Source organism: Bos grunniens, chromosome 20 (assembly GCF_055505025.1).
Source record: "Bos grunniens cultivar Pamir isolate PY7600 chromosome 20, Bosgru_T2T1.0, whole genome shotgun sequence".
Classification (NCBI taxonomy): Eukaryota; Metazoa; Chordata; class Mammalia; order Artiodactyla; family Bovidae; genus Bos; species Bos grunniens.
This window is the reverse complement of record NC_141184.1, coordinates 27328627-27472805: the sequence shown is the minus strand read 5'-3', so window position 1 is coordinate 27472805 and position 144179 is coordinate 27328627. Positions and strand designations below refer to the sequence as shown.

At 36.8% G+C, this 144179-nt stretch overlaps 1 long non-coding RNA gene across 1 annotated transcript; it reads right to left on the bottom strand.

The window, feature by feature from the left end:
- Positions 1-42878: 42878 nt before the first annotated feature.
- LOC147350173 (uncharacterized) lies at positions 42879-115931 on the bottom strand. Its single transcript, XR_015149197.1, has 3 exons — positions 115666-115931; positions 87266-87316; positions 42879-43380 (listed from the first exon to the last, which is right to left on the bottom strand). It is a non-coding gene; the product is annotated as an uncharacterized LOC147350173 (long non-coding RNA).
- Positions 115932-144179: the final 28248 nt, after the last annotated feature.

Here is a 144179-nt window from a genome sequence, read left to right as displayed (position 1 = left end):
CTTTTCTGTGGTTTGTAAATATACCTGTCTCTCCTTTCCATCCTCCTTCCTAGTCATAAGCAAATTACCTACAGTGGACCTGGGAATAGATCGAACATTCTTTTCAGCATACTGTGATCATTCCTAAATTTGCATTTAATAGCAAAACAAAAATGTTAATTGGGAAAGAGGTTATATTCAGTGCTGACATCCCTTAATAGACAATTTTAAAAAATAAAGTTATTATTTCTCTAGAGAATTCCAACAATCTCACAATCCCAGGAAAATTTTATACTTTGTTGGGAGGAGAATGCCTTTTAAGAATCTATACAAATAATGTTTCCAAAAACATTTATATCCAGAGGAAATAATAAGAATATGGAACAATATAGCTTTGCTGGAGCAGCTGAGAAGAGTTAACCCATGTCCAAGGTAAGAGAAACCCAAGTAAGATGGCAGGCGCTGAGAGAGGGCATAAGAGGGCAGACACAATGAAACCACAGTCACAGACAACTAGCCAATCTGAACATGGACCATAGCCTTGTCTAACTCAATGAAACTAAGACATGCTGTGTGGGGCCACCCAAAATGGACAGGTCATGGTGGAGAGGTCTGAGAGAATGTGGTCCACTGGAGAAGGGAATGGCAAACCACTTCAGTATTCTTGCCTTGAGAACCCCAATAACATTATGAAAAGGCAAAAAGATAGGACACTGAAAAACGAACTCCCCAGGTTGGTAGGTGCCCAATATGCTAACTCCAGAAAGAATGAAAGGGATGGAACCAAAGCAAAAATAACAACGAATTGTGGATGGAACTGGTGATAGAAGCAGGTCCGATGCTGTAAAGAGCAATATTGCAAGGGAACCTGGCATGTTAGGTCCATGAATCAAGGCAAATTGGAAGTGGTCAAACAGGAAACGACAAGAGTGAACATCGACATTCTAGGAATCAGGGACTAAGATGCACTGGAATGGGTGAATTTAACTCAGATGACCATTATCTACTACTGTGGGCAGGAATCCCTTAGAAGAAACGGAATATCCATCATAGTAAACAAGAGTCTGAAATGCAGTACTTGGATGCAATTTCAAAAACCACAGAATGACCTCTGTTCGTTTCCAAGGCAAACCATTCAATATCACAGTAATCCAAGCCTAAGCCCTGATGAGTAATGCTGAAGAAGCTGAAGTTGAACAGTTCTATGAAAACCTACAAGACCTTCCAGAACTAACACCCAAAAAAGATGTCCTTTTCATTATAGGGGACTGGAATGCAAAAGTAGCAAGCCAAGAAACACCTGGATTAACAGGCAACTTTGGCCTTGGAGTACAGAATGAAGCAGGGCAAAGGCTAATAGAGTTTAATCAAGAGAATCCACTGGTCATAGCAAATACCTTCTTCCAACAACACAAGAGAAGACTCTACACATGGACATCACCAGATGGTCAACACTGAAATCAGACTGACTATATCCTTTGCAACCAAAGATGGAAAAGCTCTATACAATCAGCAAAAACAAGACCAGGAGCTGACTGTGGCTCAGATCATGTACTCCTTATTGCCAAATTCAGACTTAAGTTGAAGAAAGTGGGGAAAAAAACCAGACCATTCAGGTATGACCTAAATCAAATCCCTTATGAGTATATAATGGAAGTGAGCAATAGATTTAAGGGACTAGGTCTGATAGACAGAGTGCCTCATGAACTATGGACAGAGGTTCATGACATTGTACAGGAGACAGGGATCAAGACCATCCTCAAGAAAAACAAATGCAAAAAAGGAAAATGGCTGTCTGAGGAGGCCTTACAAATAGCTGTGAAAAGAAGACAAGCAAAAAGAAAAGGAGAAAAGGAAAGATATACCCATATGAATTCAGAGTTCCAAAGAATAGCAAGGAGAGATAAGAAAGCCTTCCTCAGTGATAAATGCAAAAAAACAGGAAAACTATAGAATGGGAAAGACTAGAGATCTCTTAAAAAAAATTGGAAATACCAAGCGAACATTTCACGCAAAGATGGGCTCAATAAAGGACAGAAATGGTAGGGACCTAACAGAAGGAGAAGATATTAAGAAGAGGTGGCAAAAATACACAGAAGAACTGTACAAAAAACATCTCCATGACCCAATTAATCATGATGGTGTGATCACTCACCTAGAGCCAGACATCCTGGAATGTGAAGTCAGGTGGGCCTTACGAACAAGCTAGTGGAGGTGATGGAATTCCAGTTGAGCTATTTCAAATCCTGAAAGATGATGCTGTGAAAGTGCTGCACTCAATAGGCCAGAAAATTTGGAAAACTCAGCAGTGGCCACAGGACTGGAAAAGGTCAGTTTTCATTCCAATCCCAAAGAAAGGCACAGCAAAAGAATGCTCAAACTACTGCACAATTGCACTCATCTCACATGCTAGTAAAGTAATGCTCAAAATTTTGAAGCCAGGCTTCAGCAATACGTGAATCATGAATTTCCAGATGTTCAATCTATATTTAGAAAAGGCAGAGGAACCAGAGCTCAAATTGCCAACATCTGATGGATCATTGGAAAAGCAAGAGAGTTCCAGAAAAACATCTATTTTTGCTTTATTGACTTTGCCAAAGCCTTTGACTGTGTGGATCACAATGAACAGTGGAAAATTCTGAAAGAGATGGGAATACCAGACCACCTGACCTGCCTCTTGAGAAACCTATATGCAGGTCAGGAAGCAACAGTTAGAACTGGACATGGAATAACAGTGAATCCACCACAGGTATACATGTGTTCCCCATCCTGAACCCTCCTCCCTCCTCCCTCCCCATACTATCCCTCTGGGTCATCCCAGTGCACTAGCCCCAAGCATCCAGTATCGTGAATCGAACCTGGACTGTCATCTCGTTTCATACATGATATTTATTGTAATTGTCAAGAAAGCACAAGCTGGCTTCAAGTTTGCTGGGAGAAATATCAATAACCTCAGATATGTACATGACACCATCCTTATGGCAGAAATGAAGAAGGACTAAAGAGTCTCTTGATGAAAGTGAAAGAGGAGAGTGAAAAAGTTGGCTTAAAGCTCAACATTCAGAAAACTAAGATCACGACATCCAGTCCCATCACTTCATGGCAAATAGATGGGGAAATAGTGGAAACAGTGGCTGACTTTATTTTGGGGGGCTCCAAAATCACTGCAGATGGTGACTGCAGCCATGAAATTTAAAGACGCTTACTCCTTGGAAGGAAAGCTACGACCAACCTAGACAGCATATTGAAAAGCAGAGACATTACTTTGTCAACAAAGGTCCGTCTAGTCAAGGCTATGGTTTTTCCAGTGGTCATGTATAGATGTGAGATTTGGACTATAAAGAAAGCTGAGCACCAAAGAATTGATGCTTTTGAACTGTGGTGTTGGAGTAGACTCTTGAGAGTCCCTTGGACTGCAAGGAGATCCAACCAGTCCATCCTAAAGGAGATCAGTTCTGGGTGTTCATTGGAAGGACTGATGCTGAAGTTGAAACTCCAATACTTTGGCCACCTGATGCAAGGAGCTGACTCATTTGAAAAGACGTTGATGCTGGGAAAGATTGAAGGCAGAAGGAGAAGTGGATGATGCAGGTTGAGATGGTTGGATGGCATCGCCGACTCAATGGACATGGGTTTGGTTGGACTCGGAATTGGTGATGAACAGGAGACCTGGCGTGCTGCAGTTCATGGGGTCACAGAGAGTCGGACACGACTGGGCAACTAAACTGAATGTTATGAAATGTCTTCTGCTGGAATAATGAATGCTGTATAACAAAATCTCTCTGAATTTTTATAACAAAAGTTTCTATCATATTGCTAGAACACTCTAAGTAGATGATACCATTGAGTGAAATACTAATAAACAAAAAATATTAAGATGTCTTTTGGACTTCTGAGGTGGTCCAATGGTTAGGATTACACCTGCCCATACAGGGGACACACGTTTGATCCCCGATCAGGGAAGATTTCACAGTACATGTGGCAGCTAAGCCCATGTTCCACATGTACTGAGCCCACACTCGAGAGCCCCTGAGCCACAACTACTGAAACCTTTGTACCCTAGAGCCTGTGTTCTGCAACCAGAGAAACCACTGCAATGAGAAACTCTCACTCTGCAATTAGAGAGTAGCCCCTGCTCACTGCAACTAGAGAAATGCTCATCTACAGAAACGAAGACCTAGTGTAATGAAAAATAGAACAAAAGAAAACAACAACAATGACAACAAAAAAACTTGGTTTTCATATATTTGCAACAACAAAGATCAGGATCACCGAAGGGGAAATGAGGTAAGTAAAATATCAAATGTCTATCAATATGCAGAAATATGGCTTCCCTGGTGGCTCAGATGGTAAAAGAATCTGCCTGCAATTCGAGAGACCTGGTTTCGATCTCTGGGTCAGGAAGAGCCCCTGGAGGAAGGCATGGCAATCCACTCCAGTATTCTTGCCTGGAGAATCCCATTGACAGAGGAGCCTGGTGAGCTATAGTCTATGGGATCAAAATATATTTCACTAGCATAGATACTTTCACACAATTAAGTGAATAGAAATATTATTAAATGCCAAACCATCCTAGTTCTCACATCCAGAAAGGTACAATGATGGCCATTAAGATAAGCATTTGTAAGATATTAATTATGTATTAATAGTTACCCTCGAGTGCATTCAATTTCTATTGCTTGATAACAAATTAGCATGAATTTAGCAGCTTAAAACAACCTCAGATCACTAAGTTACAGTGATTCACAGCATTGTTACTTGGGAGTCTCCTGCTGTTCTCCTAGGTATCATCAGCAGAGTAAGTCAATATCTGTAACAGGTACCAAATGTACTCATACCCAACCTCAGGAGAAGCATATTCTTGAGTATAAAACAAAAGCCCCCAAAAACTAATCTTAAATATTTGGTTGAAACCCTTTCCCTTTGGAGATGTTACTTATACTGGTGAAAATTATATTTCCATTCTCACAATTTTGAGCTACAGCAGGGTCATAGAGATCAAAATTCTCATACTCAAGATATATATTCCTCATTCTTTGACTGCAGTCATGTTTGTCAAATGTACATGTTGAGTCCTTCAGTAAGGAGATGCTGAAATGAAGTATAGAGGGTATATGATCAGTGTGTTAGAGCAATACGTTAGAGGATAAAGCCTTTGAAAGTAAGGAGTTAAGGGAAACAGAATTAGGCAGTCAATGCCTGTGTGTCTTGAAACCACATTAATCAGCTCTAGTAAATGTGCCATCTCCTGCAAAGCAGCTGCTCTCCAGAATACTACTTGGCTGATCTAGTGTTAGCCTTTGAGTCATTTTTAGGATATTTTTCTTCAGTGGTCAGAAATGGTGAGTAAAACTTGAGATAGAATAAGCATTTCTATTTCTGAATTCTTAAGACCCCTAAGCCTAGTACTTCTTCACTACTCAACCCAGGTTATGATACTCTTTGTGATTTGTATTGGTTGTTGATCAAGATAGGGAAGTGAGTTTCAGAGGCTTCCACTCTATCTTTTCTACTATAATACCTTTTATACCACATTCTAAGGACATATGTGAGAAGTCCTACAATGTCAAGTGTCACTCTGAATTATACACTTGGAAACTCAGAAGATCCACTTCAAAGATGACTTTAGCCAAGACTGTCATTACCTTGTCTCTGTTTGATTTCCTTTTAACAAGGGAGGAACACTAGAGGGGGAGATCATGATATTTTTGGTCTCCAAGAGTATCAGCTTATATATTCCTGGTATACAAATTCCAGGTTTTCCAACAATGGCACTGAATTTGGCATTGCAAACCTGCCAGGCTGAAGATTAAATTGTCTTTAAGGCTAAAGGTCATCAACTAATGAATCCTGGATTTAGTCTTCAGATTGTTTTTTTTTTTTTCCTTTCAAAAGATGAGGGCCCTGGGAAAGTTAACACACAGAGTCTTTGTACTTCACGTTTAGTTTATATTTGTGGTTAACTATCCAAACACTTTCACTATCTCTCTATAGCACATCAATGAAATTTAACAACAATCAGTAAATTCTGTGGTTCTTATGTATTTTATTCTCTATCCTTTACTTTTCAAATGACCGAATCATTTTAACAGTTTGGAGATTCCTTTCCATTGGAATATAACTAAATCAACCCAGGTCAAAGTTTAAATAACTGGATCACAATTTGGTATCAAGGAATATGCATGCAACACATACCTTACACCGTCAGTCTTCACTACCAGTCAGGTATTGAGAGATCCATTCTTACTCCTCATCTTACCAGCTTGAACCATTCCTTATAACAGCTTTATTAGTTTGGATCTCTGGGAAGCAGGAAATGAGAGAGAATTAGAAATACCATCATTTTATTATGAATGATAAAAAAGAAAGAAGAAATAGTTATGCAGAAAAGGCTTTCAGATTAAACTCCAGACTAAATCTGAAACCTTAAAAGAAAGTGGAGAGGCAGTGAAATAGGTCAAGGAGAATCACCAAGTATGGCACAAATCTGACAGTCTTCATAAAACCAATGGAGAAGTCGAGAGTAAGCATAGCTCTTCTGAGAAGTTTCATATTCAACTGAGACAGACAAACACTGAAAACCTTATCCTAGTCAACCATCAGCTGGGGCTGTCCTGACAGCAGCCAGAGATAATCTACTATTTTTATTCCTTGCCGTGGAAGAAATTCTTTCCTAAAATAAGATGCGAGTAGCAAAACTTTATGATTGCCATAGCAATACACAATCCATATGCAGTTATCATAAACTTTGCTGCTCAAATAGCTTTTGTTTGTTTTGATATTTTCAAAGAGAAAACTTTTTCAAATCCAAAGATTAGATTGTTTTCTAAATATTAATGACTACACATGGTACAAAAGCAACAAGGTAAGAAAGGTGTATTAACAAAAACCATAACACAAAATCTCCTACATGTCAGCAGCCAGTTCACAATTTTTTTTCAGCAGAAGCTACTACAACTGCTACTTTTTTATGGGCCCTTCCATAGAAATTTCATGTAGCTTCACAAAATTTCACATAATTTCCAGAGAAGTTAGCACGCAAATGTACTAGTAGGTATGTATAGATGTATGAATATATTATAAAGAAACTAAAGCAATAGACTTCTGATCCATTACTTACTCAATTACCTGAGTTTTTTGGAAAAGCTCTTTGGAAAAGAAAGCAGGCAAGGAGCCTGATCAATATATATGTAAGCATGTTAATTGTTCATCTACCAGTAAAAAAGATAATGGTAATTGCTAGGAGAGTCCATATCTAGGAAACGCTTATAGTATCATGTGTGCTAACTTGTGTGCTAAGTTGTGTCTAACTCTTTGAGACACTATGGACTGTAGCCCACCAGGCCTTGCCCATTGGAATTTTCCAGGCAAGAAAAATGGAGTGGGTTGCCATTTCCTACTCTAGTGGATCTTCCCAACCCACGGATCGAAACTGAGTCTCTTATGTCTCCTTCATTGGCAGGTGAATTCTTTATTACTGTGCCACTAGAGAAGCCCTTTATAGTATCATGCCCTGCTTTATAATCATCGATGGTAAGTAAATCTTCAAACTAGAGATTTATGAAGAACATATCCTCATTGAATGTGAAGCAAGATACACACTGTCCAGGAGTATTAAATAGAGATATCTTATAACCTAGATGCTTCTCAATATGTGAGATGATTGTGTACTTCACTGGGGATGTCATCTACTCTAGGCAAAAGAGTCCATGTTTGAATGATGAAAGAAAGGACATAAGGAGACAAGACTGATATGCAATTATTTACTGACATCTTTTAATCTTAAAATTATTAGTAATATGGTTAATTCACAACAGTCTCATTTCACAGTTCAGTTGTTTATGTTAGCTCAATATGCATTTCATGAATATTTGCATTATTCAATTTTTTTAATAAAATTTTTTTGGGAAATACTCAAATAGTATGCCGTAGTAGTAAATGATTCATTTTTGTTATGCTACAGTATATGACACTATGATTGGAGAAAACTTCAAAGTGTTGGCAGATTTTTAGTTTTTAATTTCTTCTATTAATATATCTTATTCAACCAATATTTCTTGGGCATGCAGTGCCTAGTTGCTCGATAGTGTCTGACAATTTGCCAGCCCACCAGGCCATCTGTCCATTAGGATTCTCCAGGCAACAAAACTGGAGTGGATTACCATGCCCTCCTCCACGGCATCATCCCAACCCAGGGATCGAACTCAGGTCTCCTGCATTCCAGGTGGATTCTTTACCAGCTGATCTACCAGGGAACCCCTTTCTTGGTCAAATTAATGATTCATTCAAGTAGGCCTTGATTTCTGATTGTGTAAGTACTCTGTTATTCAAAATTGTCATAACTATTATCAATATTTTGTATTTCAATATGTTTTAGAATAAGCTTGTCATTTTCCACAAAAAAATCTGCTATTTTTAGGGAATTTGAGATTCCCTTGAATTTATAATTTAATTTGGCACAAATTGACGTCTTTATACTGAGTGCTATAATCAATTAATATCATATATTTCAATTGATTAAATTTTTTCAAGAATGCTTTTAATATTTTACTGAAAAGTTTTGTACATATTTCATTGGATATAGTGTTGATATTTTGTTTTCTTCTTCTAGATTACATGAAAATTCACTTCCACATCATTGCTAGTGATTAAAAAGACAGGGTTTTGCGGGGAGGGGGGGGTATTTGTATATTAACTTTGTTTATTATATTGCTCATTATTTCCAATAGTTTGGAATTAGAATAAATATATTACCTGCAAACAATGAGCTTTAATTTTCCTTCTAATTTTTATATATTTTATTTTTGACACCTTATTTCAATTGATATGGCCTACTATAAACTGTTGAAAGCAAAATATTGAATAATCCTCTAGAATTTTTTTTATGATTTTAAGATTAATCCTAATCATACTGCTTGGGTGAAAGTGGTGCACTTGTCACTTTACAGGCACGAAATTGAGGCTCAATGAAGTACTTTCACTTCTTCAAAGTCCACTGTTCCTGTGTGAGCAAACTAGCACTAGAAACTCAGTTCTATTGTACCATTTAATTTCAAATTTAATTAGAAATATATTTTCTTCTAATGTTTTTAATATATGTTTCTTTTTAAAATTCTCATTGAGCATCCCCTACATTAATAAGGTTAATGGAAAATCAGTTTTCTCCTACTAAAGGCTACTGCTAAAGTAGACCCTTTTCAAAATTTGCTTCTCAAAATTCACATGTGCTCAGGACTTGCCTCAATGATAGCTTCATATGTGACATATACTGATTACCTTACTGAAATTTATGCAATATCATTAACACTTCTATCCAGAGGGTCTTTAATTGTCATATTAACAGCTATTCTTTGCAAGGTTAGGTATTGCCAGTCCTAAGTCTAATATGTATACATTGCCTAAATATTCCTACCTTCCCTCTCTTTCAATGTTTCTATGTCCAAACCTAAAAAAGTTAAATACTAAATGTCAAATAGCCCATCTAGATTTTACTATATACAAAAAGAATAGTAAAATGTGATATAAAAGATTGCTATACTTGCATATAATCTGTCTGAGCATATTTTTAACTACCTGCATGAGCCCAGTTAAGCCATTTTTGATGCTTTATATGGAAATGATTATAGAGACCATTTGATGTTATTAAATTACATGGAAAAACTCTTACATTTCTCTAGTTGATGAATCTCACCCTTGAGTTTCATTTTATTAAACTATAATTATTAGATCCTCTAATATTCATACAGGAAGAGCCTGCATCAAATTTTGAGCTCAAAACTAAGCAGAAAGAAGATGAAGTGTAATGGGACACAGAACTAAAATAGCTATAGGAGTTCCTTTTCAAAAGTATCAATCCATTTTATATCCATACCTACCAGCATAAAAATGAAGTTTGAATATAGATGGCTTTATCATACACATTGAGGTTGACTTTATAAAAAGCAAAATCCTCAGTTTTAAACTTTCAAAATATTTTTCCTATCTTATGCATTAAAATTTACCTTAAAATGCCATACATTCTTTTTAGTGATTAATGTTGTTGGTGTCTGATGCTATTTCATGTTATTCCACATTTAGAACTGAACAGTTACACATCATTTACGTAGCTTCAATAGGCACAGAAACATATGGCATGTGTTTATTGTTGGGCACAGATATGTTATAGTCAATTGGATATTCAGATTCCAAGATAAATAGCACGCAGATCTATAGCTGTCAACAATTCACAGACAGTAAAAGCCTAAAAAGAATATAAGCAAATTAAAAGATTGAAGATTAGAAAACTCTCACCTGTTTATCAGTTAACACATGTTAACATATATCAAATGAATATTATTTATCAAACTTTATTCTGTATACAGAAAATATGGGGGTAGAAAAGAAAATTGGAGTTTTAACCTCCAAAAATTTTGCATATTTTAAAAAGAAACAGATATTAAACATTCATACACAAACAGTTTCTTGTTCTTAAGAATGCTATTAATGAGAATGTAAGGTGATACGATAAAAGACTAGAAGATTTTTCCTTTAGCTAGTATTGTCAGGATAGTAAAGCCATAATGAAGAGAAGGAGGCAGCAGTGAAAATACTGTGAAGAAGACTATTACAAGTGGAAGGAACACAAGAGTAGAGGACCAGTTATGTGTAGACTTGAAATCCTAAAGGATTATAAAGACTACAAGGTTATCGGTGTGATGAACTCTGGGTTCATTTTTTTTTTTAATTAATTTTATTTTATTTTTAAACTTTACATAATTGTATTAGTTTTGCCAAATATCAAAATGAATCCACCACAGGTATACATGTGTTCCCCATCCTGAACCCTCCTCCCTCCTCCCTCCCCATACCATCCCTCTGGGTCGTCCCAGTGCACCAGCCCCAAGCATCCAGTATCATGCATTGAACCTGGACTGGCATCTCGTTTCATACATGATATTTTACATGTTTCAATGCCATTCTCCCAAATCTTCCCACCCTCTCCCTCTCCCACAGAGTCCATAAGACTGTTCTATACGTCAGTGTCTCTTTTGCTGTCTCGTATACAGGGTTATCGTTACCATCTTTCTAAATTCCATATATATGCGTTAGTATACTGTATTGGTGTTTTTCCTTCTGGCTTACTTCACTCTGTATAATAGGTGGGTTCATTTTAAGGCTGTGATTTTTTCCAGGTTACATTCAATCATTCAGAAATAAATATTAAAATATTCAAACTAAAAATATTCAATTAATACTTTTTCTTGGGCTCTCAAATCACTGTGGATGGTGACTGCAGCCATGAAATTAAAAGATGATTGCCCTTTGGAAGAAAAGTATGACAAACCTAGATAGCATATTAACAAACTGAGACATAATTTTGTCAACAAAGGTCCATATAGCCAAAGCTATGTCATGTACGGATGTGAGAGTTGGACTATAACGAAGGACTAGCGCCAAAGAATCGATGCCTTTGCATTGTGGTTCTGGAGAAGACTCTTGAGAGTTTCTTGGACAGCAAGGAGATCAAATTAGTCAATCTTAAAAGAAATCAACCCTGGATATTCATTGGGAGAACTACTGGTGAAGCTGAAGCTCCAATACTTTGGCCACCTGATGCAAAGAGCTGACTAATTGGAAAAGACCCTGATGCTGGGAAAAATAGAGGGCAGGAGGTGAAGGGGGCGACAGAGGTTGAGATGGCTGGATGGCATCGCTGACTCAATGGACATGAGTTTGAACAAACTCTGGGAGATCGTGAAGGACAAAGAAGCCTGGTTTGCTGCAATCCATGAGGTCACAAAACTTCAGACACAACCGAGTGACTGAACAATAACAACTATCTAAACTTGCTTCTAGCTGAAAATATTTAAATGATAGCCCAAGAAAGCTCCCTTATAATCATGTACTTTGTGTTATGCTCATTTTGAAAGCAACTGATGCAATTTCCTTTTTTAAATGAAGCTCTCATATTTTACAGAGCTATAGGACATTTTGGAGAAGGCAATGGCACTCCACTCCAGTACTCTTGCCTGGAAAATCCCATGGACGGAGGAGCCTGGTAGGCTGCAGTCCATGGGGTCGCTAAGAGTCGGACACGACTGAGCGACTTTGCTTTCACTTTTCACTTTCATGCATTAGAGAAGGAAATGGCAACCCACTCCAGTGTTCTTGCCTGGAGAATCCCAAGGATGGGGGAGCCTGGTGGGCTGCCGTCGATGGGGTCACACAGAGTCGGACACGACTGAAGTGACTTAGCATAGCATAGCATAGCATAGGACATTTTGCCATTCTTGATGGAAAGCATATACAAAATGTAAAGAAAGATACTATATGTAATGAACATCAACTGTGTATATCCATATCACTGTATGGGTCTAATTCTGTCTGTTTCTCAGAATAAGTGTATAATTGATATTGTTTTTTTTTTTTCCTCTAAATATACCTTTATTTATTTTAATTGGAGGTTAATTACTTTACAATATTGTATTGGTTTTGCCATACATCGACATGAATCCACCACGAGTGTACACATGTTCCCCATCCTGAACCCCCCTCCCACCTCCCTCCCCGTACCATCCCTCTGGGTCGTCTCAGTGCACCAGCCCCAAGCATCCAGTATCATTCATTGAACCTGGACTGGTGATTCGTTTCATATATGATATTATACAAGTTTCAATGCCATTCTCCCTATTGATTTACCAATTTTATATCAAGGAATTTGGATTGCATAGGGAATATGTAGTTAACAACTATTAGAGGAGATAGACATTCAACACTAATCCAAAGTATAAAGTCTCTAATTTACATTATAAAAGATGAAGGATTTGGTGGGATAAATGTCACCGTTATTACATCAACTTAATAATCTTCTCTTGTCATTCATAATGATGAACTGATTGCTTTTATACTTTTATGACTGGTCCTTTCTTGTTCAAGCTGTTCCTTTGCAGAAATTTAGAAGCAACACAAAGATTATAACAGTTACCAAAAAGAGAAGTGGTCAAGCCAGGTGAGAATAACTTTGCAATGTGTATATGGATTCCAAATTCAAATGTTTCAACTCTTTTAGCAGAATTCTCTGGCTTTTGAAATATACCAATTTTTTAAGAGTAAGACTTTTTTTTTATTTATGTGGGAGTGTAGATCTTTTAAATTTATGACAAACTGAATACTTTTTTGAATTATTTAAAATAATAAAACAAAACAAAAATATATATTTTACCTTAATTTTGCTCAGAGAGGTTTTGAATCTCAACTATATCATTCTTTTAAAAAGACAGGCTAATCTCAATATACTAAAACATTGACTGCTTACATATAACATAAAGCATGTCAAATAAGTATTTAATATACACAACAGATAAACAAAACCAAATAAACATCTATAGGGATATAATAAAGTATATCTGCTCATATTTAATGCCAAACACTGGAATTTGAAACTGCTAATTAAAATCATTAGTGAATGTCAATACAGCAATATTTTAATGACTCCAAGATAATCCCACAGCAATCAATTTAGATCAGAATGAGTTTATTGTAAAGTGCCAAAGGTGGAAAAAATGCTTCCTTTGCACTATAAAGACACAGCTTCTCAAATGAATAATGCCTAGTCAAAATATAACTAGATAATTACTTAATTTGCATTTATTAAGGAAATATAATAATGGGGAAGAAAGCTCTTTGGGAAATGACCTAAGAGTTACTAGTTGACTTAGATAAACACAGTTTTACCTTAACTTCGGAATACAGAAATGCAATGATACTAAAAAATCAGAACAATAGCAGAAAACCCAAGAACAACAACAAAATAACAAGAAATTTATTTGACAGAAAGCAGGTGCCAATTTTATACCTAGTATATTTTGAAAAATGACCAACTTCTGGTAGAGTTATTTTGTCTAGTGAGTTCAGTAAGAATATGAAGTTCGGTTCCCATGTTTTAATGTCTAGAAGCAGGAGAAGGGTTTCTATTTAATTTTTGCAACTACGTAAGTGGAGATAAAAATAAATAAATCCATGAAATGTGTTTGTTCTCATATTATTTAGAAAGATTTGAACATTGCACACCTTCTTCATGATACTGCAAGTAAAAAGGTCTGAAAAATCACACTTAAATTCAATGATCCCTCTTCCATGTCTGATCTAATCAAACTTATGAAGCTCTTTTAGACCATGGTGATGGCAACAGGAGATTCTTACTAGCAACAGAGGAGGGGACTATAACAATGTCTGAGTTAGGCTTAGTGATGATAATGTTCAAATAGGTCAGAGGTGTCTAATGTTTTGTGACAATAAAGGGGACAATAGAAAATATTAAAGTTGATGAAGAGAATTAGAAATTAGAAAAATATAGAGATAAAATGTAATAGCTTGCAAAACAGATGGCAGTTTTTACAGCTTTCCCATCGAGAAGCAATATTTTCCCACCCTTTGAATCAAGACTGGCTTTGGTACTTGTTTTGATCAATAGATAGAGCATAAATGACAATGTTCTATTTCAGAGCATACAATTCCAAAGAACTTGCAGATTTTTGCTTTCACACCTTATACTTCTACTGATAGGTGAACTGGTCCCTAGTGGGACCAATTGCCTCCATCACTTCAGTAGAATACTTGCCATTGTCCAGCATGTGAAAGTTACCATATGGACAGGCCAGACACCAATTAAGCTTTCAACTTTCTACAGATAAATGAGTGAAAAGGCCAATATCTACACAGTCTAGCACAGATCAAAAAAAGAAAATATCAGAATTATCTAACTAATATTTTAAGACATTAAAAATCATGAATAAAGAGAAAATATGAACAGTCCTTTAACAAGTAAGCAAACTGAATCAGCAATTAAAAATCTCTAAACAAAGAAATACCCAGGACAAAATGGTTTCTATGGTGAACTCTACTAAACACTTAAAGAATTAATGCCGATCCTCCTTAGACTCTTCCAAAAACTTGAAGCAGGAGGAATACTCCTATACTCATTTTATTAGGCCAGCATTACCCTGATACCAAAGCCAGATAAAAACACAAGAAAATATCCCTGATGGATATAAGTGCAAATATTTAAAAAAGACTCAGCAGACTGAATTGTACAGTACATGAATAGAATCAAGGGCTTCTCTGGTGACTGAGATGGTACAGATTATGCCTGCAATGCCGGTGACCCAGGTTCAGTTTCTGGGTCAGGAAGATCCACTGGAAAGGGGAATGGCTACTCACTCCAGTATTCTTGCCTGGAGAAGTTCAGAGACAGAGGAGCCTGATGGACTACAGTCCATGGAGTCACAAAGAGTTGGATGTGACTGAGTGACTACCATTCAGTTCAGTTCAGTTCAGTCTCTCAGTCGTGTCTGACTCTTTGCAACCCCATGAACTGCAGCACACCAGGCCTCCCTGTCTATCATCGACTCCCGGAGTCCATTAATTCGGTGATGGCATCCAACCATTTCATCCCCCGTCATCCCCTTCTCCTCCCACCCTCAATCATTCCCAGCATCAGGGTCTTTTCCAGTGAGTCAGTTCTTCACATCAGGTGGCCAAAGTATTGGAGTTTCAGCTTCAACATCAGTCCTTCCAATGAAAATTCAGGACTGATTTCCTTTAGGATGGACTGGTTGGATCTCCTTGCAGTCCAAGGGACTCTCAAGAGTCTTCTCCAACATCACAGTTCAAAAGCATCAGTTCTTCAGCACTCAGCTTTCTTCACAGTCCAACTCTCACATCCATACATGACTACTGGAAAAATCATAGCTTTGACTAGACGGACCTTTGTTGGCAAAGTAATGTCTCTGCTTTTTAATATGCTATCTAGGTTGGTCCCTTTCACTTAATAGAATAATACACTATGACCAAATAGGACTTATCCCTGGGATTTAAGTATGATTCAACACCCACCAATAAATAAATATTATATATCACATTAAGAGAATGGCAGAAAAAAAAGTCATATGATGATCTCAATAGATGCAGAAAAAGCAGTTAACAACATTCAAATCCTTTTGTGGTAACATACTCAACAAATTGGGTGTAATAGGATACCACAACATGATTAAGGACATATATGTCAAGCACACAGCTAACATCATACTCAGTGGTGAATGTTTGACAGTTTCTCCTCTAAGATCAGGAACAAGACAAAGGTGCCCACTCTCATCACTCGAATATAATATGATATATAATATATATTCTATCTCTTTGTGGTTTTCATTTTTGTGGTATTACCTAATGAATAATGGGGCTCCCCAGGTGGCAGAGTGATAAAGAATCTGCCTGCCAATGCAGGAGATGCAAGAGACATGGGTTCAATCGCTGGGTTGGGAAGATCACCTGGAGTGGAAAATGGCAACCCACTCCAGGATTCCTGCCTGTAAAATATCATGGACAGAGGAGCCTGGCAGGCTACAGAGTCAGACATGACTGAGTGACTGAACACACACACACACATTACTATAATAATATTACATATAGCAATATGGGCTTCCCTGGTAGGTCAGACAGTAAAGAATCTGCCTTTGATATAAGGGTTGCAAAGAGTCAGACACGACTGAGCAAATTTGCTTTGCTTTGCTTTGCTTTTGATATAGGAGACCTGGGTTTAATACCTGGGTTGGGGAGATTCCCTGTAGAATGGAAAGGCTCCCCACTCCAGTATTTTTTCCTGGAGAATTCCTTGGACACAGGAGCCTGGCAGGCTAGTCCCTGGGGTCACAAAGAGTTGGACACGACTGAGCAACTAACACTTTCATTTTTGTAGTACTATACCATATATTATATATTCATTTTAAATCATACAATATTTTCTTAATGTATAATGTAGACAGTATAAAATAAGTAATATATGCAACTTGATATTAATATAATAGCATAAATATATTTTGTGCATATACGTTAATATAAGTGCAGATATGCACATACACATGCACACAAATACATATGCATACATGTTTACATTTTCCAATTCAGATTGGAAAGAGGAGAAAAGCAAATAGAACTTTAACTATTAGTCTTTTGTGAGTATTCATAATAAGAGTTTCTTAATCCCTGATAGCTCAGTTGGTAAAGAATTTGCCTGCAATGCAGGAGAGCCGGGTTTCATTCTTGGGTTTGGAAGATCCACTGGAGAAGGGATAGGCTACCCACTCCAGTATTCTTGGACTTCCCCTGTGGCTCAGCTGGTAAAGAATCCACCTGCAATGTAGGAGAACTGGGCTTGATTCCTGGATTGGGCAGATCCCCTGAGAGAAGGAAAAGGCTACTCACTGTAAGGTTCTGGCTTGGAGAATTCCATGGATTGTATAGTCCATGGGATCGTGAAGAGTCAGATACGACTGAATGACTTTCACTTTCAATCTTAGCTGTACAATAAACTAATGCATATAAATAAACATGTGAGTATAAATTCATATCTAAAGCAATTTAGAATATCTCCTCTCAAAAGCTCGGTCAGGAAAGAATTGCTTAGCAAAATATTAGTGTTTCTTTTACAGTTAATATGCAGTAATGCATAACAATTGCTTCAGGCAAAATGAAATGATGTGAACAACAGTGGTATGTTCTTTATGAAAAAATAGGGTAACTGAGAGGATTTTATTCGTTCACAGATTTTTTTTCATCAAAATGTTTTCCGTGCCTCATGTGATTTAAGTATCATATGAGAAGTCTTGCTCTGAAAGAGTTTTGATATAATGGGTCAGGGACATGTGTCTCTGTAATATGTGATAATAATAAAAGCACAAAGAAATAGTATTTTTTTTTAATTTTGGCTTGATGTCAAAACATATTTCATAGAGGAAATGATACTCAGTTTACATGTAAAACTGCATTACTTTTTATATCAATAGGTTAAGAGAGGACTTGCACAACAGAGGAAGCAGTATTGTAAGGTCTTGCTCCCACAGAAAACTTTTCAATATAATTTTTTTAAAGAGTGTCTCAAATCATCTGTGCAAATTTTCCCATCTTCTATTTAAAATGTTATTTAAAATGCTGATTGGTAAATATACAAAGTAAAAAATTTTGACTTGAAATGGTTGCATGAGGATAAGCTAGAAAAGCTCTGTTTCTGAGAGAAACAGTAAGAGCAGAGAAAAGGGAATGAATCCCTGGACATCTGCAAGTACAGAAGAGAGTTGTGAAGTGAAAGTGAAGTTCCTCCGTCATGTTCGACTCTTTGCGACCCCATGGACTGTAGCCCACCAGGCTCCTCTGTCAATGGGATTCTCCAGGCAAGAGTACTGGAGTGGGTTTCTATTTCCTTCTCCAGACAGAGGAGAGTTAGGGCAGAGTAGATCTGAGATATAATCACAATCCCATTACACCTCACTAAAATACATAAACAATTTTTAAAAAATGGAACAACACAGATATGCAAACACAAAAATACCCCAATGATCCAACTGAACAAAGTAAACTTAAGTATCTTCTTGCTTTAGCACTGATTTTCTTATTAAATATTTCTGTATAAAACTGAAAAATAGGACTCAAAGCAGTGTTATATAGGGAAAAATCTGAAAATTTTAATGGTTTAAAACATAATCTTTTTCTCTGTCTGGCGATTAGATGTTAAATCTCCTAAAATTTAAGTTAAATGCAAACTTGCTGTTTGCCAAACAATAGAGACATAAGGAGAAGAAAATATTTGTGGCTCACGGGGAAAATAATTACAGTTATAATCCACATGCCTGCAGTTGTGATAACAAAACCTGGCTTTAAAAATGTTTAGCCCTAAAATCCTAATGGGTACCAAAGGAAGGTTCAAACATCTTTCTATTATTTTCTTATTTGCATACATTGATGAGGCATTGTGCATCTGTCAGATTCGTTATATTTCTTTTATGAGGCTGTATATACTTATGCTTGCGTATATGCATGTATTTGTATTTGCATTTGCGAATCTAGCTCTTACTTTTCATTCATTTTTTACTATTACAATCATAACTTTTTCTCCTCCCACTTTGCACTATTTTTCTTTCTGCTTTAACCGCTTTCTAAACCATATTATTTCCACATAATTAGTCATAATCTTCAATTTAAATAAGCCTTTAATTTTGCTCTACTTGATAAAGATATTTGTTGATTCTATTATTAAAGAATAAGTGAGCCATATGTTTATATATATCTCTCTGAAATATATTTGTATTTTATAAACATGGATATTTACATTTCAATGTTCCCTGTCCTCCAATAGAAAATAAAAACTACACCATGGTAAAATAAATATTTCTTACAAAGAACTGGCAAAATCATAACATTTAATTATAAAACATCCTAAAATAATCAACATTTATTAATAAAAGCTCAATATTGAATATCAACAGTACACTTTTATTTTACCATATTTGTTGAAAAAGAATTAACATATAAGTCGATATATTTTGTGTTCACTTTGATCATATAGGTATATACTTGCAAAACTATAACTACAATGATGACAATCAGCATAACTACCATGCTCAGATGTTTCCTAGTATCCTCTTTTAATCTTTCCCATTTGTACCCTTAGAATTTTGAAAATTGATATAATTAGGAACACAGCATGTACTGTTTTTTGCCCTGCTTCTTGTATCCAACATAATTATTTTGAAATTGACCCATATTGTACACTATATTAGTAATGTATTTCTAATCCTGAAAGTGGCCAAGATGGTGGAGTAGATAAACCCTAAGCTCCCTTCCTCTCATAAGCATATTAAAATCATAACTATTTGCAGAACACCATTGATAAAAAAGAGTAGAACCTACCAGAAAAGATCCTCTACAAATAAAGACATAAAGAAGGAACCTCAACAACAGGGGTAGGAAGGGCAGATAAATGAAACCAAATTCCATATCCTCTAGGTGGGCAACACAAAAACTGAGAATAATTACATTACAGAGGTTCTCAGACAGGCCTGAGAATTCTAAGCCCCACATCAGGCCCCCTGGCCCAGGGGTCCAGCACTGGGAAAAAGAACACCCAGAGCATTTGGCTTTGAAGGCCAGTGGAGTTTGATTTCAGGAGCCTCATGGGATTGCAGGAGCTCCACAGAATTGCAGGAAGTAGAGACTTCACTACTAAAGGCTCACACAGAATCTCATGTGTACAGGGACCAATAGCAAAAGTGGCAATTTGATGGAATCCTGGGCTACCTGCTTTGGTCTTGGAAAGTCTTCTGAGGAGGTGGGGACTGCCGGGGACCAGCCCCAGCTGATCCAGGGTATTCGAAGCGGGGACGGCGTCGGCGAGGATCAGGAAACAACTGCTTAATTAAACGTTAATTAAGGATATAAAGAGTAATAGAATGAGGATAGCTCAGTGAAGAAATTCAGTGGAGAAAAGAGGCTGAAATAAGGATAGCTCAGTGAGGAAATTCAGTGGAGAAAAGAGGCTGAATAATTCAGCCAGAAGGTAAGAGAAAGAACGACATGGTGAGACCAAGTTTCGGTGAACAAGGCCCGCACTTTATTTTTCAAAGTAGTTTTTATACCTTAAGTTATGCATAGAGGATAATGAGGGAAGGGGTAGAGTCTTGCAGCAAGCCAGGCTTTCTTCCTGCAAACTTATCATATGCAAAAGCTTAGGTGATTTGCATCATCTTCTGGCCCGGAGGCCTGTTAACACTTTAAGACCTTCTCTTCAGAAAACTTATTTTTCTCTAAAGGTGATTGGTCAGGAGCCACCCTCCAAAAGCATTAGATAAAGTTGCATTCCTACAGAGCAAAGGTGTGGTAGGCCATAACAAGAAAAAGAATTAACTCAAGGGTCCCAGGTTACAAACATTAAAGCTACTACTTACACCAATTATATTAATCAATACACTGCCAGGGACACAGCAGGTAAGGGATATGGAAACTTAGCAGCAAACATTGGCCCAACAAGTGAAAATCCCTTCACCAATACAATTTCTAATCAATCTTTTGACTGCTCAAAGGAATCTGTATTTAGACAGTTTAGAACATCTCATGCCTCTCACAGTTTGGAGGCTCTGAGCAATCACATGTGGCCGGAAAAACCTATTCAGGCAGGCTAGAGGACTTCCAAGGGAGTTTGTAGGTTGAAACACTGTCACACCCAGGAATTATTAACTGGAGCTATAAGCTAACTCTTTTTTCAGAGAGGTAGTGGGGGACAGCCCCCCGTAAAGTCAGAAGTGTAGGTGAAAGCACAAAGCAGAAAGTAGGCAGACTCTGGTTTTGGGGGTAGATTGCTCGAGAATTTCCAGGGAGACTCCTGAGGCTTGATCCCGCCTTTGCGTATGCCAAGCCTCCTTCCTCATGACCTTTGTCATGGGTGGAGTTCCTCACGCTGGCTACCGGCAGTGATAGAATTCCAGTTGAGCTATTCCAGATCCTGAAAAGTGCTGCACTCAATATGCAATATGCACTCAATATGCAATATGCCGGCTCCCGGCATCTCCCCCTTTTTTATTTCTTAAAACAGCCAGATGCAGCTCAGTCGCGAGCTTTTGAATGTTCTGCCGAAGAATCCTGACAATACAAGGAAGAATGATTATGAGAAGCAAAACTAGAACTAAAGATATTAGACAGAATGTTTTTTCCAGAAGTAAAGTTAGAGAAGGTGTGAAATAAGTCATTAGCTGCTCCAGCGGTGGTAAAATCCAGTCGACAGTGTTCCAGGGTCTGTATTTGATTATGAAATTTCCCTAAGTCCAGGCCAATGTCAGAGCTGTTGCAAACACCTGAGATATGTTTTTTGATTTTTTCCCATTCATAATCTGTCTCGTTTACCTTTAAAGATGTCACGCATATCCACCGGTAATCAGCGTGGCAAGACAGAGCCATTTTCACTTTTAAAGGCTGTAACTCAGTCCCAATATGCATTATTGCCTCTTTTAAGGCGTCTACTCTCATCTCTAATTTCCTATCTATAGCTTCCTGTGTTGCTAGAGTTAAAGAAACATTTTTAGACATGGTATCAACATATTGGGCAGTATGCACTTGTTGAGTCAATGATATTGCTGCCGCAGTAACAGAAGTAATTGCTGCTATTAAAGCTGATATTCCTAAAATAAGTAAAGCCCACAAATCGTCGCGATCACATTAAATCTTGTAGTTGTTGTAACACAGCAAGACTATAGTTATATCAATAAGTGGTTACATCATAAGATAAGGTGGACGTTGTAACACTACAAAGGAGCAAACATTATACTGAGGGTTTAAACAAGATGAGAGCACGCATTGTTCACAAGTCACTACATTGGGTCCACCAGTGAAAGTCACATGTACATTAAGTTTTCCAGAATCGTTGGTAAAGAGAAAAACATAAGGAGAGGGTAGACAAGCCAAAACAGAATAAGTAGAATTATTTTCTGGTTGAAGTTCGCACTGCAGCAGCCCCGTTGGTCCCGCCGGGATCTCGATGTTTATCTTGCCTCCCCTTCCGGCGGGCTCCTCTTTTGTGATCGAAGCTATGGGGGAACTGGATGTCTGGGGGTCTGCAACATGGCGAATCAACCTGTCCTGGATCTAAATTGGAGAATCTGCATCCTGTGGAAAAATACAAGCACATCCTCGACCGCTAGTTAATAATGGGTCAGGACCCTTCCATTGTCCTGAGAGGAGGTCCTTCCATTTGACTAATGGTTTTCCATTTAATTGCTCCAGGCATCAATGACGAAGCATTGCAGTAGTTCCAGCCAGATCAGTGTTTAGAATATTTATTACAAAAAGAGCAAATATTTATTACGAAAAGAGCATGTTGCAAGATTTGATGGGGACAGCTATACTTAAACTCCCCTTCTTTTAGTTTTTGAATTTGGATTTTTAATGTTTGATGTGCTCTTTCCACAATGGCTTGTCCCTGGGGATTATAAGGGATGCCTGTATTATGTTTAATTTGAAACTTTATACAAAATTCCTGAAAAGACTTAGAAGTATAAGCAGGAGCATTGTCAGTTTTCAAAGCTTTTGGTAGGCTCAAATATGAAAAACAAGTAAAGAGATGTTGTATTACATCTTTAATTGCTTCCCCTGTATGAGCAGTTGCAATAATAACATGAGAAAAGGTGTCTATAGTTAAAGAACAAAGGACAGTTTTCCAAATGAAGAGACATGAGTTACATCCATTTGCCAGAGTACGTTAGGTTTGAGACCGCGAGGATTAACTCCCATAGGTAGACTATTATAAACAGTGGGGCAATATAAGCAAGAACACACAATCTCTCGAGCAGCCTCTCTGGGAATTTGGAATTGATATCTTAAGGCAGTAGCATATTGACGATAAAGTAAGTGAGAGGCTCTGGCCTCCTCAATCACAGTAGCCACTGTATTTCAGGTTAACAAGTCAGCCAAATCATTAAAGGCATTTTAAGGGCCGGGCAATCTGGAATGAGCCCAAATGTGTCCAATGAAAAATATTTTATTTGTTTTCCAAATTTGTTGCTGTAATTTAGTTAACAAATGAAATATGGTAGTTTTATTTTCAGACAAAACCCGCAGTTTCAGTGTGTGGAAACAACCTGAGAATATACTGAGAATCAGAATAAAGATTAAATTCCTCATCTGCAAACATAGCGCCCTGTTCGGGCGCCACTTGCCGGGGACCAGCCCCGGCTGATCCAGGGTATTCGAAGCGGGGACGGCGTCGGCGAGGATCAGGAAACAACTGCTTAATTAAACGTTAATTAAGGATATAAAGAGTAATAGAATGAGGATAGCTCAGTGAAGAAATTCAGTGGAGAAAAGAGGCTGAAATAAGGATAGCTCAGTGAGGAAATTCAGTGGAGAAAAGAGGCTGAATAATTCAGCCAGAAGGTAAGAGAAAGAACGACATGGTGAGACCAAGTTTCGGTGAACAAGGCCCGCACTTTATTTTTCAAAGTAGTTTTTATACCTTAAGTTATGCATAGAGGATAATGAGGGAAGGGGTAGAGTCTTGCAGCAAGCCAGGCTTTCTTCCTGCAAACTTATCATATGCAAAAGCTTAGGTGATTTGCATCATCTTCTGGCCCGGAGGCCTGTTAACACTTTAAGACCTTCTCTTCAGAAAACTTATTTTTCTCTAAAGGTGATTGGTCAGGAGCCACCCTCCAAAAGCATTAGATAAAGTTGCATTCCTACAGAGCAAAGGTGTGGTAGGCCATAACAAGAAAAAGAATTAACTCAAGGGTCCCAGGTTACAAACATTAAAGCTACTACTTACACCAATTATATTAATCAATACACTGCCAGGGACACAGCAGGTAAGGGATATGGAAACTTAGCAGCAAACATTGGCCCAACAAGTGAAAATCCCTTCACCAATACAATTTCTAATCAATCTTTTGACTGCTCAAAGGAATCTGTATTTAGACAGTTTAGAACATCTCATGCCTCTCACAGTTTGGAGGCTCTGAGCAATCACATGTGGCCGGAAAAACCTATTCAGGCAGGCTAGAGGACTTCCAAGGGAGTTTGTAGGTTGAAACACTGTCACACCCAGGAATTATTAACTGGAGCTATAAGCTAACTCTTTTTTCAGAGAGGTAGTGGGGGACAGCCCCCCGTAAAGTCAGAAGTGTAGGTGAAAGCACAAAGCAGAAAGTAGGCAGACTCTGGTTTTGGGGGTAGATTGCTCGAGAATTTCCAGGGAGACTCCTGAGGCTTGATCCCGCCTTTGCGTATGCCAAGCCTCCTTCCTCATGACCTTTGTCATGGGTGGAGTTCCTCACGCTGGCTACCGGCAGTGATAGAATTCCAATTGAGCTATTCCAGATCCTGAAAAGTGCTGCACTCAATATGCAATATGCACTCAATATGCAATATGCCGGCTCCCGGCAGGGGACAACTGTGGCTCACCCTGGGGACAAAGACACTGGTGTTAGACATATGAAGGAGCTAAGACACTGGTGTTAGACGTATGAGGGAGCTCTCCAGGTAGCTGCCATCTTGGTACAAAGACTTGGCCCCATCTAACAGCCAGTAGGCGCCAGTGCTAGGAGTTTGTTGTGTTAGATGCTTAGTCACGTTCAACTTTTTGTGACCCCATGGACTGTAGCCCACCAGGCTTCTCTCCCCATGGGATTCTACAAGCAAGAACACTGGAGTGGGTTGCTGTTCGCTTCACCAGGGGATCTTTCTGACCCAAGGTTTGAAAGTGGGTCTCCAGAATTATGGGCAGATTCTTTACCATCTGAGTCACTAGGGATTTCAGTGCTGGGAGGCCTCAGGCTAAACAACAAACTGGGTAGGGAAGAAGAGTTGGACATGACTTAGTGACTGAAAAACAGCAACAGCCCCACGCATCAGCTGAAAGCCTGCCTAAAGATTTCCCGAGCCCACAGCACCTCTATACATTACCCTAGAAATGGAGCTACTGCCCAGAGAGATAAGACTTAGCTCTAACCAGCAATGGGTAAGCACCGGCCCCTCCCATCAGATAGCAAGTAGAAGCCTCTAGACCAGCTTCACCCATAGGGGTCAGACACTAGAAGGAAGAAAACTGTGGTCCTTTGACCTGAAGACCAAGTTCACAAATGCAGGCCAGACACTACCCTGGGACCAGTTGGCAGGTGGTCCTTAGGTGATGAGAGGGGAATACACTGTAGGATCACTTAGGATATCTTCTATAGAGGATACCACTTCTACAAGGTCAAGAAATGTAACTTACCTACAACATACATAAAAATGTAAATAGAAATTTGGAATAAATGAGGTGACATAGGAATATGTTTCACGTGAAGGAACAAGATAAAACCTGAGAAGAAGAATTCAGTGATGTGGGGATATGCAATCTACCCAAGAAATAGTTTAGAGTAATGATCATAAAGATGAACTGAGAATTCAGGAGGAAAATAGATACAAGGCATGAGAAATTAGAAGTTTTTAAGAAATACTTAGAAAATAAAAAGAACAAACAGAATTCAAGAATATAATAACTTGAATTTGAATTTGAAAAAATATACTAGAAGGAATCAATAGTAGACTAAATGAGACAAAAAGATCAGTGTGCTGGAAGACAGAGTAGTGGAAATCATTGCCACTGAACAGAAAGAAAAAAGGATTTAAAAAAATGTGGACAGTCTGAGAGATCTCTGGGACAACATCAACACACTAAGATTCATATTATAAGAGTCACAGAAGGAGAAAACATAGAGAAAGGGGCTAATAAAATATCTGAAGAGATAATATTTGAAAACCTCCTTAAGCTGGGAAAGGAAACAGTCAACCAAGTCCAAAAAGCACAGAATCCCATTCAGGATTGACCCACAGAGGAATAGACCAAGACACATTGCAATCAAAATAACAAAAATTAAAGAGAATAGTAAAAGTAACAAGGGAAAATCACTAAAAATAGAGCTGCCATATGATCCAACAGTCATACTCTAGGTCATTTATCTGGAGAAAATGCTAATTTAAAAAGATACACGCAACCCAATGTTCATAGAAGCACTATTTACAAAGGCTGAGATACAAAAGCAACTTAAATATTTATCAATAGATGAATGGGAAAGATTGAAGGTGGGAGGAGAAGGGGACGACAGAGGATGAGATGGTTGGATGGCGTTGCCAACTTGATGGACATGAGTTTGAGTATGCTCCGAGCATTGGTGATGGACAGGGAAGCCTGGTGTGCTGCAGTCCATGTGGTTGCAAGGAGTTGGACACGAATGAATGACTGAACTGAACTGAACTGAACTGATTGGAAAAGAAGAGGTGATAAAGAATGATATCATGCCATGATAATGTTTAAATATGGAATCTAAAAAAATGCATAAATGAGTTTATTTACAAAACAAAAATAACCTCATAGACATTGAAAACAAACTTATGGTTACCAAAGGGGAAAGGGTGGGGAGGGATGAATTAGAAGGTTTTAGGGATTAACATATACACAGTACTATATATAAAATAGATACCCAAAAAGATCTACTGTATATAGCATAGGGAACTCTACTCATTACTCTGTAATAACCTATTTGGAGAAAGAATCTTAAAAAAAAAAAAAAAAAAGTGGAACTTCTGAATGCCGGCAGAGGACATCAGGCACCCAGAAAAGCAATCCAACTCTTCGAAAGGAGGTAGGAAAAAATATAAAAGACAAAAAAAGAGACAAAAGAGGGAGGGACGGAGTTCCGTCCCGGGAAGGGAGTCTTAAAAAGAGAGAAGTTTCCAAACACCAGGAAACCTTCTCACTGCCGAATCTGTGCCGAGCTTTGGAAGCACAGAGGGCAACATAACAGGAAGAAAAAATAAATAAACAATTAAAACTCGAAGATTGCGAGTCCTACGGTAACTCCCCCAGCGGAGAAGCAGCGTAGACACCTGCACGCGCCATTAGCAAGCGGGGGCTGGGCAGGGAGGCGCAGCTGCATTGCTTAGAGTAAGAATCTGGCCTGAATATCCTGAGCACTATCTGAGCGAAATAATTTGGGCTAGCAAACCAGACTGTGGGATATCTACCACGCGAAAAGCCAGCCCCAACCTAAGACACCGCCAGGCCCGCGCACGGAACAAAGAATTGAACAGAGATAGCTGGCTGCAGACCTTCCCCCTCCGGTGACAGGCAGCCAGAGCCGGAAGGGGGCAATCGCAGCCCCAGAGAGACATTATCTATAAAACTGTAAGCAGGCTTCTTTGCTAACTAAAACTTTTTGGGGGTCTGGACAGTTAACATCTGCCTGAGAAGGTGCGCCGGTTTTACACCCAGATAACCAAGTGGCGGGGAGGCGATAAGTCGCAGCATTGGCGCTCGCCAAACACCTCATCACTTGAGCTGCTCGGACCTGGGAAGAGCACAAAACTCAGGCCCAACTGAGTCTGCGCCTCTGAGGACTACCCGAGTGCCTGAACCTGAGCGGCTTGGACCTGGGAGGTACATGCAACCCAGGGCCAGCCTCGGATTGTTCCCGGTGGAACAACCTAGAGCCTGAGCAGTGTGGGCAGGGAGGCTACACGCACCGTGAGCGGGGGCAGACCCAGTGTGGCTGAGGCACTGCGAGCGCACGCCAGTGTTATTTGTTTGCAGCATCCCTCCCTCCCTCCCCACAGCGCGACTGAACAAAGAGAAGAAATATAGCTCTACCCATCAGAACACCGACACAAGCTTCCCTAACCAGGAAACCTTGACAAGCCACTTGTACAAACCCACACACAGCGAGGAAAAGCCACAATAAAGAGAACTCCACAAACTGCCAGAATACAGAAAGGACTCCCAAACTCAGCAATTTAAACAAGATGAAGAAACAGAGGAATAGCCAGCAGATAAAGGAAAAGGATAAATGCCCACCAAACCAAACCAAAGAGGAAGAGATAGGGAATCTACCTGATAAAGAATTCCAAATAATGATAGTGAAATTGATCCAAAATCTTGAAATTAAAATGGAATCACAGATAAATAGCTTGGAGACAAGGATTGAGAAGATGCAAGAAAGGTTTAACAAGGACCTAGAAGAAATAAAAAAGAGTCAATATATAATGAATAATGCAATAAATGAAATTAAAAACACTCTGGAGGCAACAAATAGTAGAATAACAGAGGCAGAAGATAGGATTAGTGAATTAGAAGATAGAATGGTAGAAATAAATGAATCAGAGAGAATAAAAGAAAAACGAATTAAAAGAAATGAGGACAATCTCAGAGACCTCCAGGACAATATTAAACGCTACAACATTCGAATCATAGGGGTTCCAGAAGAAGAAGACAAAAAGAAAGACCATGAGAAAATACTTGAGGAGATAATAGTTGAAAACTTCCCTAAACTGGGGAAGGAAATAATCACCCAAGTCCAAGAAACCCAGAGAATCCCAAACAGGATAAACCCAAGGCGAAACACCCCAAGACACATATTAATCAAATTAACAAAGATCAAACACAAAGAACAAATATTAAAAGCAGCAAGGGAAAAACAACAAATAACACACAAGGGAATTCCCATACGGATAACAGCTGATCTTTCAATAGAAACTCTTCAAGCCAGGAGGGAATGGCAAGACATACTTAAAATGATGAAAGAAAATAACCTACAGCCCAGATTATTGTACCCAGCAAGGATTTCATTCAAGTATGAAGGAGAAATCAAAAGCTTCTCAGACAAGCAAAAGCTGAGAGAATTCTGCACCACCAAACCAGCTCTCCAACAAATACTAAAGGATATTCTCTAGACAGGAAACACAAAAATGGTGTATAAATTTGAACCCCAAACAATAAAGTAAATGGCAACGGGATCATACTTATCAGTAATTACCTTAAACGTAAATGGGTTGAATGCCCCAACCAAAAGACAAAGACTGGCTGAATGGATACAAAAACAAGACCCCTACATATGTTGTCTACAGGAGACCCACCTCAAAACAGGGGACACATACAGACTGAAAGTGAAGGGCTGGAAAAAGATTTTCCATGCAAATAGGGACCAAAAGAAAGCAGGAGTAGGAATACTCATATCAGATAAAATAGACTTTAAAACAAAGGCTGTGAAAAGAGACAAAGAAGGTCACTACATAATGATCAAAGGATCAATCCAAGAAGAAGATATAACAATTATAAATATATATGCACCCAACACGGGAGCACCGCAGTATGTAAGACAAATGCTAACACGTATGAAAGGAGAAATTAACAATAACACAATAATTGTGGGAGATTTTAATACCCCACTCACACCTATGGATAGATCAACTAAACAGAAAATTAACAAGGAAACACAAACTTTAAACGATACAATAGACCAGTTAGACCTAATTGATATCTATAGGACATTTCATCCCAAAACAATGAATTTCTCCTTTTTCTCAAGTTCACATGGAACCTTCTCCAGGATAGATCACATCCTGGGCCATAAAGCTAGCCTTGGTAAATTCAAAAAAATAGAAATCATTCCAAGCATCTTTTCTGACCACAATGCAGTAAGATTAGATCTCAATTACAGGAGAAAAACTATTAAAAATTCCAACATATGGAGGATGAACAACACCCTGCTGAATAACCAACAAATCACAGAAGAAATCAAAAAAGAAATCAAAATTTGCATAGAAACGAATGAAAATGAAAACACAACAACCCAAAACCTGTGGGACACAGTAAAAGCAGTCCCAAGGGGAAAGTTCATAGCAATACAGGCACACCTCAAGAAACAAGAAAAAAGTCAAATAAATAACCTAACTCTACACCTAAAGCAACTAGAAAAGGAAGAAATGAAGAACCCCAGGGTTAGTAGAAGGAAAGAAATCTTAAAAATTAGAGCAGAAATAAATGGAAAAGAAACAAAAGAGACCATAGCAAAAATCAATAAAGCCAAAAGCTGGTTCTTTGAAAGGATAAATAAAATTGATAAACCATTAGCCAGACTCATCAAGAAACAAAGGGAGAAAAATCAAATCAATAAAATTAGAAACGAAAATGGAGAGATCACAACAGACAACACAGAAATACAAAGGATTATAAGAGACTATTATCAACAATTATATGCCAATAAAATGGACAACGAGGAAGAAATGGACAAATTCTTAGAAAAGTACAACTTTCCAAAACTCGACCAGGAAGAAATAGAAAACCTTAACAGACCCATTACAAGCACGGAAATTGAAACTGTAATCAAAAATCTTCCAGCAAACAAAAGCCCAGGTCCAGACGGCTTCACAGCTGAATTCTACCATAAATTTAGAGAAGAGCTAACACCTATCCTGCTCAAACTCTTCCAGAAAATTGCAGAGGAAGGTAAACTTCCAAACTCATTCTATGAGGCCACCATCACCCTAATACCAAAACCTGACAAAGATCCCACAAAAAAAGAAAACTACAGGCCAATATCACTGATGAACATAGATGCAAAAATCCTAAACAAAATTCTAGCAATCAGAATCCAACAACACATTAAAAAGATCATACACCATGACCAAGTGGGCTTTATCCCAGGGATGAAAGGATTCTTCAATATCCGCAAATCAATCAATGTAATACACCACATTAACAAATTGAAAAACAAAAACCATATGATTATCTCAATAGATGCAGAGAAAGCCTTTGACAAAATTCAACACCCATTTATGATAAAAACTCTCCAGAAAGCAGGAATAGAAGGAACATACCTCAACATAATAAAAGCTATATATGACAAACCCACAGCAAACATTATCCTCAATGGTGAAAAATTGAAAGCATTTCCTCTAAAGTCAGGAACAAGACAAGGGTGCCCACTTTCACCATTACTATTCAACATAGTTTTGGAAGTTTTGGCCACAGCAATCAGAGAAGAAAAAGAAATAAAAGGAATCCAAATTGGAAAAGAAGAAGTAAAACTCTCACTATTTGCAGATGACATGATTCTCTACATAGAAAACCCTAAAGACTCCACCAGAAAATTACTAGAACTAATCAATGATTATAGTAAAGTTGCAGGATATAAAATCAACACACAGAAATCACTTGCATTCCTATACACTAATAATGAGAAAACAGAAAGAGAAATTAAGGAAACAATTCCATTCACCATTGCAATGGAAAGAATAAAATACTTAGGAATATATCTACCTAAAGAAACTAAAGACCTATATATAGAAAACTATAAAACACTGGTGCAAGAAATCAAAGAGGACACTAATAGATGGAGAAATATACCATGTTCATGGATTGGAAGAATCAATATAGTGAAAATGAGTATACTACCCAAAGCAATTTATAGATTCAATGCAATCCCTATCAAGCTACCAACAGTATTCTTCACAGAGCTAGAACAAATAATTTCACAATTTGTATGGAAATACAAAAAACCTCGAATAGCCAAAGCGATCTTGAGAAAGAAAAATGGAACTGGAGGAATCAACCTACCTGACTTCAGGCTGTACTACAAAGCCACAGTTATCAAGACAGTATGGTACTGGCACAAAGACAGAAATATAGACCAATGGAACAAAATAGAAAGCCCAGAGATAAATCCATGCACATATGGACACCTTATCTTTGACAAAGGAGGCAAGAATATACAATGGATTAAAGACAATCTCTTTAACAAGTGGTGCTGGGAAATCTGGTCAACCACTTGTAAAAGAATGAAACTAGAACACTTTCTAACACCATATACAAAAATAAACTCAAAATGGATTAAAGATCTCAATGTAAGACCAGAAACTATAAAACTCCTAGAGGAGAACATAGGCAAAACACTCTCTGACATACATCACAGCAGGATCCTCTATGACCCACCTCCCAGAATATTGGAAATAAAAGCAAAAATAAACAAATGGGACCTAATTAAACTTAAAAGCTTCTGCACATCAAAGGAAACTATTAGCAAAGTGAAAAGACAGCCTTCAGAATGGGAGAAAATAATAGCAAATGAAGCAACCGACAAACAACTAATCTCAAAAATATACAAGCAACTCCTTCAGCTCAACTCCAGAAAAATAAATGACCCAATCAAAAAATGGGCCAAAGATCTAAATAGACATTTCTCCAAAGAAGACATACAGATGGCTAACAAACACATGAAAAGATGCTCAACATCACTCATTATCAGAGAAATGCAAATCAAAACCATTATGAGATATCATTTCACACCAGTCAGAATGGCTGCGACCCAAAAGTCTACAAATAATAAATGCTGGAGAGGGTGTGGAGAAAAGGGAACCCTCTTACACTGTTGGTGGGAATGCAAACTAGTACAGCCACTATGGAGAACAGTGTGGAGATTCCTTAAAAAACTGGAAATAGAACTGCCTTATGATCCAGCAATCCCACTGCTGGGCATACACACTGAGGAAACCAGAAGGGAAAGAGACACGTGTACCCCAATGTTCATTGCAGCACTGTTTATTATAGTCAGGACATGGAAGCAACCTAGATGCCCATCAACAGATGAATGGATAAGAAAGGTGTGGTACATATACACAATGGAGTATTACTCAGCCATTAAAAAGAATACATTTGAATCAGTTCTAATAAGGTGGATGAAACTGGAGCCTATTATATAGAGTGAAGTAAGCCAGAAGGAAAAACACCAATACAGTATACTAACGCATATATATGGAATTTAGAAAGATGGTAACGATAACCCTGTATACGAGACAGCAAAAGAGACACTGATGTATAGAACAGGCTTATGGACTCTGTGGGAGAGGGAGAGGGTGGGAAGATTTGGGAGAATGGCATTGAAACATGTGAAATGTCATGTATGAAACGAGATGCCAGTCCAGGTTCAATGCACGATGCTGGATGCTTGGGGCTGGTGCACTGGGACGACCCAGAGGGATGGTATGGGGAGGGAGGAGGGAGGAGGGTTCAGGATGGGGAACACATGTTTTAAAATTATTAAATTGAAAATTAAAAAAAAATAAAAAAAAATAAATAAAAGACCATAAATAAATGAAATTTTAAGGCATGAACAACAGTGAAAATCAGCAAAGTAAAACACTGTTTCTTTGACTATATTAATAACATTGACAAGTCACCAGTAATTCAACACATGAAAAAAAGAGAAAACACAAAGTTCAATTTCATGACATGAAATGAACAGTATCACAACAGATCCTGCAAATATTAAAATGATAATAAAGGAAGATACTGCAAACAACTTTATGCCATAAATTCACAAAATCTGATGAAAAGGATACATTGCTTCAAAAACAAAAATATACCAGTTGATGCAACCTGAAGCAGAAAATCAAAGTTATCCTGTATCTATTAAAGAAATTGAACCTGAAATCAAAACCCTTCCCAGAAAGTAAGCCTCAGGCCAGATAAATTCATTGAGGAGTTCTAATATCCAGAAAATAATTATTTTGTACAAACTGTTTCAGAATATAGGAGAAAGAAGAATACTTTTTAAATCATTTTATGAGGTAGCATTATTATGTTACTAAAAATATCTGAAAATACTATAAGTAACTGACCAATATTTTCTCATGCAAAAAAAAAAAAAAAATCCTTTAAGATTCTGCAAAATGCCAAACTCCTTAAAAGTACTAAGAAGTCAAACATTCAATAAAAAAAAAAAAGTGACTATATGTATACATATAACTGATTCATTTGTTGTACATCTGAAACTAACATAACATTGTAAATCAACTTATTCCAATTAAAAAATAAGGGGAAAGAATCAGAAAAGATATACACACACACACACACACACATATATATATATATATATATATATATATATATATATATATATACACATATATGTACACACACACATTCTCCTGTCAATTGTTGTTCAGCAGTGAGTAGTAATTCTGGAGTTATTACAGGAGAAAATGAGCAGATGTCCTTCTACTCTGTCATCTTGTAGACAATTCTTCATCAACAGGAGAATGTTGGATCCCACCAAAAATAGATACTTCACATCTAAGAGCAAAGGAGAAGCCCCAGCAAGATGGTAGGGGCAAAACTGCATTTAGAATAAACTGCATACACTCAAGAGACACTCACAGAGCTCAAACAAACTTTATGCACATCAGGACCCAGAGATCCCACAGAGACTGAGCCAGAACTGTGTTTGAGGGTCTCCTATGGAAGTACAGGTCAGCAGTGGCCTGCCACAGGGAATACACCTGGGGCTTTGGGTGCAGCAGACCTGGATGGGGCATAAGCTCTCTTGGAGGAGGTCACATTAACCCCACCAAGAGCCATCGGAACTTCACAAGACTAGAGAAACAGACTTAGAGGGCACAAAAAAACCTTGTGTGCCCCAGGACCCAGGAGAAAGGAGCAGTGAACACACAAGAGACTGACCCAAATTTGCCTGTGACTGTCCAGGAGTCTCTGGCAGAGGCATGGGTCAGTAGTGGCCTGCTGCAGGGTCGGGGGCACGGAGTGCATCTAACACCAAAAAAAAAAAAAAAAAAAGTCCTTTTCATTACAGGGACTGGAATGCAAAAGTAAGAAGTCAAGAAATACCTGGAGTAACAGGCAAATTTGGCCTTGGAGTTTCAAAACAAAGCAGGTCAAAGGCTAACAGAGTTTAACTAAGAGAACACATTGCTCATAGCAAACACCCTCTTCCAACAACAAAAGAGAAGACTCTACACATGGACATCACCAGATGGTCAATGCTGAAATCAGATTGATTATATTCCTTAAAGCCAAAGACGGAGAACCTCTATACAGTCAGCATACTATACCACACCATACCATACTATACTATACTATACTATATTATACTATAGTATACTGGGAGCTGACTATAGCTCAGATTATGAACTCATTGCCAAATTCATACTTAAATTGAAGAAAATAGGGAAAACCACTAGACCATTCAGGTATGACCTAAATCAAATCCCTTACGACTATACAGTGGAAGTGACAAATAGATTCAAGGAATTGGATCTGGTTGACAGAGTTCCTGAAGAACTATCGACAGAGGTTCATGACATTGTACAGGAGGCGGTGATCAAGACCATCCCAAAGAAAAAGAACTGCAAAATGGAAAAATGGTTGTCTGATGAGGCCTTACAAATAGCTGTTAAAAGAAAAGAAGCTACAGGCAAAGGATAAAAGGAAAGATAGACCCATTTGAATGCAGAGTTCCAAAGAATAGCAAGGAGAGATGAGAAAGCCTTCCTCAGGGAACAATGCAAAGAACTAGTGGAAAACAGTGGAATGGGAAAGACTAGAGATCTCTTCAAGAAAATAAGAGATACCAAGGGAACTTTTCATGCAAAGATGGGCACAAAAAGGACAGAAATAGTATGGACCTAACAGAAGCATAAGATATTAAGATGTGGCAAGAATATACAGAAGAACTGTACAAAAAAGATCGTCATGACACAGATAACCATGAGGTGTAACTGCTCATCTAGAGCCACACAACCTAGAATGCAAACTCGAGTGGGCCATCAGAAGCCTCACTACGAACAAAGCTAGTTGGAAGTGGTGGAATTCCAGTTGAGCTATTTCAAATCCTAAGAGATGATGCTGTGAAAGTTCTGCACTCAATATGCCAGCAAATTTGGAAAACTCAGCAGTGACCACAGGACTGGAAAAGGTCAGTTTTTATTCCAATCCGAAAGAAAGGCAATGAAAAAAGAATGTTCAAATTACCACACAATTGCACTTACCTCACACACTAGCAAAGTAATGCTCAAAATTCTCCAAGCCAGTCTTCAACAATACATGAACCAAGAACTTCCAGATGTTCAAGATGGATTTAGAAAAGGCAAAGGAATCCAGATATCAAATTTCCAACATCTGTTGGATCATCAAAAAAACAAGAGAGTTTCAGAAAAACATCTACTTTTGCTTTATTGACTACGCCTAAGCCTTTGACTGTGTGGAACACAACAAACTGTGGAAAATTCTGAAAGAGATGGGAATACCAGACCTCCTTACCTGCCTCCTGAGAAATCTGTATGAAGGTCAAAAAGCAACAGTTAGAACTGGATATGAAACAACAGACTGTTTCCAATTTGGGAAAGGAGTACATCAAGGCTGTATATTGTCACCCTGCTTATATTACTTCTATGCAGAGTATATAATGAGAAATGCTGGATTGGATGAAGCACAAGCTGGAATCAAGACTGCTGGGAGAAATATGAATAACCTCAGATATGCACATGGCACCACCCTTATGGCAGCGAAGAAGAACTAAAGAGCCTCTTGGTGAAAGTGAAAGAGGAGAGTGAAAAAGTTGGCTTAAAACTGAACATTCAGAAAACTAAGATCATGACATCAAGTCCCATCACTTCATGGCAAATAAACAAGCATACAATAGGAACAGTAAGAAACTTTATTTTGTGGGGTTCCAAAATCACTGCAGATGGTGACTGCAACCATGAAATGAAAAGACACTTACTCCTTGGAAGAAAAGCTATGACCAACCTAGAAAGCATATTAAAAAGCAGAGGCATTATTTTGCCAACAAGTGTCCCTCTAATCAAAACTATAGTTTTTCCAGTAGTCATGTATGGATGTGAGGGTTGGAATACAAAGAAAGCTGAGCACTGAAGTATTGATGTTTTTGAACTGTGGTGTTGGAGAATATTCTTGAGAGTCCCTTTGACTTCAAGGAGATCCAACCAGTCCATCCTAAAGGAAATCGGCCCTGAATATTCATTGGAAGGACTGATGCTGAAACTGAAACTTCAATATTTGACCACATGATGCGAAGAACTGACTCATTTGAAAAGACTGTGATGAGAAAGATTGAAGGTGGGAGGAGAAGAGGACGACAAAGGATGAGCTGGCTGGATGGCATCACTGATGCGATGGACATGAGTTTGAGTAGGCTCCAAGAGGTGGTGATGGACTGGGAAGCCTGGTGCACTGCAATCACTGGGGTTGCAAGGAGTCGGCACGACTGAGCAACTGAACTGAATTGAACTGAAACTATGAAATAGACATTATTAAGTCAAAAAGTTAACATGTTGAATTAAAAGTCTACATGGTCTAGGAAAAGACAAGATTCCATATATGTTAGATGTAGATATTAACAGAAGGGAATTAACATTATTATCTGGTTAGAGGAGGATGCAAAAGGTGCTTAAATATCTCTTAGTATGATTTTTTAAAATTGTTTCTAATTGCCTCAACAAAGCATTAAATTTGTAGAGAATAAATTGCTTCACTTCAAGGAAAGCAAGTAAAGCCGTTAAGCAGATCAATGAATACTAACCCCTTTCCTTTTTGTTTATTATCACATGTTCCTCTCTTATTCCATTGGTTCTACTTTTTATCAGTATTTTCTTCATATAATAGCCACGTTGGTCTCAATGGAGTTAATATTTACAACATATTTGTACAAAAAATGCCTTGTCTTCTTTTCCTGTGCAAGTGACTGGCACACTAACAAGATATATTTTACTTTTTTTTCTCTATTCAAGATTTTCATGATAGAGCATTTGTGAATTTACTTTTCTGCTAACAGGACTATTAGTGTAAAATATTACTTATATCTTTTAATTTTATAATATTTCTTAAATTTACATATTTTAAGAATTTATATCTCTGAAATTCACTTATTTGAAATGTTGCTGGTTATATAGTTAGAAATGGTAATAGAAGGCATAGATGGTAGATATGAAAAGTGGACATATTTAAGACAGAAGAAATCAATTTAGTAGAGCTTGATAACTGGTTGGAAGTGAATGGGAAAATACAGAGGGACAATTTAAAGATGTTAATGTTTGCTGTGATATAACTCAGTATGAAAATGAAAGTGTTAGTCGTTCAGTCATGTCCAACTCTGTGATACCATGGACTGTAGCCTGCCAGACTCCTTTGTCTACGGAATTCACCAGGCAAGAATATTGGAGTGAGTTGCCATTTCCTTCCCCAGGGTATCTTCCCAACCCAGGGATTGAACCCAGGTTTGCTGCATTGCAGGCAGATTCTTTATTGTCTGAGGCACCAGGGAAGCCCTAACAAATCAGGATAAGAAAAACAAAGAGAAAAATAGATTTCTGAGGAAACATGATAATCTGAGGTGTGAACATGTTCAATTTGAGATACCTGGGAAACATTTCTGTGACCATTTGAACTATGATGCCATGGACTGCATTTTGTAAGAGAGCTGACTCTATAGCATTGACTTCATCATCATACAGTTGTATAGCTAAGTAACTGGATGGGATCATCCAAGGAAGGTGAGTTAGAAAAAGACATAAAGAAATGGTGCACAAAATCTCTAGGACACAAATACATCATTGATGAGCAGAGAGTAAGGCTTTTTCTAAAGCAAAGCTGGGAGATCTCCATGGAAGGTCTTGTACTGAGGGACATGTAGCATATTTGAAAAATGGAAAGAATTTCACTATGGCTAAAGATGAAATTCAAAATTCTTATCTAAAATAGAGAACTGAACTCCAATGACTTATGGTTTCTAACCTAAGAGAAACTGATTTAGCCTGAACACCTTGGGTTAATGAGTTATTTTGTAGAAAGGAGACTATTGGACTGATGAATTAGTATCCATAAATCCCAGGTAGAGGAAACAAATGTTATTGCTTTATTCTGTACAATAATGACATTAATGACATAAAGGACTTACTTGGAAAATTGACCATGTAAGATACTAAAATATATTAAAATTGTGACATAAGTACTTGAAAAAAAAGTTTAATTCCAGGGAGAGTTTCATTATTTTCTATCACTGTTTTGAATTTTGTGTTTTTATTTTATTTGTTTGTTTCCTTTGGTTTATATCCAGGGTTTTGAGTTCAAGGTATATAATATAGACATCATAGTATATAGTTACTTTTTATTGTGTCTTATAATTACCTATGTTGTATTGAATTAAAAAATACTGTAGACATGTATATAGATTACATTATTTTTCCTATATATATATATATATTTTTTTTAAATCAGGTCATTCTTTCCTAAATTCTGATATTGAGTACTGCTGAAAAAAATCCACATTTTGGGGCTGTTACATTTTATTTTTTCCTTCTACTTTATCTTACACATGTAATTTATTTTATCTCTCAATAGTTTAAATGTGGTTTAACTTTTTAAATTAATGTTTCAGAAAATGAAAAGCAGGGAATAAATTAAGAGAGGTCAGATTTTTGAATTAAATAAAATTAACTCTTGGGGAAAAATCATAAATCTTTCATGGTGGCTGAATACAGAGTGCTTAACTCTGTATTAATTTGTAGATGTAATTGAAAATAATGAATACTACTTTATCCAGACCTGGATATTCATTTTTGAGAGAAAGTAAGACTTTTCCTTAATTTAAACACAGATCTCAAAATTCCCCAAAGCTTTGTGTATTTGTATGTGTGTATCGGAGTGGGGGAGATTATGGGCTTTGTTACAACTTTTAGGTTACATTTAGAATAAACTATCTAAAACAAAGTCCAGTATGCACTGGACCTGAGGAAGAAAGAGTGACTAGGTACCCAAAAGTCTTCAATGCTTATCATCTCTTTTCCTTTCTTTATTTACCATTATATGCTTTTTCATAGTGCAATTTTTTTTTCCCCTTCTGAATTAATATAAGCAGGAAGAAAGATCTTAGAGATTGACATATTTTTCCACTTCAAATTTCTAGTAATGAGAAAATGTGTGCATCTTAGTTTGGATATGCTAAACAGCTCATGTGTGCTAAGTCACTTCAAACTGCAAGCCTTCTTTGTCCATGGGATTCTCCAGGCAAGAATACTGGGGTGAGTTGCCATGCTCTCCAATGGATTGCCCCAACCCAGGGATTGAATGGAGAAGGCAACGGCACCCCACTCCAGTACTCTTGCCTGGAAAATCCCATGGATGGAGGAGCCTGGTAGGCTGCAGTCCATGGGGTCGTTAAGGGTCGGACACGACTGAGCGACTTCCCTTTCACTTTTCACTTTCATGCATTGGAGAAGGAAATGGCAACTCACTCCAGTGTTCTTGCTTGGAGAATCCCAGGGACGGGGGAGCCTGGTGGGCTGCCGTCGATGGGGTCACACAGAGTCGGACACGACTGAAGTGACTTAGCAGTAGCAGCAGCAGGGATTGAACCCAAGTCTCTTACATCTCCTGCATTGGCAGATGGGCTCTTTAACCATCAGTACCACCTGGGGGCTCTCTGGTTCCCTCAAATAAGTCAGGGACCACTGACACACTGTATAAACCCAGCTATTGGAGAACCTAGATATGTACCCCAGAGAGACAGTCCTCAGAGTTAGGAGAATCCGTTTGAGTTGAGCAGGTGCCACCAAAGTTGACCAATATTCATGCAACAATGGGATCTTCAGGTAACGATTCTCTACCCTGCCTTATCTGAATTGGTTCAGCTCTTTCCTAGAAATTAAAATAATGCTTTCTCATAACTCACTGATCTGTACATACTTCTCTCCTCTTATAACGTTCTACAATTCCTTAAACCTCATTTCATCAGTCACTTCTCTGTCATTCCCTGATCCCTAACAGTCTAAGGCAGGTGTGCCTGTTTCAACATCTCACATTCAGCCTATTCTGGTGTACTGCTTTGTGCTTCTCTTTAGCATGGCATACAGTTTATATCATAAATTATTGATATTTCTTTCTTTATTCATCATCCTCGATACTTCATAAAACAAGGCCTGCTGCTGCTACTGCTACTGTCGCTTCAGTCGTGTCCGACTCTATGCGACCCCATAGACAGCAGCCCACCAGGCTCCCCTGTCCCTGGGATTCTCCAGGCAAGAACACTGGAGTGGGTTGCCATTTCCTTCTCCAATGCATGAAAGTGAAAGTGAAGTCGCTCAGTCGTGTCTGACTCTTAGGGACCCCATGGACTACAGCCCACCAGGCTCCTCCATCCATGGGGTTTTCCAGGCAAGAGTACTGGAGTGGGGTGCCATAGCATTCTCCAAAACAAGGCCTATTTCTTTCATCTTTCTATTTTTGGAAAAAAAGCCCGCAGAGTAAATATTAAACAGATAAATAAATACATTGAGTTATATTTTTACACAAAATTAAATTTGTTGGGTTAAAAATTCACGAACACTTAGCACACACTACTTACTCAAACAAAAGAAAATAAAATGGATTTGTTTAAAAAGAAGCTAAAATAATTACAGTAAATATGCAAATATGTTGTGACTTACCAGATTAAATTATCATTCCTATATTATTCCTAGATTGATTTGAAAACATTTCCTAAGAGATTTTTCCATCTATTCTCACACAGTTTTTTCATTCTTTTTAAAAATGACTAGTAAAACATCTCTGTATATGATTTTAAGGTATAGACCAATGATTTGTTTAAGTGGGCTTTCATCAGATGCCATATATTTTTCTCCTTAAAATTACTTATTAATCAACATGATGGTATTTGTAATATATAAAGAAATATCACAGCAGAAAAAAATATATATATATTCTACCATAGTACATCAAAATATGTCAAACTGAACTTCTGTAATATTACTTCAAATACACATAAGAGGAAGTTTTCTACAGAAACATAATAACTTCTGTTGCCTTTCTTATAATTCAGAAAAGTAATGCTCCTGAAAACAATTATTATTATTTTTCATATCATTTAAAACTTAAAACAAGTATAATATTTTAAAATATTTAAGCAAATTATTTAATAGTGGTTACTTCATAAACTCTATGAACTATTATTGTAAAACTTGATACCAAAATTCAATAAATATGACACAATTGCACTATCCCCCTGTGTACATTTTGATTTATTCTATATGATGTTTCATATCTAACATTTACCCAGCTAACATAAAAGATCCTTTCTTAAACAAGTGATTCCAGCCCTTGAACTTATTTCTTATTACCTTAAAAACAGTAAGATACAATCTTTAAAATATATTTACTGTTGATGCAGTGGTTTGTTTCTTAAATACTCTTATTTAGAAACAACCAATACATTTAATTGATGTAGTGAAATGTGATAAAAATCTCATTTCACAATAAATGTTACTAATCAGAAAAAAAATAATGTAAAAATAATGACATGGCTCTGATTTCATTTTTTTAATATAAATAGGTTAGTCCACTCAATTTTGAAAATATACTTTGTAGGTAGCATAAGCACTGATCAAGTAGTCTGATTCTTGTCCCTTTGGGCACATGAGAGGATGACACTTCCCCAACCACCTGAGGTCAGATATGGCCACATTACTTACTCTGGCAATGACTTTTAAGTGTTAATAGTCTGTGACATGTTCTGCCATAAACTTTAAGATGGATTACAACTCTCTCCAATTCCCTCGTTCAAGGTGACCTCTGATGGTTTGGATAATGACTGCTTCTGACTGCTTGGATAATGATTTTTATGTATTTCTGGTAAGCATCATGATGAACATGTAACAATAAAGTAAACTAAGTTTATTCTTGTTATCTGTGTTATCAAAGGAGAAGAAAATGTGTTGCAATGTTATTCATTCAATTCATTTACATTGAAATATATTTTTATACTGAAATAAAACATTCCCACCAACTGTTGTAGCAAAGTACTTGTGTCAGGACTAATGGTTAAAATGATGTATATGTGCATTTATGAAACAAAGTCCCATTTACATTTATAACACAAAGGAAAATAGATGACTTCAGATACTCAGACCATATAATCAGATAAAGCTTAAAATGCAAAAAATATTTATTCATTGATTCACTGGTTTAAAATACATTCATTAATTTTATATAAGCTAATATACATGAAGTCGTTTTAATGAGATATAAGTTCAGTTCCGTCACTCAATCAGAACGATTGAGGGCAGGAGGAGACAGGGACGACCGAGCATGAGATGGTTGGATGGCATCACTGCATCAGTGGACATGAGTTTTCGTGGGCTCCAGGAGTTGGTGTTGGACAGGGAGGCCTGGTGTGCTGCAGCTCATGGAGTCACAAAGATGTGGACACGACTGAGCGACTGAACTGAAGTGAACTGAACTGTATATATGATTTTTAAATAGGAAGCATAAATGCTTAGTCATGTACAGGTGATATGGTAACTGAGCACATATAAACATCTAATTATTTTTAAAATCTGAGCTACAGCAGCTCTCCACGTTGCCCAGCTTGCTGTACATTCGAGCAAAATTCTTCTGAGTTGCGAAGATAATACTGCTTTCTTTTTTTCCTGCCAAGAAAATCACCAAATTCAGTAATTTGGGCACTCATATGTCTGTATTTCATATTTTAGAAATATGTCATTATTGGATATTACATTGAACAAAAAAATTATCCTACATTCCAAAAGAACTTAGGAAAAATTGGCTTGTTATTTGTGAGGAAATCACATACTTCCTTGATTTTTTAAAAAATTCTTCCCTCTATAATAAATTGCTTCTAAAATAAGACAAAATCAGTATTAAGTACATTTCTTTATCTCCTGAAGTGAATTAGAGAAATCTCCTGAAAACTATTTTTAGTAATCTTTAATTGCTTTCTCTCTTGTTTGCTGCATGCAAGGTATCTGTGATAACGTTTTACTGAATTAGCAGTTGCATTTTTAACACTGTCACTGACACTGCTGATTAAAACCAGAAAGAATAGTCATCACTTGTTTCTGTATCTCAGAGACACTGGCCTATGATTTTAACTTGTATTGGTGGTTTTAAATTGATTTAATTGTTGAAGACATGCTGTTTAAGCAATCCAATATTTGTAAAAAGAATAGAATTTTTTACTGATAATGGTTTCTGAAAATATATTGAATAATCAAGGAGCAAAAGATAACCTAGCAAGATAGCTAATATTATGCTTATAAAGAATAAAAATGCATTTAAGTAAAAAATAAACTTTTAAATTAAATATTGCCAGAATTATTTTCTTGGTATCACATTTACCTAGATTTAAGTGTTGGCTTCTCTACTATCTAGCTGATTGTGGGTGACTTACTTAAACAGTCAAAACTTCATTTTCTAATTTAAAATGTTCAAATAATAGGACAACCAAATCAAGTAAAGTTTCTCTGGAACAAATTCAAAAATTCCTATGCAGAGTGTAATAAAATTCCTTAAAAATTTGCAATGGCGCATATGATCCAGCAATCCCACTACTGGGTGTATATCAAGACAAAACTATAATTTAAAAAGATACATGCACCCCTATGTTCATAACAGCGCATTCACAATAGCAAAGACATGAAAACACCCCAAATGTCCATCAACAGATGAGTGGATAAAGGAGATATGGTGCAATGGAATATTCTTCAGACATAAAAAGAATGAAATAATGTCATTTGCAGCAACATGAATTCAAATAGAGAGTACAATACCAAGTGAAATAAGTCAGAAAGAGAAAGACAAATACTATATCACTTACATTTGAAATCTAAAACATGGCAAAAATTAACCTATCTTCCAAAGAGAAACAGACTCATAAGCATAGAGAATAGACCAGACTTGTGGTTGCCAAGGGGGAAGATGATGGGGAGATATGGACTAGGAGTTTGGGGTTAGTAGATGCAAACAATTAAATTTAGAATGGATAGCAACAAAGTTCGAGGCTATAGAACAGGGAACTATATCCGATCTCCTAGGATAAACCATAATGGAAAAGAATATAAAAAAGGATATGTATGTGTATAACTGAGTCACTTTGCTATCCAACCAAAATTAACACAACATTGTTAAGCAACTACACCTCAATTAAAAAAAAGTTGCAATGGCTCAACACTGTAGCTGACATCATAGCTGATGATGATGATGAAGATCAGTGACCAGTGATGATCATGAAGACTGGAAGGGGAAGAAGAAATATCAAGGGTTTACAGAAGTATAAAAATCATACTCTTCACTAAAAAGTATACACAAAGGCACTAGAAAAAGGTCTTTGATAACAAATTTCCTCTGCTAGAGATACTTTATTCACATATTTTTAAACACATAATTTATTATGTGCAAAAGTATTATGTACTAATTGGTGGAATAGGAAAGAAATAACATAATTTTAAGGAAATTTGAAAATGATGCACATAAAATTAACTTAAAAATATATTTTGTTGAAATATACTTCATATACAATAAAGTTCATCTTTTATACACAGTAATTCAATGTTTTCTAGTCCCAAAAGTGTCAGATATGACTCAGTGACTAAACAACAACAAAAAGTATAATCACTAAACAACAACAAAAAGTATAGTTCAGTTCAGTTCAGTTCAGTCCCTCAGTCATGTCCGACTCTTTGCGACCCCATGAATCGCAGCATGCCAGGCCTCTCTGTCCATCACCAACTCCTGGAGTTCACTCAGACTCACGTCCATCGAGTCGGTGATGCCATCCAGCCATCTCATCCTCTGTGGGCCCCTTCTCCTCCTGCCCCCAATTCCTCCCAGCATCAGAGTCTTTTCCAATGAGTCAACCCTTTGCATGAGGTGGCCCAAGTACTGGAGTTTCAGCTTTAGCATCATTCCTTCCAAAGAACACCCAGGGCTGATCTCCTTCAGAATGGACGGGTTGGATCTCCTTGCAGTCCAAGGGACTCTCAAGAGTCTTCTCCAACACCACAGTTCAAAAGCATCAATTCTTCGGCGCTCAGCCTTTTTCATAGTCCAACACTCACATCCATACATGACCACAGGAAAAACCATAGCCTTGACCACACAGACCTTTGTTGGCAAAGTAATGTGTCTGCTTTTCAATATGCTATCTAGGTTGGACATAACTTTCCTTCCAAGGAGTAAGCGTCTTTTAATTTCATGGCTGCAGTCACCATCTGCAGTGATTTTGGAGCCCCCCAAAATAAAATCTTACACTGTTTCCCCATCTATTTCCCATGAAGTGATGGGACTGGATGCCATGATCTTCGTTTTCTAAATGTTGAGCTTTAAGCCAACTTTTTCACTTTCCACTTTCACTTTCATCAAGAGGCTTTTGAGTTCCTCTTCACTTTCTGCCATCAGGGTGGTGTCATCTGCATATCTGAGGTTATTGATATTTCTCCTGGCAATCTTGATTCCAGCTTGTGCTTCTTCCAGCCCAGCGTTTCTCATTATGTACTCTGCATATAAGTTAAATAAGCAGGGTGACAATATACAGCATTGACGTACTCCTTTTCCTATTTGGAACCAGTCTGTTGTTCTATGTCCAGTTCTAACTGTTGCTTCCTGACCTGCATACAGATGTTTCAAGAGGCAGGTCAAGTGGTCTGGTATTCCCATCTCTTTCAGAATTTCCCACAGTTTATTGTGATCCACACAGTCAAAGGCTTTGGCATAGTCAATAAAGCAGAAATAGATGTTTCTCTGGAACTCTCTTGCTTTTTCCATGATCCAGCGGATGTTGGCAATTTGTTCTCTGGTTCCTCTGCCTTTTCTAAAACCAGCTTGGACATCTGGAAGTTCATGGTTCACGTATTGCTGAAGCCTGGCTTGGAGAATTTTGAGCATTACTTTACTAGCGTGTGAGATGAGTGCAATTGTGCGGTAGTTTGAGCATTCTTTGGCATTGTCTTTCTTTGGGATTGGAATGAAAACGGACCTTTTCTAGTCCTGTGGCCACTGCTGAGTTTTCCAAATTTGCTGGCATATTGAGTGCAGCCCTTTCACAGAATCATCTTTCAGGATTTGAAATAGCTCAACTGCATCACTGTCTAATTCTAAGATATTTGTTTACCACAGAAAAAATAGGTATGAACCATTAAAAAGTCTTACCCATTTTAAGTCACTCCCAATAACTCCCATTTGTCCCCTTAAGCCCCTGAAAAACATTAACCTACTTTCTGTCTCTACAGATTTGTCTAGTGTGGACATATCACATAAATGGTATTATATAATATGTGACATCTTATGTCTGGTTCCTTTCATTTGACACATGTTGTTAAGTTTCATCCTTATTGCACTAATATAAAAATTATGTTTTCTTTTATGACTGAATAATATTCCATTGAATGTAGCTATATCACATATTGTTTATTCATTCATTAGTTGATGAACGCATGCCTTGTGTCTATAACTTGGCTGTTATAAATTATGCTTTTATAAACATTTATGTGCATGCTTTTCTGTGGATATATATTTTCATTTATCTTGGGTGTATACCTAGGATTAGAATTACTTGTTTATGGAGCAACTATTACATTGTAAGACATACTATTAAATATAAATCAAATATCTAACCCCATATCTACTAATATTTTCTGAATTAAATAATTTACCTAATAAATAAAAAAATTGATAGTATAGAATATAAACTACCACAGTAACAAGAATTAAAACTTCTGTAATAAATGGGAAAAGATCTGTGTTCCTGAGGAGCTTGAAGTCCCAGTGTGGAAAGGCACATAGTGAGGAGAAGGTCCTTCAATAAAATCATTGAAGGTCCTTCAATAAAATCATTTCTATTTCTATAAAGCAGAAACATTTCCTGTTCTAAAAATGCCTTCAGATATCTAAAAAAATGCATGTTAATTCAGAAGACTTTTCCTCATATTGCAGAATAAAATGGATATACATTCATGATTCATATAAAACTAAAAGTTACTGTCATCATCATCCTGTTACAAGCTGTCATGTCAGTCATAAAAATCAAATAATGCAAAAGAATTATAGAATTTCATGACACATCTTGGAGAAACAAAGTTAAAGATGCTGTGGAACATCAAACCCCTCATATACGGGTTTCGTATGGCCTCAAACTCATGAATATTCTACATGTAGTCTATTTTTTTTTTCTTTCCCAGGGTGGAGTTCATCTGTTCCCAGATGCTCCTTGGTTTACCAGTTTTCTTCACCCAATTCTGAAGGATACTTAAGGATTCTCTTACTGACTGGTCAGTTAAATCTTTCTTTAACCTTAGATGTGGAGTGTTAATGATCATAATCATAACTGGTATCTCTGGGCATATTATTAACTATGGTCCATACAAGGCCCTTCTCTCATCTATCTCTCTGCATTTTATTTTACCTATCTTCTCTGTTCTCATTTATTACCTCATTAACTCCTTCCCATAGGTACTTATTCTAATGTGTTTAAAGTTCATCTTTTTGCTATATTTTCTCTTGACATTGCTTTTTTGTATATGTGTATTCTTTAATTCAGTTTAGTTTGGTTGCTGAGTCGTTTCCAACTCTGTGACCCCCTGGACTGCAGCATGCCTGGATTCCCTGTCCATCACCAAATCCCCGAGTTTGTTCAAACCTATGTCCATCGAGTCAGTGATGCAATCCAACCACCTCATCCTCTGTCATCCCCTTCTTCTTCTGCCTTCAATCTTTCCCAGCATCAGGGCATTTTCCAATAAGTCAGTTCTTCACATCAGGTGGTCAAAGTATTGGAGCTTCAGTTTCAGCATCAGCCCTTCCAAACGGATATTCAGAACTGATTTCCTTTAGGATTGGCTGGTTGGTTCTCCTTGCAGTCCAAGAGATTCAAGAGTCTTCTCTAACATCCCAGTTCAAAAGCATCAGTTATTCAGTGCTCAGCTTTATGGTCCAACTCTCACATCCATACATGATTACTGGAAAAACCATAGCTTTGACTAGATGGACCTTTGTCGGCAAAGTAGTGTCTTTGCTTTTTAATATGCTGTCTAGTTTTGTCATAGCTTTTCTTCCAAGGAGTAAGTATCTTTTAATTTCATGGCTGCAGTCACCATCTGTGGTGATTTTTGAGGCCAAGAAAATAAAGTCTGACACTGTTTACACTGCACTCCCATCTATTTTCCATGAAGTGATGGGACTGGATGCCATGATCTTAGTTTTCTGAATGTTGAATTTTAAGCCAGGCTTTCACTCTCCTCTTTCAGTTTCTTAAGAGGTTCTTTAGTTCCTCTTCACTTTTCTGTTATGTATTTTACTGTGTTTCTTACTTTCTTTTCAATAGTTATTATAATTTCCAAACAATTCATGTTGCTATTGTATATTTAAACCACTGCCTCTAATTACTGCATGGCATTAAGATAGATAACATCCATCTACACCTTTCACATGGCAGATAGATACACTAACTCTTCACCAACACAAAAGTATACACATACAATAGTAATGGCAATATATTAGTATGAACATCCTTAGATATTTTACCTTCCGGACCAGTGTGCATATTTCTCTGGGATATATAGCTAAGTATGGAATATCTGGATTTTGTTTTGTACAGATATTTAATTTACTTAAGTAGTGCCAGATTATAAGTGAAAACGGATACACATCAGTCTAGCCTCAACCAACAATCCAGCAATCCACTAGATAACCCAAACCCAATTCCCCACCAACTGACATAATTCAGTTTTCTAATTGTCTTCTTCAGTCTGCTGCTGCTAAGTTGCTTCAGTCGTGTCCAACTCTGTGCGACCCCATAGATGGCAGCCCACCAGGCTCCTCTGTCCATGGGACTCTCCAGGCAAGAACACTGGAGTGGGTTGCCATTTCCTCCTCCAACACATAAAAGTGAAAAGTCAAAGTGAAGTCACTCAGTTGTGTCCGACTCTTAGCGACCCCATGGACTGCAGCCTACCAGGCTCCTCCGTCCATGGGATTTTCCAGGCAAGAGTACTGGAGTAGGGTGCCATTGCCTTCTTCAGACTACCTTGGTGTAAAGGGGAATATCATTCTTTTTATTTGATTTTTTTTTTTTTCTGATCATTAGTACATTTGTCTATTTTGGGGGGAGTTCTCCTTCCTAAAAATGCCTATTCATATTCTTATCAACATTAGCTTCTACATTCATAAAAAAAAAAAGATTATACTATGAAGTTAAAATTGTTTATTCTTGTTTATATTGAAATAAGGAATTCCTGTACCACAAAGGGATTGATGCTACTGCAGCCATGAAATTAAAAGATGCTTACTCCTTGGAAGGAAAGTTATGTCCAACCTAGATAACATATTCAAAAGCAGAGACATTACTTTGCCAACAAAGGCCCGTCTAGTCAAGGCTATGGTTTTTCCTGTGGTCATGTATGGATGTGAGAGTTGGACTGTGAAAAAGGCTGAGCGCCAAAGAATTGATGCTTTTGAACTGTGGTGTTGGAGAAGACTCTTGAGAGTCCCTTGGACTGCAAGGAGATCCAACCAGTCCATTCTGAAGGAGACCAGCCCTGGGATTTCTTTGGAAGGAATGATGCTGAAGCTGAAACTCCAGTACTTTGGCCACCTCATGCGAAGAGTTGACTCATTGGAAAAGACTCTGATGCTGGGAGGGATTGGGAGCAGGAGGAGAAGGGGACGACAGAGGATGAGATGGCTGGATGGCATCACTGACTCGATGGACGTGAGTCTGAGTGAACTCCGGGAGTTGGTGATGGACAGGGAGGCCTGGCGTGCTGCGATTCATGGGCTTGCAAAGAGTCGGACATGACTGAGCAACTGAACTGAACTGAACTGAGGCATGTGTCTCTTATGAAAAAATTTCAGTTCTGTCCCTGACTGTTCAAATAAAATTTGTATTAACATAATCAGAAGATAGTACTATAGTCTATTAACATCAACACTAGATACCTCAGCTTGGGTTAAAATGAGCTTGGAGATTTTTATTGAGGGACTAACATTGAGAACACTTTCCCCTCATCTTTTTATATGGAAACCTTGCCGAAAATAGCTATTGCAAACTGATTCTGGAGATTCAAGCCTATTAAACTTATTAGATGTCAGAAAAAATGAAAAACATATTTCATCTGTTCTCCGTTATTCTAATTTTAATTTACTCCATATATAGGGCTGTATTAATTTTAGAATTGTCTGTAATATACTTGTATGTGCTATAGCCACTTCTGTTTAAAATGCAGATAGATGTTAAAGGGAATAATGAGTTTCTGTCATCTAATCCAGTTGCTTTGCTCTCTATTACCTAAGAAAATTTTGTTGTTGTGAAATAACCTTTAAAAAGCACAGAAACAAACAAAAAAAAGTTTATCACATATATGTGTGCAAAGAGTCATAATAAAGGGGAAGACATTTTGAGGTCAGAAGTCTGAAATCAAAATGTTCTCAGGGTTGTAATCCTTCAGAAGTCTAGGAGGGATTATTCCTTGCTTCTTCCAACTTGGTGCCCCCGGGCATTCCTTTACCTGTGGCTGCATAACTCCAGTTTCTGCCTTCATCTTCACATGACTTTTTCCTTGTATTTCTTCTCAGTGTGTCTCTTATATGGATGCTTGTCTTTGAATTTAGGACCATATGGATTATTGAGGATGATCTCATCTTGAGATCCTTAATTATATTACATTTTAAAGATAACTTTTCAAATTGAAGTTGCATTCACAGATGCAAGGATTAGGAAGTGGAGATATATTTTTATATTAAGAAGGACACCATTTCAATCACTGCAATCATCATATTAATCTCTAAGACTATGCAGGACTGAGGAGAAAGCAGAAGTAACCCCACAAGAGACTGACCCAGACTTGCCTGTGAGTGTCCAGGAGTCTCTGGTGAAGGTGTGGGTCGGCAGTGGCCTGCTGCAAGGCCGGGGGCACTGAGTGTAATAGAGCAGGCACCAGATCTTATGAAGGAGGTTGTCATTATTTTCATTACCTCCACCATAGTTTGGTCTCAGGTCAAACAACACCAAGGGAAGAACCCCACCCATCAAAAGAAAATTGGATTAAAGATTTACTGAGCATGGCCCCGTATTCTTGCCTTGAGAACACCATGAAAGTATGAAAAGGCAAAAAAGTAGGACAATTAAAGATGAACTCCCCAGGTAAGTAGGTGCCCAATATGTTACTGGAGATCAGTGGAAAAATAATGCCAGAATGAATGAAAAGATGGAGCCAAAGCAAAAATAACACCTAGTTGTAGATGTGACTGGTGATGGATGTAAAGTCCGATGCTGTAAAGAGCAATATTGCATAGGAACCGAGAATGTTAGGTCCATGAATCAAGGTAAATTGAAAGTGATCAAACAGGTGTTGGCCACAGTGAACATTGATATTTTAGGAATTAGTGAACTAAAATGGACTGGAATGGGTGAATTTAACTCAGTTAATCATTATATCTACTATTGTGTGCAAGAATGCCTTAGAAGAAATGAAGTAGCCATCATAGTCAACAAAAGAGTCCAAAATCCAGTACTTGGATGCAATCTCACAAATGACAGAATGATCTCTGTTCATTTCCAAGGCAAACCATTCAATATCACAGTAATCCAAGTCTATTCCCCTACCAGTAATGCTGAAGAAGCTGAAGTTGAACGGTCCTATGAAGACCTACACGACCTTCCAGAATTAATATCCAAAAACGATGTCCTTTTCATTATAGGGGACTGGAATGCAAAAATAGGAAGTCAAGAAATACCTGGAATAATGAGCCAAAAATTGGCCTTGGAATGCAGAATGAAGCAGGGCAAAGGATAACAGAGTTTAGTCAAGAGAATGCATTGGTCATAGCAAACACCCTCTTCCAACAACACAAGAGAAGACTCTACACACAGACCTCACCAATGGTCAATATCGAAATCAGATTGATTATATTCTTTGCAGCCAAAGATGGAGAAGCTCTATACAGTCAGTAAAAACAAGACCGGGAGCTGACTGTGGCTCAAATCATGAACTACGTATTGCCAAATTCAGACTTAAATTGAAGAAAGTAAGGAAAACCACTAGACCTGATTCAGTTCAGTGCAGTCACTCAGTCATGTCGGACTCTTTGCGACCCCATGAATCACGGCATGCCAGGCCTCCCTGTCCATCACCAACTCCTGGAGTTCACTCAAACTCATGTCCATCGAGTCGGGGTTGCCATACAGCCATCTGATGTCCCCTTCTCCTCCTGCCCCCAATCCCTCCCAGAATCAGGGTCTTTTCCAGTGAGTCAACTCTTTGCATGAGGTGGCCAAAGTATTGGAGTTTCAGCTTCACCATCAGTCCTTCCAATGAACACCCAGGACTGATGGATTAGGTATGACCTAAATCAAAACCCTTATGACTATACATTGGAAGTGACAAATAGATTTAAGGGACTAGATCTGACAGACAGAGTGCCTGAAGATCTATGGATGGAGGTTCGTGACATTATACAGGAGGCAGTGATCAAGACCATTCCGAAGAAAAATAAATCAAAAAGGCAAATGGTTGTCTGAGGAGGCCTTACAAACTGCTGTTAAAAGAAGAGAAGAGAAGGCAAAGGAGAAAGGGAAATATATACCCATTTGAATTTAGAGTTGCAAAGAATATCAAGGAGAAATAACAGTGATCAATGCAAAGAATTAGAGGGAAACAATAGAATGGGAAAGACTAGAGATCTCTTCAAGAAAATTAGAGATACCAAGGGAACATTTCATGCAAAGACGGGCTCGATAAAGGACAGAAATGGTATGGACCTAACAGAAGCAGAAGATATTAATAGAGGTGGCAAGAATACACAGAAGAACTGTACAAAAAAGATCTTCAAAACAGATAATCACGATAGTGTGATCACTCACTTAGAGCCAGACTTCCTGGAATGTGAAGTCAAGTGAGCCTTAGGAAACATCACTACAAACAAAGTTAGTGGAGGTGATGGAATTCCAGTTGAGCTATTTCGAATCCTGAAAGATGATGCTGTGAAAGTGCTGCACTCAAAATGCCAGCAAATTTGGAAAGCTCAGCAGTGGCCATGAGACTGGAAAAGATCAGTTTTCATTCCAATCCCAAAGAAAGGTCATGCCAAGGAATGCTCAAAGTACTGCACAATTGCACTCATCTTACATGCTAGTAAAGTAATGCTCAAAATTCTCCAAGACAGGCTTCAACAGTGCGTGAACTGTGAACTTCCAGATGTTCAAGCTGGTTTTAGAAAAGGCAGAGGGACCAGATATCAAATTGCCAATATCTGTTGGATCATCAAAAAAGCAAGAGAGTTCCAGGAAAACATCTGCTTGTGCTTTATTGGCAATGTCAAAGACTTTGACGTGTGAAACAGAACAACCTGTGGAAAATTCTGAAAGAGATGGGAATACCAGACAACCTGACCTGCCTCCTAAGAAATCTGTATGCAGGTCAGGAAGTAACCGTTAGAACTGGACATGGAACAACAGACTGCTTCCAAATTTGGAAAAGAGTATGTCAATTCTCTATATTGTCATGCTGCTTATTTAACTTATATGCAGAGTACACCATGAGAAACGGTAGACTGGATGAGGCACAAGCTAGAATCAAGATTGCCAGGAGAAATACCAATAACCTCAGATATGCAGATGATACCACCCTTATGGCTGAAAGTGAAGAAGAACTAAGGAGCCTCTTGATGAAAGTGATACAGGAGAGTAAAAATGTTGGCTTAAAACTCAATATTCAGAAAACTAATATCAATGCATCGGTTCCCAACACTTCATGGCAAATAGATGGGAAAACAGCGGAAACGTGACAGACTTTAATTTGGGGGGCTTCAAAGTTACTGTGGATTGTGACTGTAGCCATGAAATTAAAAGATGCTTGCTCATTGAAAGAAAAGTTATGAGCAATGTAGACAGCGTGTTAAAAGGCAAGACCTTATTTGCCGACAAAGGTCCATCTTGTCAAAGCTATGGTTTTTCCATTTGTCATGTATGGATGTGAGAGTTGGACTATAATGAAAGCTGAGTACCGAAGATGATGCTTTTGAACTGTGTTTGTGGGGAAGACTCATTAGAGTTGCTTGGACTGCAATGGAATCCAACCAATCAATTCTAAAAGAAATCAGTCCTGAATGTTCATTGGAAGGACTGAAGCTGAAGCTGAAACTTCAATACTTTGGCCTCCTTTTGTGATGAACTGACTCATCACAAAAGACCCTAATGCTTGGAAAGATTGAAGGCAGGAGGAAAGGGAGACAACAAAGGATGAGATGGTTGGATAGCATCTCTTCCTCAATGGATGTGAGCCTCAGTAAGTTATGGTTGTTGGTGATGGTCAGTGAAGCCTGGTCTGATGTAGTTCATAGAGTAGCAAAGAGTCGGATACGACTGAGCAACTGAACTGAACTGAAGTGAAAACTATGCATATATTTTTTGTTAGAAAAATTTAGAAGTGTAATAACACTTTAGGCACTATTTTGTACATGACTCTTCTCACTAAATTCTATATGCTCACATTTTAATTTTGTTGCTTCATAGAGGATCAGCATATTTGTTTTCATTGCTGTGCAAATGTTCGATTTTATGAAAATATCATATATAACATACATACTTTTTTCTTACCAGACATTTGAGTTGTGTCTGTATTTTGGGATATTATATACATTATATAAATGACCATAGTCATTTTTTTATATATGTAGTCAGTTGTTTTTTTCTTCCAAAGACCATATATGCCAATTTAAAATTTTTGCAATCCTATAAATTTGTTTTTATTATCTACTGTTTCATTTGGCTTTCACTCATTTGTTATTGCTTGATATTATACTTGCTATTTGATTGAGAGACCAATATATTTTATGTAAAATTTTAAACATAACTTGAAGTATGTGATCATTTTCCATAGTTGGTTACATATGTCTTGATGATAGGTAGGATAACTTATTCTGATGAGATACTGAGCTAGTCAAGTCTAAGATTTTTCGTTTGTTTCTTTACTCTGAGTTTTAACTTTTAGGTATACCAGCTTAAAGTTTGAGATATTTATTAGATCAGGTCTCCTTAATGGACCTAAAAGATTAATGTTAAGTCTGCAATATACAAAATAACTCTAGTAATCTTCTCAGCTTCTCAATCTGTATTCTGCTTCTCAACTTGCTGTATTCTTCATGGCTTCTCTGTTTCCCTAGTGCTTCATAGGGAAAGAATTTTATAAAAGCCCAGTTCACTCACATTTCTCACTTCTCTAAAATCTTGCTTTCTTGAATTATTCCTGCCTTAGTAGGTCTTCAATGAATTTATATATGTCTGATTTTCAAGTTTTTGTAAGTGGTTTGGTGTTTGATATTTTCATAACTAGAAGCCAGGAAACTTCCAGCATCTTTGAATCACAAAGCAGTCCTGATTCAGTAAACATAATGTCCAAACCAAGATATTATTCAAAATTCTGGACTTGATTAATCATTAATTATTCTCTTTCTGAACAGCTTGGACCTGCTTCAGGCTGGACACCTACTCTGATTAAATGGACTTGGTCCTTCTCACTCCTCTTTCTTCCTGATCATGACTTCCCCTGCTTTCTTGCTGCTAATCTTCTGTTTAGATTCTGGCCAAAAAAGAGAGGCAGGGCACACCATGCAGACTACATCATGTGAAATGCTGTGCTGGATGAATCACAAGCTGAAGTCAAGATTGCCAAGAGAAATATCAACAGCCTCAGATACGCATGTGATACCACGATAATGGCACAAAGTGAAGAGGAAGTAAAGGGCCTCTTGGTAAGGGTGAAAAAGGAGTGAAAAGCTGGCTTAAAACTCAACTTTCAACAAAGGAAGATCATGGCATCTGATCCCATTACTTCATGGCAAATAGACGGGGAAACAGTGGAAACACTGATAGGTGTGTTTTTTTGTTTTTTTGTTTTTTTTCGGGGGTGGGGGGTGGGTTGCTCCAAAATCAATGCAGGTGGTGACTGCAGCCATGAAATTAAGACATTTGCTCTTTGGAAGAAAAGCTATGATAAACCTAGACAGCATATTAAAAAGCAGAGACATCACTTTTCCAGTAAAAGTCTGTCTAGTCAAAGCTATGATTTTTCCAGTAATCATATATAGATGTGAGAGTGACTATAAGGAAGGCTGAGTGCCAAAGAATTGAGGCTTTCAAATTGTGGTGCTGGAGAAGACTCTTGAGAGTCCCTTGGACAGCAAGGCAATCAAACTAGTCAATCCTAAAGGAAATCAACCCTGTGTCTTCATAGGGAGGACTGATGCTGAAACTGAATCTCTAATACTTTGAACATCTGACTCAAAGAGAGCCAACTCACTGGAGATACTCTGGTGCTGGGAAGATTGAGGGCAGGAGGAGAAGGGGATGACAGAGGATGAGATGGTTGGATGACATCAAAGACTCAGTGGACATGAATATGAGTGAACTCTGGGAGATAATGAAGAACAAGGAAGCCAGGCCTGGTGCAGTTCAAGGGGTCACAAAGACTGGAACACTAGCGACCAAACAACAATCATCTCATATAGATACAATAAAAGAAAAGAAAATTCTCCTTGTGATGAGAACTTTCAGGATCTACTCTCTTAACAACTTCCTTATATATCATAGAGTAGTGTTAACCACAGTCATCACATTGTACATTACAACCCTCATACTTATTTAACTTATAACTAAAACTCCCTTTTGACAAAAGCATGCTAATAATCTATCCACATGCTATGTTTAATTCTAAGTGCATACTGTTTCCTAGGGGACTCTAAAATCTGCAATTGTTACATTCTAAACAGAGGTTTTGTGGGATCCTATAGCAATTTACAAATGTAGTCAAAGGGTCTTTAATTTGAGGGAGAGAGACTGAAATAGAGAGAGCAAAGAGAAACCTTACTGGTCATTTTTATCTCTTTTAAGTAAGCTGGGAAGAAAAATACTACTTTTCTCATTCTTTAAACCACCAACAACTCACACAGCAAGCACAACCATAACAACAAAGAATATTTTTAAATTTTGTAGCTTATTAAACACAATTGGGATGTGAATTAAAATAGAAAATAGAAAAAAATAAGTAGTTGAATGCATAGTATAACTATAACCTGTGGAAGAGACATTTTTTTCCACCAAAAATCTATGCTTCAGTTCAGTTCAGTCACTTAGTCATGTCCGACTCTTTGCCACCCCATGAATTGCAGCATGCCAGGCCTCCCTGTCCATCATCAACACCCGGAGTTCACTCAAACTCACGTCCATGGAGTCGGTGATGCCATCCAGACATCTCATCCTCTGTTGTCCACTTCTCCTCCTGCGCCCAATCCCTCCCAGCATCAGCGTCTTTTCCAATGAGTCAACTCTTTGCATGAGGTGGCCAAAGTACTGGAGTTTCGGCTTTAGCATCATTCCTTCCAAAGAACACCCAGGACTGATCTCCTTTAGAATGGACTGGTTGGATCTCCTTGCACTCCAAAGGACTCTCGAGAGTCTTGTCTAACACCGCAGTTCAAAAGCATCAATTCTTTGGCACTCAGCTTTCTTCAAAGTCCAACTCTCACATCCATACATGACTACTAGAAAAACCATAGCCTTGACTAGACAGACCTTTGTTGGCAAAGTAGTGTCTCTGCTTTTCAATATGCTATCTAGGTTGGTCATAACTTTCCTTCCAAGGAGTAAGCGTCTTTTAATTTCATGGTTGCAATCAGCATCTGCAGTGATTTTGGAGCCCCCCAAAATAAAGTCAGACACTGTTTCCACTGTTTCCCCATCTATTTCCCATGAAGTGATGGGACCGGATGCCATGATCTTTGTTTTCTGAATGTTGAGCTTTAAGCCAACATTTTCACTCTCCTCTTTCACTTTCATCAAGAAGCTTTTTAGTTCGTCTTCACTTTCTGCCATAAGGGTGGTGTCATCTGCATATCTGAGGTTATTGATATTTCTCCCAGCAATCTTGATTCCAGCTTGTTCTTCTTCTAGCCCAGGGTTTCTCGTGATGTACTCTGCATATAAGTTAAGTAAGCAGGGTGACAATATACAGCCTTGACGTACTCCTTTTCCTATTTGGAACCAGTCTGTTGTTCCATGTCCAGTTCTTTTTTTTTTAATTTTTATTATTATTTTCTTATTATTATTATTTTGCTTCACAATATTGTATTGGTTTTGCCAGACATCAACATGCATCCGCCACAGATGTACACGTGTTCCCCATCCTGAACCCCCCTCCCACCTTCCTCCCCATACCATCCCTCTGGGTCATCCCAGTGAACCAGCCCCAAGCTTCTTGTATCCTGCATCGAACCTGGACTGGCAATTCATTTCTTATATGATATTATACATGTTTTAATGCCATTCTCCCAAATCATCCTCCCCTCCCTCTCCCACAGAGTTCAAAAGACTGTTCTATACATGTGTGTCTCTTTTGCTGTCTCGCATACAGGGTTGTCATTACAATCTTTCTAAATTCCATATATATGTCCAGTTCTAACTGTTGCTTCCTGACCTGCATACAGATGTCTCAAGAGGCAGGTCAGGTGGTCTGGTATTCCCATCTCTTTCAGAATTTCCCACAGTTTATTGTGATCCACAAAGTCAAAGGCTTTGGCATAGTCAATAAAGCAGAAATAGATGTTTTTCTGGAACTCTCCTGCTTTTTCGATGATGCAGCAGATGTTGGCAATTTGATCTCTGGTTCCTCTGCCTTTTCTAAAACCAGCTTGAACATCAGGAAGTTCACAGTTCATGTATTGCTGAAGCCTGGCTTGGAGAATTTTGAGCATTACTTTACTAGCGTGTGAGATGAGTGCAATTGTGTGGTAGTTTGAGCATTCTTTGACATTGCCTTTCTTTGGGATTGGGATGAAAACTGACCTTTTCTAGTCCTGTGGCCACTGCTGAGTTTTCCAAATTTGCTGGCATATTGAGTGCAGCACTTTCACAGCATCATCTTTTAGGATTTGAAATAGCTCGACTGGAATTCCATCGCCTCCACTAGCTTTGTTCGTAGTGATGCTTTCTAAGGCCCACTTGACTTCACATTCCAGGATGTCTGGCTCTAGGTCAGTGAGCACACCATCATGATTATCTGGGTCGTGAAGATCTTTTTTGTACAGTTCTTCTGTGTATTCTTGCCACCTCTTCTTAATATCTTCTTCTTCTGTTAGGTCCATAACATTTCTGTCCTTTATCGAGCCCATCTTTGCATGAAATGTTCCCTTGGTATCTCTAATTTTCTTGAAGAGATCTCTAATCCTTCCCATTCTGTTTTTCTCCTTTATTCCTTTGCATTGATCAGTGCGGAAGGCTTTCTTATCTCTTCTTGCTATTCTTTGGAACTCTGCATTCAGATGCTTATATTTTTCCTTTTCTCCTTTGCTTTTGCTTCTCTTCTTTTCACAGCTATTTGTAAGGCCTCCCCAGACAGCCATTTTGCTTTTTTGCATTTCTTTTCCATGGGGATGGTCTTCTTCCCTGTCTGCTATACAATGTTAGGAACCTCTGTCCATAGTTCATCAGGTACTCTGTCTATCTGATCTAGTCCTTTAAATCTATTTCTCACTTCCACTGTATAATCATAAAGGATTTGGTTTATGTCATACCTGAATGGCCCAGTGGTTTTCCCTACTTTCTTCAATTTCAGTCTGAATTTGGCAATAAAGAGTTCATGATCTGAGCCACAGTCAGCTCCCAGTCTTGTTTTTGCTGACTGTATAGAGCTTATCCATCTTTGGCTGCAAAGACTATAATCAATCTGATTTCAGTATTGACCATCTGGTGATGTCCATGTGTAGAGTCTTCTCTTATGTTGTTGGAAGAGGGTGTTTGCTATGACCAGTGCGTTCTCTTGGCAAAACTCTGTTAGCCTTTGCCCTGCTTCATTCCATATTCCAAAGTCAAATTTGCCTGTTAATAGAGACATGTATCTCAAAAGTGGTTGTACAGTCTCAGACTATATTTCCATTCCCTTAGCCTGTAGTGTGGCCCTGTAGTTCTCAGCCTTAGAAGTCAAAGACACCTTGATGAGCAAGATTTCCAGGGAAACGCTTTTAGGAAACCAGTATTCCTACTCCATACACTTTACTCCATTAAACCAGCTGGTAACCTAGATACCTAAGGGTTGACCAATCCATAGGAAGCAATCTGGACTCCAGAAGCATACATAATATGACTAAGAGGCGGATACTTAGTTATAGCAGTCTTGAAATATTATGTTGACAGAGATAATATTCTCATCTCTAAAGTGCTGATGTTATAGAATCATACATTACAGTAACTAGTACAATATATAAAGTCTATTTACTATGTAAATTTAATATTTTATTTTTATATAGGCATAGAATAGCTTCTCTAATCCTTACAGACAGACATGCCCTGAGCTTCAGAACTTTTCAGATTCTGGAATCTTATGTATACTCTATAATGAGCAGCATTTACAAGGAATCTGTGGAAAAACACTAAAATCAAAAGCATTTTTTCTAGTAAAACATACTCATACTAAGGAGAGATTATAGTTTGTCATGTTCATATCAAATTTTCCTGCACAGTTTGGCTTCAAACCTATATAGATGTTGTTCAGTACAGGGGGTTGACTTGGGTTCAATATTTATGGTTCAGTATTAAGGAATGGTAATATCAGTATATTATCTCATTTTCAAAGTTTAAATACTATGTTAAAGGTAACTGTGGTAAAGTTGGAGGATAAATTTGTGACATAACTTGATATTCCAAAGTGCTTATGCATTAGCAAAATGTCAAGATCTATGAATACTCAAACCCACAAACCTCTGAAAAATCACTGAATCTATGAATTATAGGATATAGGACCTTTTGATGACTTCTTAGAAGCCAATCAGAGATGATATAACAAATCACAGTCCAGAAAAAACAAGCTCACCTTCTTACAAATACTGAGATATTTCTTATCATATGTCTTATATTTGGATTTAAAAGGTTGTAAAAACATATTTTTTGATCTTTATAGTCTTCTGTTACCAACATTATTTTTAATGATGTAGTATTATGGATTATAGCAAAATCCAGAGACTGGAAAAAAAATAAGTTCCCCTTTGTTAGGAAGAAGTAGAAATGATTCAAAATGTTAACTTCTAAGTACTTTTACCTAATAGAAAGATCAAGTTAAGTAATGTGTTTTATACCATGAGTTTTAAAATCAAAGGTTGATAATGCTAAAATGTTTACATAACTCAGTTATTGTTGAATAGATATTGTTTAAAATTGGCTAAAATATTAAAAAATCACATAATTACAGACAATGCTTGAAATAGTTCAAAAAGCTTTTTAAGAAATCTTCAATCTGGCATAGATGATTAAATGACTGAATATTGAAAAGCTCATGGAATTCTATAGGTCAGAATACTGGAGTAGGCAGCCTTTTCCTTCTCCAGTGAATCTTCCAAACCCAGGGATCAAAGCCAGGTCTTCCGCATTGTGGGCAGACTCTTACCAGCTGAGCCACAAGGGAAGCCCAAGAATATTGGAGTGGGGAGCCTATCCCTTCTCCAGGGGATCTTCCTGACCCAGGAATACAAACTGAGGTCTCTTGCATTGAAGGCAAATTTTTTACCAACTGAGTTATCAGGGAAGCCTTATTGAAAAGCATTGTAAGGAAAAATCCAATGGTATTACAAAAAGATCTATTTTATACTCACACAATTAATCCTTAAATCATTCTCTGAATTTGGATATAGCAGTGTTAACTTTAAGGATTTTGCTAATAGAAAGACTAAGCATTATCAGTGATACATATTAAAAGCCATGAAGTATGTATGAGGTTATTTCATTATATATCAAACAGGGACTAATATACCACAGGGCAAAAATAAAGGAAGTTCTAGTTTCAGGTCAGTCGCTCAGTCGTGTCCGACTCTTTGCGACCCCATGAATCGCAGCACGCCAGGCCTACCTGTCCATCACCAACTCCCGGAATTCACCCAGACTCACGTCCATCGAGTCAGTGATGCCATCCAGCCATCTCATCCACTGTTGGCCCCTTCTCCTCCTGCCCCCAATCCCTCCCAGCATCACAGTCTTTTCCAATGAGTCAACTCTTCGCATGAGTGGCCAAAGTACTGGAGTTTCAGCTTTAGCATCATTCCTTCCAAAGAAATCCCAGGGCCGATCTCCTTCAGAATGGACTGGTTGGATCTCCTTGCAGTCCAAGGGACTCTCTAGAGTCTTCTCCAACACCACAGTTCAAAAGCATCAATTCTTCGGCTCTCAGCTTTCTTCACAGTCCAACTCTCACATCCATACACGACCACAGGAAAAACCATAGCCTTCACTAGACGAACCTTTGTTGGCAAAGTAATGTCTCTGCTTTTGAATATTCTATCTAGGTTGGTCATAACTTTCCTTCCAAGGAGTAAGCATCTTTTAATTTCATGGCTGCAGTCACCATCTGCAGTGATTTTGGAGCCCAGAAAAATAAAGTCTGACACTGTTTCCGCTGTTTCCCCATCTATTTCCCATGAAGTGGTTGGATCGGATGCCATGATCTTCGTTTTCTATATGTTGAGGTTTAAGCCAACTTTTTCACTCTCCTCTTTCACTTTCATCAAGAGGCTTTTGAGTTCCTCTGCACTTTCTGCCATAAGGGTGGTGTCATCTGCATATCTGAGGTTATTGATATTTCTCCCGGCAATGTTGATTCCAGCTTGTGCTTCTTCCAGTCCAGTGTTTCTCATGATGTACTCTGCATAGAAGTTAAATAAACAGGGTGACAATACACAGCCTTGATGAACTCCTTTTCCTATTTGGAACCAGTCTGTTGTTCCATGTCCAGTTCTAACTGTTGCTTCCTAACCTGCATACAAATTTCTCAAGAGGCAGGTCAGGTGGTCTGGTATTTCCATCTCTTTCAGAATTTTCCACAGTTTATTGTGATCCACACAGTCAAAGGCTTTGGCATAGTCAATAAAGCAGAAATAGATGTTTTTCTGGAACTCTCTTGCTTTTTCTATGATCCAGCAGATGTTGGCAATTTTATGCCTGGTCAAAGAAGAAAATCTAGAAATAAACATTCTAAATTGATTTAAGATCATTTTAAAACAGAAATTACCAATGTATTCCTACATTACATCTCCTATATTTTAAATGTCTTTCTGTTTTAAAAGTTTCAACTTATTCTCCACATAATTTTGCTAAATGTCATTGCTTCTTAGACACTAATTTTGGTTCCTACCAGTGCACATTATTCTATTCCAATCCTGTCACCAAATATAATTCCTTTCAAATTTCCTGATAATAACTAAGTTGTATTATACTTTTATCTCATTTCTGGATGCTTGGCAGTTTGAACATTTGAAATATAATTCAGAAAATGACTGCTTAATACTGGATATATATGAAGTATTAATATCTAGGTCTTTAATTTATATTCTTTTAAATATATATCTCAAAATGGCACTAGATATTTTCTGGCTATTACTCTACACATTCATAGCAAACTTGCCATAATTTTCAATCCAATTTTTTAAATAAAATAAAATTTTATTTAATTTTTAGTTGCTAGGTGTATCACAATTTTGTAGGTCCTGCAAACTACTAGAAATATTTATGACTTACAAATTATTAGAAATATTTATTGTGGTATACTCATTTCAAAATTTATACAGTATCACTGAACATAAGCAGCATCATTTGTCTTATTATCAGATATACATTATCAGGTAAGAGTGTATTTGGATAATTATTTTGCTGTAGATAAATTAAGAAATTACGTAGAGGGGTACTAATTTTTAAGAAATCATTTATATGTGGTGACTCAGATGATAAAGAATCTGACTGCAATGCAGGAAACCCAGGTTGAATCCTTAAGTTGGGATGATCTCCTGGAGAAGGGAATGGCTACCCAGTTCAGTATTCTTGCCTGGAGAATTCCACTGAATGAGGAGCCTGGTGGGCTACAGTCCATGCCATCACAGAAAGTCGGACACAACTGAGCAACTAACATACACATTGATAAGTTATAAAGACATATAGAGGGATGGTATGGGGAGGGAGGAGGGAGGAGGGTTCGGGATGGGGAACACATGTATACCTGTGGTGGATTCATTTTGATATTTGGCAAAACTAATACAATTATGTAAAGTTTAAAAATAAAATAAAATTAGAAAAAAAAAAGTAAAGACATATTTATGTTTAACACTTATCTAGACATTTACCAATCAAAAACTAACCTAATCAGAATTTCACTTTCTTTAATGGTAGGTGTCATCTATATAGGTTCTATATACCAATATACTGCTGAATATATTATGAGCATCATTTTTCCATCTCTATTAAAAAAAATAATTTCTGACTTCTAATTACAGATAACATTTTAATCCTATTAAAATTTCACTTTAAAATATGTAATGGTCTCCAACCATATAAGCAGATTTTCAAAACTTAATTGAGTTTGATGAATAGCTAATGTGAAAAACAAAAGGATGTCCTTAATTTTTACTTAAATGCTATATATATATACACACACACACACACACACACACATATATATATGCATTTCATTACTAACCTTATTTAATGTAATAAAAATATCAGCAACCCTTTTAAAGGCTTTCTTCATCTGTTTGGTCAAGAAAGGTTATTCTTTTTGTTATCTGTTCTCTTCATGCCATCTTGATTGGTAAATATGCAGATCAACATTCCTTTTTTTAAATCTACAACATCTTAAACTTTTTAGCATACCAATTGATCCTTCTAGTTTGCTTCTCAGTGTAACACTGTACTTTTCATTTATTTTTCTTTTCACAGACTTTGTTTTAATTATAAAGAAAGAAAAAAATGTATCTGTTTATATTAGAAGCTAGTCGGTCTACTTTAATGCTTCAAGAGCAAAAGTTTCCTGAACTCATATACAAATCATTATATTGAAGAAAACTAAGCTGAACATTTGAGAACTATTTCTAAAACCTATTGGTTTTGAACTATTAGAGCCCATCTAATTAAAGTTTTAGTTAAATGTATAATGATTAAGAAATATTCATTTTAATTTAATCTGCTTTTCAAGGTTAGTAGGGCGCATTTATTTTTAAATGAAAATGTTGAATGAAATTGCTCATAGCAACATTATTCATAATCACAATAAAAGCTAGGTCTTATATTATGCATCAAAGCTAACTCTTATATTGTACATCCTTTCTAGGAGGTCAAAGATTTTAGAGGCAATATCTTCCTATTCCTTCTAGGTTTTCAATTAAATTAAAATAGGCTACAGATTTAAGTGAAATTAAAACACAGTTTCTGGTCTTAATGATGAGAAATACAAAATCTATAACACTTTGACAAAGTCTCTTTAATCTCTGAAATAGCTTTTTATGTCATTACTTCCTTGTCTATCACTTGGTTTTCAAAAAACAAAGGGAGGAAGAGATAGGTAAAACTAACTTATTTTTCCACCCTGTCTAGGACTTTTTATCCTTTTGGGCTCCATTATTCCCTATCTTCATGTTAATCACTTTTTGTGGACGGTGTGAGGGATGGCCCCATCTTATAAAAGACAGATATTGAGGACTCAGAAGTTGGCTTAAATTATTACAAAACGCAAGTCTGGAGTGTAAAAATGGTTAATTTGCAAAATGTTTCTCATTTTCTTTCTGTTAATCTATCTCCATTTGATAAAAATACTTCCTAGATAATATATATATGGGAAAAATATATATCTATTCTGCAACATGTGGATAATTTAAGAACTTACTGAGTCAAGGAATTTATACACATAATATAATCCAAACAGAGAAATAGTTCCTTTTTATTGGCTCGAGTTACTTAATTTCTTAAAAATAAGTATACACATATCTACTTAAATGGTTTATAATTTCAGTTTTAGGTATTTAGTGTAAATTATTCAGTATATTAATGCATATTGTTTCAATTTCTAAGACTAAATCAGTTATCTCAAATACAATTAAAATCAGAAATTTTAGTAAATTAATAAAAAGCAATCACCGGGAAACTTCATTTCATTCCATGGTTTCCTAGACTAATCTAAATGTTGTCCGGTTTTACTTTTCACCAGTCTATGGCTAAATAACAGTATGGTTTCCTAATAATCTTGGCATATGTTCCAATGCACCTGATATTTCCTTCTTCATTCAGGAGTATGGAAAACAGCAACAGCTTCTAGTACTTTAGAAAAGTGATGACATTATAATCCTTGCAGTGTTAAAAGGGCCAAAACTTACGCACTATGGCATGAGATTTCCTAAATTCCCCCAAATCTCCACTTTTTGGCTATGGAACTGTAATTTTCAAACATTTAAAAGCTGTGATCAATATGTTATACTTTTGTGGAGATGACAAAGTTGCTGATGGAACATTAAAAACTAGGTTTTATTTGCCAGATGAGGAAGAGGTAGGAGAGTAGAAGGAAAACAAGATAGAACTTAGAAAGTGAAACGTGAAGATCCAAAGAAAGGTGTTAAGAAGTGGGAGAACATAAATGAGAAGATAGTACTAATAAAAATGCAGAAGACTCGTGCTATTCATATCACAATTTTTTGTGATATGGTGGTCATAGATAGGCCTTATCATTAATATTCCTTCTAAGTTCTTTGAATTTGTAGAAAAATTAAACTAGTGATGTTCTTCATTATGGTCACCAGCTAAAGCAGTAATTCCATACAGCTGTCCTTTCTAATAATAATAGGCATTAACGAGCAGCAGTTAACTACTAATGAAATTTATGAAACAAAATACAGTGCCTATTTTCCCAATATTATCTTCAAAAATATGTATGGCTGAATATGGACATGTATAAAACTGCTAAATTTAGATTAGGTAACTTTTTTTTTTCAGTACGTTTTCAGTTAAGTTCAGTTAAGTCGCTCAATCGTGGTTGACTCCTTGCGACCCCATGAATTGCAACACACCAGGCCTCCCTGTCCATCACCAATTCCCAGAGATTCCTCAAACTCATGCCCATCGAGTCGGTGATGGCATCCAACCATCTCATGATCTGTCGTCCCCTTCTCCTCCTGCCTTCAATCTTTCCCAGCATCAGGGTCTTTTCCAATGAGTCTGTTCTACACATCAGGTGGCCAAAGTATTGGAGCTTCAGCTTCACCATCAGTCCTTCCAATGACTATTCTGGACTGATTTCCTTTAGGATTGACTGGTTTGATATCCTTGAAGTCCAAGGGACTCTCAAGAGTCTTCTCCAATACCACAGTTCAAAAGCATCAATTCTTTGGCGCTCAGCTTTCTTTATAGTACAATTCTCACATCATTATGTGAGTACTGGAAAAAAACAGTAGTTTTTCCAAAAAAAAAAAAAAAAGGAAAAGATCTATGTTTTAGGTAAATAATAATTGATAATTTTATTTTATTTTTTTTTTGAATTTTTAAAAAGATTTTTATTTTGAGATAATTGTAGATTCACAGGCAGTTGTATGAAACAATACAGAGATACCCCATATACTCTTCACCCATTTTCTCCCAAAAGTAACATCTTGAATAGCTAGAGTATACTATCACAATGAGGAAATTGACTTTAATGGAGTCCACAAGGCTTATGCAGATTTCATTAGCTTTGTATGTCCTCATTTGTAATGAGTGAGTGTGTATATGCATGTGTAATTCTGTACAGTTTTATCACATGTATAGATTGATGTGATTACACCGGACATATTATTTTAAATACCCACTCATACTTCACTAAACTATTGATTACCAACTCTCCTTCAGGCAACAAACAAGCAAATCAACAAATATACAAAATAATTTTAGATTGTGGCAAGCAATATAAAGATGTATCTTTTGTTGTTGTTGTCAGAGTGAATGGGAAAGGGCGTAACATCATAAATGAAGACTAGAAGAAATCTCTCTTAAGAGATGATATCTTCTCCTTTAATGTCTTGGGTTTTAGCTATCACCCTTTTGCCATTCATATTAACCCACTTCCCAGGCATAGGCAATTATGTATCTATTTTCTGCCTCTAGAGATTTGCTTATTTGGGGCATATGAGATCAGCACAATGATACGTCATCTTTTGTTACTAGCTCCTTTTTCTTAGCATAGGTTTTCTAGGGCAATACATGATGTAGTTATATATTGGTATTTCAGTCAATTTTATTGTCAAATGATATTCCATATATGATTATACAACATTTTATTTACTCATTTTTCAGTTGTTGGACATTTCAATTGTTTTCACTATTATGAACTGTGCTGTTATAAATATTTTCATGCAAAATTTTATATCCCTTGACCTAGAACTGTTACTTCATATGGTAAATTTATTTTTAAAATTTAGAGGAACTCCCAGACTCTCTTTCAAGATTACTACACCATTTTACATTCCCACTGTCTGTGTATGAGGACACCACTTTCTCTACATCTTTGCCAGAACTTGTTATTTTTGATGTTTCTGGTTATGGGTGTAAACGATATGTCTTTTTAGCTTTGATACACATTACCCTAACCACTAATGAGAGTTAACCTCTTTTAATGTGTTTATCATTCATTTGCATCTTTTTGAAAAATGTACTTTCATTTTCCAGGTGGTGTCCTTTTTTAGCACATTTTTCATTTTAAGTTCACTTAATTATTTTATGTTTATTTTTTATGCTTTTAGTATCATGTCTAAGAAACCATTATATAATTTCAGATCCTTGCATATATTTTCCCCTAAAGGTCTTTTATTAGCTTTTACATTTATACCTTAAGACATATTTGAGTTATTTCTGGTATATGATGACGGATCAGATCAGATCAGATCAGTTGCTTAGTCATGTCTGACTCTTTGCGACCGCATGAATTGCAGCACACCAGGCCTCCCTGTCCATCACCAACTCCGGGAGTTCACTGAGACTCACGTCCATCAAGTCAGTGATGCCATCCAGCCATCTCATCCTCTGTCATCCCCTTCTCCTCCTGCCCCCAATCCCTCCCAGCATGAGTCTTTTCCAAAGAATCAACTCTTCGCACGAGGTGGCCAAAGTACTGGAGTTTCAGCTTTAGCATCATTCCTTCCAAAGAAATCCCAGGGCTGATCTCCTTCAGAATAGACTGGTTGGATCTCCTTGCAGTCCAAGGGACTCTAAAGAGTCTTCTCCAATGCCACAGTTCAAAAGCATCAATCCTTTGGTGCTCAGCTTTCTTCACAGTCCAACTCTCACATCCATACATGACCACTGGAAAAACCATAGCCTTGACTAGACAGACCTTTTTTGGCAAAGTAATGTCTCTGCTTTTCAATATGCTATCTAGGTTGGTCATAACTTTCCTTTCAAGGAGTAAGCATCTTTTAATTTCATGGATGCAATAACCATCTTTAGTGATTTTGGTGTCCAAATATTAAAGTCTGACACTGTTTCCATGGTTTCTGCATCTATTTCCCATGAAGTGATGGGACCAGATGCCATGATATTAGTTTTCTGAATGTTGAGCTTTAAGCCAACTTTGTCACTCTTCTATTTCACTTTTATCAAGAGGCTTTTTGCTATCCAAATTGCAGAACTTGATAACCATTAAAAAGCTGGAATATAATACTAGGTCCATCCATTTTTCTAAAAATGCCTTGCTATTTTCTCAACTAGAAGGGTAGGAGGTGACATTCATAAACTAAGATTTTTTTGTATTCAGTAAATCATTCTCTAATACAAAAACTCTGACAAGCCAAATCTATATTGAAAAGTTAAAATATTTTAATACCTGGTGAGGCATTTACCAAGAATAAGAGCAGAGAGAAAAATCAGCAGAGGTAATGAAAAAATAAAAAAACTAATCTGATGTGACTATTTGTTCTTTCACATCTACAGTATTTTTTGACCTGACATTTTTATTGTCCATCTATTGATATTTTTATGATTTAAAGGTAAATTGTTAGATCTAGCTAGATACTAAAGTGTCATGCTACCAATGAGGGGCTATAATAACTAAATATAATATAGAATTCTAAAAATATCTTTATTTTCACATATTTCTTTTCAAAAGCTCTTCAAGACAAAATATATTTATCAAGACTTAACAAGTTATGCAAAATTGAGGAATCTAGAGTGGACTAAATAACAGTGGCTTTTTGAGCAAAGAACATAAGTGACCTCAAGAAAATGTTCATTTGAGATAAACAGTTGGAGGGGCCATCCTTCCTCCTTATTCCTTGAATTGATATTTTTGTGTTTGAAATCAAATATCAATAATGTCTACAATCTGCCCCATAATATGCTTTTGTTATAATAAATTAATCAATAACTTGATAATATTTTTCAAGTCTGTCAGATGAGAATCAGGTGGTTGGCTAATTATTCATACCCCATATATTGTGAGTCAGAATCTCTAGAGAAAAAGTCTGGAACATGAAGCTTAAATTAAAAACCAAAATTTTCCAATGATCTCCTCCAAGTCAGAGATGTAATACTAAAAGTATAAAATAGTCTTCAATTTCAAAGCATACAGGAATTATTATCTAATTCAGCCTATGGAGACTATGTCTTTGTTAAAATAAATGGAAAAACATTTTTTACTAATGAGATTAAAAATTAAAATTAACACCACTGAGGAAAGAACTTTAGTAAGATCAGTAAAGCATGTCAGTAAACAAGTTTGGAAGACTCTGAAGATTATGCCTGCTACTTCCACAAAATGCTCAAAGTTATAATTAGGAAGAGTTTGGCTAGGAAATAAGGCTTCCTTTTTCAGATAAACCAAGAGATAAGTATTACATATTTGCAATTTGGCTATGAACAATCTTTAAATGAGTCAGTGGGCCCAGGAAAAATAATAGAAATAAATATTCAAACTCCTTAAATTATCAGATAAGTTTTTTATGAGTGAAAACAAATAAACCTAGAACCCAGATATATTAATTTCTTCAAACTAAAATTAACATGTTATAATTAATCTTTTCAGCTTAAATTGTTAAAAAGACATTCTTTTACAGTTAATTATGTTGCTCCTTGTTTCTTTATGTTGTGTTTGGTTCACCTTGATGAGCTTAAAGTCATTATTTAGAAACATTTACTACTATATTCAATTTTATGGCTCACTTTGTAAAAAATGAATACAAAGCATTTTAATTCAAGTTAAAACTAAGTGAATTTTTCAAATGCATTGGCTTGAATGCAATAAAAGGGTAATAGATATACCTCCTTATGATATCATCTGTATTATCAATGCCCTGTAGAAAATACACAGAAAGGTTAATTTCTGCATTTGTTTATATGACCATTCATATCTCCAATACTTAAAATTTTATTTAAAAGTTATATGTCATTTAAATGTCATTTATGTTATCTGTATTCTGTATCTCAGAATAATTATATTAATATTTTATAGTACAAATTTTAATAAAGAATTATTTACTTAGGAGGGTTGAAATGGAGCCATGAATCATGGCAAGTGGTTTTAACAATTCACAAGAAGCCATACAATAGAAGCAAAGGAGTGTGATTCGTTCACTGGAATTAGCTGATTGTTTATGCCTGAGGTTTGTCACATGATTATAGTCAGGTGGCATCTAGACTATAATAATCCTAAAGTTCCACTAGGCAGGGCTAAGGTGGTTAAGTCGCAAGACTGTCAGTGGCTTGACTGTTTCCTGGGCCCTGACTTGGGATGTTCACTGGAGCTCCTGCTTCTGACCTCTGCATTTAATTTGAGTTTGTCAAAGCATAGTACCTATGTCCTAGGAGGTAGTATCAAAAGAAAAAAAAGCATGCCTAACAAGAAGTTTAGGAAGATGCTGCAAGGCTTTTTATGTTCTAGCCTCAGATACCACAATGAATCACCTGTATTCCATCCTGTTGTTCAAAAGTGAGTCACATGACCAGATCAAAGTCAACTGAAACTGGTTACCTGAGGGAATAAATGCCTGAATGGTTGACTCCTTTGCAGTTCCTGCTTTGTTATTGTTGCTCATTCATTCAGTTGTGTCTGAATCTTTGTGACCCCTGGATTGCAGCATTCCAGGCTTCTCTGTTTTTCACTGTCTCCCAGAGTTTGCTCAAAGTCATGTCCATTGAGTCAGTGATGGCATCCAACCATCTCATCCTCCATTGTCCACTTCTCCTCTTGCCTTCAATCTTTCCCAGCATCAGGGGTCTTTTCCAATCAGTTGGCTCTTCGCATCAGGTACCCAAAGTATTGTAGCTTCAGTTTCAGCATCAATCCTTCCAGTGAATATTTAGTCACTTGACAAGTTCTCTTATCAATTTATAATTAATCTCTCTACCCCAAACTTTATTCCCTTCTTTGTCCTTCTGACTTCAGTCCTGCACTAAGTGAACACTAATCTACAATAATGGGATGACTAAGGTTTCTGTTGTTGGTAACATCACTAGTTTACTAAAATTGTTATATCACTGGGCTTCCCTCATAGCTCAGTTGGTAAAGAATCCACCTGCAATGCAGGAGACCCCAGTTTTATTCCTGGGTTGGTAAGATCCCCTGGAGAAGGGATAGGCTACCCACTTCAGTATTCTTGGGCTTCCCTTGTGGCTCAGCTGGTAAAGAATCCAACTGCAATGCATGAGACCTGGGTTCAATCCCTGGGTTGGGAAGATCCCTTGGAGAAGGGAAAGGCTACCCATTCTAATATTCTGGTTGGAGAATCCCATGGACTGTATACTCCATGGGGTCATAAAGAGTCAGAGTCAGACATGACTGAGCCACTTTCACTTTTATCTCATCATTAGTGTACAAACCCAGGTTCTTTCCCAAGAGCAAGATGAGCTAACAGACTCCAAGCCATGGACAATCCAGCCAGAGAATCATCAACCAGACACATTCTGATTCCCCAAACTACAATTACTTTTGTTCTTCCCTTCAAAAAGGACCCTAATTCAAAGGCCAAGTTGGATTGGATCTGAGGTTTGTCTCCAACTCCATCGCTTAGTGCTCAGCAACAAACACTGTACTTTTGTTCACCACAGCTTGGTGTCAGTAGACTGACTTTGCTGCTCATCAGGTTAGTACACCCAAGTTTAGTTCAGTAATAAAGTATGAATATTATTAAACTGCTCTAAAGTATTAAATTGATTTAATGTTTTCATGAAAATATATATAAATCTTGAAAAGGCCAAGCAAAAGCTAAGAAACAAAAATACGGTGTGGTATCATTTAGATAGACTGTAAACTTCATTAATAAATACTTTTTTTAAATTACTAAAAGAAGATAAAGTTACCAGCTCATATTTGGAGTGGTGTGGGTTAAAGTTTAATAAAAGATCCAATAGCTGTTTCAGACAGCAGATAAAGTAAACTAGCTGGGAAATAAGAGAAAAAAGAAAGCTTGGTGACATATACAGAAAAAGTATTTAACATTCAGACTATGAAAAATAAAATAACAAGCACCATATTTGCTAATGACCAGTAAAGAGTTCTAAGGAAGTCTAAGGTGTAAGGAGAAGCAATCAGAGAAAGGAAGGTGTCGAGATGTGAAGGCCACATGGAAAATGAGTTCTCAAGAGTAGAGGTTAAAAAGTATGGGATGCCACAGTTGGACAATGCAGGCACTTAAGGACAATGATGCAGCATTTTGACAAAATGATGAAGTTCAAAGGACATTTAAAGCAACATAAGAAGAGATATTTTAAACATAGCTAACATGAACAATATCTCGAGGTTTAGGAGAAAGGCAAAGGATGGAGTATTCCATAAAGGAAAGGGAGATGAAAACCTTTTATTTTTACTTTTACTTTTCTAGGATGTGAGATTAAAACATAATGCTTGCATGTGATATAAAAGGGTAACAAGCCAATAAGAAATGTAAAGATAATGAAATAAATGTCCAAATTTAAATGCATGTCAGAGATTGTTAACAGATTAGTAATAGATTAAAAATGCTTACCACACGTGATTAGTTTTGAAGAGATTTGAATAATAGCAATATAATTTATTTAAATATACTATTGAATTAAAAATATATGTATGTAGACTCAAACAAACATTGTGCACACCAGGACTCAAAGACCCCACAGAGACTGAAACAGAACTGTGTTTGAGTGTCTCCTGTTGGAGGTATGGGTCAGCAGCGGACTGCCACAAGGGCAGGGGCTCTGGGTGAATCAGACTTGGGTATGGCATAAGCCCTCTTGGAGAGGTCACCATTAACCCCACCATAGAGCTGCCAGAACCTAAACAGGACTGGGGAAACAGACTCTTAGAGGGCACAAACAGAGCCTTGTGCACACCAAGTCCCAGGAGAAAGGATGAGTGACCTCACAAGAGACTGACCCTGACTTTCCTGTGAGTGTCCATAAGTCTCCAGGGGAGGCATGGGTTGGTAGTGTCCTGCTGCAGGGTTGGGGGCACTGAGTGTAGTAGTGCCTGCATGGGACCTTTTGAAGGAGGTCGCAATTATCTTCATTAACTCCACCATAGTTTGGCCCTGGGTGAATAACAGGGAGGGAACACAGCCTGACCCATCAACAGAAAATTGGATTAACGATTTACTGAACATGGGTCTGCCCATCAGAACAAGACCCAGTTTCCCCCTCACTCAGTCTCTCCCATCAGAAAGCTTCCATAAGCCTCTTATCTTTCTCCACCAGAGGGCAGAAAGACTGAAAAACACAATCACAGAAAACTAACCAATCTGATCACATGGACCACAGCCTTGTCTAACTCAATGACACTATGAGCTATGCCGTGTAGGACCACCAAAGACAGATGGGTCATGGTGGAGAATTCTAACAAAATGTGGTCCACTGAGAAAGGGAATGGAAAAGCACTTCAGTATTCTTTCCTTGAGGACGCCATTGACAGCATGAAAAGGTAAAAAGATAGGAAACTGAAAGATGAACTCCCCAGGTGGATAAGTGCCCAATATGTGACTAGAGACCAGTGGAGAATTAACACCAGAAACAATGAAGGGACAGAGCCAAAGCAAAAATAATGCTCAGCTGTGGATGTGTCTGGTGATAGAAGCAAAGTCCAATGCTGTAAAGAGAACTATTGCATAGGAATCTGGAATGTTAGGTCGATGAACCAAGGTAAACTGAAATGGTCAAACAGGAGATGGCAACAGTGAACACCAACATCTTAGGAATCAGCAAACTAAAATAGACTGGAATGGGTGAATTTAACTCAGATGACCATTCTATCTACTACTGTGGGAAAGAATCCCTTAGAAGAAATGGAGTAGACACTAGAGTCAACAACACCGTCGAAAATGCAGTACTTTGATACAATCTCAAAAACAACAGAATGATCGCTGTTTGTTTCCAAGGCAAACCATTCAATATCACTGTAATTCAAGTCTATACTCAGAGCAGTATTTGCTGAAGAAGCTGAAGTTGAACGTTTCTATGAAGACCTATAAGACCTTTCAGGACTAACACCCACAAACAATGTACTTTCCATTATAGGGGATTGGAATGCAAAAGTAGGAAGTCGAGAAACACCTGGAGTAATGGAAATTTGGCCATGGAGTACAGAATGAAGCAGGGTAGAGACAAATAGAGTTTTGCCAAGAGAATGCACTGGTCATAGCAAACACCCTCTTCCAACAACACAATAGAAGACTCTATACATGGACATCACCAGATGGTCAACACCGATTGATTATATTCTTTGCAGCCAAAGATGGAGAAGCTCTACAGAGTCAGCAAAGAAAAGATCAGGAGTTGACTATGGCTCAGATCATGAACTCCTTATTGCCAAATTCAGACTTAAATTGAAGAAAGTAGGGAAAACCACTAGAACATTCAGGTAGGACCTAAATCAAGTCCTTTACAATTATACAGCAGAACTGAAAAATATATTCAAGGGATTAGATCTGATACAGAGAGGGCCTAAAGAACTATGGACAGAGGTTCGTGACATTGTACAGGAGGCAGGGATCAATAATTCCCCAAGGAAAAGAATTGCAAAAAGGCAAAATTATTGTCTGAGGAGGCCTTACAAATAGCTGTGAAAAGAAGAGAAGCAAAACTTAAGATATATCCATTTGAAGGCAGAGTTCCAAACAATAGCAAGGAGAGATAAGAAATTCTTTCTCAATGATCAATGCAAAGACATAGAGGAAAACAACAGAATGGGAAAGAAGAGATATTTATTCAAGAAAATTAGAGATACTAAGGGAATATTTCATGCAAAGATGGGCACAACAAAGGACAGAAATGGTATGGACATAACAGAAGCAGAGGATACTAAGAAGAGGTGCGAAGAATACACAGATGAACTATACAAAAAAGATCTTCATGACCCAGATAATCATGATGGTATGATCACTCACCTAGAGTCAGACATCCTGGAATGTGAAGTCAAATGTGCCTTAGGAAGCATCACTATGAACAAAGCAGGTGGAGGTGATGGAATTCCAGTCGACTTATTTCAAATCCTGAAAAACAATGCTCTGAAAGTGCTGCACTGAATGTGCCATCAAATTTGGAAAATTCAGCAGTGACCACAGGACTGGAAAAGGTCAGTTTTCATTCCAAGCCCTAAGAAAGGCAATGGCAAAGAAAGTTCAAACTACTGCACAATTGCACTCATCTCACACGCTAGGAAAGTAATGCTCAAGATTCTCTAAGCCAGGCTTCAACAGTACGTGAGTCATGAACTTCCAGATGTCAAGCTGGATTTTGAAAAGGCAGAGGAATCAGATATCAAATTGCCAACATCTGTTGGATCACTGAAAAAGCAAGAGAGTTCCAGAAAAACACCTACTTCTATTTTATTGACTATCCCAAAGCCTTTGACAAGTGTGGATCACAAAGAAACTGTGGAAAATTCTTCAAGAGATCAGGACACCAGACCACCTGACTTGCCTCCTGAGAAATATGTATGCAGGTCAGGATGCAACAGTTAGAACTGGTCATGGAAAAACAGACTGGTTCCAAATAGGAAAAGGAGTACATCAAGGCTGTATATTGTCACCCTACTTATTTAACTTACATGCAGAGTACATAATGAGAAACGCTGGCCTAGATTAAACACAAGGTGGAATTAAGACTTCTGGGAGAAATACCAATAACCTCAGATATGCAGATGACACCACTTTTATTTCAGAAAGCGAAGAAGAACTAAAGAGCTTCTTGATGAAAGTGAAAGAGGAGAGTGAAAATGTTGGCTTAAAACTCAACATTCAGAAAACTAAGATCACAGCATCTGGTCCCATCACTTCATGGCAAACAGATGGGTAAACAGTAGAAATAGTGACAGACTTTATTTTTGGGGCTCCAAAATCACTGCAGATGGTGATTGCAGCCATGAAATTAAAAGACGCTTGCTCCTTGGAAGAAAAGTTATGACCAACCTATACAGCATATTAAAAGCAGAGACATTACTTTACCAACAAAGGTCCATCTAGTCAAAGCTATGGTTTTTCCAGTAGTCATGTACGGATGTGAGAGTTGGACTATAATGAAAGCTGAATGCTGAAGAATTGCTGCTTTTGAACTGTGGTGTTGGAGAAAACTCTTGAGACTTGGACTGCAAGGAGAGACAACCAGTCCATCCTAAAGGAGATCAGTCCCAAATATTCACTGGAAGGACTGATGCTGAAGCTAAAACTCTAATATTTTGGCCACCTGATGCAAAGGACTGACTCATCTGAAAAGACCTTGATGCTGGGAAAGATTGAAGGTGGGAGGAGAAGGGGGTGACAGAGGGTTAGATGGTTGGATGGCATCACTGACTCAGTGGATGAGTTTGAGTAAACTCTAGGAATTGGTGATGAAGGGGAAGGCCTGGTGTGCTACATACAGCCCATGGGGTCGCAAAGAGTAGGACATGACTGAGTGACTGAACTGAACTGAACTGAGGTATATAAATATATACACACATACACATATTTTTCACTCAAAATAAAGCAGCTTTTATTTCCAGGAAATACATAATCAAAAGTGATACTCATATTTAAACCATATATATACACATATATAAAACATTAGTAAATTATTTATTATATTAATTAATACCTATTATTTAAGAGATCTTAAGATTATCATGTAGAAATAACTTAGGTTTTAACACTTTATCTTGAGATAGTCCATTGCTTTTTATACTTATTAATTAACTCTGTCTGCTATGTTAGTTAATTTATGATGATTAAAAACTTTCTATGTTTCTTTTTCTCAAAATATACTTGCATCATTATGCAGACTTTGTGTATGACCAGAATCACCTTCTATTTCTTACATGAGGATTTGTTTTCACCTCATATTTTTAGTACATGTTACCATGTCTTTTTCATTTTTAAATCAAAATAAATGTAATTGTAAATATCTTCAGTGTACCAAGGCCAAAGTTCTTTGGCAATATTTTTACCTATTCTGATTCTTAGAAAATTGTATGTATTTGCAGTTGAAATGATTCAAATTCATTTTGTACATTCATTGAAAGAAATACTGGAGAGAACTTTTAGAAATATTTTTCAGATAATAAGATCTTTCAAAATGCCAAGAGACTCCTCAATTGTAGGTTGTGAATATACTATTCAATTTTATGCTATTTCACTTCTCAAAGAAGACACTAAATGATCTTCAAAAAAGGTAAAAGTTTTTTATCCCATCAGTCAATAACTTTCAGAAACTATTCCATATTATCTAGTCAACATTCAGTGCCCTGGTATAACTAGATGGCTTTTTCCCTCTTCATATCATCATTAAGGAAGTGGGGATGTGAGTTTGCTGGCTTACTCTACTAACTAGCATATGCATATACATTTCAAAAGAAAACATGTTACTAGAGAACAGTTCTTTACACTAAGTTATTCAACAGAAATGTGTTGGATCCTTTTATTTGTATATTATACATTTGGGGAAATGTAAGCTGATCAGGTCAGTTCAGTTGCTCAGTTGTGTCCAACTCTGTGACCACATGGACTGCAGCACACCAGGCCTCCCTGTCCAATTCCTGGAGCCTACTAAAATTCATGTCCATAGCATTGGTGATGCCATCCAACCATCTCATCCTCTGTCATCCCCTTCTCCTCCAGCCTTCAATCTTTCCCATCATCAGGGTCTATTGCAATGTGTTGGTTCTTCACATCAGGTGGCCAAAGTATAGAAGTTTCAGCTTCAGCATCAGTACCTCCAATGAATATTCAGGAGTGATTTCCTCTAGAATTGACTGGTTGGATCTCCTTGAAGTCAAAGGGACTCTCAAGAGTTTTCTCCAACACCACAGTTCAAAAGTATCAATTCTTTAGTGCTCAGCTTTCATTATAGTCAAACTCACATCTATACATGATGACTGGAAAAACCCTAGCTTTGACTAGACAGACATTTGTTGATAAACTAATGTCTTTGTTTTTAATATTCTGTCTAGGTTGGTCATAACTTTTCTTCCAAGGAGTAAGCATCTTTTAATTTCATGACTGCAGTCATCACCTGCAGTGATTTTGGAGCCCCCCAAAATAAAGTCTCCCACTATTTCCATTGTTTCCTCATCTAGTTTCCATGAAGTGATGGGGCCAGATACCATGATCTTAGTTTTCTGAATGTTGAATTTTAAGCCAACTTTTTCACTATCCATTTTCACTTTCATCAAGAGGCTCCTTAGTTCTTCTTCGCTGTCTGCCATAAGGGTGGTGTCATCTGCATATGAGTTATTGATATCTCTCATGGCAATCTTGATTCCAGCTTGTGCTTCATCCAGCCTGGCATTTTGCATGATGTATTCTGTATGTAAGTTAAATAAGCAGGGTGACAATATACAGCCTTGATGCACTCTTTTCCCGATTTGGAACCAGTCTGTTTTCTATCTCTAGTTCTATCTGTTGCTTCTTGACCTGCATACAGATTTCTCAGGGGGTCAGTCAGGTGCTCTAGTAATCCCATCTCTTGAAGAATTGTCCACAGTTTGTTGTGATCTACACAGTCAAAGGCTTTGGGATAGTCAACAAAGCAGAAGCAGATGTTTTTCTAGAACTCTCTTGCTTTTTTGATGATTCAACGGATGTTGGCAATTTGATCTCTGGTTCCTCTGCCTTTTCTAAATCCAGCTTGAACATCTGGAAGTTCATGATTCACATGCTGTTGAAGCCTGGCTTGGAGAATTTTGAGCTTTATAAAAATATGTAAATTAAAAAATTATCTTTTCATAAATATATTAGTCACTGATGTTTATTGATAGAGAGCTGATGACTTACTGTACCAATCAATTTGTTCATCCTTACTGTGAAGTAAGAATATTGTCTGCTCTATCAGTAAACAAAGGACATAGCCACCAGGCTTTGCAGTGGAAATTTAGTGACATAACTAAGAACCTTGATAGCCAGCCTCCCCCGAGGAATAAGAACCTAATGTTCATGATGGGGCAATCAAGAAGTTTGGAAAAGTCCCGGATGCTGAGAAAGATTGAAGGCAGGAGGAGAAAGTGTCGGCAGAGGATTAGATGGTTGGATGGCATCACCCACTCAATGGACATGAGTTTGAGCAAGCTCCTGGAGTTGGTAGTGGACAGGGAAGCCTGCTGTGCTGCAGTCCACGGGGTTACAAAGAGTTGGACATGACTGAGCGACTTTCACTTTACAGATGTTACATAGATGTACATATATTTAGACTAACACAATAAATATGGAAAATAGTTTTACTTCATTTTCCTTATTAATTTTTATATTAGTTAAAATATTTTTCAGCTTTTCTTTTCTAAAACTGTGACATTTATTTACTTTTCCCTTTTAGCCCACAGCTTTGATAAATTCTTGTGAGATAAGAAGAAAGCTACCTAATTTCCCATCATCACTTAAACTAGTATATTTAAACCTGTTTCTGTACATTCTGTCTTTTCTCAATTGTGGTAAGAATGTCTGATTGGCCTTTCTACAATCAACTCAATCTACAATCAAACAACATGACTTTTGTTCTGCACCTTGTCTTTTTTCACCATTGAAAACCTTCACAACTGCAATTCCCTTTCTCTATGTCAATATTTTTCCTAACTTCATTTCTCCCATAGTTAAAGACCAAATGTCATTTTCTTTGATCTCATTATAGTTTGTACTCCATGCTTCTTTCCTTTGTCAGCAAACTATTTGCCTGTACTTATTTTCATTCTATTCTTCAACCACTTCAACTGGATTTTTATCCTCAGAGAGAATACTGAAATTATTTTAAACAATATGACTAATACTAATAATCCAAATTCTGTTTTTATTTATCAGATTAACAGTTGTTGGCTGCAAAATTAGAGAAATATTATCTGGCTAAAATAAGCAGTAAATAGTTTTTGATTATTTTGATAGTGCAGATAATTGCTGAGAAGGGTGCTTGTCACAAGACTTAGAACAATAGGCACTATATTTTGGAATGTTTCCTTAAAGAAATTGCTTCTCTTACCTACAGGGCTATAGATATTAAAGGCTGACCCAGACACACCACTGTGAAGGCCATTCTAGATGATAACTTTAACACTCCTGATGTTGTCCCAAAAACGGGATGTTGCTGGAACTGGAATTTTTATAGTTCCAGAGAATTTTTGAAATTTGAAGCCCAGATAAAGAACACTTGAGTGTCAGAGTCTACTATGTTGGTTAGAAGTCATGCTCCTTCTTTTGAGTAAGTGTCTATTCTGGACTTGTCTCTTTTTGCATAGATTTTGCCTCCTATTTAGACAAATGAGGTGAGGCATTTCCCAAATGCTGCATTTTAAAGCACAAAAAAGAAACAACCAAAAAGAAGGTAAGAAAGAAGGAAAAGTAAAATGTTATACAAGCACTACACTTCACACCATTTACTTCCAACACAAACAAACATACTTCTTCTCATCTTTACAATTAAAAATGTTTCTATCTAGCATAATTCAAGTACATTTCAAAGCATTGGACATACTCTGTAGCTATCCAGAAGGGAGAAAATACAAATGCATACATTTATTGCACTCAACTGAAAATATAGTTTAACCTAAGATGTTTATTTTTTTTTTCTAGTTCTGTCACAGCCTGGCTTAATATTTTGTAATCTATAAATTATAATTTAATTATCATTGATACTGTAAAACATAATTGCTATTTAAGAGAAAAATATTATTTAATATAAAAATACCTTTTTTGAACTTGGGAAAGAAGAAAACACAAAACAGTTCACTAATCCTAATACCATCAAGAGGTAGTGAATCTATATTGCCTTTCTCCACTATTTGTTAAGTATTTCCAGGCATATAGCCACAGTTTCCAGTTCAGAAGACTGAACTTTGAACTTAGTTCCATGTTAAGTCTGAATACTGGAACATTTTTCCTCAGGAATTGTGATTCCCAGGAAAAACATTTTCAGTGAAGTCATTTGGTTCAGCATGCATCCCCCTCTGTAACATTCTGTTTCCTGCAGTGTGCATTCCATCAGTGAAAAAAAGAGACTGATGTGGATGGAACTCCAAATATAGATTGTCTTCTCTCTTGCCGCAATTGAGTTCAAATTTATAGAATGCTAGTTTCTTCTGAGTTATGTAATACAAACAAACTCCATGATAATTATCTCTTGCCTCCTGCTTTTATAGTCAAGTGAATTCTTTGGTCAGATACAATATTGTATTTTGTATAATATCAGTGATTAGATGATTTTACAAATCAGGCAGAGGAGGTTCAGAGAAAAGCATTGATTGCAGAGAAAATAAATACAAACTGTTACAGCCACAGAACTAATCTAAAAAAGTTTGATTCTGCAAATTTATTAATCTCAGTGTCAGTTCAGTTTAATAAGTGTCTGTTGCAATCAGTAATGTTCTACTACTCACAGTTATCCCTTACTGTATTAACTGATCACCAATGCCCTCCAAGCCAATACAAGCAAACAGGAAATCACAGATTCCCTTCATCGGCCTTAGGACTTTTTACTTATCTAGTCCACTAGAAAGTACTCTTAAATCTATTTCAAAAGAGATCTCAACCTCATTACTTCTGCTACAAACTTTCTTCAAGCCACAATGTCTAGACTCCAGGTACAATTTTCTGTCAGGTCTCCATGTCTCACTCCTTGGTACCCTGCAAATCATGTACTACACAGAAGCCAGAATGATCTTTCATAGGTTCAAATAACATTAAGTTGTTTCCCTATCTTAAACTCCCCATTGCAAGCAGAAAACCTCTTTTAACTTCTTACCAGGCCTACCAGTGTTTATATGATCTACCTCCTGCTTTGTTACCTGACCTGATTTACTACCACCTCTGTGCTTCCCTACACTACCCTTCTTGTTTCTCAGGTCCTTTATATTTCTTCTCTTTGTGAGAAAAAAAAAAAAATTCTCAAAGATGTCTTCTTCGTCTTTTTTCTGGAAAATTCATTGCATATATTTTTTACTTGGTTTTCTCCTTGTCATACTAGTGAGAGATCAAATATAAGTTGCAGAGGGATATATTTCTCAACTAGTCTTGCTAAAATTATCTATAGTCATTTCTCTTTCCATTTTACATTTTTGAAAGCTTTAATGAAGAGGCAAGGGCTCTCTTTCATGCTTACTGATGTAATTATACCTATAACGGTGCTTTTTATAGAGTAGGTACTCTCAATAAACATGTTCGACTTGTAAGTTTAAGTACAATGTTTTAACCACAATATAATATATTGCTGACAAGAAAAGCTGGTAACCATAAATGTTATTACTATCATGGAAGTTAATGTTTAGTAGCTCCATAAGGATTTTTACCTCTTGTTGCTTATTCTATATTGCTGATATTTTAAGGAAGTAGGTAATATATATAGACTTCTTAAGAATATCTGAGGTATTTCTATAGAACAAAGTTGATTACAAATTCCATAAGCTCTTTTAATAATTGGAATTAAATGCACTAATTTCTTATTTATCGGACAGAGGCATGAGAACCAAATAACAGAAGTTATCAATACGTGTTTTTAGCCTGCAGTCATTCTGAGCTGCTGCTGCTAAGTCACTTCAGTAGTGTCCGATACTGTGCAACCCCATAGATGGCAGTCCACCAGGCTCCCCCATCCTTGGGATTCTCCAGGCAAGAACACTGGAGTGGGTTGCCATTTCCTTCTCCAATGCAGGAAAGTGAAAAGTGAAAGTGAAGTCACTCAGTTGTGTCCGACTCTCAGCGACTCCATGGATTGCAGCCTACCAGGCTCCTCCACCCATGGGATTTTCTAGGCAAGAGTACTGGAGTGGGGTGCCATTGCCTTCTCCATCATTCTGAGCATCTTGGTTGATTCTGAGTTGTCTTGTAAAATCTTTATATATCATATTGTAAACTACTTTCAATCTTTGAAATTAGACAAAATGTATTTAGTTAACAAACTTTTGGATGAAAGCTAGGTAGAATAAAAGAAGAATACAAAATATTTAAATTGGCATCAAGGTGGAAGAAGATTATCTTGACTCTAGCAATATTAAATTTAGCAGGAATAAAAAAAAAGAAATATGCTCAATTTGAATTCATACTCTTGAGGAAAATATACTTTAAAGGGGAAAAGACTCTTTGTATTAATAAAAATTTTTGTATGAGCTATTGACAATAGAATTATCAGAAATGACGGTGGCCTGAACACAACTAAGAATTTTGAAATATAAAATATCTAGAAGAGCACAAACACACTGGGAGGAATTTTAATGGGACATGAAGAATGGTTGAACTAATGGCACACTTGGTTCTGAGAAAAAATTAAGAGGCAATGTCATATTCTAGGCATAGTTTTAAGGCAGTATAATATAAAATAAAAATTCATGTAGTTCTGCAACTCAAGAGGTCAGAACAAGCACCACAAAATGCAAGCGGGGGAATTCAGCTTAATAAAATGAAGACTGGAACACTATTTTTGCTGGTCCAACAGTGAAAATGGGCCTCCAATAAGGTTGTCCTTTCTCAGGTAGCTTGGTGATAAAAGTCCTTTCTGCATCTAAAATGGGCCAAACAAAACCTCCTAGGTCATTCCAAGACTGCATTCCCATCAGTCACAGATTTACAGTAAAAAAGGATGCATAGACAGCAATGCAATTTTCAGTGCAAAATTGTGTTTAGAAATATTTCAATAGAGCAATATGATCCTTGAAGCTTTAGACGAAAAGATTTGAACTTTGAAAGATCAGAGTCCATAATGAATAGGGTCTTTCACTAACTAGATTACAGTTGGGAAATCTCATTATTTGATTGTGTGTACGAGTGTGGAGACAAGCTCCTGAATGGAAATATGCCTCTGCCCAAGTATAGACAGCACATGAAAATGTGACAGCTTATACAGCTTATCACAATGTGTGCATGAGGGTTAAAATACTGGCATGAAACCTAAAATGAAATAAAATGATAATTTCCTTCAATTAATAACTGGAATTCTGTGATGTAATACTCACTGGAAAGTGAGACATCATTAATTTATAAATAATATCAGTAAAAAGTAAGTTTTAATGCTACATTTTATGTTACAATAGAAAAGCAGAGTATCGATTTAAAGGCAAGCATTTCCTTGTTTAAGTTAGGATGTTTGCAAAGAGTTAACATACCCTTCTCACTTCGTATTCCAAATTACTTTTGAAAGTAATATCCATATTGTACCTTGAAGGAAGGCCTAAGCAGTAAACTTTAACGGCTGCCTGAGTTGGCAATCATTTCATAGAGACAAGACACTGTACTGAAAATTGCCCTATAAATAAGATCCCTTACAGAAAAATTAAAATGGAATTCATATTATTGATGTTCACTAGCAGCCATAAGAAACACAAGGGAACCAGGAAGTGGCACTTGTTTCAAATCGCTCTCAGAGGCACCTGAAGGACACTTTCAAAGTCAGCTTTGATCAATGGTGATGAGTAGTTTGTCCAGCATTTGGAGTGGGTTGTAATGTATTTGGAAACCTTGAGGAATTTGCCTACCGAATAGAAATGATTCAGACATTAGCTTCCCATAGCAATTTTTTCTCTGCACTGGCCATTAATTCAATAGTACCCAGATTTCCTGCAGAGTCAAGTCTCTTTTCCCTCCTTTCCAGTCCTCTGCCTCCTCACCCTTGCTCCCATTTGTTTGTTTTTTTTTTTCATCCTAGTTCACTTTCAGACCATATATTCCCTGAGTTTTCTGGATTTTGGATTGAAGAAGAGAGACCTACAACCCTGTTGTTACTTCTAGTTATATAACCCTCTTTGCTAGATGTCTATTTTGATGTGAGATTTGAGACGTAAAACCACAATCTCTAGATTGTACTTGTCTCAATAAGTCAAGAATGTTTGTTGCAATGTCCAGTATTATAGTATATTAAGCTGTCCACACTGAAAGGGAAATATTCATGTAAAAAGGTAAACGTTTGACCTATAAATCCAAGCACACAGAGAAAATGAAGGGGTGAACCAGAAGGTGAGACCAAGGACAGGAAAGTGACAGCAAGAGTTAGACTGAGAGAGATATAAAAAGAGCAGAAAATAAATTGGAAAGACAAAGCAATTGAAAAAGATAAGAATGCTAGAAATGTACCTACCTACAAGAAAATTTGTCTTCTGTGCCAGATATCAAATTTATATAGGGACTATGCATACTGAATTATAAATAGAAACATAGAGAATAAACATGTTAATAGAAATTCATTTTGATTATTTTAGTAGAACTGAAAAATGTTTCCCTTTCCTATAAAAAGATAATCACTAGAAAATGAAAATTAATGTGAAATAGAACAAAGACTACAGATATTAGAGTTCAACCCAATTCTACCTTTTATGAATGCTTGGTCCTCTGAAAAAGGCTCAGCATTTGTTCCTTTATCTGTGAAAATATAATTCCAGGGTAAATGTATAAATTACAGATATTATGTATAAATTACCCAGTGCAATGCCTGTATATGATAATTCTCAAAACCAATTATTATAATATTAAAAATATGGTATTAATTTCAATACATGATATTTTTGTGACTCTAATTTTAAAAGGTAGGAAATATGAGTTAATATATAATAGATTGAGTTTATGGCAGAAATGTAGTCCAATATTGAATCTAGATTTTTTAGCTATGTGATTTTTGACAAGATACATAATTCTTCTGGGATGCAGATGGTTTGTCTATACAATAAAAATGTTAGTATTGTCAATGAATGTTAGTATAAATTAATACCAACAGAATGACAGAATGCAGAATATAGAATGCTACAACTAGCTGATTCTAAAGCAAAAACACCCAAGTTTGCAGTTATCTGAATAATCTATAAATTTTCTTCTCCTCCTAAAAAATCACGAGTCCAATGCTATAACAAATAAAATTTAGTATCAATAATCATAAAGATCACTAAGTACAGGTTATGAAAGTATGTAGTTACATACTTTAAGACAAAAATTACATTAGACCAGCAACAATGTTTCACAATCTAATTCTTTCTAGGTACATTTGATTCTGCATTTAGATGGGTGGATTTGGTAAAAGTCTTGTTAACTGCTAAGTTCTTATGTGTATATGCATGTGAGTGTGTGTGTATGTTTGTGTGTACAGGTTCTGAGCTGTTGACTTACTATGGCAATATGTCTTACAAGTAAATATATATTCAACATATAAAAATATTAAGCAAACTCTGGCCAATGTATGTCAGTTGATTCTACATAAAGATAAGTGAAAGTGTCGAAATGTCTTTGTTGGGTAAACATGAAAAGTAGCAGAAAAGTTATAACTATTAATGGAATAAATTAATCTTTGGTAAATTTTTGAGATATGTGAAACTGAAAAGCTAGATTGAAAGAGGAAACCAATGTAACAATTAAGGGATGGAGGATGAGAAAAATGCCTTTTTCCCTTTTCCCAACAAGTAAATTTACAGTCCTAACAACATTAATCCTTTTGAGTGTTTCTGAAAGAAGTAATCCCCCGTAAACCTACTAGCTTCTTTTTTTAAAGAAGTTTCTAACATTTGTTCTTTTAATTATGAGGTTAATCCTTTTGCTCACATTTAGTTATAGTGTAGTATAGTATGAAGACTATAAAATCTTTGCAGTTTGGTCACTGTCTTCCAATAAGAAGTTTTCCACTTAAAGGACCTCTCATGTGTTTAATTGTATTAGCTTACTTCAAGTTGAAAATTGTGGGAGTAATTTTTATTCTATGACAAAACCCCCCAAAGGACCATTTTACCACCAAGAAACACTTAATAATTATCTGAAGTCAACATTAATGTAAAACAGAATTCATCTGCTCTAAGTGGACTAATGATGTTGTTTTTTGGATTACTACCAGATAAAGAATATGGATCTATTGCATTTGGATTGAAAGAACTGAAGGAAAAGCTTAAAACTAAGCTTAACTCTGTGTGTGTGTGTGTGTGTGTGTGTGTGCATGTGTGCGTGCATGTGTGTGTTACACAGACTTTGTCCTTGTAGGAGATTTCCAATGGAAGTAATGCCATTTGGGTATAACTTCAAGTACCCTGTTTAGTCTTGCATAGTTTTAGGGATTTCGAATTATAGCCTACATCTGAGTCACTGATGTATTGTCCGGAAAATTAATCCATTCCCAGGAAAATTCCAAGATTATTTGCAAAATTATCTTCATTCTTGAGGAAAAAAAATCAGTCCTATGTCTTCACTATACACCTGAGCAGAGTTTGTATGCAAAGAAATGTAGTGTTCCTGGTGAAAAGAAGTTTAAAAATGCAGATTTAGATGGAGCCCTGACACTGAGCTGGACAATAAAAAAGGTTGAGTACTGAAGAATTGATGCCTTTGAACTGTGGTAGTGAAGACTCTTGAGAGTCCCTTGGACTGCAAGGAGATCAAACTAGTCAATCCTAAAGGAAATCAGTCCTGAATATTCATTGGAAGGACTGATGCTAAAGCTCCAGTACTTTGGCCACCTGATGCGAAGAGCTGACTCACTGAAAAAGATGCTTAGGCTGGGAAAAACTGAAGACAGGAAGAGAAGGGGACGACAGAGGATGAGATGGTTGGATAGCATCACTGACTCAGTGGACATGAGTTTGAGCAAACTCCAGGAAAAGAAGGACAGGGAAGCCTGGCCTGCTGCAATCCATGAGATCACAAAGAGTTGGACATGACTGAGTAACTTAAAAACAACTGACACTGTCAACAAATCCTTGAAGTGAGGGGAAAAAAAGTGTGTTTAGGAGAATGTAAGAATTTCCTGTGCTAAGCCACAGAATTTCACAGTGCATTCTCCAGTAGCCCTATGCTAAGTATTGACACAAAGTGGTACTTGGATAAGAATTATGTGATCAAATACACTTAGAAAACATTTAATTTAAAGCACTCAGATTTTTTACTGAAGGACTTCCAAGAGACTACATACCAATATCTATCTATTCTGCATTTTCAGAAGAATGTTAAAGAAATTAGAATTTTCCAATCTTACTTAAGCAAAATAATAATTTTAAAAGAGGATCTTTTTTATATTGTTATAAAATTTGGAAAATAGATTGGTTAAAATAAGGACACTGCAGTTCAGAATGATGAAACCTGAGACTGAAGATACAAGTAGTGATGAACTTATGAAGGTTCTCACTTATCACAAGAAATTTGGGTTATAACCTCTTGACAATTTCATCAAGTAGAAATGGGCTTGGTGGTGGTTTACTCACTAAGTCGTATCCAACTCTTGCAACTCTTGAGTTGCAACTCTTGCAATGGACTGTTGTCCCACCACCACCACCAAATTACATTATCTAATACACATGATATTTCTTCTCTCTCTCTCTCCATATATATATATATATATATATATATATATCAACTATATATATATAGTTGATGTTTTTAATGTTCTTTTTGGTAACTCTTTAGGCAAACCCACCAGCTTATGTTCTCTCTTTGAACGTTATTATAGGCAACAATATTATCAAATTTCCATTACTACATAACAGCAATGATACATTTCAACTTTCTTCATATTGTTTTATTTACATGATTCCAGCTCAGATTCACTGGAATGGAAACATAATAATAATATTACTTCTAGGAGTTTCACTTTATTGAGGGGTCACATTTGAACAAAAAGAGTTATTTGATGCCTTTTGGAAGCATGGATACTATGTAGGAAAGGTGGGCAGGGTTGAAGCCAACAGAAGACTTCATTTTCTGGAAGACAATATAAAGAACAAAACAGATAAATTTGAAGCAGCTAAAAGGAAACCTAAAAAAACTCTTCCAACAAACTTTTCATATTTTAGAGTATTACTTCCTTTTAAACTTGGCGTTTTAAAACCAAGATACAGACTCATCACTGAGTTCTTGCTGCTGCTATAATTTTATCATTATCATCTTTTATAAATATAAATTGGGAATAGCAACATATGTGGCTTCTATTAAATGTGTAAAAATGCAAAAGGAATATTCTAATAATGCTTAAAATGGAAAAAATGAAGACATTTAACAATATAAATAGGCTTTTTCCAGAAAGTTTTAAAAAGGTTATGGAATCTGAAAAAAAATTATAATATTGAGAACATGTGAGATGAGATATCTCTTTAAAATGTTTTCTTTTAAAATATGTGTAGTTTGTTTAAACATTTAAATAAACTTGTTTGACTGAAATTCAATGTGCATGTTCATAAATATCACAATATTGAACAGTTAGAAATGCAAAGGAATGATTAGAAAATTGTGGATATATTATTTGAAACTGTTATTTGGAACATTTTCATTAAAATCATTTAAATAAAATATAGCATTTAACTTCCTCCTTATTCTCAGGCTTTATCTCTAACATGTAAGCACTTGAAAGAATGAATCTAATGAATTCATTGTAACTAGCACGGTTATTTTCTGAATAATTTTGCTACCAGTAAACATAAAGGGGATTATTGATCTAATATTATACAGATTTAACTCAGAAAAGACTTTATGTCTTTTTAAATGCTTGTTTCTAGGATTCCTATGGTGCATATTGGATGAGTGATGCTTATTTTCTAGCTTATCATTTTTTAAATGATATAATTATTCAGTTTTTCTCTGTGTAGCACTTTCATCCTGTATATCACCGCCATTACCATCAGTTAAACAGATATCATTTTCTTCAGATGTATGCACAATGTTTGAATTTCTGATAGATTGTTTTCACTGATTTTAAATTTATAGTGTAGTTTTCATGCATTTTCCTTCACAGACTCTTTAAAATGACAAGTAAACTTGCAAGCATTAGCTGTAGAAAGTATCCTTTAAGATTTATTTTATTTTTAGAGTTCATTCTTGTACTTGACAAAATTCTGTTTAGATGAGTGCCCTTGAAAGAAATTAAGGCAAGGATAAGTGACATTACAGAAGTACACACAGACGTTATATATACTGATACTTCATAATTTGTTCTAAATGGAGTTTTTTTCAATGTTTCTTAGAGTCATTAACTGAGTCTTCATGGAAGCTGTGTATGCCAAATCTGTGGTGAAGATTCTTATGTTCTTTTGTGAGTAGGACATCTTTCAATGGTATGTAATAGCATCTGTGATCTTCAAAGAAAGGAACTAAAACATTAATTATTTTGATTAATTATATGAGCTATGAATTATTACTGTTTTCAATATTGTATTTTTTCCATCCCATGTCTATGTTTGATACATAGGATTGTTCTTACAAGTTGCTAAATTATGTGTATATTCTAGATTTCAGAAATTTAAGAAACATAGACATGGGACGGAAAAAATACAATATTGAAAACAGTACCATTACATACCATCCATTGGCAGGGATCCGACGACCTCGACTGGCCTCTGTAATTCAGCTGTACTGGGGTGGCTATACTTCATTATCTCCAAGTCTTTTCTATAGGATCAATGAGCTAGTTTGAAAATGTTCTTTTCACAGTGATAGCAAAGGTGTGAGAGAACTGACAAAATACACGACCTATTATGCCTTGGTTCAGAAGTAGCAAGTTATCACTTTCATCTTATTCAAACATCCCAAGCAAGTCACATATGGCAAAACCCAAATTCAAAGGGTGAGAAAATATCCACTCCCTCATCCATCCACATGTGCCTCTTTAGTGAAAGGAAATGAAGTCATGTATCAGTGGCCATGTACCCAGGAGGGATGAGCAATGAGGTCAACCTGTGATCAACCTCAGGGTTAGCCTCTGGCAATCTGTGCCATAAATATTTTAAGACATTTGTGTTTTTATATAAAGAAAAATGTACTTCACATGGAATAAATGAGCTCTCTTACAATAGAACTGATTTACTAATCATTAACATTTTGATGAAATGAATTAAATTGATGAATTAAATTTGGTGAATTAAATTGATAATTTCAGGAACTTGATAAGAAGTGTTTTAGTATTTGTTTTATAGTTGAACAATTTTAACTGGGCATGATTTGCATGAATTCCAATGTTAAGCCCAATATTTTATAATAATTTTCAGAGATTTATAATGTGTTTAAGCAAGTATTACAAATTAGCAATGAAGGACTAAATTCTTAAAATACTGGTTACAAAACAAATTGATTAATTCAGTACTTTTTCTCTAAATTAAAATTTAAATCTTAAATTAAAAACAAAAAGTTTTTATAAACAAAGTTTATAAAAACAAAAACTCATTATAGGGTTATAATAGAACTTAACATTATGTTTACATAATTTGTATTAAGACTTTATTAAACCAAGTAAGTAGGTGCTATCTATACACTCTATGTCAAAACGTTTCAGGATCTTAGGAGCTTAACTCATTTTAACTCTGCTTGGATATGATATTGTGTATCAATATGATCAGGGTAACCAACAATTTTGATCCTTACTCCAAACAAAATAAAGTAAAATAAGCTATATTGAAATTCTCTGGGTTGGATTATAGATAAACCTATATGGCCTGAGGGAAAATGCTACCTCTTATTCATTTTGCATATCATTTTTTCATATCTGATACTTCCCATATGTAAGCAATTTCCAATTACTCATATTCAGAAGTAGTACTGTTTTCAAAATCACAGAGTACAGTATCTTCTGGAGTTATTTTGTTATTGCTGTCTCAATGGCACACCTTGCAAAGCTGTCATTTAATACACTTGAAATAGGACAAGCTATCTCAGCAAGGCCTTTGGATATTATTAAAGAACACTGCTATCCAGAGCATCTCTTTAATTTTTTTATTTGAACTTTTGAGTCAAGAGTAGAATCACTAGCTTAAGACATTCAGTGGTGAACTACTTTTTATGCTGCAACTTTGCTCTGAGAATGACTCAAGGCAGCACTACTTGAAATATACTTTGATTTGCTTCAGTGAATGAGAGGAAATGTCAAGGAATTGCTCCACCACTAGCAGGCCACCCAAAAATATGTTTAGCTTGGATTCAAGTTTTTCAGGTTGTTCAGTACTCACACAAACTCTAAATAGCATGCACAAAGAAAACAAAGCTCTGAGGACGAGTGCATGCTACAGAAAAGCTTAATGACCTCTCAACAGGCTCTTAAAAACACAGATGCGTGAGCTGTGACTTAGACTCAAACCATATGAAGAGCAGAAATAATATCAGAGGGAGATTTAGAACATGCATATCCCCAAGGGTTAGTGATCCAATTACTATCAGAACTCTGTGGAAAGAGACTTTCACTTATCTCTAGACAGTATAATTTGAAGTGCCCATTTCAGTTCCCTTCATCATATTTATAATATTTCAGAAGCACTGCCTTGTTTACGAGCTCTCATGTGATAACATGCAGGATAATATAAAAAGGTTGAAAACATAAAAATACAATGCAGTATATTCACTAAAGCTGAAAGACAAAACAAAGCAACACAAAAAAAAGGCTTCTTCTATTAATTTTTCTCTTGCACATATCCTTATTCTTGTCCATATTTATAGTAGGCAGGTTATCCTAAGTTACAGTGTGTGTGGCATGTAATATACATCACTGTTACCACCTCCACTTTTTGGATGCTCTTGCCTCTGTTAGCTGGGTGGAACAGGAAAGGACATTGGTGTGAAAGGTGACACACAATAAGAAAAAACTCTCACAATATGAATGGGTATCTTCCATATCTTTTCAATGAATATAAATGAAAATTCAATAAAACTGTAAAGAAAGGTTCAAACTGGTTCCAACATAAAACACTGATGCATATTCACAGAACTGTTTACATAAATCTTTCTTTCCTTAATAATTTCTATATCACAGATTAAGTCCCTCTGCTCAAAAGGGAATTAGTCTTAGAATGTTAGACTTCAAGGCCCTATTGTCATGGGTTCTACACTGTTTTTCATTTGACTGGGACTATTACCAGGTATGCTGTGTGATCCTGTTTCTGGCATTGGCTACCTTACCTGATGGATTGTACTGAGTACCAGTGGCCTATATGGAGAAGGGTAAATAGGGTTTAGTAATCTCACAGGAAAGAGGAGATACATTTGCAACAAATCAAATATAACACCATAATGCTTTAGTTTCTTCAAGTAAACTATTTCCTACTAAGGTAAAATTCAAATGAAGAAACCTTATTAACATTTGTCCTTGCTTTCCCAAAATGACTTCCTTCTTCAGTTCTATGTACACTAAAAGCATACCATAGTCTGGAGTAGGAAGAAGTGGTTTAAGGAGAAAAAAAACTTTGTGAAATAACTTTTAAGCAGATTTCCAAAAGATGGCTAAAAGTCATGTTGAAATGATAGGAAAACAGAGTTAAGTGATCATTCCAGTCAGATGAGCTAACAAGAGCAATGAGTTCTTCTTTTCTCTTTAAGACACTTCCTAAACTGATGCTAATATTGTAGATTTCATCTCACATTTACCTAAAATTTTATTTTTAACCCTTTTCTTCTCTTATTCTACTTTCTCTCTGAACAAGTATTTCCACTGTAGAATCACACAAACATACACACACACATTCTATATATTGGTCATATAGCATTTTCTCTTTGAATTCTCATAGTTAACTAAAACACAACATACAGACTGATAATACTAATTATAATTCTTCAGAACCTCCACTTTATATACCTTCTTTCATATATTTATATTAGTGAGTGATTTGTTCAGTCCTATATTTGCAAGTAGTTCCCAATTTCTTTAAATTTCTCCTTCTAAATATAGTTTGAATTAGCACACATTCTTTCCATCTGTTCTATAAAAACCAAGGATATAACTTGGATTACTACCTTCACCTTATAACACGCATCATCATAAAATTTCAATTTATTTCCCAATCAAAGTGACTTTTATGATGAATTATAATAGCGTTTAATGCTATGTCTTTAAGTGAAAAAAAAAGAGAGCAGCATCCACTATCTTACATGTTACAATTCTCTAGATAGAAAGAGACACAGTCCTTGATCATTGGGACAAATCAACTTAAAGAAAATTATAGGTGCCATTTTCACCTACTGCTGTTGCTGCTGCTAAGTTGCTTTCAGTTTAGTTCAGTTCAGTCACTCAGTCGTGTCCAACTCTTTGAGACACCATGAATCGCAGCATGCCAGGCGTCTCTGTCCATCACCAACTCCCGGAGTTCACTCAGACTCACGTCCATCGAGTCAGTGATGCCATCTAGCCATCTCATCCTCTGTCATCCCCTTCTCCTCCTGCCCCAATCCCTCCCAGCATCAGAGTCTTTTCAATGAGTCAACTCTTCGCATGAGGTGGCCAAAGTACTGGAGTTTCAGCTTAAGCATCATTCCTTCCAAAGAAATCCCAGGACTGATCTCCTTCAGTGTGGACTGGTTAGATCTCCATGCAGTCCAAGTGACTGTCAAGAGTCTTCTCCAACACCACAGTTTAAAAGCATCAATTCTTCAGTGCTCAGCTTTCTTCACAGTTCAACTCTCACATCCATACATGACCACTGGAAAAACCATAGCCTTGACTAGATGGAACTTTGTTGGCAAAGTAATGTCTCTGCTTTTCAATATGCTACCTAGGTTGGTCATAACTTTCCTTCCAAGGAGCAAGTGTCTTTTAATTTCATGGCTGCAGTCACCATCTGCAGTCATTTTGGAGCCCCCAAAAATAAAGTCTGACACTGTTTCCCCATCTATTTCCCACGAAGTGATGGGACCAGATGCCATGATCTTCGTTTTCTGAATGTTGAGTTTTAAGCCAACTTTTTCACTCTGCACTTTCACTTTCATCAAGAGGCTTTTTAGTTCGTCTTCACTTTCTGCCATAAGGGTGGTGTCATCTGCATATCTGAGGTTATTGATATTTCTCCCAGCAATCTTGATTCCAGTTTGTGTTTCTTCCAGTCCAGCGCTTATCATGATGTACTCTGCATATAAGTTAAATAAGCGGGGTGACAATATACAGCACTGACGTACTCCTTTTCCTATTTGGAACCAGTCTGTTGTTCCATGTCCAGTTCTAACTGTTGCTTCCTGACCTGCATACAAATTTCTCAGGAGGCAGGTCAGGTGGTCTGGTATTCCCATGTCTTTCAGAATTTTCCACAGTTTATTGTGATCCACACAGTCAAAGGCTGTGGGATAGTCAATAAAGCAAAAGTAGAGGTTTTTCTGGAACTCTCTTGCTTTTTCCCTGATCCAGCAGATGTTGGCAATTTGGTCTCTGGTTCCTCTGCCTTTTCTAAAACCAGCTTGAACATCTGGAAGTTCATGGTTCACATATTGCTGAAGCCTGGCTTGGAGAATTTTGAGCGTTACTTTACTAGCGTGTGAGATGAGTGCAATTGTGCGGTAGTTTGAGCATTCTTTGGCATTGCCTTTCTTTGGGATTGGAATGAAAACTGACCTATACCAGTCCTGTGGCCGCTGCTGAGTTTTCCAAATTTGCTGGCATATTGAGTGCAGCACTTTCACAGCATCATCTTTCAGGATTTGAAATAGCTCGACTGGAATTCCATCACCTCCACTAGATTTGTTCGTAGTGATGCTTTCTAAGGCCCACTTGACTTCACATTCCAGGATGTCTGGCTCTAGGTCAGTGATCACACCATTGTGATTATCTGGGTCATGAAGATCTTTTTTGTACAGTTCTTCTGTGTACTCTTGCCACCTCTTCTTAATACTTTCTTCTTCTGTTAGGTCCATACCATTTCTGTCCTTTATTGAGCCCATCTTTGCATGAAATGTTCCCTTGGTATCTCTAATTTTCTTGAAGAGATCTCTCGTCTTTCCCATTCTGTTGCTTTCTTCTATTTCTTTGCATTGATCCCTGAGGAAGGCTTTCTTATGTCTTTTGCTATTCTTTGGAACTCTGCAATCAGATGCTTATATCATTCCTTTTCTACTTTGCTTTTCACTTCTCTTCTTTTCACAGTATTTGTAAGTCCTCCGCAGACAGCCATTTTGCTTTTTTGCATTTCTTTTCCATGGGGATGGTCTTGATCCCTGTTTCCTGTACAGTGTCACGAACCTCAGTCCACAGTTCATCAGACGTGTCCAACTCTGTGCGACCCTATAGATGGCAGCCCACCAGGCTACCCCATCCCTGGAATTCTCCAGGCAAGAACACTGGAGTGGGTTTCCATTTCCTTTTCCAATGCATGAAAGTGAAAAGGGAAAGTTACGTTACTCAGCCATGTCTGACTCTAGCGACCCCGTGGACTGCAGCCCACCAGGCTCCTCCATCCATGGGATTTTCCAGGCAAGAGTACTGGAATGGGGTGCCATTGCCTTCTCTGATTTTCACTTACGATTTCTCTATTCCAAACTCTTGAGTTTTGAAAACAAATTTTTCTCTTTCTCCTGAATGTGGAAAATGGTGATAGGCCACAAGTAGCCTCATCTACTCCCTCTCTTTCTACCAAATTGTGTTTCTCTAATTGCTAATGTTCTTCTCTCTGATTCTCCCTTTATTATTATTCTATTTTCTGTGACAGATAAATGAAAAATCCAATACAGTCCTAAATCTTTTTGCTTTATTTGGATGATTGTGCATAAATCAAGAAAGTAAACTCTATTTTACAGCTCTCTAATCTTCAATACATTGTACCTAACATCACCAGGAAGAGGATCAAGAAAGAGGAAACACACAAGTAAAGATTTAATGGACCAGGTCTATGGCCTTACACTTCACTTCTCTTCATAATCTCTTGGCCAAAACCCAGTGATGTGGCCATGCCTAACTGCAAAAGAGACTGAGAAATATATTCTAACTGTTAACAGGAAACATATTGGTGCAGGATTCGTCTTAGTGGGTGGAGATTTGAAAGTAGTGAGACATTACTTTGCTAACAAAGTTCAGTCTAGTCAAGGCTATGGTTTTTCCAGTGGTTATGTATGGATATGAGAGTTGGACTGTGAAGAAGGCTGAGCGCCGAAGAATTGATGCTTTTGAAACTGTGGTGTTGGAGAAGACTCTTGAGCCTCCCTTGAACTGCAAGGAGATCCAACCAGTCCATTCTGAAGGAGCTCAGCCCTGGTATTTCTTTGGAAGGAATGATGCTAAAGCTGAAACTCCAGTACTTTGGCCACCTCATGTGAAGAGTTGATTCACTGGAAAAGACTCTGATGCTGGGAGGGATTGGGGCAGGAGGAGAAGGGGACGACAGAGGATGAGATGGCTGGACTTGAGTTTGAGTGAACTCCGGGAAATGGTGATGGACAGGGAGGCCTGGCGTGCTGCAGTTCATGGGGTGGCAAAGAGTCGGACACGACTGAGTGACTGAACTGAACTGAACTGAACTGAAGCTCTTCTACCTTGAATTGGATGAGAAAACCCAACTCACTGAACAAGGGGTAAGGAAATACTTTGGATTCATATGCAAATTATCAATAGTTATTACATATTAAGTGGGTTGCCATTTTCTCCTCCAGGGGATCTTTCCAACCCAGGGATCGAACCTTGGTCTCCTGCACTCTAGGCAGATTCTTTACCCACTGAGCTACCAGGGAGGTCCTAACAATAAAGCTGATAATATTCCTCCCTATGCTTCTGAATTATTTTAGAACTTCTCTGCCTTCAGTATGTATGTAAATGCGGTAAATGATCAATAAAGTTTGTTTATTCTGGTTTATTTTTCTCCAAACTCGGTTTTGTAAACACTTCTTATTCAACTTTACTGTATAAGTGTGCTTCCTCAAAAGTCATTCCTGCCACAGCCACCAGGATAATTTTTGTCTACTTTCTCCTGCAGGATTTATTCTCCATCCCCTTTCTTCCTAACAGCTGTTCATCTTTAGGTCTCTGTCCAGACATTTTTGCCTCAAGATTTACTTGATTTCTGAAACTCTTAAGTTAGATGTACCATGTGGTACAGTAGTAAAGAATCTGCCTTCCAATGAGGAAGGAACAAGAGATGTGGGTTCTATCCCTAGGTTGGGAAGATCTCCTGGAGGAGGAGATGGCAACACACTCCATATTCTTGCCTGGGAAAATCCCCTAGACTTGTTGGGTTACAGTCCATGGGGTTGCAAAAGAGTCAGATGTGACTTAGTGACTAAACAATAACATAAGTTACTGAATCTGTTTGAGGCTTAGTTCCCATATCCATTAAATGCAGAAAGTAGTGCCTGCCTCACAGGGATTTAAGGAGAATTAAAATGAACGTATATACAATCTGGGCTTCCCTGGTGGCTCAGTGGTAAAGAATCTGCCTGACAAGCAGGAGATGTGGGTTTCATCTCTGGGTCAAGAAGATCCCCTGGAGAAGGAAATGGCAAACTATTCCAGTATTATTCCCTGGAAAATTCTATGGCTAAAGAAGCCTGGAAGGCTATGGTCCATGGTGTCACAAAGACTCAGATATGACTGAGTAACTGAGCATGCATACACACACACCACTTACTACTCCTAAACAACTCATTATAACATATGTCACAATGCCTTATAATATCTAATTACTTGTCTGTCCTTCTCAATAAAATTCTAAATTGCCTTCTATTGAAGTTCCAATGGCAACAAGCATAATGCCTATGTATTAGTTTCTTAGGGCAGAGGTAAAATATTAAAGATGTGTTCCCTCACAATTCTGGAGGTTAGAAGTCCAGTATCAAAGTGCTGGCAAAGTTATGCTCCTGCTAAAGTCTCTATGAAGGATCAATTCCATGCTTCTCTCCTGGTTTCTAGTGGTTACAACAATGTTGATTTCTTTGGCTTACACCAAAAAAAAAAAAAAAAGCATTACTTCAATCTCTGCCTTAATATTTGCCTGGAGTTCTCTTTGTCACTGTCTTCATATGGCCTTCCAATAAGGACACCAGTCACTGGATTGATGGTCCACCCTAATTCTGTGTGATCTGATTTTAATGGAAAAGTTCAAATGAGAGAAGCCAGAAGGACAGGGAAGCCTGGCATGTTGCAGTCCTTGGGGTCACAAAGAGTCGGACATGACTGAGCAACTGAACAACAACAAAAGAACATTTTTTAATGTTGATTGAATCACCTCAGTTCTTTATGGTCATCATAATAATTGGATTACTAGCAAATACTTATTTTGTTTTCTATTTGATGATTTGTATTTAACTACTTTAATATAGTTTGATATCAAAGATGATGAAGAAATAATACTATATATGTTTTACACATTATTTTCATTTCTTTTGTGAAATTGTTCATTATCTGAAAAGTAACTGAGTTGAAAACATTGTTAATTGTGAAATGGATTATAGGTTCTCCTATTAAAAGTACTATAAAAGTATCTTAATGAAAAAAAAAAAAAAAACGATTGCTTTTGTGAAAACAACATGTAACAATTAAACATAATATTATAGTTTAAGAGACCAAATTGCTAGATCTCACAAAATGTGAGCATAGTAATAGAATCGAGTGCATATCACATTAAGATATTTATTTTCAGTTTCAAATGTCATTAACAACTGAAATAGTACATTATTTAAATGAATCATAAAACCATTGTGAAACCCCTGGAAAATGTCTCAAGCCCAGAAATTGTTTACTTATTCTTTGGAAACTCCAACCTAGCTGATTTTATTCCCTAGAGACCATATCCAACTTTGATCTTATCTATGAATTTTCCTCCTTCTTGTCCCCAGCTGAAAATCTTATACTACACATTTAATTTTCTATAGAACCTCTAAAGTGTTCTCTGACCTTCCATAATCCAGAGTACTCAAGAACCCTACATAAGCCACTCTGCCACAGCAAGGATAAGAGTATTTCCTCGCCTGATTTGTTTTGTGTGCTACAACAACTTGTATGTAGACTAGTCATGCTTTGGCCTCTAAATTGAATAAAATTCAATATGACAGATACACAGTTTGAGACTTTTTTTTTTTGCAAATTGACAATTCCCAAATGAAATTCCAGTGACAATAGGTAGGAATGGTCAACATTTAAAAATTTAAGAGTAAGAATCAAATTTCAGTGACTCTCAGGGAAATTTAACTATAAAGATATGTTCCATGTAATACAATATTATCAGGAGATGTAGACTAGAAAAAATAAGGACTATGTTCTTCCTTACTATAAAATAAACAGCTCAGTGTTTATTAAGAGCAGAAGAAAAGATTCAGAAAATGAGTAACTTTGGTTATTTCACTAGTACTGAAAAGAAGAATAGAAGTATAACCACAGTAAAAACAAGGAGTTATAATGGAGACATATAAATCATATTCAATTCTAGCACTGTTCAGGGTGTACATTAGTAAATATGAAAAGAGATAGGCAAACAGGACTGGAGATACATTTAATGGGTTCCAATAAGATGAGGAAGAAAACATTCAAAACAGAATTTAGACAGTAAGGATAATCTATTATAGCCATAAATGAACTACCCTAAGTCCAGGAAAGCAATTTAAAATTATAAATGGATATTTTATCTATGAGACACAAGAAAATGATAACCAAAATTAAGAAGATAGTTCAAGAAGGTCTTCACCGATGGTCTGTTACAAGGATTAGAAGTTAAACACAAACATATTTGTATTTAGGCCTGCATAGTTGTAATAGTTAAATTCATTTATTTTTAAAATGTTAATTACTAAGAATGTATGGCTTATTTCATACAATAAATTCAATTTTTCTCCTCTAATCCCCAGTTGTTCATATGAAATTCTGGGTTTGCAGATTTTTTGAAGCATTGCCTAAAGCAATTGACATTTGGAAACAAGAATCTATTTTGCCTACTTGCTGGTTATACTAGTTAAAGAGAACGCTTTAAAAGGTTCACTATGGTGCAGTTCTCACAATTACACTGTAACGTCTTCAAATAAGATTTCATCACTGAAAAGTAACTTTGTCATAAATAGACAAGGATAATCTCCCACATTACACATATTTAATGTTGACTTTTCTTCAAGATAAGAAAATAATCTGGACCATATTTTTAAACTTTAGACATAAACCTCTAGATGATCATAATTATTCTGAAGATTAAGTGTGTTGTTCTGGGCTCTGTCTTGGGGAGGTTTAAGAAACTAAAAATGCTTTTTTAAAAATATATATTCAGAGGTCAAGAGAGAGAATGAGTTCTGCTATTTTATTTATTCATCTTCTTTATCCTGATCCTCTTATTATCCTTTGAAGAAAGACTGACTCTGAATCTAGGCAGGTGTTTTATAAGAACAGTTGTACTTCAGTGTTTTTATAAAAAAATACCATGGTTTAGTTTATCCATGTGAGGTTCAGATAAGAAGTTCTATCCCGGAGTTTCCTATGAGATAGCAGTCAAGCAGCTGTTGTAGCCAAAGCAACTTAGAGATGCTAGACTGTCATCTCATACGTTAGTGTTGTCTCAGGTAGAAGGAGTTGATTTACCAAGTTTAAACCTTGTCCTGGGAAATTCCCTCCCCCCAAAACTAGTCATTTGGATACAAATTCCCAGATCTCTCGCCTTAACTGGGGAAATATCTGAAAGCCCACACCAGCTTCAGATACCCTATGGGGCTGATTTCTGTGATTTCTGCTGCAGTTTCATTGCAGATAAAATTTTATCTCTACCCAGTTCTACAGCCTCATTCTTTCACATGTTTTCTCCCAATAAGTCTCTGCATGTAAATCTTCAGTTCAAGATCTGTGTCTAGAGTACTCAACCTAAATTAAGTTTAAAATGAAAACAACTAGAATGTCCATTGAAAAAAAAGGAGGGGTCAGATTTTCACGTTAGACTCCCATGAAATATTTAGAACTCTTACCCAGTCTCAAGCTTTATAATCATTCCAAGAACATGAATAATCAAAATGTATAGGCATAGAAGATAGTTATCCAGGATTCCTTGCAAGACGTCCTAGGTTATTTTTTTTCTTCTAATATTGGACATACTTAGGATTTGGAATAGAATTACAGTTGAGCTATTTCAAATCCTAGAAGATGATGCTGTGAAAGGGCTGCATTCAATATGCCAGCAAATTTGGAAAACTCAGCAGTGGCCACAGGACTAGAAAAGGTCAGTTTTCATCCAATCCCAAAGAAAGGCAATGCCAACGAATGCTCAAATTACAGCACAATTGCATGCAACTCACATGCTAGTGAAATAATGCTCAAAATTCTCCTGGACAGGCTTCAGTGGTATGTGAACTGTGAACTTTCAGATGCCCAAGCTAGACTTAGAAAAGGCAGAAGAAATAGAGATCAAATTGCCAACATCTGTTAGATCATCAAAAAAGCAAGAGAGTTCCAGAAAAACATCTACTTCTGTTTTATTGACTATGCCAAAGCCTTTGACTTTGTGGACCACAACAAACTGTGGAAAATTCTTCAAGTAATGGGAATACCAGACCACCTGACTTGCCTCCTGAGAAATCCATATGCAGGTCAGGAAGCAACAGTTAGAACTGGACATGGAACAACAGACTGGTTCCAAACCAGGAAGGAGTAAATAAAGGCTGTATATTGTCACTCTGCTTATTTATCTTATATGCAGAATACATCATGGGAAATGCTGGGCTGGATGAAGCACAAGCTGGAATCAAGATTTCTGGGAGAAATATCAATAACCTCAAATATTTAGATGATACCACCCCTATGGCAGAAATTGAAGAACTAAAGAGCCTCTTGATGAAAGTGAAAGAGAAGAGTGGAAATCTTGTATTAAAACTCAACATTCAGAAAACCAAGATCAGCATCTGGTCCCATTACTTCATGGCAAATACATGGGGAAACAGTGGAAACAGTGACAGCCTTTATTTTGGGGGGCTCTGAAATCACTGCAGATGGTGACTGCAGGCATGAAATTAAAAGATGCTTGCTCCTTGGAAGAAAAGTTATGACTAACCTAGACAGCATTTTAAAAAGCAGCGACATTATTTTGCCAACAAAGGTCCATCTAGTCAAAGTTATGGTTTTTCCAGTAGTTATGTATGGATGTGAGAGTTAGACTATAAAAAAGCTAAGTGTGGAAGAACTGATGATTTTGAACCGTGGTGTTGGAGAAGACTCTTGAGAGTCCCTTGGATTGCAAGGAGATCAAACCAATCCATTCTAAAGGAAATTAGTACTGAATATTAATTGGAAGGTCTGAGGCTGAAGCTGAAATTACAATACTTTGGCCACCTGATGTGAAGGACGGACTCACTGGATAAGACCTGATTCTGGGAAAGATTGAAGGCAGGCAGAGAAGCAGAAGACAGAGGATAAGATGGTTGGATGTTAACACCAACTCGATGGAAATGAGGTTGAGCAAGCTCCATGAGCTGGTGATAGGGAAGCCTGGCTGCTGCAGTCCATTGTGTTGCAAAGAATTGGACATGACTGAGCAACTGAACTGAACTGAACCAGGATAACCCTGGATACAACTGCATCAGCAACCTAAATGAAGTTCATAAGCGTATATGTGCTTTCTTAGTCACTCAGTAGTTTCTGACTCTGTGTAACCCCCTGGACTATAGCCTGCCAGACACTTCTGTCCATGGGGATTCTCCAGGCAAGAATCCTGAAGTGGGTTGACAATTCCTCCTCCAGGGGATCCTCCCAACTCAGGGATGGAACCCAGGTCTCCCATATTATGGGTGGATTCTTAACCAGCTGAGCCACCAGGGAAGCCCAAGAATATTGTAGCAGGTAGCCTATCGCTTCTCCAAAGGATCTTCCTGGCCTGGGAAATGAACCAGCATCTCCTGAATTCCAGGCAGATTCTTTATTGCCTGAGCCACCAGGGAAGCATATATGTATACATATTTGACTAAAGGGTTATGGCTAAGCATGTAATGTATATATATATATATATATATATATATATATATATGACTACATATAAGCAGGTCAGTTGATACAGATTCAGTTCATTTCAGCTCTGTCCTGTCAGCCTCTTTGTGACGCCATGGACTGCAGCACACCAAGCTTCCCTGTCTATCACCAACTCCCTGAGCTTACTCAAATTCATGCCCATTGAGTCAGTTATGCTATCCAACCATCTCATCCTCTGTTGTCCCCTTCTCCTCCCGCCTTCAATCTTTCCCAGCATCAGGGTCTTTTTAAATGAGTCAGCTCTTCACATCAGGTGTCCAAAGTATTGGAATTTCTGCTTCAGCATCAGTCCTTCCAATGAATATTCAGGACTGATTTTAGGATGGGCTGGTTGGATCTCCTTGTTGTCCAAGGGACTCTCAAGAGTCTTCTCCAACACCACAGTTCAAAAGCATCAGCTCTTCGGCTCTCACTTCTTTACTTTATACTCCAAATCTCACATCCATACATGACTACTGGAAAACCATAGCTTTGACTAGACAGACATTGTTTGGCAAAGTGATGACTCTGTTTTGTAATACACAATCTAGGTTTTTCATAGCTTTTCTTCTAACAAGCAAGCATCTTTTAATTTCATGCAGTCACCATACACAGTGATTCTGGAGCCCCCCAAAATAAAGTTTTTCACTATTTCCATTGTTTTCCCATATATGAAGTGATGGGATCAGATGCCATGATCTTACTTTTCTGATTATTGAGATTTAAGGCAACTTCTTCTGGAGAAGGAAATGGCAACCCACTCCAGTGTTCTTGCCTGGAGAATCCCAGGGACGGGGGAGCCTGGTGGGCTGTCGTCTCTGGGGTCGCACAGAGTCTGACACGACTGAAGCGACTTAGCAGCAAGGCAACTTCTTCACTCTGTCTTTCACTTTCATCAAGAGGCTCTTTAGTTCTTCACTTTCAGCCATAAGGGTGTTGTCATCTGCATATCTGAGGTTATTAATATTTCTCCTGGAAATCTTGATTCCAGCTTGTACTTCATCTAGTCCAGTGTTTTCCATGATGTACTCTTCATATACGTTAAATAAGCAGGGTGACACTACACAGCCTTGATGTATTCCTTTCCCGATTTGGAATAAGTCTATTGTTCCATGTCTGGTTCTAACTGTTGCTTCCTGACCTGCATACAGATTTCTCAGGAGGCAGGTCAGGTGGTCTGGTATTCCCATCTCTTGAAGAATTGTCCACAGTTTGTTGTGATCCACATCAAAGTTTGTGATATACTCAATAAAGCAGAAGCAGGTGTTTTTCTGGAACTCTCTTGCTTTTTCAAGGATCCAATGGATGCTGGCAATTTGATCTCTGGTCCCCCTGCCTTTTCTAAGTCTAGCTTGAACATCTGGAAGTTCATGGTTCACGTACTGTTGAAGCCTGGCTTGGAGAATTTTGAGCATTACTTTACTAGCATGTGAGATGAGTACAACTGTGTGGTAGTTTGAGCATTTTTTGGCATTGTCTTTGGAATTGGAATGAAAACTGACCTTTCCCAGTCCTATGGCCACTGCTGAATTTTCCTAATTTGCTGGCATATTGAGTGCAGCACTTTCACAGCACCATTTTTTAGGATTTGAAATAGTTCAACTGGAATTCCATCACATCCATTAGCTTTGTTCATAGTGATGCTTCCTAAGGCCCACTTGACTTCTTACTCCATGATGTCTGGCTCTAAGTGAGTTATCACACCATCGTGGTTAACTGGGTAATGAAGATATTTTCTGTATAGTTCTATGTATTCTTGCCACTTCTTCTTAATACCTACTGCTTCTGTTGGGTCCATACCATTTCTGTCCTTTACAGATTAGGGATACAGATTAGGGAAAGCAGAAACAGACCGTGTATCAACACCTGATATATAACCATCATAAATGTTGCAGAAAGTATTTCTGCAGTGTTCACATATAGTGTAAAACAATGACATCTTTATCAACTTCTAGAAAATATGGATTGTAAATTGTGAAATATCATGGCTAGAATCTTTAAACAAATATATGTAGTTTTCTAATTATGAAGTCAGTAAACATTTTTTAACAAAGGATCAGACAGTAGATACTTTAAGGTTTAAGGACCAAAAGACAAAAATAAATCTTTAATGCATACCCTGTATAAGAGAAGAAACAAAAGAAAAAAAATTGGAATACAATTTTGTAATAAATATATACTAATGAGAAAAAGGGATTTCTTTTTTCTTTTTGGTTTTGTTTCATTATGATTCAAAGTTTGTGTTCCATATCATTAACATTTACAAATATCCATCTATTAATGTTAATTTGTGAGTAGATTTTACTTATTTCCTCTATGAAAATCTTTCTCCATGAGATTGATAATGCCAAACACTGGCATCAGTCCACACGTATATGCTCTCAGTTGAACATATTTACAGAACTCTATTAGATTTTTCTTGATGTTTGCTTTTTGTCATATCATTACAGAGCAGGTAATCACTTTCAAGTAAAAATTATATGGAAGTTCCTCCATTTTATAATTGAATGCATCTTGAAATATGGAAATTTCCTTTGAACTTTAATTGATGTATGAATAGTGCTGACAGAATGGTAGTTTGAGCTTAGAAAATATATCCAATGGAAAGTTGTATGCACATATACACTTTGCTTTTTGTTTTAACTTTTGACAACACAGAATATAAAGCAGCTTGACACTGCTCATGATTTAAGCAATATTACAGTCATCAAAAGTTATTTCAATATATTTGTTTTTCTTAAAGGACTGCTTGTCTTTGAACTAATTGAGAAACATGAATAAGTCTGTAGCAGAAGCTAATTTTTAAAACTATTCAGTACTTTATAATAGTGGTTAAGGGAAGTTCTTCTCCCTTAGAAAAAATTTAATATCCATCCTTAGTATGGAGTAAAATTGAAGTGATTATGTTACCATTACAAGTACATTATGGCAGGTATTTAAATCCTGGATTATTTCCAATTATTATTGGAACAAAGAATGACTATATTATTCTTAACAGGAAGAGTTTCTATTCACTGAATGGCTTTACTATATATGTAATTACATGTATTCAAAAATAAGAAATTGATTTTTTTTTCAATAGTGAGATTGGCATCAAGTAGAACAACTTGTTATCTACTACACTTAAGTGATTTTATTTTGGTAATAGTATTAGAAGAAAGCAGTATTCTGAATGTACTCTTGTTTAGTTAGTTCTGCTTGGGAAAAATATTTCCATTTCTCCAGAAAGTATCAAAAGGTAGGGGGAAAAACAGTATCACCAAAGGAGCTGTAAATTATTTTTCTGTTATAGGGAAAATAGGATTAACTCCAGATGATATAATTTAAAAAACAATAATAGGATGGTTATCCCACCAGTTTAGCTAACAACTGGAGTTTTGCTGATTTTGAATTAAATTAGCATATTCAAATGAAACAACTTTGTATAATATTTTATTGTAAATATTTGATTCTAGACTTTTTGCTTTTACTTAAATGTGTGCTCTTTCCTCATCTCTCCAAAATTAATCATAAATGTATAGCAAGCTAATACTAAATATATTACCATTTCATCTTTCATTATAACTACTTGATATATTTTTTCTAATTATGCTATTTTAGATTATCAATTACACATTTCCATTCTTCTTGTATTATGGCCAACCTAGACAGCATATTAAAAAGCAGAAACATTACTTTGCCAACATAAGTCCATCTAGTCAAGGTTATGGTTTTTCCAGTAGTCATGTATGGATGTGAGAGTTGGACTATAAAGAAAGCTGAGTGCCGAAGAATTGATGCTTTTGAACTGTGGTGTTGGAGAAGGCTCTTTGAGAGTCCCTTGGACTGCAAGGAGATCCAGCCAGTCCATCCTAAAGGAGATCAGTTCTGGGTGTTTATTGGAAGGACTGATGTTGAAGCTGAAACTCCAATACTTTGGCCACCTGATGCGAAGAGCTGACTCATCTGAAAAGACCCTGATGCTGGGAAAGATTGAGGACAGATGAGAAGAGGACGACAGAGGATGAGATGGTTGGATGGCATCACCAACTCAATGGACATGGGTTTGGGTAGACTCCGGCAGTTGGTGATGGACAGGGAGGCCTGGCGTGCTCAATTCATGGGATTGCAAAGAGTTGGATACAACTGAGTGACTGAACTGAAATGCACTGAACTGTATTATTATTACTATTCTTATTTTGTTGTGGGGGAGGTAGGTAGCTATAGGAAAATTTTGATGCAAAGAATTCATGGAACATTAATATCATCTTGACTAACAAATTTCCCCTCTTGTTTTATTTTACTTCATTTTCTCCATTTGACCCTTATTCACATTCCAATATTTCTATAAGTACTATTTTATGTACTTAATATATATTCTTAGATATGTGTAATCCTAGAGAAAGCATATAAAATTATCCACATTGCTTAACAAAAATAGTGTTATGCTGTAGGTTTCATCTTCCATTTTAGTCAAGTCTGTGTTTTAAGTGTATCTTTTCTCTGTATTTAAATAGAGTATATTGCTTCTAATTGTCCCTTAGTAAACCATCTTATGTGTACATTATACTCATTCATTTTCTTGATAACTACTTGGAATGTTACAACGAATATCATATAAAGAATATACATGTGCCAGTCTCTTTGTGAGCACTTACATGATAATTAGGACTCAAATAAGTACAAGATAAGTATTTAAATCCATTCTGCAGTCATAGAATATTTGCATACTTAATTTTAATGAAAATTACCAGAATTTGTCCAGAATGGGTGAAGAAGTTTAGTCCAACATTAAATGCCAAAGTGTTCCTGTTTTCATTTATTCTCACAAACACTTGACTGTATTTTATTTCAAAAATTTTACCAACAAAATATGTGCAAATTTAAATTTCCTTTTTTTTTTTCTTTTTTTACTGTTTTAATATTTTGAGCCTTCCCTGGTGGCTCAGACGGTAAAGTGTCTGCCCACAATGCAGGAGACCTGGGTTCGATCCCTGGGTCGGGAAGATCCCCTGGAGAAGGAAATGGCAACCCACTCCAGTATTCTTGCCTGGAAAATCCCATGGACGGAGGAGCATGGTTGGCTACTGTCCATGGGGTCACAAGAGTCAGACACGACTGAGCGACTTCACTATCTATCTATCATTAAGACAGCTTCATAAATCACTGATTTAAGACTGATTTTTTTTTTTTCAAATTCCATTGATACTCATAGACTAAGAAAGCATACTGGTCACAAACTAAGAGGTTTTTGCAATGTCTAATAGTGGCAAGGCAGGCTTCAGCAGTGAACCATGAACTTTCAGATGTTCAAGCTGGATTTAGAAAAGGCAGAGGAAACAAAGATCAAATTGCCAACATCCACTGGATCATAAAAAAAGCAAGAGAGTGCCAGAAAAACATCTACTTCTGCATTATCGACTACACAAAAGCCTTTGACTGTGTGGACCACAACAAACTGGAAAATTCTTCAAGTGATGGGAATACTAGACCACCTGACCTGCCTCCTAAGAAATCTGTATGCAGGTCAGGAAGCAACAGTTAGAACTGGACATGGAATAACAGACTGGTTCCAAATTGGGAAAGGAGTATATCAAGGCTGTTTATTGTCACCCTGATTATTTAACTTATATGCAGAGTACATCATGAGAAATGCTGGACTGGATGAAGCACAAACTGGAATCAAGATTGCTGGGAGAAATACCAATAACCTCAGATATGCAGATAACAACACCCTTATGGCAGAAAGTGAAGAACTAAAGAGCCTCTTGATGAAAGTGAAAGAGAAGAGTTAAAAAGTTGCCTTAAAGCTCAACAATCAGAAAGCTAAGATCATGGCATCTGGTCCCATCGCTTCATGGCAAATAGATGGGGAAACGATGGAAATAGTGACAGCCTTTATTTTATGTATTTATTTATTTATTTTTTGCTCAAAAGTCACTGCAGATGACCAACCTAGACAGCATATTAAAAAACAGAGACATTACTTTGCCAACAAAGGCCCATCCAGACAAAGCTATGGTTTTTCCAGTAGCCATGTATGGATGTGAGAGTTGAACTATAAAGAAAGCTGAGTGCCAAAGAATTGATGCTTTTGAACTGTGGTGTTGGAGAAAACTCTTGAGAGTCCCTTGGAATACAAGGCGATCCAACCTGTCCATTCTAAGGGAGATCAGTCCTGAATATTCATTGGACTGACTGATGTTTAAGCTGAAGTTTCAGTATTTTGGCCATCTGATGCGAAGAGCTGACTCATTTGAAAAGACCATGATGCTGTAAAAGATTAAAAGCGGGAAGAGAAGGGGACGGCAGAGGATGAGATGTCTGGATGGCATCACCGACTCGATGGACATGAGTTTGAGTAAACTCCGGGAGTTGGTGATGGACAGGGAGGCCCAGTGTGCTGCAGTCCATAGGGTCACAAAGCGTCAGATATAACTGGGTGACTGAACTGAATATTGGCAAGGGATTGCTACCTAATACACACTGAGATCTTAAAATTAATAAGAAATAACTGTGACTTCAAAAAAAGTTGAACATAGGAATTCCCTATCAGTTCAGTGGTTAGGAATTAGGACTCTCCTCTTAGTCAGGTAACTAAGATCCCATAAACAACACAGTTAGACCAAATAAAAAAGAAGTTAAATGTCAAGCAAAGATCATGTATAGGGACCTGATGGAAAGAAATCAGAATAGCTTAAAAAAAAAAAAAAAAAAAAAAACAGATGTTCCAGCTCACTGGTAGATAACAATATGCAAATTAAACCAAAAAGTAAAACCCAGTTTGTTTATAGAAAGGATGGAGAAGTCCCTTCCCATTAAATTAAAAACAGAGTTAAAACATCAATTAATGGTTTTACATGTTCTTAGATATTTTGCAAAACCACTAGCTACATCTGGGAATAGTTATTCCCAAGATTTCTACTCTTGGTATAAATAATATAAAATAATGTTTCAATTTACTACTATTCAATTAAGTAATACTGAGGTGTCTGTTTTTCTTTTTCTCTATTATATATAAACTTACCATTTGTCTACCTTCCAATACTTTAAAGATGTTTGATAGGCTCATAGGGTCACTGATAAGTACACAGTTAATCTTCAAAGGCACTTTAATTGGAAAGTGCATATAAAAACACTGATGTGCATTTATTTACATTCTTCTGAACGTATCTTTCTATTTATTGTCATAAAATTACTCTGTTAACAGTTGATTTCTGATTCAGCAGCTTTCTAAGTTACCATTATTATCTGTAAACTGCAACCATGGTGGTAAGATTTAGAATTTATAAAACCTGACAATAAAACAGTGTTGAAATATGCTTCCAGGGAAATATTTTCATTTAGTATTAAATATAATTTTTTTTGTTTAATTTAAAAACTAACACAGTGGGGTAAAGCTTATACATTTTGTTGCTGCTGCGGCTTTTTAGGAGAGACTAAAATACAAAACTAAAACCTGGTTTTGTATCATCCAGTTAATGTTTTGTGACATACTGAGGCAGGCACTATTATGCATTACCAAACTCTTTTTTTTTAATTAATTTATTTTAACTGGAGCCTAATTACTTTGCAATATTGTGGTGGGTTTTTTTTGCCATACATTGACATGAACCAGCCTCAAGTGCACATGTGTCTCTCAGTTCTGAAACCCTTTCCCACCTCCTTCCCCATCCCATCTCTCTGGGTGGTCCCAGTGCACTGGCTCTGAGTGCCCTGTTTCATGTATCAAACTTGGACTGATCATCTATTTAACATATGATAATATACATGTTTCAAAGTTTCAGTGCTATTCTTTCAAATCATCGCACCCTCGCCTTCTCCCACAGAATCCAAAAATCTGTTCTTTATATCTCTTTTGCTGTCTCACATATAAGGTCATCATTACCATCTTTCTACATTTCATATATATATATATATAATATGGGTTAATATACTGTATTGGTGTTTTTCTTTCTTACTTCACTCAGTTAATAGGCTCCAGTTTCATCTACCTCATTAGAACTGATTCAAATGTGTTCAATAGCTGAGTAATATTCCATTGTGTTTATGTACTTTATCCATTCATCTGTCGATGGACATCTAGGTTGCTCCCATGTCCTAGCCATTGTAAACAGTGCTGTGATGAACATTGGGGTACACCTGTCTCTTTCAATTCTGGCTTACTCGGTGTGTATGCCCAACATTGGAATTGCTGGGTCACATGGCAGTTCTATTTCCAGTTTTTTAAGGAATCTTCGCACTGTTCTCCACAGTGGCTGTACTAGTTTGCATTCCCACCAACAGTGTAAGAGGGTTCCTTTTCTCCACACCCTCTTCAGCATTATTGTTTGTAGACTTTTTGATAGCAGCCTTTCTGACTGGCGTGAGACTGCACCTCATTGTGGTTTTGATTTGCATTTCTCTGATAATGAGTGATGTTGAGCATCTTTTCATGTGTTTCTTGGCTATTTGTATGTCTTCTTTGGAGAAATGTCTGTTTAGTTCTTTGGCCTATTTTTTTGATTGGGTCATTTATTTTTCTGGTGTTGAGCTGCATGAGCTGCTTGTATATTTTTGAGATTAATTCTTTGTCAGTTGCTTAATTTGCTATTATTTTCTCCATCCTGCTTTAATTATTTAATTATTGCTATATACATGGGAGACAGCATTTATCTTATCAGAATAGACTGAGATGGTGAAGAATCCACCTGCAATGCAGGAGACAGATCTAGGTTTGATTCCTGGGTCAGCATGATACCCTGGAGAACGGAATGTCTACCCACTCCAGTATTCATGCCTGGAGAATCCCATGAACAGAGGAGCCTGGTGGTCTACGGTTCATGGGGTTGCAAAGAGTCAGACATAATTGAGTGACAAATGCTTTCACTTTCACTTGAAGGACAGCATTTAACTTAATCAGAAAAGACTGGCCCTCAACTTGAAGCACCTGGGTGTTTTATCCTGATTAATATCTCTGTTCCAATTATAAAAATTCAAGCCTCAGTCACCCATGGTTGACTTTCACTCTGTGCTGTTATCCACATTCCCCTCATTTGAAAAATCACTACCGCTGTTACCTTTATACACAAATTACTCTATAAATTCTTCTCTGTTATCTAAAATCATCTCAGAAATTTTCTTTAACCTCTCTGTGTCATGAGCAAAGCCCTTGGGAACCTCCAGGAAAAATAAGACAGAACTTGTATAATGTCTGCATTCTCAGTCCTGACCGACTCTCTGTGACCCCATGGACTATAGCGTGCCAGGGTCCTCTGTCCATGGAATTCTCCAGGCCAGAATACTGGAGTGGGTAGCCATTCTCTTCTCTAGGGGATGTTCCCAACCCAGGGATTGAACCCACATCTACTGCATTTGCAGGTTCTTTACCACTGCCACCTGGGAAGCCCAAGACAGAACTTACGCACTAAAGTCTAACCTCTTCTTTTAGGTTTAGTCTAGTTTCACTTGCCCATAGGGAGCTGTGTGCAGAGGCTTGGCCTTAACACACTGGGTTAGAGTTTCCAGCACACACCCACTCCCTATCTTGGCAGCGCATTTAGAAATGGCTCAAGATGGCAGTGGTGTACCATGTGCAGAAGTGCTGCGACTTGAAGTGCTTCAGCCTGAAGTGCTCTGAGCAACAAGACTGCAAGGACCCCGCATCTCCTTATGCAGACGAGAGTATGGATGATGAAAATCAGCAAAAACTTATAAGGGAAATTGTGTAAGCAAGGGAAAATGATCAGTGGAGCCTGATGGGAACAGTGTCTCTGTGCAGTTTGTCAGATACCAGAATGAGCTTTCAGCTTTCTCAGACCTGGGGCAAGTTAAAATTCAGGAAACTGTAGGGAAGAGAGAAGCCTGACGAATGTCTGGTTAAGACAAAACAGAAGGCATGAATGGGCAACTGAGAGCATTCAGTCAGTGGGGATGAAAATCTTCTCTACTCCAGGAAATGTGGTTTCTCTGCTCAAACTAGACCATGATGGGCAGGGGCTACTTGGTTTGTAGACCAAGGGAAACTTTACTAACACCAAATCCTCTGCGATCCCACCTTCCCCTGTGGGGAAACATTCTGAAACATCATCCGGGCAAAAGCCCATTAACAGCTCTGAGGAACTAAAACTAGAATCATCTGGGTAATAGATTAAGGTCTCACCTTTTTCTTTCCCTTTGTGCTTCAGTCTCACTTACTCATGGGGTGCCGCTTGCAGAGGCCTTGCACCTGACACTTCAGGTCAGAGTTCCTAGTGCAAAAGTGCGCCTGACACTTCGGCTCTGGGACACTCAAGACGGCGGTGGTGGGCTGTGTGCCGAGGAGATGCTGCACCCCTCACTGAGCTGAAGCCTGAGCAGCTCTGCTGTGCGCCTGCCCTGCTCGCACCTCCTCCCAGACAAGATCCCCATTAAGCAGCCTCGCCCACCACCTGTGGAGAACGCATGACCTCTACAGAGTACAAACTCATACCTTCTCATTTTTTGATTTACAAAGCAGAAACAGAAACACAGACTACAGAATAAAATATATAGACACCAAGGGGAAGAAAGGGGTGGACGAATTAGGATTAACATATGCATAACACTGTGCATAAAATAGATAACTAATGAGAAACAAAGAAAGAATAAAGATTTCTTTTGCTTCTGAAGTAAACTAGGTCACTTCTATTGATTCAGCTACACTGGGCAGAGGGCTTCCCAGGTGGTGGTGGTGCTGCTGCTGCTAAGTCACTTCAGTCGTGTCCGACTCTGTGTGACCCTATAGACAGCAGCCCACCAGGCTCCCCCATCCCTGGGATTCTTCAGGCAAGAACACTGGAGTGGGTTGCCATTTCCTTTTCCAATGCATGAAAGTGAAAAGTGAAGGTGAAGTCACTCAATCATGTCCGACCCTCAGCGACCCCATGGACTGCAGCCTTCCAGGCTCCTCAGTCCATGGGATTTTCCAGGCAAGAGTACTGGAGTGGGATGCCATTGCCTTCTCCGCCAGATGGTGCTAGTGGTAGAGAATCCCGCCTGCCAATGCAGGAGACATAAGAGATGGGAGTTTGATCCCTGGGTGGGGAAGATCCCCTAGAGGAGGGCATGAGAACCCACCCCAGTATTTTGCCTGGAGAACCACATGGACAGAGGAGCCTGGTAGGCTACAGTCCAAAAGGTTGCAAAGAGTTAGACACAACTGAAGCGACTTAATATGCATGCACACTGGGTAAAAGGTTCCTTGTTGGGGCCTGGCATGAAAATGCCAGTAATCCTTGTTTCGATTAAACTTGGCACTCCCCTGAGTAGTTTACTTTCTATACTGGACATCTGAGGCTTTTTTATTTTATTTTTTTTACCAAATATAATAAATTATCATAGAAAAACCATTATCTTTCATAAATATCTATTATTGCAATCATTCAATCTGTAGCTCACTTTGTGATTGATCAAATTTCAAGCAACTAAGCTAAAATACAAGGATCAGTTTTTATTTTTATGAAGTGTAAATATGTTACTAGTCTTTATGATGATGATGTATCTAACTCAAACTTAATGAGGTACCTATTTTATAGCATGAATGCTCATTAACATAAAAGTGTGGTTAATTTTACAGTACTACTGACATTTGCACTCTTACAACTAGTGACTATTTTCATAATTTTTATATATGTAGATGTGATTTTTATTGAAAAATTGCAATTGCTGATATTATTGATTTGTATTTTAAATATCTTTAAGTGAGTGAAGTCGCTCAGTCGTGTCCGACTCTCTGATCCCATGGACTAACAAGGCTCCTCCATCCATGGGATTTTCCAAGCAAGAATACTGGAGTGGATTGCCATTTCCTTCTCCATTAAATATCTTTAGTTTATAAGAAAAAAATCAAGATGAATTTTAAATATTGATAAGTTGACATTTATTTCAAGGTTATTTAAAAGAAGAGGAAGTGAAGAAAAATGGAAGAAAGTGTGATGAAATGTGAAGGAGGCACAAGACAGGAGGCAGGATATCAGGGTTGTACTCCCATATCTAGCCACTGTGTTGGCCCAAGTCTTTCTGACATTCACTTCCTTTGAACTTATGATGGGGATTTCTAATATGATTAAGCAGGAAAATGACTTCTGGTTGTGATCACTTTCATGTAGCCCACTGAACTGTTTTCAAAAGATTCGTGAATTTCATGAGGTGTTTTCTGTTTTATTTTGTGCAATTTTTGCCCTGTTTTGTTTTGTTTTAAAGAGAAATTCTGTGTTGATATACTGTTGTTTTGCAATATCTGAAAATAAATGTACAGTTCTGAGAAAAACAAATTTATAACTTTGAAAGGGATATCAAAGGTTTAAAAGGTTACAGACAATACTTGCTATCAGAGGGCAAAGGGAATGTTGGAATACACACTGTTATCTCTGTTTATACAGCAGGCAGGGAATCAGCCAGGTCCTTCAGTGATGGAGGAGGAGATGTCCTGAGCTAGGATGAGCTGCAGCTGGAGGTTTTGTTGTGGGCAGACCTGGCCTCACCTGACAGCATCTGTTTCCTGGATAGCACTGTTTCTTCTTGATTCTTGAATTTAAAGCTTGATGGGGAAGGCAGAAGGGGTGACTTCAACTTTTTCCTTCTACTATAGCCACCATCTCCATTCTTTACCTTTATTTTTTTCATAAAAAAACAAAAACAAAACAAAACAAAAAAACACCTACTGGCCTCTTTGCAACACCCACAATGACTTCCTGCTTTGGTTAAGGCAGTAAAAACATTCCACTATCTTCTAAAGTCAAGAGAAGAAAATTAGAAGGAAAAAAAAAGCATGTTTTCTTGTTATTCCATCTCCTTGGGGTGGGGGAGAGAACTCATTATGTTCTTTGAGAAAGAGAAAATGCCATATTGAACAGTGCTATAAAGTTTGTTAAATTCAATCCTAAATCCCACATAACCTTCACTGTCTGAAACAAATCTAAAAAGGAAAATCCAAAAGAATATCAAATTACTTTGCTCTAAAAATAGCAACACAGGGACCATTGAGAGGGTCAGCAGCATGGCTTCATTCAGTGATATTTATGTTGTCCTATGCTGCTTCTGCCAATAGAACAAGATGCCTCTAGATCCTCTAGATGTTTGAGATGGTTCTCTAGTTGCTCAACATTAAACTGAGTAATTACACTCCAGTGCCTGACTCTGCAGATGGCAGCTCTTTGGGTGTTAAAGTACAAGTACAGCAACTTCTTCTCTCGTTCTCTCTTGAGGATGACCTAGCTTCCTGTATTGCAACTATGTTGAAGTACATTGGAATGCCTGATTTTATATAAAAAGCATCTATACTGCTGCTACTGCTAAGTCGCTTCAGTCGTATCCGACTCTGTGCGACCCCATAGATGGCAGCCCACTAGGCTCCCCTATCCCTGGGATTCTCCAGGCAAGAACACTGGAGTGGGTTGCCATTTCCTTCTCCAATGCATAAGAGTGAAAAGTGAAAGTGAAGTCGCTCAGTCATGTCCGACTCTCAGCGACCCCATGGACTGTAGCCCCCCAGGCTCCTCCATCCATGGGATTTTCCAGGCAAGAGTACTGGAGTGGAGTGCCATTGCCTTCTCCGAAATGCATCTATAGCCTTTCACTATTCTTTCAAACTAGGTCGCTATCAATCATTTTGAAGGTTAAATATCCCTGAATCATGTATATGAGAGTGAAACAAATTCACCTTTTTTTTTATCTTTCTTTTTGTGCTTTGAAAGGAACTGAAACTGAGACCTATCTATACATGCTATGGTAAAACAACTTTTGTGGCCTGAGCTAACATTATATTTCAGTTGTTCTTACACTGGTATTCCATAGACTGAGCTAAAACAGAAACCTATGTGTGCATATATAATTAATATGCACAGTCCTTGTTTATTACTTTAGCCTATATTTTTCTCTTTCTTCCACTGCCTTATTTCCTCCAAAGTAAAGAGATTCAAATCATGACTACCACACACTCTCCACATCTTTCTTCCAGTAGTCTATATTTGTCGAATGGTAATCTAACCCAAAGGTAAAGCATGGTGGGCAAAAACAGTCCTTAAAAGTGACTTTGAAGGAGAACCTGATAAATATGCAAAGCAGCACATACTTAGTCTTCCTGTTGGGATGTTTATTAGAAGTAACAAAAACGGATTGCAGAGGAAGGGACACTTCCAAACTCATTCTACCAGGCCACCATCACCCTGATACCAAAACCAGACAAAAACAACACACAAAAAAAGAAAACTACATGCCAATACCACTGATGAACATAGATGTAAAAGTGCTCAACATAATTTTAGCAAACAGAATTCAGCAATACATCAAAAAGCTCATACATCATGATCAAGTTAGGTTTATTCCAGGAATGCAAGAATTCTTCATTATATGCAAATCAATCAATGTGATACACCATACTAACAAATTGAAAGATAAAAACCATATGATAATCTTAATATAAGCAGAAAAGACTTTGAAAAATTCAGCACTCATTTATGATTAAAACTCTTCAAAAAATGGGCATAGAAGGAACCTACCTCAACACAGTAACAGCCATATATTATAAGCCTAAAACAAACATTATTCTCAATGGTGAAAAACTGAAAGCATTCTCCCTAAGATCAGGGACAAGACAAGGTTATTGTTCACCATAGTTTTGGAAGTCCTCAGATCAGTCGCTTAGTCCTGTCCGACTCTTTGCGACCCCCTGAATCCCAGCATGCCAGGCCTCCCTGTCCATCCCCAACTCCTGGAGTTCACTGAGACTCATGTTCATCGAGTCAGTGATTCCATCCAGCCATCTCATCTTCTATCATCCCCTTCTCCTCTTGCCCCGAATCCCTCTCAGCATCAGAGTCTTTTCCAGTGAGTCAACTCTTTGCATGAGGTGGCCAAAGTACTGGAGTTTAAGCTTTAGCATCATTCCTTCCAAAGAAATCCCAGGGCTGATATCCTTTAGGATGGACTGGTTGGATCTCCTTACAGTCCAAGGGACTCTCAGGAGTCTTCTCCAACACCACAGATTAAAAGCCTCAATTCTTTGGCACTTAGCCTTCTTCACAGTCCAACTCTCACATCCATACATGACCACAGGAAAAAACATAGCCTTGACTAGACGAACCTTTGTTGGCAAAGTAATGTCTCTGCTTTTGAATATGCTATCTAGGTTGGTCACAACTTCCTTCCAAGGGGTAAGTGTCTTTTAATTTCATGGCTGCAGTCACCATATGCAGTGATTTTGGAGTCCAGAAAAATAAAGTCTGACACTATTTCCACTGTTTCCCCATCTATTTCCCATGAAGTGATGGGACCAGATGCCATGATCTTCGTTTTCTGAATGTTGAGCTTCAAGTCAACTTTTTCACTCTCCACTTTCACTTTCCTCAAGAGGCTCTTTAGTTCCTCTTCACTTTCTGCCATAAGCGTGGTGTCATCTGCATATCTGAGGTTATTGATATCACTCCCGGCAATCTTGATTCCAGCTTGTGCTTCTTCCAACCCAGCATTTCTCATGATGTACTCTGCATATAAGTTAAATAAACAGGGTGACAATATACAGCCTTGACAAACTCCTTTTCCTATATGGATCCAGTCTGTTGTTCTGGTCCAGTTCTAACTGTTGCTTCCTGACCTGCATACAAATTTCTCAAGAGTCAGATCAGGTGGTCTGGTATTCCCATCTCTTGAAGAATTTCCCACAGTTTATTGTGATCCACATGGTCAAAGGCTTTGGCATAGTCAATAAAGCAAAAAGAGATGCTTTTTCTGGAATTCTCTTACTTTTTCCATGATCCAGCGGATGTTGGCAATTTGATCTCTGGTTCCTCTGCCTTTTCTAAAACCAGCTTGAACATCAGGAAGTTCACGGTTCACATATTGCTGAAGCCTGGCTTGGAGAATTTTGAGCATTACTTTACTAGCGTGTGAGATGAGTGCAATTGTGCAGTAGTTTGAGCATTCTTTGGCATTGCCTTTCTTTGGGATTGGAATGAAAATTGATCTTTTCCAGTCCTGTGGCCACTGCTGAGTTTTTCAAATTTGCTGGCATATTGAGTGCAGCACTTTCACAGCATCATCTTTCAGGATTTGGAATAGCTCAACTGGAATTCTATCACCTCCACTAGCTTTGTTCATAGTGATGCTTTCTAAGGCCCACTGGACTTCATATTCCAGGATGTCTGCCTCTAGGTCAGTGATCACACCATCGTGATTATCTGGGTCATGAAGATCTTTTTTGTACAGTTCTTCTGTGTATTCTTGCCATCTCTTCTTAATATCTTCTGCTTCTGTTAGGTCCATATCATTTCTATCCTTTATCGAGCCCATCTTTGCATGAAATATTCCCTTGGTATCTCTGATTTTCCTGAAGAGATCTCTAGTCTTTCCCATTCTCTTGTTTTCCTCTATTTCTCTGCATTGATCACTGAAGAAGGCTTTCTTATCTCTTTTGCTATTCTTTGGAACTCTGCATTCAGATGCTTATATCTTTCCTTTTCTCCTTTGTTTTTCGCTTCTCTTCTTTTCACAGCTATTTGTAAGGCCTCCTCAGACAGCCATTTTGCTTTTTGGCATTTCTTTTCTATGGGAATGGTCTTGATCCCTGTCTTCTGTACAATGTCACGAACCTCATTCCATAGCTCATCAGGCACTCTATCTATCAGATATAGGCCCTTAAATCTATTTCTCACTTCCACTGTATAATCATAAGGGATTTGATTTAGGTCATACCTGAATGGTCTAGTGGTTTTCCCTACTTTCTTCAATTTAAGTCTGGATTTGGCAATAAGGAGTTCTTGGTCTGAGCCACAGTCAGCTCCTGGTCTTGTTTTTTGCTGACTGTATAGAGCTTCTCCATCTTTGGCTGCCAAGAATATAATCAATCTGATTTCGGTGTTGACCATCTGATGATGTCCATGTGTAGAGTCTTCTCTTGTGTTGTTGGAAGAGGGTGTTTGTTATGACCAGTGCATTTTCTTGGCAAAACTCTATTAGTCTTTGCCCTGCTTCATTCCGTATTCCAAGGCCAAATTTGCCTGTTACTCCAGATGTTTCTTGACTTCCTACTTTTGTATTCCAGTCACCTATAATGAAAAGGACATCTTTTTTGGGTGTTAGTTCTAAAAGGTCTTGTAGGTCTTCATAGAACAGTTCAACTTCAGCTTCTTCAGCATTACTGGTTGGGGCATAGACTTGGATTTCTGTGATATTGAATGGTTTGTCTTGGAAACGAACCAAGATCATTCTGTTGTTTTTGAGATTGCATCCAAGTACTGCATTTTGGACTCTTTTGTTGACCATGATGGCTATTCCATTTCTTCTGAGGGATTCCTGCCCACAGTAGTAGATATAATGGTCATCTGAGTTAAATTCATCCTTTCCAGTCCATTTCAGTTCACTGATTCCTAGAATATCAACATTCACTCTTGCCATCTCTTGTTTGACCACTTCCAATTTGCCTTGATTCATGGACCTGACATTCCAGGTTCCTATGCAATATTGCTCTTACAGCATTGGACCTTGGTTCTATCACCAGTCACATCCACAGCTGGGTATTCTTTTTGCTTTGGCTCCATCTCTTCATTCTTTCTGGAGTTATTTCTCCACTGATCTCCAGTAGCATATTGGGCACCTACTGACCTGGGGAGTTTCTCTTTCAGTATCCTATCATTTTGCCTTTTCATACTGTTCATGGGGTTCTCAAGGCAGGAATACTGAGTGGTTTGCCATTCCCTTCTCCAGTGGACCACATTCTGTCAAATCTCTCCACCATGACCCGCCAGTCTTGGGTTGCCCCACGGGCATGGCTTAGTTTCATTGAGTTAGATAATGCTGTGGTCCTAGTGTGATTAGATTGACTAGGTTTGTGTGAGTATGATTTAAGTGTGTCTGCCCTCTGATGCCCTCTTGCAACACCTACTGTCTTACTTGAGTTTCTCTTACCTTGGGCATGGGGTAGCTATCTCTTCACAGCTGCTCCAGCAAAGCGCAGCCAATGCTCCTTACCTTGGATGAGGGGTATCTCCTCACTGCCACCCTTCCTGACTTTCAACGTGGGATAGCTCCTCTAGGCCCTCCTATGCCGGCGCAGTTAGGGCGTTGGGTTGGTCCTCCTGGCCACCGCCCCTGACCTCGGACGCGGGGTAACTCCTCTTGTTGCTGCCCCTGACCTTGGACGCTGGGTATCTCCTCTTGGCCGCCCCCCTTGACCTTGGACGTGGGGTACCTCCTCTCAGCCATTCCTGCGCCATCACAGTCTGGCACTCTCGGCCACTGCCCCTGACCTCGGACGTCGGGTAGCTCCTCTCGGCTACGCTTTAGCGCACCTGTCGCAGCTGCCTGTGCTTTAGCGCGCCCACTGCAGCCGCTCGCGCTTTAGCTTGGAAGTCCTAGCTACAGCAAACAGAAGAAAAAGCAATAAAAGGAATACCGAACAGAAAGAAGAAGTGAAGTTCTCACTGTTTGCAGATGGCAGGATGCTGTACACAGAAAATTCTAAAGATAGTATTAGAAAATTCCTAGAGCTAATCAGTGATTTAGAAAAGTTGCAGGATACAAAATCACTTGCATTTTTATATACTAAAAATAAAAAAATCAGAAAGAGCAATTAAGGAATCAATCCCATTCACCACTGCAACAAAAAGAATTAAATATCTAGGAATAAACTTACCTAAGGAGACAAAAGAACTGTACACAGAAAATTATAAGAAAATAATGAAATAAATCAAAGATGGCATAAGTATATGGAGAGATATTCCAAATTCCTGGGTAGGAAGAATCAATATTGTGAAAATGACTAAACTACCAAACACAACCTACAGATTCAATGTGATCCCTATCAAATTACCAATGGCATTTTTCACAGAAATAGAACAAAAAATTTCACAATTCATATGAAAACAGAAAAGACCCCACATAGCCAAAGAGTCTTGAGAAAGAAGAATGGAGCTGCAGGAATCAGCCTTCCTGACTTCAGATTACACTACAAAGCTACAGTCATCAAGACAGTTTGGTACTGGCATAAAAACAGAAATATAGACCAATATAACAAGACAGAAAGCCCAGAAATAAACCCATGCATCTAAGGGTACCTTATTTTTGACAAAGGAGGCAAGAACATACAATAGGGGTAAAGACAGCCTCTTCAATAAATGGTGTTGGGAAAACTGGACAGCTACATGTAAGACAATGAAATTAGAAACCTTCCTAACAACATACACAAAGATAAACTCAAAATGGATTAAAGATCTAAATGTAAGACCAGAAACTTTTTATAAAACTCTTAGAGGAAAACATAGGCAGAATACTTTGATATAAATCAAAGCAAGATCTCTATGACCCACCTCCTAAAGTAATGGAAATAAAAACAAAAGTAAACAAGTGGGACCTGATTAAACTTAAAAAATTTTTGCATAGCAAAGGAAACTTTAAGCAAGGTGAAAGACAACCCTCAGAATAGGAAAAATAATAGCAAATGAAACAACTGACAAAGGATTAATTTCCAAAATATACAAGCAGTTCCTACAACTCAATGCTGGAAAGGTAAACAACCCAATCCAAAAGTGGGGGAAAGACCTAAGCAGACATTTCTCCAAAGAAGACGTACAGATGACTAACAAACACATGAGAAGATGCTCAATACCATTCATTATTAGAGAAATGCAAATCAAAACCATAATGAGAATTACCTCACACCAGTCAGAATGGCCATCATCAAAAAATCTACAAATATAAATGCTGAAGCGGTCGTGGAGAAAAGGGAACACTCTTGCACTGTTGGTGGGAATGTAAATTGATACAGCTAATATGGAAAATGGTATGGAGATTCCTTGCTGCTACTGCTACTGCTGCTGCTAAGTCACTTCAGTCGTGTCCGACTCTGTGCGACCCCAGAGAGGGCAGCCCACCAGGCTCCCCCATCCCTGGGATTCTCCAGGCAAGAACACTGGAGTGGGCTGGCATTTCCTTCTCCAATGCATGAAAGTGAAAAGTGAAAGTGAAGTCGTTCAGTCGTGTCCGACTCTTAGCGACCCCATGGACTGCAGCCTACCAGGCTCCTCTGTCCATGGGATTTTCCAGGCAAGACTACTGGAGTGGGGTGTCACTGCCTTCTCCGGGAGATTCCTTAAAACCTGGGAATAAAACCACCACAGGAACCAATAAATCTCATTCCTAGGCATATACCCTGAGAAAACCAAAGCTGAAAAAGATACATGTATATCATTGTTCACTGCAGCACTATTTACAATAGCTAGAACATGAAAGCAATCTAGATGCCCATCAACAGATGAATGGCTAAAGAAGTTGTGGTACATATACACAATGGAATATTACTCAGCCATAAAAGGAATGCATTTGAGTCCATTCTGATGAGGTGGATGGACCTAGAACCTATTATACAGAGTGAAGTGAGTCAGAAAGAGAAAGATAAAATCATATTCTAACACATACATATGGAATCTAGAAGAATGATACTGAAGAACGTATTTACAGGGCCAACAATGGAGAAACAGACATAGAGAATAGACTTATGGACATGGGGAGAGGGGAGGAGAGGGTGAGATGTATGGAAAGAGTAACATGGAAACTTACATTACCATATGTAAAATGAACAGCCAAGGGGAATTTGCTGCATGGCTCAGTAAGAGGAGTGGGATGAGGAGGGAGATGGGAGGGAGATTCAAAAGGGAGGGGATATATGTATACCTGTGGCTGATTCATGTCGAGATTTGACAGAAGACAACAAAATTCTGTAAAGCAATTTTCCTTCAATAAAAAAAACAATAATAAAAAAGAAGTAATGAAAAAGGAATGGAGTAAGCTTACTAATTCAGCATAGACATAGTGGATCAAAAAACCTAAATGTATATTTTTTACTCTGAACAGTATTATTTGCATCATTTTTATTAATATACAGATTTATTGTCTGTAGCCAATTAGTGCATATTAACTGATACATTTTTGTATGGCATCATGGACATGATAAAAATATAAAAATGCTAATAAAGGTGTCCAAAGTGAAAAGCTATAAAAGATTAAGTTTCTCTATTTACCATTAATTAATTATAAGGCAAAGAAGAAAAATCACCACCTGTGAATGTTCCTAATATTATGTTAATAAAACAATTAAAATATTAATAGGAACAAATTTATAAATGGAGCTATGGTTTTTTTGAATCATTACCATAGTATAAAATTAGGTTTCTTTATTTAGTGTTTAACAGCATTATAAAAATACACAAATTAGAGCTTTCAATCACCACACAACTGGAAGAGTTAGATAATGCCCAAGCACATTCTCTAAAAGTCATTCAATAAATTTAAAACGGGTTAATGTGTAAAAATTTATAGTAATAATTTTCTCTCCACATATATCTCTCCTGTTCCTAGCACTAGACACAAATATACATAATAAATAATTCTAAAGGGCCCTTTTCCCAAAATGATGGTGACAATGTTTGCCATTTACATGTAACAGAAGACAGTAAAAATTTTTGCATTTAAGTCTATGTTCTATGTTTGACATATATTTTAAACCTGTAACTCACAAGTTAGTTCTGAAAACATTTTTACTGCATTCTAAGAAATAGAATAAGTAGATTAAGTGCCCATTTCTTTACTTAACGTTACTTTGCAATAGTTGTCTTGTAGAAGATGTGATTACTTCTCATCTTCTTTTGCTATATTCCAACCTAAGAAAAAAAGATTAGATATTCCAAATTTTTTTACATTATACATTCACCAATTTCTGAGTGCTTTTCTATTTTACAAATGTTTCCCCACATTTAGATGTTGCTTTAGATGGGGAGAATGTAATATTAATATTTAAAGATGAATATTCAGGAAACAGTTCTGGGTGATAACTTTACGTTTCAAAGGTCAAAGGACTTACTAGTTCCATTCAGTAGCTCAGTGGTGTCATACTCTTGGGACACCATGGACCACAATACACCAGGCTTCCCTGTCCATCACCAACTCCCAGAGCTTATTCAAACTCGTGTCCATTGAGTTGGTGATGCCATCCAACCATCTTATCCTCTGCTGTACACTTCTCCTCCTGCCTTCAACCAAAGGACTTACAATTGCCACATAAAGTGCTCTAAGGGAGCTCTGGAACCTGCTTATCATCAGATTTTGGCTGGAATATATAGTAAATTCTCCTATAGTTGTGGAATGTTTTTAGGCAGGTAAGTTAGGAGGTCCGGGTTATTTTAGGAATATAGACTTAAGCTGGTAGAAGCCATGCAGGAGTTTGGCTAATTCCCTCAGTGAATGGAGCTGGATAGAACCATTATTTGCCAAGAGTTCTGCAGTTCTCATAACTAATTTTCTGATTTTCATTTACATTCCAACATATATTACTGTTGTCTTAAGAGAAATGGTCCACAAGTTAAGAGCTGTGAGTTTAAGTTTTATTCAGGTTCCTACTGAGGATGAAAGTATGAGAGACAGCCTCTTAATTGAAAGTGAAAGTGAAAAGTGAAGTCACTCAGTCATGTCCGACTCTTTGCAACCCCATGGACTGTAGCCTACAACGCTCCTCCATCCATGGGATTTTCCAGGCAAGAGCACTGGAGTGGGTTGCCGTTTCCTTCTCCGACCTCTTAATTAGTTATGGAAAAACTGCTCTGAAGAAGTAGGGGAGAAGCCAGTTTATATATCATTTTGGCTTCCCTGGTGGCTCAGACAGTAAAGCGTCTGTCTGCAATTCAGGGGACCTGGGTTCAATCCCTGGGTTGGGAAGATCCCTTGGAGAAGGAAATGGCAGCCCACTCCAGTACTCTTGCCTAGAAAATCCCATGGACAGAGGAGCTTGGTAGGCTACAGTCCATGGGGTCGCAAAGAGTCGGACACGACTGAGCAACTTCACTTTCTTATGCTTACTCTTCCTAACACAGCAAGAATCTTTAGCAGCTAGAAAACTGATGCTGTTATTGAAGTTTCCAGAAAAACCACAGGGCAAAAATAAAATGTTTTGAGCATTGAGCTTTCCTCTTGAGATGTATAATGCCCATAGGCTCTGGAACCAGAGATATAACAGTCCTGTTAGTAGATGGCACTTAAGGGTCTAACTTTCATGTGCTTCACCTGGAGACTGAGTGTAATCTTATCTCAAGTCCCTGCAGATGAAACACCAAAATTGAGCAAAAAGTGATGCAATTATCCTGTACTCCAGCTGTAGATGTTAAGAGCTTGACCTAGTCCTAAAGACAAAGAATAAACTGAACTTCAATTTCTCTTAAAATATAGATCCAGACAGAACTTTCTCATGTAAGGATAAATTAAAGAATTAAAGAAGGGAAGAAAGAAAAAGGTGGAAACAGAAGGAAGTGAGGAATACAAGGACAAAGTGATTGGAGGGATGGAAGGACACAGAGAGAGAGAGATAAAACAATATTATCCGTTCAGTTCAGTTCAGTCACTCAGTCATGTCTGACTCTTTGCAATCCCATGACTCGCAGCACGCCAGGCCTACCTGTCCATCACCAACTCCCGGAGTTCACTCATACTCACATCCATCGAGTCAGTGATGCCATCCAGCCATCTCATCCTCTGTCGTCCCCTTCTCCTCCTGACCCCAATCCCTCCCAGCATCAGAGTCTTTTCCAATGAGTCAACTCTTTGCATGAGGTGGCCAAAGTACTGGAGTTTCAGCTTTAGCATCATTCCTTCCAAAGAAATCCCAGGGCTGATCTCCTTCAGAATGGACTGGTTGGATCTTCTAACAACATTATAGATAAACACAAATAAATAATAAACTTGATGATTCAGAAGATTCACCTTGAACATGTCCTTTAAATAAAAACACTAAGGAAATTTTTTGTAAGGAAGACTTTCAGGAAATATAGAATAGATTGAAGAAAAAAGGCTACAAAAGGAGATAAAAATAAAAATGAATAAATAGTATGCAAAAATGTTGCATAAAAACAAAAAGAGCAAAAGAAAAATAATACTATAAACAATTTAGAAGATAATTTACAGTGGAAAACAATGTAGCAATGTGGAGGGAAAATCTGAGAAACAATCCTACATTTAAGAAAATAAGGAACTAGAGATAGAGTGTGATGCAGATGTTAGACTACCATATACATTAGGAAATATGAACAGGACCTATACTCAAAGGAATAATGGAGTACATTTTTTAAGCCATAAAGAATAAGAAAGTAAAATTAAGCCTAATTAAAAAATAATATATATTTTATTTATTTTTTAGATTTTTTTACTTTACAATATTGTATGGTTTTTCCATACATCAACATGCATCTGTCACAGGTGTACATGTGTTCCCCATCCTGAACCCCCCTCCCACCTCCCTCCCCATACCATCCCTCTGGGTCATCCCAGTGCACCAGCCCCAAGTTTCCTGTATCCTGCATCGAACCTGGACTGGCGATTCATTTCTTATATGATATTATACATGTTTTAGTGCCATTCTCCCAAATCATCCCCCTCTCCCTCTCCCACAGAGTACAAAAGACTGTTCTATACATCTGTGTCTGATAATATGTATTTTAAAGTTCTGAAACAGCATGCACATATAATTGAGGGACAAAGTGTAAATAACATAAATCTTTATAATATGGCAGGAAAAAATAAGAACAAGAGAGCATAAGAGAAAGAGGTGAGAGAAATTGTGGTGGAGAGATGTATAAATGTGCTAGCTGCTTGATCTAACAGTGCTAAGCACAAGATGTTAAAAGTCATTTGAACAAGAAATAGACTTCTAAGGATTAAATATATGTAAGGAGAAAATTCTTCTTGAGTGTTTTGCATATCTCCTGAAAAGGAGAATTACAGTATTTTTGCTCTGGGTAATCTTTTCAAGGATGTTTGTACAGTAAGCAACCTTGAAAGACAGAGAATGCCTCCCTCTGAGCAAATATAACTCTCTAGGATAATAAGATAATAACTCTCATAGGGATAAAGATTGGCAGGTTTTCCAGCAGCTCCTTACAAAAGCTGGGGCTTCCTAATGTCAGGGTTCATCTCCTAAAAAGCAGCTCCACTGCATGTGAAAGCATCCTCTGGCCTTCACTGTGTTGTGCTGTAGGAACTGGGGCTCAGGGAATGGGCAAAAGTAGCGTGTCTGGGGCTACTGTTATTTCACTGATCAATATATTTTCCTTTGTCTCTGGCAAAGTTATTTATAAAGTTGTTGCTAGTGAATTTATGAATTCACAAGTAAACTAAAATCTTAGACCTTTCCAAGTTCTTGACAGCATGCTATTTAAAAACACAATCATTAACAGAAATTACTCACATATCAAAAAATTTGAAGTGCTGGCAGGAAGATGTATGTAAAAAATCTAAATTATTATATCCCTCAAGGGTAGTCAGCAAATAATTCCTTATATCTATTCATCAACACACAGTATTATAATCATGCTCTGTAGAGTTAGAAACACAGGACAACAAAAGACTAAAGAATGTAATGTTCAAAAAAATTTGCCTGTGACAAGTCTTAGAATAGGAAAGACAGAACACTGTAGTTTCTTATGAGATGAAAATTTTTCATTTTTTCATGAATTACATAATAATTAAACCTGGAAATATAATCCTTTAAGTATCCTGTTAGGATAATTTAAAATAGTTAATTTAAAAAAGTAAACCTAGTATGATGTAGGTCTTTTTCTCTACTATATTAAAAAAGTGCCAGAAGACAACTGAAGTAGTTTCTGTAGAGTTAAAGGAAATTTATGAAGCCCCAAAATACATAATTAGGACAAGTTTTTCTTTCCTGAATTTAAGCAACAGAAAATCATTCTCAAATATGAAAAATTCTTTATTTATACCACCCATTTAGCATCCTTAAAAGTATTTCTTAGATACCTAGTGAAAGTTAATCAAAACAAAAAAAATTTCAAAGGAGGGGAGCAGAGTATAAAATATTTGGCAGGTCACCATAAGAGATTATCAACACACATAATTTGCAACATGTTTCAAGATTCCTTTGGTCAGTTGTTTGCTCAGAAAACCATTACTAGTCTGCATACATAGATGATCAGGTAAATAAAGGGACATGCTGATAGTGTCATTTCACTAAGGCAAATGAATTAAATCTTAAAAAGAACAGGTCCTTTACAATTTTATATTCCTTAGTACATAAATACAGGAGAATGGGAAATCTCTCCTCAAAGAGTTTGAGAACACATGGAGAGCTCTAAATAAGATTGTACTATTTTAAAGCAAAACTACACTTTATGAAATACTAGAGCTCAAAATCTCAACGTGTTAAAATAATTAACATTTTAGAGTGTGTGAGTGATACAGGCTTTAAAATTAAATGTCATAAATGCATTCGTTCAAAATCTCTGCATTTTCAATGCTTAAAGCATTACACATGCATCAATTTAATAACATATGATATAATAAATAAATCGATCTTTCTGGTTTATAAATTCCATTTTCTTATTGATTAGGTTAAGCCAGATACTTAGATCTTAAACATTCTTTGTATCTGGCAACATCTTCGTATCTGGATGTGCAATGTGGAAGTTCTTCACATAACCACTATGAATCTTGAAGCACTTGATAAGAATTATAGTATTTTTGAATAAAAAAACAAAATAGTTGCTTTAAAGTACTCTTCAAATAAGAGTTTAGATAGTAAATAAAATTCATGTTGAAATGTAGTATAAGTTTCACATAGAAGATATTTCAATTTCAGAATATTTCTTTACCTCATTTTAATTTCAAAGATCACCAGAGAGAAAATCAAGTAATTCATGTCTCCAATTTCTTCCAATTGGATGGGAAAATAAAATATGATTTATTAAATTTGATTTGTGGAAATGTTTAGAATGATGATTGTGCTCTAGGACATGGGCTTGTGGAAATTTAAAATTTATAAAAAAATTAAGGGACATTTTGCTTAAGGGGAAAAATAAATCATATACTGTCTTTTATTGAACAGTTCATATTTATAAATTAGGTCACATACATGAGGAAATATTTTCCAAAAAGTATTTCCGTACTTGGGTTCCGTGATTACTGCTGTGGCAGGAAGGATGAGTGAGAGAGTAAACGCGGTATGTGTCTGTACGCCCTAGTAATTCCCTCAGGTTGCTGTTCTCCATACCAAAGTACTATGCTAACAGATACTATGCTAGCAGATTTTCCAATTTCTGATGCATACTTCTAAATTAATCATTGATTAATTTAGTTTTTAAGGTGCATTAAGAAAACACTGAAGTCATATATACATATACAATTTCAGATTGTTGGGGTGAAATTTTTGTGTTACAAATATGATTATACTCACACAGGATTAAATCTTCCACACTTTAGATTGCAATGGCTTATAAACACTTTTAAAGTTGGCATACTATATAAAACAAAATCTTACTCTTTGTATAGTGAGTTTTAAGACAAAATGTTACTCTTAATAATTTCTCTTCAAAATCAGTAATTGTAAGATTTGAATTTGAAATACTGGTGCTCATTATAGAATTTTATTATTTCACTGTCTATTTATAGATACTAATAACACCATATGGTTCAGTGATGGAAACACCTGTCACCCAGACAAATATTGATTAAATCACTTGGAATTACCTGAGGCACATGGGGAGTTAAAGGAGACTTGATTACACATGTATATATGTTTGATTAAAAATTGTCCTTTAGTAGAACGTAAATGAAGCAAATATTGAAACAGGGAGTTTTTTTCTCACAGGAAAAACTGTTTCTCACTCATCTGCATTTAATACTGGATTTTTAAATTATTTAGACATATATGCAAGGCATACTATTTAATTTTATATATTTAAATACTTTTATATATTAAAATATAATCTTGCTACTCTTCACACTTGGTAATTTTAATTGGCAGCAGGGAGACACTTTTCCACAGAAGTAGAGAATTCTCTTCTTGTATACAGTCTTGGGAAAACGCCAGGATTTATTTAAATAGTCGCCGTTTTCAACAACTTTCAAGTAAATATCATTGGTTTATAGATGCCTGCAGGTTAGGTTATACAAAATTGTTGTATATTTCATAACCATTGGTCTACTTACTAAAGTAGTATATTATGTTTGTTGTGTATTTCAATGAGACAAAAATATGCGAGTGCTCTAAAATTCAACTGCCAGGTTGAAAAGTTAAAAAAGAAAAAAAATTAAGTTAAAGTCATCAAACTATATAAGGCTTAAACCTTATCTATAAACTATACATATATAGAATCCATGAATAATGATGTATACTATATAATGAAAGTGAAAGTCGCTCAGTCGTGTTTGATTCTTTGCAAATTCAGGAGACTTTGCCTGAATTCTCCAGGCAAGAATACTGGAGTCGGTAGCCTTTCCCTTCTCCAGGGGATCTTCCCAACCCAGGGATTGAACCCAGGTCTCCTGCATTGCAGATGGATTCTTTACCAGCTGAGTCACAAGGGAAGCCCAAGAATACTGGAGTGGTTATCCGATCCCTTCTCCAGAGAATCTCCCCAACTCAGGAATTGAACCGGGGTCTCCTGTATTGCAGATGGATTCTTTATCATCTGAGTTATCAGGGAAGCCCTATAATATATGGTCTATAATATGTGACTTCTCCTGACCCTGAAAATAATAAATAAAAGTACATTATTATATGTTTTTTTCTGATCATATATCCAACTATTTACTGATGGTCACTGAATATAATGATAAATGCTTGCTATTGCTACTATAATGTGCACTTAAGTATTATAACATAAGCGTAATGATTTTTGAAGCAATATACATATTACATTTCTGAGAATTCATAGCCTGAAGTGACATTCAGCCAATAATATGACTTTAATTAATTTTCAGTATATTTTTAGTTCATACTTAGAAAAAAATCTTTGCATTAATATATTTTAAAAGGGAATATAAAAGCAGTTGTAATTACCAAGTGGTTTTTAAACATTTAACAGTGATACTCTAAAAGACAATTGATTACGATCATAGGTATTATCAGGAAGGCAATGCCAAAGATACATTTATTAGGAAAAAATAATATGGCAATGTTTTTTGATAGCCCACCACTGTCAAATAGTCATAAGGGCAAAACTAATACAATATTGTAAAGTTTCAAAATAAAAAAAAAAAAAAAGAATACTAGGGGGTTGCCAAAAAAAAAGAAATAGAGGAAGAATGTGGTAAAATTTGTTTCTGAGAATAGGAATATCTATAGATAGTTTTATTTTTAATAAATCTTAATAAAGTCTTTTTGTGCTTACCTTTGCCCCCAAATATCTTACCTCTCATAAGCCACTAAGTATTTTCTGAATAATACTTTAAAAGAAAATGATTTCAGTAACCAGAAATTTTAGAAGACAGCTGTTAAATACTTGAGTGTAAAACAGTAGTTTCTGGGGAAAAAAAATCATGTTCCTAACTCCTTCAAATTCTAGTCTCTTTATGTTTCTTTAAACTTAAATATTATATTAAAAATAGCTTTGTCAGTAAAGCATGTCTGCTTAGGGCCCTACCCTACTCTTCCCCAAAGTTCCATTGTGTAATAAAATATCTCAATACACTCTAGGTACATATGTGTGTCAGAAGTCTTAACACCTGAACCAAACTTTGCCTGAAAGTTTTCAGAACCTATGTGAGGAAGTTGTAAAATAAAAGAAATATTAAAATTAAAATCATGTAAGCTTAAATAATGTTCTCAATTAAAATAACAAAGACTCATATTCATCATTTACTAATATGTATTACACTTTTATATCATCTAAGTGATTGAGACAAGGCTGTGGTCCATGTGGAAAATTCTTAAAAAGATGGGAATACCAGACCACCTGACTGGTGTCCTGAAAAATCTCTATGCAAGTCAAGAGGCAACAGTTAGAAATGGACATTGAAACAACAGACTGGTTTCACATCAGGAAAGAAGTATGTCAAGGCTACATACTGTCACCCTGCTTATTTGACCTATATGCAGAATATATCATGAAAAATGATGGGCTGGAAGAAGCACAAGCTGGAATCAAGATCGCCGGGAGAAATATCAATAACCTCAGATACGCAGATGACACCACACTTACGGCAGAATGTGAAGAAGAATTAATGAAAGACGAAAGTGGAAAAGTTGGCTTAAAACTCAACATTCAGAAAACTAAGATCATGGCATCCGGTCCCATCAATTCATGGCAAATAGATGGGAAAACAACGGAAATAGTGCGAGACTATTTTCTTGGGCTCCAAAACCACTGCAGATGGTGACTGCAGGCATGAAATTAAAAGATGCTTGCTCCTTGGAAGAAAAGCTATGATCAACTTAGACAGCAGGTCCATCTAGTCAAAGCTATGGTTTTTCCAGTAGTCATGTACGGATGTGAGAGTTGGGTTATAAAGAAAGCTTAGTGCCAAATAATTGATGCTTTTGAACTTTGGTATAGGAAGACTCTTGGGAGTTCCTTAGACTGCAAGGAGATCCAACCAGTCCATCCTAAAGGAAATCAGTCCTGAATATTCATTGGAAGGACTGATGCTGAAGCTGAAACTCCAGTACTTTGGCCACCTAATGCAAAGAACTGACTCATTTGAATAGACCCTGATGCTGGGAAAGATAGAGGGCAGGAGGAGAAGGGGACAACAGAGGATGAGATGGTTGGATGGCATCACTGACTCAATGGTCATGAGTTTGAGTATACTCTGGGAGTTGGTGATGGACAGGGAGGCCTGATGTGTTGCAGTCCATGGGGTCACAAAGAATTGGACACGACTGAGCGACTGAACTAAACTGAAGAGGGTACAAAACTTATGAACGACTTCATTAGTCAAAATCTCAATTTTGACACAGTCAGATGACTTTAAGCAAAGGAGTAATATGATCTAAGTTAAGTTTTGATAGATCATCTTAGCAATTATGCCATGCCTAGTAGAATAATAGCAGAAGCAAGGAAAGCATTTAGACAACCTTTGCAGTCAGTCTGGTTACATAATTTGACAGACCAGTGCAAAATGAAAATATTGGAATCTCATTTTTAAAAATGTTCAAGAATTTCAAAAAGCCAAGAGCAGAGTCCTTTTATCCACAGGGACCTACTGCACAGTTATGTCACATAGGAAGCTGGTCCTGTTTGCCACAATTCTTGGGTATGGGTGGTGACATTATCAGTGCTGAACTGATCAAAAGTTGAATATTGAGGACTTAACAGACTGGATTTGTTTGTAATGTGAATAAGGAAAATGACAGAAAGAGAGGAGACAGGCATAAACTTAGGTCACCACCGAGGCCCAAGAATTGTGGCAAACAGGACCAGCTTCCCATGTGAGATAATAATAATAATAATAATAATGTGAGATAACTGTGCAGTAGGTCCCTGTGGATAAAAGGACTCTGCTCTTGGCTTCTTGAAAATTTTTAAAAATTAGAATCCAACATTTTCATTTTGCACTGGAGTAGGAGATGGCAACCCACTCCAGTATTCTTTCCTGAGAAATCTCATAGACAGAGGAGCCTGGAGGGCTACAGTCCATGGAGTCGTAAAGAGTCAGACAAGACTGAATGACTAAACACATACACAGTAGTGATTTAAGAAAATATATTTGTAATTGTTATCTAAATATGTACATGAGATTTCACATGCATGTTTGCACTTAACTCCACTGAGTGTCTTTAAGAAACCTATTTACCTTATCCACTTGAAAGAACTTGTTGATAATTCAAACTAAATACTGATGTTCAAGGAAAATAATTTGTATCTAAATATTTAAATCCTAGACTTATGATTAAATGACAGGGCATCTTTTTTACCTTCATTCTTAATTCTTGAATGATTACAAAGTGATTAATTTCTGGATTATAAAAATAATTCATAAACAGTATAACATATTTTGTGCTAAAAATTGATAGGACCACCCTCATAGTAAGCTCATTATTTTTTAAAGCCCATGTCTCTTAGTGTCTGTTGAGCTTTAAAATGTACACATTCTATGAGCCAGCAAATGAACCTCTTCATAGCTTCCCCTATTTCCAATAGCATTCCTTCCTTGTGTTGACTTTTTGTTCTGTAATTTAAAATGCTCTGAGGACACAAATATCAAGTAAATTGCTTATAATTGCATTCCTACTTGTTATTAAATTCAATTAATAAGTATACTCTAAATATATATGAAAATGAAAGTATGCATTCAGGCTTTAATTTTCATGCTAATCTTTTGCTTATTTTCTAATCAGTGCTGAAAAAAAGCCTTAAGATGCTCTTCAGCTTTGACTCTGGAGGTCAACAAGGACATTGAAGAGCAGAGAGCTGATAAAATGGGGGCTACATGGCAGAGCAAGCCACTGTGATTATTTCCTCGGTGTCTGTTTTGCAGAAAAATCTTGTTATCTGAAAAACTCAAGAAGATTATAAAGGTTATTTTTCAAGGTAGAAGATGTGTCAAAAAAAAAAAGCTACTCAATCATGCTGTCAAAGATTTGTGTAGCTGAAATTAGAATTTATATTAGAAAATGTATTTCTCTTCTATATTGGATAAAGTAGAGAATTAAAATTTATAATTAAATCTGTGTTTCATGAATTTGATGATGTCCAACAACTGAGGAATAAAAAACAGTGTTTTGACCAAGATGTGTAATTATTTTCTAAGGTAATGAAATAAAGAATGGACATAACATATCATAGAAACTATGATAGAATGGAGAGTTAATTTCATGTTTTATATTCATTTCAAATTAATTATAATGTTATGATTCTATCACAGATATTTATTTCTAGAAATGTATATTTTATATAAAATCAATATATAATTAAACTTATAAATTTAATATAAAATTAATATATATGAAATTTATATTAATACCACTCTATAGTATTTATCTGAACTTCTCCATATAATAAAATATATTAAAAGTATTTAGGGATTTTTACAATGTAATAATGTGTATGCATGTGTGTGTGTGTATTTTAAATGAGAAAGACATAAAAAATGTTGACATATTGGTAGCTTTGTAAGCAAGTCTTTGAATTTCAAATAAGGGCTTCTCGTATTACATTTTCAAGTAATAATTCAAAATTTATTTGCAGTTTTATAAGATTCTACTTCATGATTCCCAACTGTTGAGATAAAAGACTCTAAGGAGCAATTTCTTGATGGATTTTAGTAGTGAAAAATATGAAAATAAAAAGCAAGGAAGCACAGTTAACATTTATCATACATTATTTCTGTAATAAAAAAAATTACTGATGGGAGTCATCTAGGAACAATTTTTCTTTGAAAGAATAACTGTCACATGCAATACTAGAGATGCTGATTGTATATATGTATTAAAATATTTTAAAGGCACACAATACCATTTGAAAATATTTGTAATTCATTTTGGATTAAAATATATTAAAAGAGTGCAGTAATTGACAAACTAACACTTGACAGTATTTGTAATTCATATATACTCAGTTTTAACCAAAGTTTCAAGCAATTTAAAATTTTAAATAAAGTAAAATTATACAGATTTCATAATAATGTGCAAACATAAAGTCCATAAACTCAATAAAGAGATCCAAAATGGTAATTTGAAGGTAGACAAACTGTCCCAAGATTATTTGATAAAATAATTACTGATATTAATGTTTCCATTCATCTCTGATATTTCTGTATTTTTATATCCATACTCAGATTTGTGAGCAGTAAATCACATTTATGGATAGATGGAACTATCTCAGTTCTTCAATTTATATAATTTTCTGTTATTATCTTCCAGAAGTTCATATCAGTTTCACTAATGTAAAGATCCAAAAATAGTATATTGGACAATGCCTTCTGTCATATGGATATCCAAGAACATAAACTTCTCTGTAACAATTTTATCTGGATTTTTTTCTTGTGTCTACACCAAACACTAGTTGGATAGTTAGCAATGAATACTTTATCAAATATTTAGCAAAATTACATACCATACACCATGCTAGATGCTGAATAAGGCACATAAGGTTGTTTGTCTCTTGAAGTTTGCATTCTAGTGGGAAATTCAAACTTTGAAAAAATGTTTCCAAGTGTGCTGAATATAACCTAAGAGAAGAATAATGAAAGTGGAATTAAGAAAATCCAGAGGAATGGATCCTCAATATGGTTTAAGAGAAGGAGATTGTACCTCCCAGTTTGCCTGGAACAGGTCAACTCTTGCCCATTATATATGCGTGCGTGTGCTCAATAGTATCCAACTCTTTGTGACCCCACAGACTGCAGACCTCCAGGCTCCTCTGTCCCTGGGATTTCCCAGGCAAGAATACTGGAGTGGGTTGCCATTTCCTTCTCTGGAAGATCTTCCTGACCCAGAGATCAACCCTGATCTCCTGCATTGGCAGGTGGATTCTTTACCACTGAACCACCTGGGAAGCCCATTATATATCCACATGTTTTCACTCGCAAAATTGTCACTGTGTGAACAATAAATTGTATGGTTTCTCTACTTAATACTATGTTAATTTTCATTTCTCTCAATTGTGTTTTGGTTTCTGTTAAATAATAAATATTCAAAAACCAGGCTCCTCAGGAACTCATAAAAATGTATATTGTTGATTGAAAAGAGTAGCTTTTTTGTTGTTGTTGTTCTTATCAGATAGTATACTTAGGAGGCAAAGCTATGGTGATCTTACAGAATTCAGCATGAACTCACCTGGATGGTTGGTCAACTTCTGTTTACATCAAATGTCCTGAGGGAATATGCAGAAAAAAAAAATAAATCATCCTCTAAGCTAAATTGTGGATCTTTTTATTAACTTGATTAGATACTTTGTTGTGATTTACAAGTGGTGCAGCAGGAGGAAAGAAAATAACATCAATCTGGTAAGTTATTTAGCAGCAAGTTATAGTTAAAATTGACTAAAATATAGAATACTTTTAAATTTATTTGAGTTTTTGTTTCTATTCTATTGAATTTTTTTCCAATGTAATTAAAAGAAATCAACATCTTAAACTTCTCATTTCCTCCACAGAAGTGGCCTCTTATTCACCAAAATACTAGTTCTCCATGAGAACTACTTTCCAGACTAGAATTTGCTGAGATGTTTCTCTGTTGTATGTCATGCGCAACCAGGTACCCAGCTTCTGATTTTCACTCTTTTAATGCTACAAACTCAGGTGTACAATCCCAGGTTTTCCTCATGTTCCTGGGGTTCTACTGCTTCCACTCAGTTCAGATAATGCCACACTGTTACTTATTGGTTGCAAGCAATAGAAACCACTTTTGGTTGGGCAAGATATATCAGAGCATTTGTAGAATCAATGGGATAGTAGAACCTGGACAATAACTAAGAAAGACAGCCAAAATCTTTCCACAGGAATAATCAGCTAAAGTTAGCATCACTGCCACCATTGATACTTGATGATCCCCATGCTCTCTGCTTCAGGACTCTGGCTGGCAGGCAGCTGCACTATGCCACTTGGTTTTATTTGCTTTCCTGACTCCCCTGTATCTCACTGAATGTGATCTACTTATTCTTTTGAAAGTCTTGGCAAATAAGAACCAAAGAAAAGGTTAATAAAGGACAATTAAAATAGTACAATGAATATATGGATAGAGCATCACATTGGAAAACTGAAGACATTGAGATAGTGCTTTTGTCAATAGTAGCTGAAGAGTATTTTTTAAAAACTCATCTACCTAAGTCATTCAGGTGCTATATACTAAACAGTCCATGATTCTTGGTAATCTTTATTGAATTGGTTGTATAGGTCTATGTTTTTCCATCTCTACTTTTTTCCCTTTAAATGTGTCTTCTCCTCTAATTATCTTATACTTTTCATTCACTTATAATTGTTTTATTAAGGTACATCATAAACTATTATAATGCAGGATAGACTATCATTTTCGCATGAGTAAGAGCATGTCTCATGTTATAATTTACTTTGTTTTTAGATTATAAATTGATGATGTAATATGTCCATTATGCCATTGTGGGTTAGTTATTGCTCCTTAAGTACCATACCAAAACATAGGGGCTTTAAACAATGCTATCCTAATTGTTCATGATGCTCTGAGTAGCAAACATGAGCTTGGCTCAGATGAGGGACTTTGTGAGGGGTTTCTCCTGCAGTTTTCATAGGGTTGCAGTCATAATATGACTTGATTGAGGTTGAAGGGTCCCATACGTCTTTACTCACGTGTGTAGCTGTGGTTTCTCAATTCTCTTTCATGGGGTTTCTCATGTTCCAGTGGCATATAGTACCCTTATGGCTAGAAGAGGAAAGGAAAGGATGTTAAACACTTATTGAGAAGTTATCTCTTGAACTCTAAAATCATCTGTACATCATGCTATAGGTCAAAGGAAGTCACATTTCTAGTTCAGATTCAGTAGATGAGGAAATAAACTACTTCTTAATAGGACTATTGCAAAGGTACTGCCAAAGAGAAGACACACGGGGTAGGAGGAATCATTGACACATTGAAATAAATCAACGCCAATACTTAGCATAAGCATATAGATAGCTAGTTTACAGAAATAACATTTTAATTTATTCTATTAAGGATACTACATTAAGTGGGAAAGCACAACGTAGAAGAATATAGTAGTAAAGGAAAATTATCCTTTCAACAGTTTTTACACTTTCATACTAGTATGTTATTTCTATCTCATTCAAATACATTTTCAAAAACAGGGTAGAATACTATCTGAAAGCAAAAGATTTTTTGATTCATATTATGGAAAACAGCAAGTGAAAAATAGCAAGATAAAAGAAATACTGAGACAGTAATAAATAATTTTGATAAACTATAATATTCAATATAGAAAATGAATGGCATCTTTTAATATTGAGTAAAGTATGAGATAATTCAATTAAAAATAGCATCATTCATCTGCTGATGGACATTGAAACATGTGAAACGCCATGTATGAAACGAGATGCCAGTCCAGGTTCAATGCACGATGCTGGATGCTTGGGGCTGGTGCACTGGGACGACCCAGAGGGATGGTGTGGGGAGGGAGGAGGGAGGAGGGTTCAGGATGGGGTATTTTTTTTTTTAAAAGAAAAAAAATAAATAAAATAAAATATAAAAAAAAAATAGCATCATTTTAGTTCTCTTTACATTTGCTATCCTGTTGTATGCTTTTATTGCTCATAACAAAGCACCACAGTGGGAACAGAGAAATGACCAATTTACACTGACATTAGGATTCATATTAGGTAAGGAGTAAAAAGGAAGTCATGTATGTGAGAAAGCGAATGAGTACAACGTGATAATTTCTACCATCCTAGAAGAGAACAATAAGACTTCTGATTACCTTAGCATTTCATCTCCTTGACCTACTTATAAGAACTCACTGTTGTCACAGTAGTTGTAGAATCTAATTTATTTGCAAAGACCTGCGTGGAAAAGGAGTTTACAAATCTCCCCTGGTAATCTTTTTATGGTCCAGTATGAATTTCTGTCAAGTGTATCTTCCTGTTGTCCAATCTAAATCACTCCTGCTGTGATTTAAACATACCTCCATGTCTTCTACTCTCAGTGGAAATGAACAGCAGCTGGTTATAATACTCCATGTACTTGAAGGTTATAGTTTTAAAAGACACTCATTTAATCTGCTCTTAAAAAAAAAAAAAAAAAACTCATGAATTTCTGAATATTTTCTTTACAAGATCATTGAATGTTTTTAAATGATCACAAGCCATAAAAACCATTAGCATGCTAACACAGCGATAAATAAAGTAGTTCCTATATGTGCCTCACTCCTTGTTTACAATGCATTATATGTGTTGATAGATTTGGCATAGTCTTTTTTTTTTTTCCCATTCTATGGGGGATCACAGTCAGAATTTTAAGTATTTCAATTTGTGTGAGAGTTGGAGTATAAGGAGAAAAATATGAATGTATGTAAAAATATTGACCTATAATTAAAAAAACAGAAATCTTTATGAGTTTACTTAAGGATAGCATCTTGATTTCCTTAACTTTCTAATTTGAACAGTGAAAACAGTACAACCTGGTATATTTTAGGAGTTGAGTCATAATGTATAAAAACTGTTTAATTCTAGAATTGAATTAGATAAATAATTATGAGTAAACTGGAAAGACATTGTTGGGAGAGATCAATGTTTTATCCAGGTGAGGTATGGCACAGTAAATCTTCAGAAAGACCACAGCCAAATGTAAAAAAGTCTTAAATATCTCTTTCTCTACTGCTTATTTAATGCAATATCACAGCTGGAAAGAAAATTATTTGTAGTACTGTTAGCATTTTGAAGGATTTCTTACTAACATTCAGAACACCCACAGTTCAAGATTCACCAGGGAATATTTCTATGGATTTAACTGTCTAGCAAAGCTCAATACATACATACATATCTGTGTATATATATATATTATATATATATATATAATGCTGTTAGCATTTTATATATTTTATTTTATATATATAACAAAATGCGATAGCTCCACCAAAAGATTATTTTCTCTCCTCTTTCTTAATTCACTTTATAAATTTAAATTCACTACACCATTTAAAATATATGAAACAAAAGATGTAGCAATCAGGCTGTTAGATAGCTATTTGGAGGATGATGCAGTGGTGTGGTAATAACGTTGTATCGTCTCTACTCTGTGGCCAAAAGGTGAAGTGTATTTTTCTTACAAAGTTGCCGCAGGCCTGGTAGAACTTGGGTGTAAGGAAATATCTTCATGTTGATTCTTATATTCCTTGCCATTCTTTGTATTCTTAATAATCATTGTAGGGAAAGTAGGGGAAAAGCGACTGGTCCAGAAATTATATTGTATCTATAAGAAAA